At 38.1% G+C, this 135,407-nt stretch overlaps 1 protein-coding gene and 1 pseudogene across 2 annotated transcripts; one reads left to right on the top strand and one right to left on the bottom strand.

The window, feature by feature from the left end:
- Positions 1 to 20,387: 20,387 nt before the first annotated feature.
- On the bottom strand, positions 20,388 to 103,488 carry PPP2R2A (protein phosphatase 2 regulatory subunit Balpha). 2 transcript variants are annotated; one of them, XM_028114262.2, is made up of 10 exons: positions 103,185 to 103,488; positions 101,255 to 101,329; positions 52,983 to 53,080; positions 37,166 to 37,331; positions 30,967 to 31,079; positions 30,098 to 30,275; positions 28,430 to 28,594; positions 27,328 to 27,497; positions 24,465 to 24,556; positions 20,388 to 21,386 (listed from the first exon to the last, which is right to left on the bottom strand). In XM_028114262.2, the coding sequence occupies exons 1-10, from the start codon at positions 103,189 to 103,191 to the stop codon at positions 21,107 to 21,109; spliced, it is 1,344 nt and encodes a 447-aa protein (XP_027970063.1). In that variant the 5' UTR covers positions 103,192 to 103,488; the 3' UTR covers positions 20,388 to 21,106. The 2 variants fall into 2 exon arrangements, with proteins under 2 accessions (XP_027970063.1, XP_087877124.1); XM_088020998.1 differs by lacking the exon at positions 103,185 to 103,488 and adding an exon at positions 68,058 to 68,196.
- An 18,203-nt stretch (positions 103,489 to 121,691) lies between these two features.
- Positions 121,692 to 131,092, top strand: LOC114217438 (macrophage metalloelastase pseudogene; annotated as a pseudogene).
- The last annotated feature ends 4,315 nt before the right edge of the window (positions 131,093 to 135,407 follow it).

The raw sequence follows: 135,407 nt of genomic DNA, 5'->3' as shown, positions 1-135,407 counted from the left end.
AGCATAGGGAGAGAATCTCAAGCAGACTCTGCGCTGAGTGCCAAGCCTGACTCAGGGTTCAATCTCATGACCTTGAGATCATGACCTCAGCTGAAATCAAGAGTTGGACATTTAACCAGCTGAGCCATCCAGGTGCCCCGGGTCTTGTTTTTTGATTCACTCTGCCAAGTGGCACATTTAGACCATTTATATTCAAAGTCATTACTGATATAGTTGGATTAATATTTACCATATCTGTTCTTTTTTACATTTGTTGCCTTTGTTCTTATTTTTGTCTTCCAATCTTTTTTCTGCCTTATGTCATTTTAATTAAGCATTTTATATAATTCCATTTTCTCTCCTTTTTTAGCATATCATTTATACTTTTCTCCCCTTTATTCAGTGATTACCCTAGAGTTTGCTATATACATTTACAACTAATCGAAGCCTACTTTCTTTCTTTTTTTTTTTTAAAGATTTTATTTGTTTATTTGACAGAGAGAGAGCATAAGCAGTGGGAGTGGGAGAGGGAGAAGCAGGCTCCCGGCTGAGCAGGGAGCCTGATGTGGAACTCAATCCCAGGACCCTGAGATCATGATCTGAGCCAAAGGCAGACACTTTACTGACTGAGCCACCAAGGTGCCCCTCAAGCCTACTTTCAAATAACACTGTACTATTTCCCAGGTAGTGTGAACACCTCATAATAACCAAATAATGTTAATTCCTCCATTTCCTCCCTAATGTCATTGTTATCATTCATTTCATTTATACATAAGTATATATATACATTGTGGCTCTAATTATTATTTTGAACAAACTGTTACCTGTTAGATCACTTAAACATAAGAACAATAGTTTTTTATTTTATCTTCAATTATTCCTTCTCCAGTGCTCTTCCTTTCTTTTAGTAGATCTGAGTTTTTGACATATCATTTTCCTTCTCTCTAAAGAGAGACATTTTTTGCAGGGTAGGTCTACTGGGAAAAAATTCTCTCAATTTTTGTTCGAGAAAGTCTTTAGTTCCTTTTCACTTTTGAAGGATAATGTCACATACAGAATTCTAGGTTGGTGGGTTTTTTTCTCTGAACCTTTTAAATATTTCAGATCACTCTTTTTATGCTTGCATGGTTTCTGAGAAGTCTTGTGTTTAGATATATCTTTGTTCCTCTGTAAGTAAGGCGGTTGTTTTTTTTTTGTTTTGTTTTTCCCCTCCAGCTTCCTTCAGGATTTTCTCTTTATCTCTTATTTTCTGTTTTTTTGAAAATGATGAGTCTAGGTATAGTTTTTTGGTATTTATCATGCTTGCTATGTTCTTTGAGCTTCCTGTATGAGCAGTTTGGTGTTCAGCATTAATTTGGAGAAACTCTCAGTCCTTACTGTTTCAGATATTTCTTCTACTCCTTTTTCTCTTTCTTCTCATTCTGTTTTAATCTTCTGGGTTTTTGTTAATTATGTTAAGTTAGCCACCATACAGTACATCATTAGTTTTTGGTGTAGTGTTCCATGATTCATTAGTTGTGTATAACACCCAGTGCTCATCACAACATGTACCCTCCTTAATGCCCATCACCTGGTTACCTCATCCCCCCACTCCCCTCCCCTATAATCTTCTGTTTTAAGCTGTATATGTTATACCTTTTAGTTGTACCACAGTTCTTGGATATTGTGTTCTGCATTTTTCAGTTTTTTATCTGTTGGCCCTGCAGTTTTGGAGGTTTCTACTAAGATATTCTCAAGTTCAGAGATTTTTTTTCTTCAGCTATGTCCAGTCTATTAATAAAGCCATCAAAGGCATTCTTCATTTCAGTTACAGTGTTTTTAGTCTCTAGCATTTCTTGTTTTTTTTTTAATTAGAATTTCCATCTCTCTGCTTTCATTGCTTGTATGTTGTCTACTTTATCTATTACAGCATGTTAATCATAGTTGTTTTAAATTCCCAGCCTGAAAATTTCAACATCTTTGCCATATTTGAGTCTGGTTCTGATGCTTGCATTACTCTTCAAACTGTGTTTTTTGCCTTTCAGTATGTCTTGTAATTTTTTTTTAATAACTGAGCATGATGAACTCAATAAAAGTATCTGCTGTAAATAAGCCTTTAGTAAGGTACTGCTAAGGTGTAGGCAAGGGAAAACGTTCTATACTCCTATCATTAGGTCTCAAGTCTTTTAGTGAGCCTATGCTTTTAGACTGCATTTCACATCTGATTTTCAGTCCCCACTCCCCTTAGGTGAGACAGGATGGCTAAGGTGGGGTGAAATTGGGTATTTTCCTTCTCCCACGTGTGAATCTAGAAAGGGCTTAAATAGTTCCATTCCCCCTCCCTTCCCTCTAGCCTTTTTGTGGAAGGCTAGAGTCATCTGGGGTTGGGTATTTCCCTTTCTTGAGGTCAATTTGGCTCTGATAGAAAAAAACAAAACAAAAAGCCTGGCAGGTATGGGTCTGCTTAAACAGTTTCTCCTGAAGGTAGACCTTGTTAAGAAGGACAGAATGGTCAGGCATATTCCAAAAAGGTTCTTTTTCCCCTTCTCCTACTAAGCACAAGTGGATTTTTCTCCAGTATTTGCTGTAAGAACCCGGTAGAAATCTAGGAGGTAAAACTCACAAGTGTGAGGACCTCCCAGTGATTTGGTTTCCCTGGAGTTTTAACTCTCAGGGTGGTCCATCCTGAACCTGCAGCAATTCATCAGTTATGTTTAGGCTTTCCTACCCCCAGCACTGGTTCCTGGGAAAGTTTCAGCTCAGTTTCTACTATGGAAAACCTATTCTCTGTATTTGCCTGTCAATTTCTCCAATTTGGCGGGCAGTGATTTGCTCTGTGTCCTCACTTCTCTTATGGATTTAAGAAGAATTGTTGATTTTTCAGTTTGTTTAGCTTTTTACTTTACTTTTTACTTTATAAGATGGAGTGGTGACTTCCAAGCTTCTTATGTACAGACCACAAACCAGAAGAGTTGGGCTTACTTCTTTCTGCTCCTCAGACTGGATTTCATTTGACCTATTTTCAAGTGTGCTGATTGTTTCTTCCACCTGCTCAAATCTGTTAATTTATTTTTTCATTTCAATTATTGTACTCTGTAGTTCCAGAATTTTTGTTTGGTTCCTTTTTATAATTTGTGTTTCTTTACTGATATTCCCTATTCATTGTGATATCATTCTCCCTGTTCCCTTTAGCTTTTCATCTTTGGCTTCCTTTAGCTCTTTGAGCATATTTTAAACAGTTTATTTAAAGTCTTCATCTAGTAAGTTCAATGTCTGTGCCTCCTCAGACACAGTTTTTGTTGATTTCTTCTATGAATGGGCTATACTTTTTTTATTTTATATGCTTCCTAATTTTTGTTGAAAACTGAGCATTTTGAATATAATATGGTAACTCTGAAAATCAGATTTTCACCCATTTTAGGGCTTATTTTGTTGTTAGTTGTGGACTATGGCTGTTTAGTTTTTTTAGTGGCCTTTAAAAACTATTTCTGGGGGTGCCTGGGTGGCTTAGTCAGTTAAGCATCTGCCTTCGGCTCAGGTCATGACCCCAGCGTCCTGGGGTCGAGCCCCACATTGGGCTCCCTGCTCAGCGGAGAGCCTGCTTCTCCCTCTTGCTCCGCCTGCCTGTCTGCCTACTCGTGATCTCTCTCTCTCCGTCAAATAAAAAAAAAAAAAAAAAACTATTTCTGTAAAGTCCCATATTCTTTCTCATGTGAGATTTCTGAAGCCTCTGTCCCTTTAGCTTGTGATCAGGTGGTGTTTTGACAGAAATTTCTTTGAATGTCTGGAACCAAAGGAAAAAGACAAGAAAAGAAAGAAATGGGAAAGACACTCTCCAACTGTGTTGGGGCACTCTTTCAGGGCTTTGACAGGCCATTTACAACACCAAGCCTCTACTGCTTGCTTGTGCTGAGCCTAGAGATCAGCCGGGGTTGAAAGTTTAGTGTCTTTCCAAGTCTTTTCTAAGCACACATCCTACTTTGGGCATATGCATGGCTTTCTTGGCTCCTCAGTATATATAGTCACTTTGAATGCCCTAATTTGCAAAAAAAAAAAAAAAAAAAAAAGAAAGGAAGGAAGAAAGGAAAGAAGGGAGGGAGGAAGGAAGGAAGGAAGGAAAGGAAGGAAGAAAGAAAAAGAAAGAAAGAAAGAAAGAGAAAGAAAGAAAGAAAGAAAGAAGAAAGAAAGAAAGAAGAAAGAAAGAAAGAAAGAAAGAAAGAAGAAAGAAAGAAGAAAGAAAGAATGAAAGAAAGAAAGAAAGAAGAAAGAAAGAAAAGAAAAAGAAAGAAAGAAAGAAAGAAGAAAGAAGAAAGAAAGAAAGAAAGAAAGAAGAAAGAAAGAAAGAAAAAGAAAGAAAGAAAGAAAGAAAGAAAGAAAGAAAGAAAGAAAGAAAGAAAGAAAGAAAGAGAAAAAGAAAAAGAAAAAGAAAAAGAAAGAAAGGAAGAAAAGGAAAAGAAAAAGAAAAGAAAAGAAAGCCCTCTTCCCAGCTTTTCCTTTCAGGCTTTAGGCACATCTATTGCTTGCCTCAGCTGTATTCATTTGCCAAGGCAACAGCAGTAGCTAATTTGCCTTGCAAGGATTACAAGTAATTCCAACCATATAACCACTTTTCTGCCCTGACGACTTCCAAGTTAGGGGAAAGAAAAGCAAGCACTTTCAGATAGCCCCCATACAGGTTAGAACAGACCAACATATTTCTTTGAAAACACCGTGTACTCTTCTCTCTCTGAGACCGAGGCCCAGGGTCTCACAGTGGTAATGCAGGCTGCCAGCATCAGGACTACCCCTGAGCCAGGGATGCATGGGACCAGGGTAAGTAGAAATGCCACAACTCTTTACTACCATTTTTGATTGCCTTTTTCATAATTCAGCATTCCTTTTATTATTATTCAGAGTCCTGAAAATTTTGATTCTGACAGTTTTTACTTTGTTTCCCAAAGTTTCTGAAAGATATTTTTGCTGGGTATAGAATTCAAAGCTTACAAGTTTTTTTTTCTTTCAGTATTATATTTATTTATTTTTGAGAGAGAGAGACAGAGAGAGAGAACACGCCCCCACTCGCTCACCTGGAGGCAGGGGAGGGACAGAGGGAGAGGGAGAGAGAGAATCTTAAGCAGGCTCCATGCCCAGCACAGAGCCTGACACTGGGCTTGATCTCAAAATCCTGAGATCATGACATGAACCAAAATCAAGAGTCCCATGCTGAACTGACAGCCACTCATGTGCCCCTCTTTAAATACTTTAAAAATGTTGCTCTGGTGGCTCCTTGTTTGCGTCTGTTTCCAATGAGAAATCTGATAGCCTTTTCTTTGTTCCCCTGTAAAACACTGTTGATGTTTTTACTTCACTGCCTTTAATATTTTCTCTTTATTACTGATTTTCAGCCATTTGATTATGTGTTATCTTGATTTAGCTTCCTTTATGTTTCATGTGTTTGGGATTTATTAAACATTTTGGATCTCTGTTTATAATTTTGATCAAATTTGGAAAAATTTCAGCCATGATTTCTTAAAAGAAATTGTTTTTGGTCTCCTGCTCTCCTCTCCTTGTGGATGCCATTTATACATATATTAGGTTGCTTAGTGTTTCTTATCACTCACTGGTGCTCTTTTCATGATTTTTCCCCCCTTATGTTTCATTTAGAATTGTTTCTATTGGAATTGCTTCAAGTTCATTAATCTTTTCTTCTGCAATATTTAATCTACCATTAATCTCATCTGGTGTATTTTTCCTGTTAGACCTTGTAGTTTTTAATCCCTAGAAGTATGACTTGAGTCTGTTTTATATCTTCCATGTCTCTAATTTTTTTAACATATAAGACACAGATTTACAGGTGCCTGTAAATAATGGTGCAATAAACATAAGAGTGTATGTATCTTTTCAAATTAGTGTTTTCATTGTCTTTGGGTAAATACACAGTAGTGGAATTACTGGGTCATATAGTAGCTCTATTTTTAATTTTTTGAGACACCTCCATACTGTTTTCCACAACAAGTGCTCCAGTTTGCATTCCCACTAACAGTGCATTAGGGTTTCTTTTTCTCCACATCCTCGCCAACACTTGTTATTTGGTAGAAGCATTTCTTTATTGTGTTTTTAGTAAGTGTGTCTGGCAGTGGTAGCAGTAGCAAAGGCAGGTAGATCTTGGCCACTGGCTTCCTGCTCAGATAGCATGCTTCCCACGGTAGCAGCCACACAAATGCAGTCTTTACAGCATAGCCTCTGTGGGCTCTCAGCCTGGGAGCAGCAGGCACTTGGGACCCATGGTCTTCTGCAGCATCAGAAGGAATATGCATTCCTGGGTGTAAGGTAGTGTTGGCAGTTCCAAGAGCTGCCCCACCATTACAGAAATAACTGTGGGCTCTGGATAACACCATTTCCTACTTTGATTCTTCAGCTTTAGGGCTGGGAGTGGCTTCTTGAAGTAACTAGTCTATATAACTCTTTTTGTATAATCACTATCTTGTATTAAATTTTCTTTATAATCTATGATGTTTCTTCAAAACATCCACAATACTTTCTTTCTCCTAACTGAACACTAAGTGTTATAGGAAGATATAAAATAATTGGATTATACTTTATTTAAAGATCCTGTCAGCATTACTCCACTGTCTTCTAGCACTCAGTATTGTTTTGGGGAAATTTGAGGTCAGCTTGATTCCCTGCTCTGCTTTATAATTTGCTTTAATATTTTTTACTGGATACACATAATTTTTTTTCTTCATTTTTGACATCCATTAGCTTTGTCCATTTGTCTGGATATGGATTGTTCTGTATCAGGTTTTCCCAGACATCTGTATGTCTTTTTTTAAAGACTTGGGTCTTGTTTCTGGAAAATTTCCTTGAATCATTGAGTGTATTTATTCCATTATTTTTCTCCAGATACACAAATGAGGTATATGATAGAACTCATTTTCCTGTCTTTAGTATCATTTTTTGATCATTTTCCTCTTTTTTTCCCTAAAAGTTATACTTCTTTTCTTCTGAATATTTTATATTATAGGCAGAATAACTGCCCCTCCCCCCCAAGATGTCCAGGTCCTAATCACTGGAACCTGTGCCTGTGTTACATTACAAGGCAAAAGGGATTTTGTGAATGCAATTAAGGTTATAGACTCACAAACAGGGATATTATCCTGGATTAGCTGGTTGGGCTCAATCTGATCACATGAGCACTTAAAAGTAGAGAATTATCTCCCTAAAAAGGGATGAATCAAAAAAGGAAGTTAGAGAGATTACAAACATGAAAAGGATTCAACTTGCTATTTTTGGTTCTAAGATATTGGGACCCATATAGGGCAAATCCTCTAGGAGCTAAGAAAGGCCCAAGTTGCACAAGCAAACAGAGACCTCAGTCCTAACCTACAAGGACTTGGATTCTCCCAGCAATCTGAACGTATTTCAAAGTGGATTCTTCCTAGAACCTCCTGCTAAGACTCTAGCCAGTGAACATAGTGATTTCATCCTTGCAAGATTTAGAACAGAAAAATTAGCCAATACCACATGTATTTCTGACTTGCAGAACTGTGAGATAAATAAGTTTGTGTTGTTTTAACCCTCTCAGTTTGTGGTGATTTGCTTGGAAGCAATAGAAAATGAACGTATTATACATCATGCTTTAATACAGTTTATTTAAAAATGAAGAGTCAAAGTGATACGCTAAAATAAGAAATGAATGAATTTGAAATTTTGAACTAACACCTCTGACTATATATCTTTTCCTTTACATTCCAATGTTAACATATTATAAATTTTATTGTTATTGTTCAGAATTTCCACTAAAATATATGGTCACCCACATTGATTTTATGAATAATACTTTATATTTAAGTATCTAAATATAAAAGAAATATAGAGCAAAAATTTATAAATATGGGAGAAACAAGTAAAAAAATAAAAAAAAGATGCATCACTGAAGAAGTGTATAAAAAATTTCTAGACCAAGTAAGTAACGTGGATAGAACTATTGAAGTAAAATAAGTTACCAAAATTACACTACAGGGCATAATTTCATCATTCTGTGCAATAGTGGTAGAAGCATGAATTAATTTGGCTTATCCAATTAATCAATTAAATCTATTATATTTTGGAGTACTCACTAGGACAGGAAATAAAATTTTTAAAGTTTTTATGAATCAAGGACTTCCACTTCTAGCTATCATAGAATAACAGGGAATAGACTTATCTTCTGACAATACACAAGTAATAAACTGGATCAAATATACAGAACAATAGTTTTTAGACATTGCACAAAGGCCTATTGCACAATTGCATAGGACTTTGATACATGAGAGAAAGGAAACAAGTAAGTCCTATGATTACCTTGGCTTCCTACTTCAAGGGAGAACCACAGCAGGAAAGAGAATTAAAAGCAGAATATGCAAGCCTTGATCAGGCAATGATGACATTGAGACAGAGATCTGAGTCCAGGGAGATAAGATGACTGGCAGAGTTGGGCAGAGTTCTGGAGAGAAAGAACCAATGTATGAAAAAGAAATATGTGCATTTGATCCCTTTTATTCTTTGCCTAATACTAAGCCATGCAAGCATAGAATGAAACTCTATAAGCAAAGAAGGCATGGGAAATTGTAAGCTGAACAATTTCCAGGGATGTACATTACTTCGGAATAAGATATATTTAGGTTCTGATAAGACAGACTGGAGAGTTTTCATTGAACACTCAGTAAAGACCCCAGAAAGATCACGCCTTAGGAGTAGTTCTAAATTATCTCTAGAGTAAAAATATTCCAGGCCAGTGATGTCCAGTATAGTTGCTACTAGCAATATGTGGCTGTTGAATACTTGAAATGTGTCTACTAGGGCTATGGAACTGAATTTTTAGTTGTACTTAATTTTAATTAATTTAAATAATTTATATTGAAACTTAAATAGTCAAATGTGTCTAGAGGCTACCATATTGGGCAGTGAAGTTCCATGGCCAACCTCATGCACTTAATAAAGACAAGTCTTGAGATGAAATTGAACTGCAAATAACTGCTTGCTCTAACAAATCCCAAAACTCTTTAAGAATACAAAATCTAGATGTTCAACTATGATTCAAAATGTCCAGAAACTAAGACAAAAATTATTAGATATGCCAAGAAGTAGAAAAAATGTGAGCCATAACTAGGAGGATAATCAATCAATAGAAATAGACCCACAAATGACAAAGATGATGGAATAAGTAGACAAAGATGTCAAAATAGGGTAAATATACTCAAAGATTTTAAGGAACATCATTAACATACTGAAGAGAAAAATGAAAGATTTTTAAAAACTAATTGAACTCTTAGGGATGAAAAAATAAAATATCTGAAATAACAAATTCAGTTATTAAGGACAATTGTATATTGCAGAAGAAAAGACTTGTAAACTTGAAGAGAGCAATAGAACCCATTTTTTTTTTTTTTTAAGCCAGAGAATAAGGATGGGAAAGAAAATGAACAGTGACGTAGGGGATATTATAAAAAAATCTAACATACATATAATTGGAGTCCTAGAAGGAGAGCAGTGGGAAAGACAGAGAAAACCATTAAAGAAATAATTTCTTTGAAGAAAAATTTCCCAAATTGAGGTAAACTATGGTCCCATGCTTACAAAATACTCAACAAACCCCAAGCAGGAAAAACATGAAGAAAATCATACCACAGCACATCATAATCCTACGGCAAAGAAAAAAAAAAGTGATAAAGAGAAAATCTTAAAAACAGCAGCAAAAAACAACACCTAATTTACAGAGAGACAAAGTTTCATTGGAAACCATGGAAAACAGAAAATACTGGAATCTCTTTAAAGTGCTGAGGGTATAAAAGTCAACCTGGAATCTATACCCAGACAATTTCCCTCAATAAATACATTACAAAGGAAAAAAAAAAGTGCCAACATCATAATAGCTATTATTTAGTGCCATGGCCCATGCTAGGCACTTACATATATTTACCTCAATTGATCCTCATTATTAGCATCATTTAACCAATGAGGAATCTAAAACTTACTTCCAGGGGCACCTGGGTGGCTCAGTCAGTTGAGGGTCTGACTCTGGCTCAGGTCATGATCCTGGAGTCCCAGGATCAAGCCCCACGTTGGGCTCCCTGCTCAGCGGAGAACCTGCTTCTCTGTCTGCCCTTTACCCCCTTTGTGCTCTCTCTATCTCAAATAAATAAATAAAATCTTTAAAAAAATAAAAAAATAAAACTTACACACATGGGGTAGCTTGGGCAAGGTTATGGAGGACAGATAATAAAACCAGGATGTATTCGTTCAGTCATTCAATAAATATTCTTTGACTGTTTATTAAGTCCCAGACATGTTTTAGGGTCCAGGTTACTACAGTTAAGGAGTCAGACAAGACCTCTCTTTTGTAGCTTCCTGTCTCATTAGTGAGTCAGGTAATTATCAAGTGAATGACTGACTTAATTTTGGATAGTAAGAAAGTTGGAGGCCTGGAAGTTGGTGATCAAGGCTCACTGAAGGGCAGCCGATGAGGCATTAGTCTGGAGAAAACGATCTAAGGAGTAGACATCTGAACTAGGACATGTGGGAGGTACCCTAGTGATAATAAAACCTTGGCGTGCCCTTTGATGGGAACAGAGGGCCAAGGAAGCATTGTGGAGCTGGAGACACGACCTATGTTAGTTAGGGGTCTATAAACTACAGCAGGGTTTCCTTGGTGTAGAGAAGCAGGTTTCAGTTAAGGCAAACTGAATTACTAAGTAAAGCCTGAATTCCTCTCCATTGAGCTGGTAAAGGTCCCTTTCCCGGGTTTAGTATAATGACATAAGCCACAGGCAGGCACAGTCCTAGTGAGGGGCAAAACACGTGGTCTGGCCGGGTCCACTCTGGAGGAAGGCCTGAGCGTTAGTCTGTAAAGTATGTTAACATGAGGGGAAATTTGTGTTTTACATGTTAAACTGGGTCTGGATGCTAGAGAATTTGTATGTACCACATTACATTTTACTTCCCCCACTGCCTTTATTCAAAACCAATTAGATAAGAAGTCAGGTAGAAGAGAGGGTCAAACACATAGAATAGCTAACGGTATTATGTCCTTCGTATACGATAGACTCAGTAAGGACTTCATATAGTTAGTGTCCTGTTGAATTCTCTCAGCAATCTCACGAGTTAGGTATTACTACTATTCTATAGATAGGAAAACTGACACACTTGCAACATACTATGCACAAGATGGCAGTGGTAGAGCTAGGACTTGAATCCAGAACCATTTGACTCCAAAGCACAGACTCACAGCTACTATGATCCCTTTGTATTTTAATACAAACGTGGAAGAAGTGACTACTGTTTTCTAATTGTAGTCTAGTTTCTTAGCCTCCAAGGCACTGTCTAGAAAAAATGGGTCTGGTTGAGCCAGATTCTTCTTTACCCAGATTTACAGAGATCCAACCTGGCCCCATGTTGAGTTATCCTACGCCATCTGCACTGCCAGGCACACGTCCTTCAGAATCTCTCATTATCAGAGTTCCTACTTTATTTAGGGGCTTATGCAAAGTTCAATCTATGAGGTTCATTGATTTAGCACTTCTCTTGTAGGAAAGAATTTGTTTCCTTTCAAATGCTCAAAAAAAAAAAAATCCACTCACACACACAAAAAACAAAAACAAAAACCGAAAACAAACAAAAAACAAAAAAACAACCTGCTCGCTGCCTGGGCATTAATCCAGGGAATGATCTCTTTCAAATTTCCTGTCAAGAGAAAGAACCACAATTATATTGTGCAGAAAATGTTTTACCTTGATATCTGAAATTTTATCCAGTTCTAGAACCTTGCAATTTTATTGCTCATGGAAAAATAAGGGCCAAATTTAATATAAATCAGTAAGGAAATGGACATTTTGATCCACTGCTTTGGTACCTGTCACACTGATATCTAAATTAGGACCTTAAGCTTGCTTCTTTCTTTCTTTTTCTTTCTTTTCTTTCTTTCTTTTTCTTTCTTTCTTTCTTTCTTTCTTTCTTTCTTTCTTTCTTTCTTTCTTTCTTTCTTTCTTTCTTTCTTTCTCTTTCTTTCTTTCTCTTTCTTTCTTTCTTTCTTTTTCTTTCTTTCCTTTCTTTTTCTTTCTTTCCTTTCTTTTTCTTTCTTTCCTTTCTTTTTCTTTCTTTCCTTTCTTTTCTTTCTTTTTTCTTTCTTTTCTTTCTCTCTCTCTCTTTCTTTCTTTCTTCCTGCTTGTTTCACTTTCTAACAAAGCTTTGTCTACAACGTTTTTGGTGGACAGTTATAACACTGTATCCAGATTTAAAATGTAGCTGATTGATCTAGAACTTTCATTTTTCAGGGAACTGGTCTAACAAAATAAAGAGTACTAGATGTCTGTACATGGATAGCCATTGCAGAATTACTTGCAACAACAACAACACAACGTTAGAAAAAAATCTGGATGTGGCCAACAGGAAGTCAATTTAATATACCATGGTGTATCTTTGTAATGCAGCCATTAAAAATGAAAATGTTTCTCAGTCGTGGGAAGATGTGGGCCATAATGTGAAAATAGTTTATAAAAGTGTGAGTAGAACTCCAGTTTTTGTACACATGAAAGCAAAACGAATGACCCCTGAGAGGTGGCATTATGGATGAGCTTTATTTTTTTTCTGGCAGTCTGACATAGTGGTTAAGACTATGGGCTCTGGAGGGGTGCCTTCATAGCCCAGTAGTTGAGCATCGGACTCTTGGTTTGGTTGGGGTCATGGGACTGAGCCCTGCGTGGAGCCCTGATCTTCTCGCTCTGCTCCTCCTGCTCATGCTCTCTCTCTAAAATAAATGAGTAAATCTTTGAAAAAAAAAAAAAAAGCCTGTGGGCTCTGGAGATGGCCCAACTAGGTTGAAATCTTGGCTCTACTATTTACTAGTTGTGTGGCTCTAGGCAAGTTACTTTTATGAAAATTAGATGAGTTAATTTATGTAAAATCTTTAGTACAGTGAAATTATCATCATCATCCTCATTATAAAATGGAAACAAAATTAAAAAGTGCCTTTAATAACAAAGAGGCAGTGTGTTTAATATTGTACAAAAGGGCACATGGGAACAAGAGTAAGAAAAACCGGGTTTGAGCCCAAGCTTTTACCAAGTGGTGAGATTTTGCGCAAGTCACCTCCTCTGAGTCCTGATTTCAAGGGTCAAATGGGGAGAGTAACACTTTCACCATTTCAGAAATGTAGTTGGGATCAAATGAGAGTTTATAACAGGACTACGTAAACCAGGATATACTCTGCAAAATATTTTATTATTACATTGAGTGTTGACTCCTTAATATCATACGCAATTACAAATAATTATGTCCTAATTCCAAACTCAAATGGTCACAGAAGAAAGGGAAGTTAAGTAGATGTAGTGGAACAAACTTGTCCCCAAGATCCGTCAGCACTTGGCCACCAGGGGAGAGAGTGAAGAAAGGGGAGGAGGGGAGAAAGAACTTTCTATTTTCTTGGAGTGGCAGGGTTCCTGGTGTGGCATTCCATCACATCCTAACCACCTGTTCTTTGCTACTTAAGATAACAACTATATAAGCTGATCGATCTGGATCCTTTCTGGCATTACTGAGTAAACTGCTGAGCAGCAAGGGTTTGATCTAGATTGGGGCCAATAGATTAACATTTTCAAAGATACTGGGAAGAAGCAAAATGTCACTAGTGAAAGTTCAAATTTTGGTGCTTCATTCTGCTGACTTTGCTGGGTGATTCGGAGAATAATAAAGTAACAGTATCCCACAAGGGACATATGTTATAGTTCTCTTTGTAGAGTGACTCACAGCTACGTGACTCTTGATGGAACAGTTTTATGTTTTGCTGTTTTTCAACTGAGGAGCTTGGCTTAATGAGGTTTGAGGTCCCTTTAAGCAATAAAGTACTTCTTAATCGATGTATAGGTCAAGATTGTGCTAATAGGACACATTATTGGTAATTTGGAGTGGATTCTTTACCTATAATAATTTTAACTATTATAACCTTGATGGAGCTCAGAATTAAAATAAGAAGGATCTTTTGGAGAAGAGAGTGACCACCACAGAAATAAAGATCACCTTACCTTTGTGCCACCCCACCCCCACTCCGCTGGGATTACCAAGAGTACACCTGAGTAAAAGAAGCAAAACCATGCTAAAGCATTGAGAGAGATGAGACCGTCTCATTTAATTTTATGAAGCTGGCCCAATCCTGACAAAAACAGCTACACACAAAAACTAAAGATCAATGTCATCTAGTAGACAGAGGTAAAATTCCAAAAATATTATTCATCAATTTAGTAGTTTCAAAGGGAATAAAAATAAACTCAATAGACAGCCACAGCATTTGATATTATTACATTTGATAAAAGGAAAAAAAATCTTAGTGAAAATAGAACCAGGGAGATTTTTCTTCTTAACGTGATAAAGAGTACCTCAAGCAACAGCTCACATTATACTTAACAACAAACACCAAAAGTATTCCCCATGCAGTCGTGAGTAAAACAAACAACTTTGTATCTGTTTTTTATGTGCATTACTTTGAAAGGCACTGCTATTAAAGCAGAAAAGTCAGAGATTTGGAAATAGGAGATTCAATACTGGAAAATAAATGAAATTATGTGTAGACAATATAATTACACAAAACACCAAAGTATCAACTGACATACAAAGCAGAATTACTAAATGTTCTAGTTAATGGCTAAATTTAAAATATAGTGAAATTAATAGCTCTCATATGTCATCATTAGTAGAAATGAAAATGCAGTGAAGAAATACAATGAATCATAATAAAAAGCATTAAGTGTAAAAAATGATTAAAGAACTTTTTCTCATTTTCTAACCATAAATGAAGGGAAGGAATTTCTATCCATAAATGAAGGGAAGGACTTTCTATCCATAAATGAAATAAACTCTTTGGTTGGAATACAGAAGAAGAAGAACAAGAAGGAGAAGGGGAGGGAGAGACAGTTTGAGAAGAGGGAGGAGGAGAAGGGGTAGGGGGAGGAAAAGAAAGTAAGAAAAAACACAGTCTGTGGTATTTTGTTATAGTAGCCTGAGCAGAATTAGACAAAACAGAATGTTATGAATAACTATGCTCATAAATTTTATAACTTAGATGAAATGGACAATTTCCTTGAAAGTCAAACTGCCAAAACTCAAAAAGTGGTCTGCATAATTCCATTTAAAGAACTGAGTTCAGATAAAAATCTTCCAATAACGAGGCCCAAATGGCATTATTGGTGAATACTATCCAACATTTGAGGAAGAAATTATATGAATTCTACCCACATTCTTCCATAACTCATTTGATGAGGGCAAAATTACACTGACCAGACAATGCTATTAAAAGGAAAGGAAACTACAGATCAGTATCCCTTGTGAACATTGATGCAAAAATACTCAACAAAATACTAGCAAAGGAATCTAAACAATATTCTGGAAATTCAAGGCTGGTCCTACAAAGGAAAATGAATATGATTCACACACCAACATTATGAAGAAAGAAAAAGACATGATCGTTTCAATAGATGCAGAAAAAACATGGGAGGAAACCCAATATCCATTCATGATTAACAAGTCTCAGAAAATCAGGAATAAAAGGGAATTTCTTCAGCCTAAAAAAGGCCATTTACAAAAATCCTCCAATTAACCTACTTAATGGTGGAAGACTGAATGCTCACCTCCCAGGACTGGTGACAAGGCAAGGATATGTCTGACCTCACCACTGCTTTCACCATCACCTGAAACGTCTAACCAGTCCAGCAGGGCAAGGAAAAGAAACAAAAGGCATTTGAAAGGAAAATTAGAAAGATTGTAAAGAAAGAAAACATTTATTATAAATAAGCTGCAGACAACATGATTGAATAGAAAACTTCTAAAAATCTACATAAGTGGATTTGGTAAGTTATCAGGATACAAGGTCAATATACAAAAATCAATTGTATTTCTAGATATTCACAATGAACAATTAGAAATTGAAAATTTTGTACGTATACACACAAAAAACACGAACTAGGAACAATATATGTGCAAGATCTGTATGCTAAAAATACTGATAAAAGAAATCCACGACCCACATAAAACAGAGCAATATGCTGCATTCATGGATTGGAGGACAAATACCAAAATGTCCACTCTCCCTGAACCGGTCTATGCATTCAGTGCAATTATCATCAAAGCCAAGAGGCTGACTCTAAAATGCATAATGAAAAGGTAAAGGAACCAAAATTGCAAAACGTTTTTTGAAAAAGAACAAAGTTGATTTACTGGCTATGGGAAGCTATAGCAACCAAGGCAATGTAGTATGGGTGAAAGCACAGACATATAAACTAATGGAACAGTTTAGAAATAGACTAACACTGTGTCAGCTGATTTTCGACAAAGGTGCAAAGAAAAACTTTGGTCTATCTGTGGTGGATATATAATTTTTATATGTACAATATGTAAAAAGTAACTCAAATGGATCCCAGACCTAAATGTAAAAATTGAAAACTACTTAAGTCCTAAAAAATAAAAAAAATCTTTGTCACCTTAAGTTAGGCAGGTTTCTTAGACAGGACACCAAAAGCATAATCCATTAAAGAAAAAGTTGCTCAAGTGGACTTTATGAAAATTAAGAACTGCTGCTCTTCAAAGAGCTCTGTCAAGAGAAGAAAAGAAGCTCAGACTGGGAGAAAATATTTACAGAACATGTCTTGTATCAAGATTATAGAAATTAGTACCTGGCTAGAAATACAAAAACACAAATTGGTTTACCACTTTTGACTTTTTCAAATTAAAGATAAAACATAGGATTTTTGTCCATTAGTGAGAATGTGACGATATGGGTAATCTCATGTAGTTGTTACAGAACTTAGTTTTGGAAGGAAATCTGACAAGATCTATCAGATCTTAAACATATCCATATCCTTTAATACAGAAACTATATTTCTAGGAATGTATCCTTAAAAATCTTACACTAAGGTACTTCCATTTGCAAAAATGAAAACAAAAATCACCCCTCACAACAGGGACTGATGAAATAAAGAGTGGATCATCCACCAATGTGAGGCTATGCAGACAGGGAAGTCTTGCTTAGAGTATTCTGATCTGGGAAACTGCTCAAGATACATTAAGTGGAGAAATAGGACATAGAACTATACAGGATTCCATTTTCTGTGAAAAAGAAAAGACCAGTGTTTTCTCTGCATGATGAGGGTGGGGTATTTTTCCTTTTTGTACTTCCTTAAAAACATGTATTCAAGATACAGTAAAAGGAAATGGTGTCCCAAAGTTAACTCCACATAAAGTTCGACATAAACGAACATGTAATTCCCAGTTTCCTTGTAAAAGAGAAAGCAAGCGTGGCACGTAGGGATTGGGTTTTGCAAAGGGTGGGCAGACTGTGTAGGCTATGATTGACAGCTCAAAACTCTTTTCTAATTTCCTTTTGGTTGCTTCCCCAGTAAGATAAGACCATGACAGACATCGTTAACTGACATAGAGATCCCCCCTCTTATCACTGGGCCCTCAATTGAGCACTCCTAGTATTCATGTTGAATACTGGTTTTATCTGGACACAAATACGCTTTGGACTTTCCCTTTATTTGGCTCCCAACTTAGTTTTTAATAATTAAGGTCTTACAGTTCAGGCATAGAATTCTCCTGTTGATGTATTCTTAAAAATACCTGTTCAGGGCTTAACCATTGCCCCCTAGTGGGAAAGCCCTCAAATAACTTGTTGCTGTTCACAGACTAGAGGGTAACTGTAGCTAGAATATTAAAAGAAACAAGTACTGTCCTTCCCCTTTATGCCAGTTTGCCAGGTTTCTCCTTTTGGAGGAATCTTGTAGTGCCTTCAGTATGATAGGTTCTGTGCTAAAGAGGAACTTTTCATATGTATTAACTTTAATCCCATAAGGTGGGCATTTGTTTTTGTTTATTTAAGGTGGCCATTTCTCAATGCTTACACAAAGGTAAGTCACAGCGCTAATATTATGCAATAAAATGTCAAGGAGACAAAAAATTTATCATTATGCTTAAAAAAGTACCTTCAGCAGTTGAGAACATCCCAAGACCTTGCAAATTCACTAATCATTTGATACTACTACTAAAGAGTTACAATGTTTTGGCCTCATATGCATTTTTACGAAATGAAGCAGGGTCAGGTTCTAAGGTTTTGGGGGAGAGGTGTGTAAAAAACGCCATGGTTAACACACACACACACACACACACAGCTTATCAACCAAGAATAAAAGAAGATACCCCATATAACAGTGCTCTCAAATACTAAATAGGCTTGGTTCTCGATTACCTAGCATTCACCTTTTTTCTCTTTTCTTGGCTTTTGTTCTTCCAGAAGTGTACGGTAGGTACTACCTCCACTTGAATGTATGTGATAAAAAAAAAAAAAAAGATGCTGAAACAAGTGTTCCCTAAGGTAAAGATTTATATTCCACTAAAAACATGTCAGTACTGTTTAGGTTTCACATATAAATTTTCCAAGACTAAAAACCTATTACTTGAAATAAATGTTACACACCGAAAGAACCTTTTTCCGTATTTCTCATTTTCTTTAGGAATATCTGTAACCGGAATCCTCCTCACACTGAAGGTTTAAAAAGATCCTCACTTAAAAAAAAAAAAAGACCCTCACAATTTGAAAGGAAAAAACCCCTGCATGAATTTATTCTGAAAGACTAAGAGCTTCACAGAAGAAAGCTTAATATCCAGTAGTTAGTTGTTATATAAACTTGTTACATAGAGATTTATAAAATAACTATTGCCCAGCCACTAAATAAAGATCAAAGGAGATTAACAGAATGAGTTTTTTTTTCCTACTGTAATTAAAAAAAAAAAGGTTAAGACAGAAGGGATAGGGTATGAATGTAGGTGTCAAGAGAATAGAATACAAGCAATTTGACGAGACTAAGTTTATTCTAAGCAAAATTTTTATTAATAAAAAGATTAACCATGACCATATGAGATGAGTGGCTGGGCTTAGAATTTGCTACATCAAATAAATTAAAAATTGATACTTGAGAATATCATTACAATTTATAATAGCATTCCTTTATAGAGGCATTTTAATTTTAGCAATGTTTCTCTTTAACATAAAAAACTAACCCTTAGTGTCATGGGTGAGAATCATTACAGCTACTGCTGAATCAAAAGAATTTCCAAGAGCTGTTTGGCAGTATTATCTCAAGACCTACACCCAAACTTTAGGGAAACAATCTTCCAAAAAGATCTGGAACACTGCCTGATCAGAGACGAGTATCAGTGTTTGATACTGTGGCAGGAGGATATCCAAGTCAAGTGTGAAGAATAAATAACACAAATTAAGAATGCACCCAAGACCCCCAAAATAAGTTAGTAAAAGTGCCATTACTTTAAGAATTATCAGACATATGTGTTTAAATACAAATTCAAATTTGTTAAGTCCAAAAGATACAGTAATTTTATTACATAAAATTTCTCCTGTGTGCTAAAAACGTTAACTTACAAGAACATAATATTTGTATACGTGTAGAGGGAATTACGGTTCAATTGTCTAATCATTTTTCATTGATGAGAATAGAACAGTAGGTAGTGGACATAGAAGAAGCACTCAAGAGTCCTCGAAACTTCAAGGTTGTCTATTACTGCTCAGCCAAAACACACTAACCATTCTCTAATAATATAAATGCCTACTCGATTTATATTTTTAAAAATAAAGTCCATTTGTTTCTCCATTAAAGCTTCTGCAAGACTGACAAAGGTACATTCTACCTATTAAAAATAGGAGTACACTTCATCTTTGGATAGGGAAATGTAATCATATACAGATTACTAAAATTTTTATTTGAGGCAGCTATTGGGAGTCCACGAAGCACTTTTTGAACACTGTACCTTTAAAGTTTGTCTTTAATATTAATACTTTGGAAAACCAAAAATAGAGGAAAAACATCTATGGCAAAGTACATTTCATTCAGATTTGAAAGCAGTAAAATACAAAAAAAATAGTGCAGGGTCAATTTTCTCTCTGTAAATCACTTGAGGATAGTTTTATGTTTTATAACTGAATGACAAAAAAAGTTTTAACCTGTTAAAAAAGTTTAAGTATTTGACTTTTAGTAAGGCAAAAATGAAATTAAGCACTGTAAAAAGACTTTAAAAATGAAATTCTACAAATTTGGTTCCCATTTACAACAATTTCATTAACAGATGAGTTAAGTGTAGATACAATGTATCCAATACTCATAACCACAGTAAAAAAAAAAGAAAATCTCTAGCAATTTATAGATTGTGAAATCCTTAGTAATACCAGCATATATTCAAAACACGTTCATACAGAACCAAGACCTCTCCTTCTCCATGTAAAAGAACACTTGTTAAAGATAATTAACAAAAACACCAATTAAACAATGGAAACTCATTTCATTTCACTGCGCCCAAAAGTATGACACAAAATATTAGCTTGAAGAGGTAGATTAAAAAGAAAAAAGAAAACCAGATTCTCCATTCTTTGTCACTTTTATTCAGTAGTAGTATTTTTTTCCTTATTTTTGGTGCCAGACACGGCAAGGAGTGATTACAGCCAACTGTTATTAAAACATTTGTTCGCAACATATACCCCCTTTACCACTGACCCCAAACTGACTCATTTTGTGTGCTTTCGTTCGTTCTTTTTTTATATACCACCACCAAGACTGGGTGGAGGGGGCAAGGGTAAAAGAGATGAAGGGGAGGAGTCCAGGAGGCCAGAAGAGGAGGAATGCTACAAGCCACAGTAAGAATGAGCTGTATTTAATTTAAAAAAGGGGGAGGGGTGTACCCCACAAATGATACAGTAATGAGGATACACAATTAAATCCCATAAGCATGACTGAAGGCTTTCACTGTGTTTGACGTCATCACAATGGAAGGCATAAAAAGTGGAGTAAATCAATGTTGATACAGTCCAATCTAGTCCATTAGGCAAGATGGTGCAAGAAGTCATTTAAATTAAAAGTGCCCTACCCTTACCTACATGGCTAGCAGACATGGAGAACACCACAGTGATGAATCCACAGAGATTTCTCCATGTAGCTATAAAAAATGTGTTGTCGAATGGCACATTGTCAAACACTGGAAAGGGGCGCCACAATGGACCTCTCTCTTTTTTAGGTACGAATGCTAGATTCAACTATCTCAACTAAGCAGGAAGTGGGCTCTTCTGCTGGGAATGCCAACCCTAATTCACTTTGTCTTGAAATATATACAGATTGTTTGTAGTAGCTACAGCAATGATATTTTCCTTGGGGTGCCAGGCTGTATGAAGGATTTTCTTGTTGAAGTCTAGGCTGTCAACACTTATTTCATCTTTCTTTCGCTTGCCACTTGCACAGACTTTGCGTGGCTTCAGAACCGTGCGAGGTTTGTTGTTTTCCCGTGACGCTTCTAGGGTTATGTCTCGCTTTGTGTTCCTGTCAAACATTCTGAAGAAATTATTGTAAGATCCGGTCATGACAACACTGCAAAAGTAAACAGAGGACGCAGTCAAATAAGTGAACAAAAGTTAATTTCCAGCAAAACGATTCAGTGATGAAACCTAGCCTATTACCGCATGGGAAATAGCTACTTCAAGCTGATCTGGATTTAGGGAGAGGCTTGCTGACACCAACCCAGGGACCAATTATTCAAATAAACTAGTCTAGTCTGGTACTAGTTAGTGGTAGTTAACTTGGATTTCTAGTAACTAGGAGATTTCTAGTCTCCTTTTCATGACTACCAAAACTATCACCAAAGTTGAAAGTATTCTCAAGAATAGCTTCTTAGTAGTAGTACTAAAATAACCTCTGCTGATTATTATTTTTGCAACTACAGGCTTTGTGATTAACCAAATCTGTAGGTAGCTTCTTGAAATACCAACAAACTGTGGGATCACAGGTTCTAAGACCCTTCAAAATTCACGGTAAATAGCTGTTCAGAAGAAACCAATGCTTTACTTTGTGATTTAAATTATAAACTATAGAATTTGTTCCTAGGATGTTGTCTGGTTGGGATGCTATCTCATGAATGCCTATAAGAAATCTCCTTCTGGGACGCCTGGGTGGCTCAGTCGGTTAAGCGCAGTCGGTTAAGCGCCTGCCTTCGGCTCAGGTCATGATCCCAGGCTCCTGGGATCAAGCCCCACATCAGGCTCTCTGCTCAGCAGGGAGCCTGCTTCTCCCACTGCCTGCAGCTTCCCCTGCTTGTGTGTACTTTCTCTCTCTCTCCTCCTCTGACAAATAAATAAAATTTAAAAAAAAAATCTCCTTCTGAGAATATTAAGAAAGTAGGATATAAATTTTTTCTTAACAGGAAATCATTCTACCTGTAACATTAAATACATTTTAAGCACTTTTTGGGGCTACAAATATTTTTAATAGTATCTGTTTAAAGGGTTGCCATTTTTAACCCTACCCAGGGTAGCTCTGTCAGTTCAACTTTCCATCCATCACTGCTCAACATTTGCTAAGTTTTAAGTACCCAATAAGCAAAACCTCACAAGTTTGAAACTGTTAATTTAGAAAGGGTCTGGTGCTACTATTACTTACCATGTTCTTCCCACGTGGTTTAAATAATTATTTTAAGTAAGATTATAGAATATCAAGGAACTGTTTAAAGTAATACTTGAAAATGAGTATTTACAAGTATCAAAGATATAGGTCATATATGAAATACAAATGATTACCATCTATTCAGTAATGTCAATTCCTCCAAAGGACACTTGACAACATTTTAATCAAACTCAAATTGGTGCATGTGCCTGAGGGTAATAAAACTGTATTTCTTTTAAAATGGTTTATGTAATTTGGATTGGCTCCCCGTATTATTTGAATTTTTGAGGTTTTAATAATTAAGACACCTAGGTCTATGGCTATTTGTAAGTTTTAAAAGGTTTTGGTAGGTCAGCATTTCTGTGGTGTACCTGCCCAAAATGTATAACCTGAATCAGATCGTGAGGAAACATTAGATAACACTCAAATTAAGAAACCTCCTATGAAATCATTGGCCTGTTTTTCAAAAATGCCAGTCGCAGAAGACAAGGAAAGCATGAACTACCTTTCCAGATTAGAGGAGAACAAGATAGGACAACCTAATGTTACATATACTTTGGGACTGGATATCCGATTGGATTTTCTTCTTTGCTAGCAAGGACATGGCTGAGAGGGCTGGTGAAATTTTAACGGGCTCCAACGGGAACTGTTCTGCTTTAGATGACTGCCCTGTCATGTCTTTTAGGAAATGCTCATTAAAAAGTTTAAGGGCAATGGGGCACCATGTTTGGAGTTTACTCCCAATTTGTTAACAAATAAAGTATGTGTGTCTATTTGTGTCTTTATAAAGAGACAGATATAAAGGAAGAGACTGACACAGCAAACAGTAACAGGAGAACCTGAGTAAGGGCTTATTTAGACTGTCACTCTTACAAATTTTCCAAGTTTGAAATTATTTTAAAAGAAGTTTTCAAACGGTAAGGGAAATTTAAGAATTTCTTTTTGATAATGGAACATAACTTAAAACTGCCAACAATATGTTTCAACAATGTGAGGAAGAGCTGGTGTAGCAGTGCATCAGATCCTAGTGTATCAGTATCTTCTGTCTGCGAATTTCTCCTTTCTCTTCTTCCCTTTCCTTCTTCCTTCTTGATGCCTCAGTGTTAAGCAGTGGCATTCAAAAGCAAAGCTTGCTTGTTCTGAGTCTAGGCTTACTGTGACCAGCCTATTACTGGGTATCATGTTAGATTCAGAAAAAAGTTAATATTAAAAATCACACCAAAGATAAATGATCCGAGTTCTAGCATCCTCTATTAACACAGAACACCATGATACTTGAATGTTATTAAGCTTCACTGATTGAACTGTTAAATAAAAAGTACCTCTAATGACCGTGAAGGCAAGTTTAAGTAATTCCAACATTGTTTTCTTCTATTTTCTGTTCTATTGGAACACAATAAATGGTAAATAAATATTGATAAGGAAAAACTGAAAGATTAAGACTTGTCCTTGGAAATAACGGTACACATTTTCACCATAAAGTAAAAACGAATCATATACCATGGCAAAATTGTGGATTATAAAACCCTAATTACTCATGGTAATATGGTTAAGGTTAAATTACATATGGTAATTACCACTTCTATAAGATATTAATGTGGTATCTGGAAAAACTGGTGTTTGACATTCCAAATGAAATATCCACTGCCTAAATATTTCTCAAAAGTTTCATAGATGAACCACCGAACTGAAATTTCACCATTTTAATTGTTGGCATGTCAAAAATGTCATTGATCTGGTTCAAAAAAGGGAAATATTTAAAGATATTTAAATCATAACTTAAGATATCTAGACTTTTTTGGTGTATTTTCACAGTTACTAGTGAAACAATGTTTAATTTTTATCTGCTATTATTACTACAAGATTATTTAATTTATTTCAAGCGAACGGGGGCAGGGAATGAAGTGAGGATTTGTAACTTATGTCAATCATACTAGAAGTGAAATAGCACATTTCTTTCCTCTAATAAAAGGCACATTTGAATGAGAAGTTCAAATTAAAATCAATTACCTGTCAGATCCATTCCAACAACATTCAAATTTGTCAAATATGCAGTCATTTTCATACAGTGAACAAAGTTTACTTCTGAGGTATTCATGAACCTGGGTTTTAAATATAAATATATTATTATAATATACTTATTTATACCTAAGGATCTGCTAATTGATATTAGGAAAATATTTAAACAGTTCTTTTTTCAAAAAGGAATATACAGACACAATACTCTGTAATCTTATTAAAACTCAACTCTCTTAGCAACAAACAATAAAGGCATTTTATCCTTTTCACAAACAAATGAGGTCCCTTCTATGAACACACATTTTCCTACGAATAAAAATACCCTTTGGGGCATGACACATGAGCTCTTTATAAGCTGGACTAAAATATTTAGACTAAAATACATTTGAAAACGGTAAAAATAGAGAATAATTAAAGACTATCATAGCAATAGTTGAATATGTTAACACTTGGTTTTTTCAGTCCATTAATTGCTGATAAAAAATACTCAATATTATGTTCTACTACCTTTTTAAATACCATTCTCTGAGCATAAATAATGGAAGCCTACATTATCATTTAAGTGCCTATGCTATGCACAGCATGGCTGTGCCCTGATTTGGAATTTTAACTTACCCTTGAGCAGCGAGGATCAGGGGTGCTAATCCCCCTGCAGCTGCGCATATAGGGGCCCCTGGGTGGCAGAGTCAGTTAAACCATCCCACTCTTGGTTTTGGCTAAGTTTGTGATTTCAGGGTCACGAGATCAAGCCCCATTGTCAAGCTCCATGCTCAGAATGGAGTCTGCTTCAGATTCTCTCCCCCTTTCCCTCTGCCCCTCCAGCTCATGTTCTTGCCCTTTCTCTCTCAAATAAATATATCTCAAAAAAATAATCCACATATAACTTTTGACTCCCCAAAACTTAACTACTAATAGTCTACTGTTGTCTGGGGAAGCCTTACCGATAACATAAAGTTATTGTGTATTTTGTGTATGTAATATGTATTATATACTGTAGTCTGTAATAAAGTAGGCTAGAGGAAAGAAAATGTTACTCAGAAAATCACAAGGAAAATACATTTACAGTACTCTATTCTTTTTATAGAACAAAATATCCATGTATAAAGTGGACCCACACTGTTCAAACTATGCTGTTCAAAAATCAATTGTATATAATCAACGTACGCATCACTGAAAAAATTGTATCACTTGATATTCCTCACAGAATATCAAAATCTAATGAAAATGTCCCTGTTTTTTGAAGTAGAATTCACTAGTATTTCACAAGGGGATAAACCAAAAAATAAATAAATCTGGTATTTAAAAGGTATTCTAAGAAATAATGCATTTCAATATTAACACCGTTAAATTGCAAAGCAGGAAAGGTCCAAAACTTTTGTTGTGACGGGGGGGCGGGGGTTGTCTTGATCTACTAACCGTTGTTACTTAAAGAGAGCCTTAAAAAAGAATTAATGATAGAAAAGAGTAGGTACCTTCTAAATGCTTAGAATTCTCTATTCTTTATGAAACAACCTAAAGTCATTTTAAGTATCCATTTTAACTTTTAAGTATAATGGAATGATTCAGGCCACATCTATGTAACATTAACTACAAATTTGTTAACGCTGAGGAACTGTAACTCAGGTAGGGTCAGGATAGGAGGCAAAAAATTAATAAGATCAAAATACCCTTTAGTCACACACAGCTCAGCAAGATGTTTATATTAAATTCAACAGTTGAATCTGCATATATTGAATATAAAATGTGACTCTACTCTGAATCACTAATCTAATTCAGCATAAGCAGAAAAACTGCAAGTTAAGTAAATGATTAACAATTTGGCCAAGTTTTAGAATGCACATACAAGGGATTCTCACCAAACGATTTTAAGAGTATGAAGTTAGGATTCAAATCAATTATTCTCAATGGCAACCAGGGGTGGTGGTGGTGGTGAGAAACACCAGGAGACAGATCACAATCTTGAAGTTACACAAATGTAATTTGAAAACAAAGCAGTGTATATCTCTTTACTTTTGTTTCAACACAGCATTTATTTTAAATTTTCAAATACCATTAAGGAAGAGTCTTAAGTAGTTTATGTTTGCCAAAGAGGATTAAAAGGTTTGAGAAACATCATTCTAATTTTATGGAATACACACAACATAAGGAAGGTACCATTTATAAATTCTGTATTCTTAAAAACAGTGTTTAAGTGTTTTCTACACTGTAGTCTAGGGCTTACCCCAGGTTTCTGCTTGCCCCCGACCATGTCCCCAGCTGTGCATGTCTTTATTCTCTTCTCCAGAAGAAAGGGATAGGGGATCAATGGTAGTGGCTGGCTGACAAAAAGAGAACCCAGAACTAACCTACAATAGACAGCCAAACACCTAAAGCCGTCCACTGGGCTTTCAAGCCCTTCTCCTTTAGCCTAAGACAACGGTTATCAGCCAAAAGGCAAAATGCCAGTCTATGGGCATGCCAAAGTTAAGCTCTAGTTCAACTACTCCTGCGCATACTCCAACCAGGACATCTCCACTAGGACGGGCCATTCTTCCCAATCCTCTTCCCTACCTAGACCTTATTACAGTACTCTTCCCTCCTCACTTTATAAATATAGACAGCGGTGCAGAAAAAAGTTGTCAATAATGAACCAAACTGGTAGCAAAATCACACTTTAACTGAATAGACAACACAACCTATAAAAGTACATACAAAATTAACATATGGAAAAGCAACATACTCATGGATCTCTGAAGGAAAAAGCCTAAGGGTCAACCATGCTGTATTGGGATTAACACATAGTACAAAATCCTTCTCTATAAAGACTTAGAAGTAAATAGGGTATATGCTAATTGAAAGAAAAAACTGCAAATACCTGGTATGTTTCCACAGGCCTGTTTTCCATATTTAAGTCCCAAATTTTGACTGACAAATAGTCTCTAGTCATCATATATCGACCACTATGGCTGAATTTTACATCAGAAATAGAGGAGATGATTTCAGAAAAAAAAGACCTGTTACTGGGATCTTCAGGTTCTTCAAACACTAAAAACAAGCAAAAAAAAAAAAAAAAAAAAGGGCAATTTGTGTAATATTCTGGCTTGGACAAAGCACTTGCTGAGACAACCATTCACAAACCTCCTAAGAGTAAGCTACAGATGACAGGCTAGTAGTGCAGAACCGAAAAAACATCTGACTATAAGAACATAACCTCCCCTGAAAGTTTCTTAAGGGGAATGACTTAACATTGACATTGAAGATACAAAAGTATATACTCCCAGGGTCCTAGAGCTGATTTAGCAGAACCAGGAACAGCCAGGACTTCGGACTTCAAAGTGCACCAGGTCTGTAGGTTCTGCAGATACGTCCATGACTTCGCCTGTACTGTCACCGCAAGGGAACACACCCTCCAAATTTATACCAGATTTTATTTTTTTTAGTGGCCAGATAAAACTGTTTTGGTAACAGGCATGTACCAATTTTCATGAGTTTTAAAAACACTCAACAACATGCAACCCCTTAATTTTTTAACCCAGTGCTTTTGAACTTTTTTTTAAACCAAGGAAATCTCTTCGCAGAAAAGTATTCCTAGAAAGCAACAAAGAGAGAGCAGGAGGACCTGGAGAAAAGGGAGGGAAGGAGGGTAGAAAAAAAAAAACCAAAAACAAAAAAACCACTCTACTTGAAAAAAAGAGCTGGAGAGCCCAGCCCCAAGTTCCCCCAAAATAACATTCCATTTAAAAATATATCCACTGGGACATCGACAGACATGCTCCCAAGAGAGCCTTTTACGTTCTTCCAGTAGAATAACCTACAATGCCTCATGTGGAGTCAGACAGCTTACCGGAGGGTACAGGAGGCCCTGGGCACACAGATTTTCAGAATTGTAAACCTATGCAAATGTAGTCACCACGTCTGATGCTGGTTTTCAGAAAAACAGAAAATGTTATCATTTGAAAAAAAGACCATACACTTACGTTTAGAATGCCTATCACAGAGGGCAGAGGCCCGCATGTCACATAACCGAATAGTTCCTTTACTGCTGCTGTATACAAACGTGTTGCAGCTGTTTGGATGGAATTCTGCTGCCGTAATCACCTCTGTTAGCTCTTCCATATTGGCAGGTTTGATATCCACAATATCTGGATAGCATTTTATTAAGGAATTTCCACTTAGAAAAGAGGGCAAATATAATTTTATATTTCTCAAATATAAAATTCATTCATAAACTTAAGCACAAGTATTAATTCCGAATTGCATTCTACTCCTTATAGGAGTACAAATTCCAGAGGGATCAAAACTGCTAATGATTGGAAAAAAAATCTTAGAAGAAACCATGTTAGACTGTAGATGGGCCTCTTTTTCTGAGTATGATACAAATCCCAGAATATTATTAGTGTACATTCTAAACAAAACAAAGGTAAAAAACTTCAAGGGGGCAAAAAGGGGAACCTATTTGCACCACAAAGCTGATTCACTTAATATAAAAAAAGGTGCCTTAAAAACAAACCAGTAAGAATATATATAAATCCAATGAAAAAACTAGAAAAGAACAAAAAGAAATATAAATGGTTGATAAATAGGACTTTTCACTAACTAGACTGGTAATGGTGGAGGGAAACAGGCTCTTTTATATGCTACGGGTAGAATATGAATTACGGTAGTGTTAATTTTTCTTTCTTTTTTTTTTTTTAAAGATTTTATTTATTCATTTGTGAGAGAGACCGAGAGAGAACAAGCAGGGGGAGAGGCAGAGGGAGAGGGAGAAGCAGACTCCCTGCGGAGCAAGGAGCCCGATGCGGGACTCGATCCCAGGACCCTGGGATCATGACCTGAGCCGAAGGCAGACGCTTTACCATCTGAGCCACCCAGGCGCCCGGTAGTGTTAATTTTTCAAATGATGTCTATTTAAAAATACATACAACATTAACACTAGCAGCAATAACTGCAAACATTTATCAAAACCTTTAAAAAAAAGATACTTAAATATATTTATAAACAATCTAGGATGTTTATATATACACATGTTTTTATATATATACACACACACACACATATACTATATATATATGGTATATTGTGTTTGTCATGTATGTGTATCACACACTTGCACATGTACAGAAAAATCTCAGAAGGATAATACAGACAATGAAAGTGTATCTGGAGAATATTTCTACTGACTTTATACCACCATGCACCATGACTTGTATGAATTTCTTTTGCCAACCTTACTATTTTTATAATTACATTTTTAATAAATACTACTCCACAAATTTGTTTTATAAAAAACTCAACCATTAAAAAATCTGTTTATAGGTACATACTGTACCTACACACTCATGGTATAGGTTGTACTTAATATACATAGTAGTAGTATAGCAAAGTACTTAGTACTAGGTACTAAACTTACTATAATAGTACTTAAAATTCCAAGAATCCTATTTTTAAATCAATACATTATGCTCTTTACCAAAGAACTTCCCCCACTGTTTAATCACTTAAACACAAAGAAAAAGTGGTATAAAGTAAGAAGATACTTTCAAAGAGAAGAAATAAAAATACACGAAGGAGAGATGGAAAATAAATCTGTATGGGCACAACATGCCTTCTTCACCAAACACCAAAAAAAGAAACCAAATGGATACTAAAACTCCTGTCTGTAATCTCCAGATGCCAAAGATTAATCCGTAAATCGTCTGCAGATAAATATGTTTCATAATCACTATTAATAGAAATTGAGTTGATGTGATATGTATGAGCATTGGCAAATATTCTTCGTGGACTGGCCTCAACCATTAGGTCCATGGGCCTAAAGACTGGCACCTGTCAATAAGACACAGGAAAAACGGTCATTACAAAATGCTCACTATTTACAACGGCACTTAAGGTTCAGTTCTTTATCTTAGTTTTTGAGGGAACACTATAATATTACACAGATTTAGCTTTATAAAGCAACTGATGTTGATCCTTAAAGTGTTTAAATGAGAAGAAAAATAAATTATTTGATTAATTTACCTTCTTTTATAAGATAGCAATACTATTAGAATTTGTTTTGCTTTCTAGTTCCAATCTTTTGCTGGAGACTCGCAAAGCTAAATGTTTCTGGTTTGAACTGGCTAAGAAGGAAATTAGCCCAGAGCATCTAATTCTTGGTATTTCTTAGCTGCAACTAGAATATCTGGTCCACTTCCACCTACTTTTTTTTTTTATCTCCAAAGAAAATTAATCTTGATACTTATAAGAGCTGACATTCAAACCATGAGGGCAAAAGAGAGTGCGGCATTGTATAAAACAGTCTTGCGTTGGGTCCTGGGTCAGCCCCTGGCACAGAGAGAGAGACCTCTATGTGGGACATGGTTATTTAAAACGGGAGTTTTTAATGTCCTATCTGGTTATAAAATTGTTGGGAGGGGGCAGATTATAGCTAATCCTAGTCAAAAGTTCTGCTCAGGATCTAGACTATCTAATATGAATACAGAACACTATCATAATTACGATCATTTTAAGTACTTACTCGTAAGGTAGTGACTGTAGTAGGATCTCTATACCTTCCATCTTCCTCTTTCAAGTTATACCCTTCTGGTCTTTTGTCCCTTTCACTGATTTTCCATAATTTTATTGTTTTATCTGGAGAGAAAAATGAAAAAAGTCCTCAAAAAAAGAATAATACTAATAGAAGTTTAAGGCATATTCAAGCTATTTCGTATTTCACCTACAAGGGTCCCAAGAATAAAATCTCTTATGTGACTTAATAAAAAACAAATTTCCCATTACCTGAAGAATAAAAACACATATACATAGAAATCACAAATGTATACATTAATGGCACTCAAAGTACCATTTTTTAAAAAGATTTTAATTTATCTGACAGAGAGCGAGCGCAAGCAGGCAGAGCGGCAGGCAGAAGGAGAGGCAGAGAAACTGACATGGGGCTTGATCCCAGGACCCTGGGCAAAAGGGTCCCGAAGGCAGATGCTTAACAGACTGAGCCACCTAGTCCTTTCTAGACAGGGGAAAAGGGGTGTGTGTGTGTGGAAAAGGGGTGTGTGTGTGTGTGTGTGTGTGTGTGTGTGTGTGTGTGTGTGTACCTTTGTAAATACAAACACATACATATATATACTTAATATTTTTAAAAAGAACAGTTATTAATATAACCTATTATTTAGAATAAAAATGATAAAGGATTATCTATCTCCCTTGCTCCCATACTTCCTAGCAGATCCTACCAAAGACTCCACAAATTCCTTCAAAGACTGGATGCCTCTGTTTAAATCTGTCTTTCCCTGTTGTATTAGGGATTCAAGTCAAGTTGGTCAGGGTCTGGACCAATTAAAAGCTATGTCCCCAAGTTCTTTAAGACAAAATTCCTAGGTTATCAAGAATATATTAAATAGTATTTTTAAAATGTTTTTAATAGAATTTTTAAATAAACGCTTATTTTGGAGTAAATTAATGTCAACATCTTATGCAACTGTGGAATATTTGTTAAAACTAAGAAATTAACATTGTACATTACTACTAACTAAACTCCAGACTTTACTGAGAATCCACCAGGTTTTCTACTAACATCCCTTTCTGTTCCAGGATCCAAACAACACTGTATTTAGTTGTCAAGTTTCCCTAGTCTTCTGACTTTAACAATTTCTCAGATTTTTCTTAGTTTTCGTCATCCTGACAGTTCTGAGAAGCAGCAGTGAGGTATTGTAGAATGTCTCGACTGGGTATGTCTGTTGTTTTCTCATGATCAGACTGGGATCACTGGGTTTTAGGAAGAATACTAGGTGAAGTGAAGGTATACATGGTATCAACATGACTTTTCCACTGGTGATGAGAGCTCTGTTCACTTGGTTAAGGCAGTTCTGCCAGGTTTCTCCATTGCAGTTTTTAATTTCCCCCTTGCCATACCCTAGTCTTTGAATCTCTAAAGTCCAGTCTACACTTAAAGGAAAAATTAAGTTACGGTCCCTATAAAGGAGAAGCATCCATCCATATATTTGAAATTCTGTAAGAAGCATCTCCACTCCCTGCTTATTTGTTTACTTAAATCATTAGAGACTCAGGCATGTTTATTTAATACTTTTGTTATAATCTTCAAATTGCATTCATACAAAAGTATCGCATTCTTAATGGTCCTTTCATAAGCCAATGGGTACGATTTTAAAAACAGTGCACAGAGGCACTTTCTAAAATGCTGTCAGCCTTTCTAGGGACTCCTCTAGCTCTGCCACCTCTCTCTGCCTGGTGGTGAAGGGGGTGCTGGCCAACCCTGTGGATACCCTTTGCAAGGATGAAGTGTAAGCAGAAAAAAATTGCTAACTTTACTAACTTGTAATCTATTACTTTATCTAAACCCTAGTTAATCTTGTTTAGAGTTATCTTACAGTTAAATCATGTTTTCTATGTGCTATGTCTAGGTAAAAAAGATTCATATATTTTAGGATATTCTACTTGTCCCCAAATGTAATGAGTCAAGCCTAACTCTTAATTTTGGGAGTAATTATCATCTAAAAATAAGGATGAAAAGCTTCCCCTACCCCAATCCCCATAACTGTCTTTATGGCCTGTCCAAATTCATCATCCTTACTGAAGATCCAGATAAAGAAATCACAATGTACTTATCAAAATTTTCAAATAAGATGTAATTAATTTATGGTTCCTAATAGTGTTTTAGGAAGAAAATTATTTTTTTATATCATGAAAAACTGGGTAAACAGATTTTTAAAACATATTACACTTTAAAACACACTTTCTAAGTGATAAAATTTGTCACTTAAGAGGTTAAAAAAATTTGGGCGCCTCGGTGGCTCAGTTGGTTAAGCATCTGCCTTTGGCTCAGGTCATGATCCCAGGGTCCTGGGACTGAGTCCCACATCAGGCTCCTTGCTCAGCGGGGAGCCTGCTTCTCCCTCTGCCCCTGCCCCCTGCCTGTGTGCTAAAAATTAATAAGATCTTTAAAAAAAAAAAAAGAGGTTTAAAAAAATTTAACACATAAACACAGGATAGAAAAGTACTATACAATTTCTGTGCAATGCTTGGGAACAAGGCAGGTCAGAAATAAAATATTTTAATAAGAATAACAAACTTTTTAAAAAAATCAAAATTCTGGGCGCCTGGATGGCTCAGTTGGTTAAGCAACTGCCTTCGGCTCAGGTCATGATCCTGGAGTCCCGGGATCAAGTCCCACATCGGGCTCCCTGCTCAGCTGGGGGTCTGCTTCTCCCTCTGACCCTCTTCCTTCTCATGCTCTCTCTCAAATAAATAAAATCTTATAAAAAAAGAATCAAAATTCTTAAGCTCTGTAGTAGTGACTTTTTTAGCTGTAGATTTTAGCCTATTGGAGGTATGTGACAATAATCAAACTCCATAGAACTGCATGCAAAATTATGTAAATATACATATTTTCCTATGTATGGGGATTATTAGATTCTTCAAAGAAATGTGTCATTTCTAAAAGGTTAAGAACCACTGCTCTATGGTGTTTCCCTACACTGTCAATACTAACAAGTAAAGTGTGCCTGGATGGCTCAGTCGGTTAAGCATCTGCCTGTGAATCAGGTCATGATGCCAGGGTCCTGGGATCAGGCCCCGAGTCAGGCTCCCTGCTTGGCAGGGAGTCTGCTTCTCCCTCTCCTTCAGCCCCACCCCCCTGCTCATGCACGTTCGCTCGCTCTCTCAAATAAATAAAACCTTAAAAAAAAATACTAACAAGTAAAGAGGGTTTCAGAAGTCCAAAAGTCCCAGTGTTCCTTTCACCATAAAAAGAAGACTGGGACGGGGAAGAGCTTGCTACACCAAGTTTCCTTTGCAGGAATGCAGCTTTATTATTAAAGATTCTTATAAACAAGCTGTTAAAACACAAGGCATTTACTAGTGAACTTTGTACTACTCATATATTCAAGACCCACAGTCAACAAGGTTGGAGGTGGACATTTCTGCAATGTGGAAGAGTTGAGGAGAACTCAAAGAGGGCAAAAGGAGATGAACGAGAAAGAACAGTAACCAGAAGAAACATTAAATGAACTAAAGCTGTACGATGGGCACTATGAAGTTATTTAAGTAAAACCAATTTGGGAAACACTGGACAGTTTATGACGACCATGGAAAGCCGATACAAAGACAGAAGTAAGATTACTTTTGGTCAATCAAAGGTGGTATGTTTAGTCCTATTCACCATCAATCTCCTACAGGATTTGAGTGGAAAGGCCTGTTACATGTAGGGGAGAAGGTATTATTGTGCTCAATCTCACAGAGACAACTATACCAAATAATATAAAATTATTACTTAGTTTTAAAAGATGTTTACATTCTCCCATGATTATTTTCTCTCTTTTTAAACAATAAAGCTTTCCAGATATAGCTTCAGTTTTAGTCCTTCTGTCCTTTTCCCATTCCACCACATCCAGGCACAGCAGTCTGTAAAATTCCCATACGTGTTTTATCCTTCCGAAATGGGCTCTATTTTTTAGCACAAAAAAGTACCACAGCCCCAAATAATTGTATTTTATTTAGTATTCATTAACGGTAACAACAACAAAAGACAGAAGCCCTTTAAAATAATTTGTATTATTAATCAAGCACTTAATATTTACATGGTAAACCTACTTGGGTGACACGGTTGTTTCCGTCTACAGAAAAATACTACATAGAGTCACATACCCGAGACCCAACCATTGGAATTCCCAGTGGTCTCTCCCTCCACTAAGCCTTTGTAGAATTTACTGTCTAGAAAGGCTCATCTGGTTAAACACTGCCTTCCTTGCTTATTTCAAACCACAGAGTGCACATGTAAACCTGCATGGAAGACACATGTGGGTATCAATGGAGAAGTGAAACGTAATTAAGATTTAATCCATAAATGAACTGAAACGGGATTTGTTTCCGAACAATACAGAGGAGGGGAAGCGGAAGTACCTAAAAAAACAACTGGCTATGAACTGAGAACTGCTGAAGCTGGGTGATAAGTACGTAGGGCTCCCTTATCCTAGTTCTGCCTTTATTTTAAACATTTCCCTTTATAAAAAGAAAAGTAACATCCCATATGAAGTGAACTGCCAAAATTATTAAGAACAAATATCCCAATACATGAATTATGTATGTCCCAACACACTTACTTGGGGCATTTATTTCCAAAAGTAGAAACCATATAAACGATAGAATTATGTTATGATTTGATGTGAAAGAGCAGTATATGAAGGGCTATTTGAAATAGCTCAGTTTACCATATAAATTAAAACTGAACCAAGATTAGAACCCAACATATGACATGAATAATCACAGTTCCTCCATCTATGATGCTCTAAGTCATAAGCTTTAAATCATTTATTTTTCTTTTAATAAGGAGAAGAGAGGTGAATGCAGTTGATGTGAGAAGAGGGGGGTAGAGGGTTTTGGTGGGCTGGTTGGGGAGAGCTTTGACAATCAGAAAAATGGGCACCTAAGAGGAAGCAAACATGTATGGTGTCAGCTAGTGACACTCTTTTATGAATGCACTTCTAAGAATTTGATAGAGTGGGTGATGAGGCCTAAATGGGATGAAAGGGGCACTTGGCATTTTCCACCATGTCACCCCAGGAGTCTCCTGAGTTTACAATCAACAAATGGTAAAGAATGGTAGGGTCTAGGTACTAAAATCTGATTTCATTAATAGTGCCTTATACCAGCTTCAAGAAAGTTTTAAATTTTTTTTACAGACTATGGCTAACCAGAACCTGGAAGTCCCCCTCAATCACTCTAATGGTTCTCTTCAGACCCAAGCCCGAGGATAAACCAAGCCACAACAACCCATATGAAAAAAATTTAGAAGAACAAAAAAGAGGGTGCGTGCATGGCTCAGGTCATGATCCCAGAGTCTGGAACTGAGTCCCACATGAGGCTCCCTGCTCCATAGGGAGCCTGCTTCTTCCTCTGTCTCTCATGAATAAATGAATAAAATCTTAAAAAAAAAAAAAGAGAAAGAACGAACAAAAAGAAATGTCCTTAAACTTGTCATAAAGCACTTTAAATTCTGGTAGTCATTACACAATTCTCTTATTTGGTAAATTCTCCTGAGCAGACAAAACAGTGTAAGAAGAATCTTCTCCCACCCAAGAGGCTTGTTAGGAAGAAGGCAGAATGTTGACTCCAGTTTGTGTCCTTATTGAACAAAGGATCAAGTAGGAAGAGTGCTCCCCTAGAAAGTATCCTGGAATGGAGACCATCCTTTGATGGAGTATTTTGTATTTACAGTTTGAGATATTCTTTGGAGAGTTCAGGCACACTTTAACATTTATGAGAACTTACTACGCATACTAGGAGTTAATCACATTTACTACCCATAACAATATTATTACATAGGTATTACAACATCTCCAGTTTGCCGATGAGGAAAATCTGACTCAGTGTTATAAACTGCTCAAGACTACTAAGCCAAGAAGTGGGACAAGCAGTACCTGATCTAAATCCAATGGTAAGGTCCTTTTTTGGTTCACTACAGACTGTGTATGTACCAAAAGAAAATTGACACCTGAGGACCTTTTTTGTGGAATTTAAAAACTAAAGGAGAATAAAAAGGGAACCCACAAAAAAAATTTACACATTCTCTATGGGGAAGACTTATTTCCAAGTGTCTATTTGTAGAAATCTCTGAACACCTATTCCTCTTTGTAAAGGGGTAAGTATCCTACAGGATATATGTAGATAGTGGGCATATAAAAGGAAAAGAATTTAACACTTACCATTGGTAGACAATAAAAACTGAGCAGCATTTTTCTGGGGTAACCACCTAATTTTGTTGATCTTTTCTTCTATTTCTAAACTTTTCAAGTAGTCAAACTCTGGTTCATGGCTCTGAAAGGTGCTGTAAACATTATATTCTCCTCTGCTATGAGACTGGATTTTGTTCTAAAATGGAAACAAAAATATTTGGACCATTGTTGAGAAATATTTCAAAAAACATGCAATCAATTCCAACAGACCTTGCAAAATTCTGGTTAATTACCTGCATCTTAAATATAATTATATTGTTTTTTATATTTAAGGCCTTCAAGGAATAAATAAAACAGCTCCCCCCAAGGAAGGGAAAATCTAAATAAAGCCCAATAACAATTAAGCCCAATTCAACAGGAAAAGTGACATTAAAATATGGATCAATTTGATTACTAATTTACCATTATATAATGGTAGAGGACTACTGGTAAAAAAAAAAAAAATCTAAGCACCCTTAATGAGGGAGCTCATCTAAAAAGGCAAGATTAAATAAAATTAAAAATAAAAAGGGAAGATTAAATAAGACAAGCTTGTCAGAAGCAGCTGGCTGTGGCACACTTTCTTTCTCTGCCCACTTTAGGGTCAATCTTCAATCAGTTATTTAGTATGATGTACTGGGGTGCCTGGGTGGCTTAGTCGTTAAGCGTCTGCCTTTGGCTCAGGTCATGATCCCAGAGTTCTGGGACTGAACCCTGCACTGGGCTCCCTGCTCAGCGGGAAGCCTGCTTCTTCCTCTCCCACTCCCCCTGCTTATGTTCCCTCTCTCGCTGTCTGTCAAATAAATAAATAAAATATTAAAAAAATAATAATATATGTATTGTCCTCCTCCTCCTTTCTCATGCCTGTCTCTAGATCATTTCACTGCTGAAAAACTCTGACTTAAGAGCTCTCACCACCGTTATGGCATCCTCTGACGACAACTTCCCACCCCAAGACCACTGTTACAGAGCTCTGTTACTCTTTAAAGTCCACATTCAGCATTACCCAGCAAACCTCATCCCACAAACCCATCAACAATTGCCTCCCCTCCTTAAGTTAGCCTTCTTATGAGCCTAGCAAAAACTGTTGATTTCTTTCAGTTAGTATCAGTGTGAGTAAATATAGTTTAAACTACTGGAACGAGACTACTTGTGAACTTCTTAACAGTGATACCTTCACAAAAGTGTGAATTACAACCATGAAAGAATTCCATCTTTTAAACCTATTATCACATAATTAAAAATCTTTCCATCAAAAACATTAAAAGTCTAGTTCAAAGAAGAACCTATGGGAAAATAGTTTATAAAGGAAAGATATTACTGATAGTCAACTATTCTAAAGTAACAGTGAATTTATCAAATGACATGTTTAAGATTACCTGATTTTAAGAATGCCTCATTAGTAATCGTTCTCCATATAGAAAGAAAACCTTATTGAATCATCAGCTTAAAAGCATGTTTTGGGTTGTTTTTTTCCAGTAGCTTGACTATCTGGATTGTCATTCATGATTCAGTTACATTTGAACCCTCTGAGAGCAATAGCAATTATTATTGAGTGAGTTTGCCAATATTAAGAATGCAGGGCATACCACAAAACATAATCCACACTGGGGATTAGAACCCTGGTCTCATTACCATACTTTCACACCAAATCAAATAGCTCTATCTTTAAATATGTATATGCTAATATTGCTTTAGAAAAAATTACATAAACCTTCTATGGAAAATTACTGTTTTAAAAGGTTTGTCATGCAGATGTTGTTGAGGATGCAGAGAAAGGGGAACCCGCCTACACTGTTGGTAGGAATGCAAGCTGGTGCAGCCACTCTGGAAAACAGTATGAGGTTCCTTAAAAAGTTGAAAATAGAGCTACCCTACGACCCAGCAATTGCACTACTGGGTATTTACCCAAAGATACAAATGTAGTGATTCGAAAAGGCACTTGCACCCCAATGTTTATAGCAGCAATGTCCACAAAAGCCAAACTATGGAAGATGTTCATCGACAGATGAATGGATAAAGATGTGGGGTGGGTGTGTGTGTGTGTGTGTGTGTGTGTGCACGCATGCGCACGAACACACAGTGGAATATTATGCAGCCATCAAAAATTGAAGGTCTTGCCATTTGCAACGACATGGATGGAACTAGAGGGTATTCTGCTAAGCGACATAAGTTGATCAGAGAAAGACAACTATCTTATGATCTCACTGATACGTGGAATTTGAGAAACAAGGCAAAGGATCATAGCAGAAGAGAGGAAAAAATGAAACAAGACAAAACTGGAGAGGGAGACAAACCACAAGAGACTCTTAATCATAGGAAACAAACTGAGGATTGCTGGAGTGGTGGGGGGTGGGAGGGATGGGTGATGGACATTGGGGAGGGTATGTGCTATGGTGAGCACTATGAATTGTGTAAGACTGATGAATCACAGACCTGTACCCCTGCAACAAATAATACATTATATGTTAATAAATACTTTCTTAACTAATCTATTTATATAATATACATACATTTAAATAAAATATTTATATATTTAAAAATAAAATAAATTTAGAAGTGCTTTATCCTCAACACATGTAATAGTGCCTGGCATGTAACAGGCATTCAATAAAAATTTTCTAAGTGACCAAAAAGAATAAAGGGTGGTGCTGGTATGGTAAAGGAGGTTGGAATTAACCTGATAATTAGAGTATGGTGCAGAAATCAGAAGAAATGGGTTAGAGGTACACATAGTAAGACAAAAGGATCTTGAAAACAAACTCTTAGTTAAAAAAAGTAGGAAACAGAATGAGATGTGAGATATAGTATTTTTCCTGTACGCTGAAAACACAGTACACAAAAATGAAATTACACATTTCAACAAATTTCATAAATATATAAAGGATACTATATCATGACAAAGTAATGAAGCAAAGTAATGAAGACAGTGTGATAATGACATAGTATTGACAAATAAACCAATGGAATACAATAAGAGGCCCAGAAATAGCCCTGAATTACAACAAAGTAGCACTGCTGAGCCAGGATGGTCTTATCATTGAATGGTTTTGGTCAATTTGCTATTATATGTAAGAAAATGAACTTTGACCCCTATTACCTCAAACCACTCATATAAATTGATTCCAGGTGAATCAAAAATACAAATGTGAATGTTCAATAATCAGGTTCTAGGACAACACTGCCCTAGACAGCTTTCTGTAATGGTGGGAATAGTCTGTATCTGTGCTGTCCAATATGATAGCCACTAACCACATGTCGTTACTGAGCACCTGAAATGTGGCTACTGTGACTAAGGAAATGAACTTGAAATTTTATTTAATTTTAATTAATCAAAATTTAAATAGTCACATGGAGCAAGTGACTACCAATACTGGACAAGCACAAGTCTAAAAGATCTGGCATATATGTCTTCCTGGACCTTGGTGTACAGAAGTATTTCTGATACAAGGCAGAAAAAGCAGTAAGCTCAAGGAAATCATTGATAAACTGTATTGTTATTCAATACAATACAGTTATTCTATTAATAACCTCCGTTTGTCAAAATCCACCATTGAGGAAAGGGAAAAGGTAAAACACAGAGTGAAAAATTCTTCCAACAAATACACCTGACAAAGGACTCATATTTAAAAAGTGTAAAGAAAATCACAAATCAGGAAGAAAAACGACAGACAAACCAGCAGGAAACATATGCACTTCACAAAAGATAATATCCAAATGGCCGGTAAACACATAAAAAGATGCTAAACCTCAGTGTTAAAAAAGTATAAATTAAAATTACAATACAATACACTCAAAACCTCCAGAATATTTGAAATTATAAAAAGACTGACAGTAACAAAGCATTGGCAAAGATACGGAACAGCCAGAATTTTCATATATTGTTCATGAGAATAAAATTGGCAGAACCACTTTTTACTCTTCTGTCTACCCCATGCCATAATAATTTTACGCATGACTATGTGTACCAAAAAATACAATCAAGAATATTCATAGCTGCAATAGCCACAAACCGAAACAACCAAAATGTATACATCTACAACATAATGGACAAATTGTGGTATAGTAATACAAAAGAACATTATATAGCAATGTATGTGAGCAAATTACTTCTATACAAATGTAATACTGAGCAAAAAGGTCAGATACAACACTTACTGTCTGATTCTATTTATTCAAAGTTCTAAAACTATAGATCAAATTAAGTGTTAGCAGACAGGCTTATCAATAGGCTTATAAGGGGAGGAAGGAGAAATTAGTGACTTGGAAATGAGAAGGGTTATGTGGAAGGGTAGGAAGTTCTATTTCTTTTTTTTATTTAAAGATTTATGTATTTCTTTTAGAGAGAGAGCGTGCACGTGTGAGTGGATGGAGGCGCAGAGGGAGAGAGAATCTCCAGCAGACTCCCCATGGAGCGCGGAGCCCCACTTGGGTCTCAATCTCATGACCCATGAGACCAAGACCTGAGCCAAAATGACAAGGTGGACACTTAATCAACTGAACCACCCAGGCAGCCCATCTATTTCTTGACCTAGATGTCTTCTGTGTGATAATCTACTAATGCTTTGTGTGCTTTTTTGAGTATATTTCAATAAAGTGTAAAAAAAAAAATATATATAGCACATAAAAGGTGCAGCCACTTTGAAAACAGTATTGGGGGGGGTTCCTTGAAATAAAACTATCCTGTGATCCAGCAATTCTACTCTGGGTATATATTTCAAAGAAATGAAAACAGGATCTCAAAGAGATTATTCACAATAGCCATGTGGTGGAAGCAAACTAAATGTCCACTGACGGATAAATGAATAAAGAAAATATGACATACAAACACACATGAATATTATTCAGCCTTAAAAAAGGAACTTCTATCATATGCTACAACTTGGAGGAACCATGAGGAAATAATGCTAAACCAAACAATCTAGTCAGAAAAAGACAAATACTTCATGATTCCACTTATATGAGGTATTTAAGTAGCCAACTTCATAGAAAGAGCAAATGAGAATGGTGGTTGCCAGGGCCTGGGAGGAGGAAGGGGGCAGGAAGTTGTTCAGTGGTTATAGAGTTTCAGTTATTCAAAGCTGGGGGAGGTGGTTTCTAGCGATCTGTATGGTTGGCGATACTGTATCATAAACTTGGAAACTCTTGAGAAGTTCCATGTTATATGATATTTTGCTATAGTTAAATAACAATACAGCACACAAAAACAAAATACATGTTACAAGAATACACTGAAATGATCATTCACGTAGGGAGAGGTGAACGGGAGCAGGTGATGTGCAATGTACGTGCGCCTGCATACCAGTGCGCACAGGTTCGTTTCCTTGAAGAGGGGATCTTGCTATGTTATGTCATGCACTCAAGTAGGCCCCTGAGGTTTAAGCAAACCAAAACAAAATAGAAAACAATAATAAAATCCAATGGTGTTAGAACCAACTAACCATTTGACAAGAGGATTGGAACTTCATTTCTTATACAAAAGTAAATTCCAGAAGGAACAAATAAATGCTTAAAAGTAAAAGCAGCAAAATAACAGTACAATGGTGAATTTCTATGTATTTTGACAGTGAAAAAGAACTTTTTAGTATTAAAAACAAGAGCAAAGAGCAGAGAAAGGCTGATATCTAACTTAAGAAGTAAAATATTTAAATGTTAAAGAAAGTATACCAGTAAGAAAATTGTATCTTAAGATAGCAGGTTACGGTCTTTCATATACATCCTTAAAAATCACTAGGAAAATGCATCCATTTGACCTGGAGCAGTTCCTGTATGCTGCTAAGGTTTCCATTACAGATGAAAGAAAAAAGTTTCCTTGTCCTTTCTAATTGTGGCAGCCATGATTGAACGGGGGAATACGGGGTCGGGGTGGTGGGGGAATCACGAGGAAAAAAATATTAATACCTTTCCTTGAAAGATGGCAAAGGTCAAAAGTTGGCAATTTATATAAAAAATGGTGAGTAAATATGTATAACTGCTCATTATCATTAGTAATCAAAATCAAGGAATAAGGTTTTGTCCTTAAACTGATGAATAAAAAAAAGTTTTAATGTTCCTCAAAATATGGACAAAGTCATACACTACTGGCAGAAGTATAAATGTATACAGCTTTTCTGCAGGATAATCTGTCAATACTTATTGAAAGCCTTAAAAAATATAAATACTCAACAATTCCACTTCAAAGTATAACCTAATGAAAAACAATGTATGCAAAGATGTATCAATAACTTAATAAACAACCTCAATGTCCATCAAGTGAAATATGAAATACTATAGAGCCAATTACATTCAACGGCAGATCAATGTTTCTCAACCATATTAATTTATGCACAATGCTTCCTGCTACCCATCCTCTGCAGTTCCCACAAGCTACATGCTTATTGAACTGTTGTCACTTAAGTTAGAAAAACAGACTGGATGTGTTCTTCCAACTATACAGGCACTCCTTTCCATTTAATAGTTGGAACAGTCTCATCACTTCCCTGAGAATGAGATTAACCTGAGTAAACATCAACAGATATAAAAACTAAAAGTTATAGAATGACATGTTCAACATGATTCTTTCCCATTCTGCAAAACAGTAACAAAAACACCGAGAACACACAGAGACAGACTGGTCCTTACTCATGAGATGGGATGATTTGGATTTTTATCTTTTTCTTTGTGAAAATAATACAGTTTTCATATTTTCCGTGATAAACATATTAAGAGTAATGAAGAACTAAAAACAATCTTGGAAAAAAAGTCACCTGCTATTCCATTAACAGCTAATTCTAAATATAAGTAACTGCACTTGTGCTTTTACTAACTTCCTTCTTTTTAAATGAAACCCTGAAAATGTAGATTTCCTTTGCTCCTTGAATACTTAAGTTTTAGAAAAAATTAAATGTATTTTAATCATCTCATATAAATGAGAATGGATATTTTTTAAGCTTCCAAACAAAACACTACTAAAACTTAGTTACTGTTTAGTAATGCTCCTTTAATCTTGTATTTGTAACAGGCAATCATCTGTTTTCTATTTCAAAGTATTTTAAAGTTTGAGAGACTTGTGAAAAGGACCATTCAGGGAAGTGAGAGAAATGGTACAAAATCACTTCATATCTGATAACAAACCACTATCAATGTAAACAAGTGGAACTCTCCAAAATAAAGCGAAACACAACACAATCAATGATGTAAAAAGAAAACAAAGAAATGTCAAACATTTTCTGATCACAATGACAGTGATGGAATACTTGAGATTTTGCTGGAACTTACTAAATTACATTCAGTAAGTTGTGTGTGCCCCCTCACTTAGTGCCTACCATATACTATACTAAGAAACATGCACTTTAGACAACTTATTAGACTGTTAAGGAGTTGGTTTCTCTAGGATACAAGATTCAGTAGACGGACCCCACTTGGTGTTATATTTACAAAAAAAAAAAGGAAGAAAAAAATTCTTTCTACTCATTTTGTCTGTTTCTACCTCACAGTCATTAAATACAATAATCCTCAGACCTCGATTTCTTCATGTGTTAAACAGAATTTGAGAATTAAATGAGTGGGTAATGCTTAAGTATTAGTTTTTCTTCCAGATAGGGACCAAGTCCGAGCAATCCACATTCTGCCTTTTAGAGACTACATGATACAGCTAAACATACAATGGCCTGGAATTCAAGGCGCCTAAAGTCAAGTTTCTCAAACTGGGAAACCTGCAACACACTTTATTTTGACCAAGTTATTTATTTTGAAAAGAGCATAAAGAGATACTTGAGAAAGAAACAACTTCAATAAATTTCAAAACCTGTCTATACAAGTCAATTACAATATGGGAAAAATGAGGGGCGCCTGGGTGGTTCAGTCAATTAGGCATCTGCCTTCTGCTCAGGTTATGATCCCAGGGTCCTGGGATCGAGTCCAGCATTGCACTCCCTGCTCAGCAGAGAGCCTGCTTCTCCCTCTTCCTCTGCTGCTCCCCGTGCTTGTGCTCACTCTCTCTGTCGAATAAATAAAATCTTAAAAAAAAATGTTCTGTTTGATAAAGATGCATTTAAAACAATCACTGTAGAAAATTTTCAATAACTATGTTGGAATAACCTGCCTGTCAATTTGAGAGTGGGCAGGGAAAGTGGAGGAGGGGAAGATCTCTAAATCATATTAATTAGGGTAATAAAACTTCAACCAGATAATGAAATGAGAACAAATGAAATATGAGTAAATGTCTAAGTAATTTAGAGGCAGGACACCAACAACAAAAACAAACAAAAAAGTAAACAAAACTTAAAGGCAGCCAATCTACAAAACTGCAAAACACGGCCTCATGAAAAAGCTTATTCTCCTCACAACACATGGCCTATACGAATCAGTTTAACAAATTACACCATCAGAAAAACAGGGCATAGAGCAAACAATTTTAAGAATTGCAAGTATTAAGAGGTTAGGTAAAACTAAAACCCAGTAAAAAAATACCTTCTTAACTACCAATTTGTTAATTTTATTTCTTATCTCTATTGAGAAATTTTCGAAGTATAAATTGGTAAAATTTACTAGAAGAGATTTAGTAAATGTAAGACTAAAAATGTTCACAACCTTAGCTCTAGCTACTTAACTTCTATAAGGTTCTAAAGAAGTTTTAAGTACTTCAAAGATTCCACTACAAGAATGTTTTTATAGTGTCATTTATGACAGAAAATGAACAGAAAGCAAGAACTAAACACACTAGGTAGTATCTAACAATAGACTACATTAAATAAATTTCAGTACATGTCTGTAATGGAGTATCATATAATCATTAAAGATGATTTTAGAATCTTTTATGTGAGGAAAAAAAAAACATACCACCCTACATGTATTATAACCTCATTTTAGAAAGATAAAACTTTAGTAACACACCAAAAATGTTGTTTTTGTTTGGTGGTTATAGGTACTTTCTTTGCCCCTTGACCACATTTCCTAAACTATCTATGATGAGTATGATGACATTTTTTTAAGATTTTATTTATTTGAGAGAGCGAGAGCGAGCGAGAGAACACGAACAGCAGGGAGAGGGAGAAGCAGGCTCTCCACTGAGCAGGGAGCCCAACTTAGGGCTTGAATCCGGAATCCCAGGATCATAACACAAGCCAAAGGCAAACGTCCAACTGACTGAGCCACCCAGGCATCTCCACGACTTTTTAATTAGAGGGAAAAAATTACTTGTGAGAAAAATGCAATTAAGAATACATATTGTATGAGGCTGAGGAGAAGATGGCAGAGGGAAGAAAAAGTAAATTTTAAAATTACTGGGTATTATTAGTTTCATAGATCTCGATCTGTTTTTTGTTGTTGGGATTTTGGGAGGACAATATAAGAAATATGGTTAATTCAAATTTCTGGGCAATGGGTAAAGTGAAAAAGTAATTTTACTTTAATATGTCAAAACATCCTTTCAAGATCTAATCTAGTGTAGAAAAATAACACTTAAAGGAATTCTACTTTGTCTAACAGTTGTTTAGTGACATTCATATACGCTCAGCAATCAGCAAAGGTACTTTAAATGATAATCCACTTTTGAAAAATATAATATTATAAATGAGACAGAACCTCAAGTTAGTAGGTAGTTGATAAATGTGTGACAGCTGGTTGGAAAGAAATGTGGACAACAGACAGCTGAACAAGAGAGGTGGCTGGATGAATTCATGAACAAACAGAAATGAGGACTACAACTCCAGGTATTTAAACTCTCAATCCAAACTCTAAATTTTTCCCTCCTTAAGCCTACCACAGAGAAGACATCATTCATTAATGGCTACTATTAAAAAGTCAAGATCCACTACTTTCCTCAATACTATAAAGTGATGAAACTGATTTTCCTGTGTGATTTATACCACTTAGGCTCATTACTTAGAGAAGTCAGATTTTCTTCATCTGTTAAAAACAATATTCAACGTTGTGGGTATTCTTCCCATTTATACAGAATTAGCTTTTACCCACCTTTGCTAGATGTGTGATCTTAGAAAAATTAATTTTCTTCTCTAATCTCAATTTATAAATTGGTAATAAACTGAGAGACAGACAGGAAGTGTGCATACATCTTTACTATTTTGCTGTGAAGATTAAGTAAGATTTAGTGACCTTGGCAGAGGGCCTGGCACAAAAACTACTGTTGCTATACCCAAGTCAGAATGGGAAAAGCCATGGGCAGGGAAATAGGACATGCTGATTCTAGAATAAGGGTTCACCTTATTAACTGTATGGCTTTGGATGAGTAAACCTATCACCTGGGCCCCTCTCTTTATGGGTAAAAGGAGACTACATTACCAGAGATTGTTAAGTTGAGGCCCACATACTACCTATCCATGGACAGAACCCAGGGATTCCGTGAACTTAGATGTGGTGGAAGTTTACATATTTTCCCCACTAATGTCCAGCTGAAATTCAGCATTTCTTTCAATTATGGATAGAGGAGATAAACCATATTAGCAGTACCTGTGACTTTGTCACTTATATAGAGATGACATGTTTTAAAATCATACCCCAGCTGCTGTCCACAAAAAAACACATATTACTCAGTGAGTGTTTTAACTCTGAAAAACATTTTTCAATATAGTTTCCTTCTAATCCTATGTATTTATACATTTAAAACATTCTGAGAAGTCCAAAGAATTGATCAGGCTGCTGAAGAAATCCATGACACCAAAGGTTGAGAACCCTTGAAAAACTCTATAAATTTCTGCACTTAATTTCTACGAATGCATCATAAACTAAGATTTCAATACAGGCAAAACAAATTCACAGTTAACTTTGGCAGAAGGTAGTAGTAGAAAGGACAGAGAAGGCTTCTAAAGTGCCTGTAATATCTCATTTCTTGATCCAAGGAAGAGTTACACAAGTGTGTTTATTTTGTGAAAATTCATAGAACTGTACACACTTGTGATTCTGTGCATTTTTCTCTATGTATCATATGATCTTGGGAAAACTGTTTAAATGTATTTTTAGATAATATAAACTTGAAGCTGTATTTTGGAGGTTTTATCATTGTCCTGGTAGTGGAATGGAGACAATTTCAATTTTGCATTTTCTATCAGGTGAAGTCCCCAAAGGACTTAAAAAAAAAAAAGTAAAAGTGGAATCTCAGGCCTCCAGACATTCTGATTTAGTGGTTCTGAGACACAGTCTAGGAATCTGCATTGAATACATGTTCCCAGGTAATTCCAACATTTTGCACTCTGAAAAACACAAACTTAGATCAAAGAGTGAATGAAAAATGAAGACAGTGAAAGCCTGGTAGCTTAGAAAAGAAATCTCATTTTATAGATACGTTGATTTAGAAGTTACCACAGTGGTATTTTCTTGAACTCGTGTATTCTTTTTATAATATTCCTGACAGATGGGCATCCAGCTCTTATGCATTTATTTCCACGTACAAAAGAAACTAATCATTTCTTCTCACGCGAATCTCTAAATATCAAGACTCTACATCATCTCTTCTCCTGGCTATTACAGCCTCAGTCCCTTTGACCATTCCACACTGACACTGCTAGATTTGCTGTTCTGATTGGTGCTCACTAAATACCATATTAAGTGAATGCTGCCACATCACCCTAGAACAGTGAGTGGGTTCTATTCCTTCGTTTAAACATCAAACTAAACTCCTTTGTATAGATACTGAATTCCGTAAAACAACATCTTGTTGATTTTGAGCCCCATTCTAGTCTTTCCAAATAATTTAAAAAGAAAATCCAATATTAAACCCATACCCATCTTTTATGATAAGCACGCATTTCTAAGGTTTCTTCTGTATCCTGTTAAGGAGTTTTAGGAATACCACATAAGAACAAAAAGAGAGAGGGGACGCTGAGTAGCTCAGCTGTTAAGTGTCTGCCTCCGGCTCAGGTCATGATCCCGGGGTCCTGGGATCGAGCCCCACATTGGGCTCCCTGCTCAATGCGAAGCCTGCTTCTCCCTCTCCCACTACCCCTGCCTGTGTTCCCTCTCTCGCTGTCTCTCTCTCTGTCAAATAAATAAATAAAATCTTTGGGGGAAAAAAAAAAGAACAAAGAGAGAGAAAGGGGAGAAAATTACTAGCACTCCTAGAAAACAAAAAACAAAGGCTGTATAATAATCTAGGAAGAACTGAAAAAAAAAAGTCTCCCTTTTCACCTTTCTCCTTTAATTGTCCCTTTAAAAAATCACCCCCACACACTTAAACTTACCATGTACATCAGAAAGCCTCAGAGAAAACTGAAGGTCTGAGCAGTCCAAAGTCAACAGGAACTGAGCTATTTCAACAACTGCTAACCACCTAATTTGAGCATCCATAAAACAAAGCTCCCCTAAAAAATATAGAACACCAACCACACCTAACAGTGGCTTGGAATCTCCCAAGAAAAACTTTATTAATATTTTCATTATCAAAAAAATATATCTCACCATCTACTTTGTTGCGAAAAGCTATTACATATAAGCTGTGACCTACTTCAAGACATGCTATAAACACTGGATTGGATATCAAAACACGATAGGTGGGATGCCTCATGGAAATCATCTTACCCTTGTGCCTCTATTTTCCTACATGACCTTATTCTATCAGGAGATTCTATCAAACAGAAAACTGTAAGAACATGTTAGTTATGTTACAGGATCACCAGGCTGAAATACATTTGAATTGAATGAAGACCCTACCCTCTAAATGAATACCCAGTTTCCTTGGGGAAAAGAGGGACAGGCAGCAAGAGGTACCCATGAGGATGACAGGCAGGGGTCCTGACACATCTGAGGTGTAACAGAAGTGAGACAGAAAGGGGAGTTAAAAGGTGTCAGTATGATTTGCCAATTAAGTGAAGTTCTCACCCAAGACAGGTGAGAAGATAAAGCCACAATAATGCAAATGCCACTGTATTTTGCAAACAGAGCTAGCGTCATCATCAGAGACTAAGAAATGCTCCACAGAGAGGCACCAGTGTGCCCTGAAATGTATGCATAATAGCTGTGATTGTTAGAAGGTGGACTGAAATTTAGAAATAAAGTTCTAATTCCAGAGCTCTGCTATTAAACTAAGCAATGTAACTTGATACAACTTTTCCTGTGATTATATCTAAAAACTAGAAAGGACCACCTTTAAGTTATTTTCCACTTTTCAAACTATAACACTGTTTTACAGATACAATAGGTGTGAATTCATAAAAATCTAATCTAAATATATTAGGTACTGATACAAAGATGCCTCTAGATGTAAGCAGCACATACATTATCAGTGACGTAAGCTGTCCTAAAGACAGCTCTATACTAGAATCTCCAGTATAAGATATGGCTTAAAAATGTGGAAAATAAATTAGGTAATAGGTACCAAATTAATATTAACAAGATCAAGTTTCAGAGGAGGAAATCAATCATTACATCATCACTATTTAATCTATCACTTAAAAATACTGATACTCGGGGCGCCTGGGTGGCTCAGTTGGTTAAACGACTGCCTTCGGCTCAGGTCATGATCCTGGAGTCCCGGGATCGAGTCCCGCGTCGGGCTCCCTGCTCGGCGGGGAGTCTGCTTCTCCCTCTGACCCTCTTCCCTCTCGTGCTATCTCTCATTCTCTCTCTCAAATAAATAAAATCTTTAAAAAAAAAAAATACTGATACTCACACTAAGTAATTCTCAGAGGACACACTACTAATCTCAAGTTCCAGATAATGAATTGGTCTTTAACTTTTTTTTAAATTTTATTTCTATTATGTTATGTTAATCACCATACATTACATCATTAGTTTTTGATGTAGTGTTCCACGATTCATTGTTTGCGTATAACACCCAGTGCTCCATTCAATACGTGCCCTCTTTAATACCCATCACCAGGCTAACCCATCCCCCAACCCCCCCTCCCCTCTAGAACCCTCGGTTTGTTTCTCAGAGTCCATTGTCTCAGTTTGTTTCTCAGAGTCCACAGTCTCTCATGGTTCATCTCCCCCTCCGATTTACCCCCCTTCATTTGGGAAAAATGGTCTTGAATTCTCAAATGCAGTTAAGAATGATAGATAACAGTGGCCCTTCTCAAAAAGTCATTTTGCTAACTCCTCCTTATAAGGGCATATATTTTAAATATCAGTACTTTAGAATCTTTGATAGCATTTCACAAAAGAAATACTGCTTCAAATTTTTGGCCTTGTTTTCCAATACAAGTAAAATGTTCAAGCAGTTTCAGTAACTCTGTGTTAGACCTTTTATTCCAATTTAAGGTATTACTGACAGCCTTCAACTATTACTGAGTACATTTATCAAAACCCTACTACATTTATTGAAAGCTCCAAACACCTTTCTTTAAAACAAAAGCAAAGTGTAGACAAGTTATTAACTTCTAGGAAAAAAAAACACTCAAGGGCAGAAAATGCTTATGGGAAAGCCAGCTCAAATTCTGAGTAACAAAATTAACATTCATATTTTGGTTATTTAACATGAAAGGCATTGAAGAATACAGAAAAGATGACATGTCAGAAGTTTTGGGTTCTAGTTGTTAGTTCTGCCACTAACCAAGTGATCTCTTAATATCTTGACTTTCTCATTTGTAAAGAAAGGGAAACTGTAATGATCTGTAAGGTTCCATTTCAACTCTTAAGTATTTCAAGATTCCTATGGTCAAGATTTTAGTTGCTTAAAAACAGGAAAAGAAAATTGATTTTGCCCCCCCTTCCCACAAGAACAGTCTCTGACAAGAAAAGCTTGAGTCTTTTCATATTGTCTTCCAACCAAAAAAATAATAAATAAAAGGAGACATATTTAGTGTTTGTGCATCTTCTAATCAGACACTATTAATCATTTTTTTTTTAAAATTAAATTACCTACCTCACTGGGGTGTTGTGAGGATTAATTCATTAGTGTTTGTAAAGCACTTTGAGATCCTCAGGTCAAAGGCGCTATAGAAGTGCAAAGTAGTAGTATTATTACTAGATTCTTTGCTTATTTAAGGAACTTCACAATCCTTTAAAACCTAACTCTGTTATGATTTAGACATCCATTTGTAAACCCTTGCAATTTATGCACATTAACTCTTTTTGGGTATATAGACAGGGACAGGATGTTTCAAAACGAATGATTTTAAAAAAGGTTTCAACTTTGATCTACAAATGGAGAGAAAGAGCAAGGGAAAATCTAGTGTGACAAATTTTGTTTAGCATAAAATTTTAGTGAGAAATCTTGTCAATTAGATTTAGAAGTGTGCCTAAGCTATACCCAAAACAAAACTCACTTTAATCTCAAGAGTCTGCAATGAGAAATTCCTTTCTTCAAAGAGAAAAGGAAACAATTGTCAAATCAACTCATTTTAAAAGGGGTACTGAGCTTGTAAATTATATTACATGGGTATATATGCAATTGTCATTTAAAACCGTTTAATTTAAACCACAGTAACAGTATTAGTATGAACTGATGTCAAAATAAGTGAGCAGCTTTTTCTTTAAACTAGCCTCCCACCCCCAATTACACAAAGCAAACTAGGCACTGAGAAGAGAACAAAAGCAATTTTGCTTTATGGAGTTTTTTAAGAGGAAAAAAAAGGGGGGGGCCAATGCTTCAAAACCAGTTAAAATCTTGGATTAATTCCACCACTTCCCACTCCTTTCTCTAACCAAATCTTCTAACAAAGCGCTGTGTTTTTAAATCAAAACCACACACACACACACACAAAGCTAAGAGAGGCAGAGCTATCTATCCATTGGATATTTTGCTTGAATAAACAGGTACTTCTTTAAAAGAAAAAAAAAAAGCCAACATCCTCTGATGAAATACTTCAAGTGCAACAGAAGTTCTAGCCCCAAAAGCAACCTGAAATTTAGATATTAAACTTTAAACACCTACCTCCTGCTCCTGTTGAAAGATGACGACTCTACCACCTTTATCTCCTGTTGCTAGTAATTCTCCAGAATGATTAAATTCTACTGTAGAAATTATATCTGCTGTATAATTGAAACAAAAACAAAGAAAAGATGATGTTAGTTCTTCTTTCCCAACTTACCAGTTTGAGAACTTAGCATGTTTTTCTAACACGTTGGAAGCCTACAGATCAACCTGTCAATCTAAGATTCTTTCATGCATGTTTTGGTTCTCCAAAAAAAATCCTCTCCACAATCAATCAATGAGACTATTTTAATAAGAACACAAGTAATAAATACTTAAATACTAGTGGTTTACTGGTATTTCACTAAAATGATGAATGTAATCCAATTTATGAAACATTTTGATAGCACCGTTTAACAATAATTATGCTAATTTTCTTTCTCATATACTTCTGATAAGCTTCTTTATGCAAACTCAAAGGCAGCCTAGAAAATTAAAGCAGATATAACTGAAATGGGGGGAAATTTTAAATGTAAAAATGATTTCAGATGTAATTTTAACAGTAAAATTATTAATTCAAATAATGGCCTCTTAAACAAAAGTCTGCAAACAGACACACACATAGCAGAAATGCTTTGTGCTATGCACCTTCCATATGCACAGCTCTTCTTGTGGCTCCCAAACACCACAAAGACTACTAGAATTGGTCATGTTACACCCAAAGTCAGTGCTAATTTCACAGTAAGATCAAATAAGTTATAGGGTTTTTCACTTGCTTTTTGACACCAGAGCCATTTTTCTAAAGAAAAAAAATCTAAGTTACAGAATTAGGCATTAAGATAAAGCAACTACACTATAAAAATTACCCCTGTTAACTAACAAGTTCTTCACTATATATATAAAGTAGTATGCCGAATTAGGAAAGACTCTGTCATATGCACTTGAAATAAGTAAACTTTTCCTACAAGAGAAGGGTCATTTTCTGGTATTAGCTCACTGTAAGAATTTAAGCATGTTGACTTGATATAATAAACAACACTGTATACCTTAAATCTTTAAATTACTGATGAATGTATCATTTTATAGTTTTTATTTTTTTCAAGACCAGTTTGATTTTGGAAAGCTTTCTTCGCTTTTTCCATTGTCTAGGTCCAAGACACTTGACCTTTTTGGAACACTCTGAGAATCTACTCAAAGTTACACATGCTGTGCCAGAAAACTGCGTTATGTTTTAAGTGTGTACAAAAATTTGCATACACCTTCAGATGGTATGGACAGCACCCTACTTCCAGGTTAAAAACCCAGAAGCCCCCCCATGGTCAGTGGTATCAGGAGGAAAGAGTTAAGTTTAGTGTTTGCATATGTAACATAAAGGTGTAAAATTGAATATATAAACATAATACTGAAAAGCCATTCTATTTTTTATTAAGTTTTTTATTTTACTTCCAGTATAGTTAACATACAGTGTTATATTAGTTTCAGGTGTACAATATAATGATTCAACAATTCTATATATTCAGCGCTCATCATGGTCAGTGTACTCTTAATCCCCTTCACCTGTCTGACCCATCCCCACCAACTTACCCTAACATGCTTTATTTTTTAATTTTATTGTTATGTTAGTCACCATACATCATTAGTTTTTGATGTAGTGTTCCACGATTCATTGTTTGCGTATAACACCCAGTGCTCCATTCAGTACGTGCCCTCTTTAATACCCATCACTGTGTTAGCCCATCCCCCCACTGCCCTTCCCTCTAAAACCCTCAGTTTGTTTCTCAGAGTCCATAGTCTGTCACAGTTCATCTCCCCCTCCGATTCCCCCCCAATACTGTCTTTTTTTTTTTTTTAACATATATTGTTTCAGAGGTACAGGTCTGTTACACAATTCACAGCGCTCACCAAAACACATACCCTCCCCAGTGTCGATCACCCAGCCACCCCAACCCTCCCACCCCCCACCACTCCAACAACCCTGTTTCCTGAGATTAAGAACTCCTCGTATCAGTGAGATCATATGTTACTTGTCTTTCTCTGATTGACTTATTTTGCTTAGCATAATACCCTCTAGGTCCATCCACCTCGTTGCAAATGGCAAGATTTCATGTTTTTTTTTTTGATGGCTGCGTAATATTCCATTGTGTGTGTGTGTGTGTACACACAATGGAATTGGTGTACACACACACACACACACACCACATCTTCTTTATCCATCCATCTATTGATGGACATCTTGACTCTTTCCATAGTTTGGCTATTGTGGACACTGCTGCTATAAACACTGGGATGCATGTGCCCCTTCAGATCACTACATTTGTATCTTTGGGGTAAATACCCAGTAGTGCAATTTGCCATGCTTTATTTTAAACAAATACCCTCAGTAAAAATTATATTTTTCTTTTTCAACAAGAAAGTTTTTTACTTGAAGCGTACTTCAGAATACATGGTTCTAAAAATATATATATATAAAACATTCCATCCAAGAAAAACAGAATACACATTTTCTTCAAGTACACACAGAAGAATCCCCCAATTAAATCACATAAAAAGAGACCTAACAAATATTACAAATTTAAGAAGACTGAAATCATACCAAGTATATTTTCCAATCACAATGGTACAAAACTAAAGATCAACAATAAAACAATGTTGGAAAAGCTACACTGTAAATATTATTTAATATGTAAGTATTAAACAACACACTACTGCACAAGCAATGGGCCAAATAAGAAATCAAACATAAAAGCCATTCTACTGGGTGCTCTGTACTGTACTTACTTCTGTACTGAATATGTTAAAGGGTTAAAAACATACACAGTCCCTGCATTTAAAGTACATTAGAGTACAGTTTGAGACAGAAAATAAGTAGAAGCTAACAGTATCAGACAGAATATATGGACTCACTTATTTGAAGGTAAGGTTCTAAAATTGGGGAATAAGGTAAAAATCATACATAATAAAATTATCTTTAGATTCAAGCCCCTCAGACAAACATAAATTCTTTCTGCTATCAGTCCAACTCAGCCAATTTCCCCTACTGCAAGGCTGGTTTATGGTTTCTTTGGCTAATGCATCAAATGAACTACTTAATTTGAATATAAAGTCATGCTACACCAAAAATATCCATGAACTCTAGGACTCTTGACTTGGCAAAATGCTCACACCTAACACCAGATTCATCTTCCTGTTCATCCAATGACTAATAGGCAGGGTTGGCTCAGTATTTAAATTATCTCATCTTTTTCCCAGGTACAAACTGTTGCATTCACTTAAAGAAATCACAACTCCTTGTTAAGTAGATAAGCTGTCATGGCTATAACTTAAGAAGGGATAAGTCAATGATGATGGTATGAGTAGGCCTGACTAGCTTCCCTGCTGAGTAGTGAAAAGCAGGAGGGACAGGTATGCTCCAAGATGGGCTCGATTTCCAAAGGGGGAGAAGTCTTGATCTTCCTTAGGTGATCTGGACAGGAAAAAAATCTAGAGATGATTAAGTCAGAAAGGAGGTCATTATAGTAAAAGGGCTGAAGAGAGATGTGGGATGGGGATGGTGGTGATGGGGAGTCTACACCTATATAATTCTTAGAAGACAGAACAAGGATCAAGTAATAAAGCAGCCTTTATTACACTACCCTCCTCCCCTACCCAGGTACTAAAGACAGTACTGATTGACGAAGCAAGTTATTAATGCAGTCACTGAACATGTGATAGGGAGGGGAAGCAAAGAGACGCGTGTGGGTCTGTGTCTGTGCGCATGTAAGAGAGAGAAGGGGAAGAGGGAAGAGGAGGGAGAGAAGAAGAGAAAAAGACCAGTATTTTAGTGCAAGCTGCAACAAGAATAAGACATCTATTCTTACATATGTTAACTAACTAGAATTTAAATAAAAATTTGAAAAAAAAAAAGACATCTGTTCTCACAATGGTCACTCATCCCAGGAATGGTTATTTTACAACAACTAGAATTCCAGAGTAAAGTTTATAAATGCTTAATACTGAACCACCTTTGCAGCAAGGGTACAAAATTTTAACAGGTACACTGGAGAGGCTGAGGAATCCTAGAAACAACTAAGCAACTGGACTAAGTATCGAGAGAGGCTGAATGTTAGGGAAGGGCAAGAACAAGATACCATACACTACAGAAGTCAACCCACCTTAAATCCTTTTGGAAGGAAGAGAAATAATGGGCGAAAGGTATACAACTTTCTCAATTTACAGATATTCTTAAGATACTGTTGTTTTGTTATTACTCATCTTGCCAAAAGCCAACGAACAAAGAGAAAACTTTAGAAATAGTCAACAAAACCACTGCTTAGTTGAATAGTGTAAAGCAACTGTATTTGGTGGAGGGGTGGGTGGATAAGACTTGTGGCCTCCTTGCTGTGATTTTTATACTTCATGTATTTAATATAGCCATATTTCAGATAAGTAAATTATTTTCCTGGTTTATATGATGGAATTTAAATAGGCACTGTGTCAATGGCGTTCCTTCGTCCCCTCCCCCCAAAAGAAAAGAGCTACCATGATTTCTGGATGCTCAATCTTCTGCACAAGCGTAAGAACCATCAAACATACACAAGCACCTATTAAATTCCAAGTCTGTGGATGATGCTTTTTAAGTTTTTTTGACTTGTGAAATGCCAAGATCTCACAGGGTCTCACTGAGAATATGACATATGAAAGGGAGAAATAAAAGGAAGAAAATCAAATGCTGCTTACAGAATCACAAAACATCCAGGAATCACTTATGAAGAACACTATGAAACTGAGCTTTGAACTGCACGTGCCACAGCATACTGGCATGCCAGGAATGGGTTATGAGTTTGACTGGATACTGCAGAGCACCCAAATCTGTTACCCTCCTATCACGAACAATCTATTTACCTCAGTGTGCCATACTGAACATAACTGCTTTCTAGGGGCACCATGATCTGCAAAAGGTGAGGAAGAAGCATGGCGTGCTCCCATATCACACTATACCCCAGCAAGGTTGGCCAAATATAGGTATCAGTTTTTGGAAAATTGTAATAAATCCACTTCTAGAAAAAAATGTATCCTTCTAATGTTTCATACCATTTTTAAAAAATAGAGGTGATGACTGTAGAAAATCCACAACAGTGCTGTTCAACAGAACTGTGTTAGAATGGAAGTGTCCTGTATCTGCACTGTTTAATACAGTCATCACAAGCCACACTTGGTTCCCACACTGAACAGACGAAGTCTAAAACATTACAGGGTGGACACTGACTTCTATTGCAAAGCCAAGAATGCTGGACCGAAGATAATTTTGAACCTTTGAACAATGAGCTATGGGTAAAATAAAACAACTATCTTACAACACATGGACTGCTGCCCCAAGGAGCAGCAGGATGAAAATATGTGTTTCATGAAAATTTAGATTCCTGGATACTAGTTTTAAAATGAACTATTAATGAAAACTCGAGAATGCTTTACTTTTGAGATTAAGGTAAGTATAACATACTTTTAAAAAGCAAAGACATTAACCTGTTATATGAGACATACTACTAAACTCAAGGGATGGCCCATCAACTGGGCCATATTCTCCCAAACCAATAGCAACAAACAACAAAAATCAAAGAACAAAAACTTCCTCTTTTAAAGAAAAAAATAAGGTATTTCCTACGGCCAATAAAAATGTTATTTCACAATGAAAAAACAGCCTGTGTTAATCTTATAAAAAGAACATTCTAATTTAGTTAATAAAAGGAAAGGACTCCCTTTCAACTGCCCTCCTGCCCACTAAGTCAACACAGAGCAATTTTAGGCAGAGACTGAATTCCAAGCAACATAAAGACAGCACTTAAAGGCACAATCAAGTTTTTAGTAAGAAAACTTAATGTTTTTGTTTTTGACCTTTATTGTTAAATCTTATATACTGTTAATAAAAACCAAGGATTTATAATGTATTATATAAAATGAAACTCATTTCTTCCAACATTTTCCTTTCCTTCTAAACCATCAGTAGCCAGGTTTCATTCGAAGGCAAAATAACTGCTTTCTTTTGGAGGCGGACTGGTAGTTTGGTGGTGGTAACCGTGACAATGGTTATTATTATTGGTCTGTTTTTATTTCACCAGACATAATGTTTCCTTCTTGTTACCTATCTTCCCTATTTCTTAAGTGGTATAATAAACAGGGTACAGAAATATAACATTCTCAGCATAAAGATCAGACAAGGGAAAATTTATGGTATATATACATAGTAGTAATGAACAATAACTGCCATATATTAGGTGAGCAAATAATTATTAGCTCTGACATGTGGGTGAAGGTGAGGATGAGGGTTAGGATTGGTCTTTTGCTTCTGGCCATGAGGGAAAACAAGACAATCTGGATGCATCCTCTTGCTGGGAAGGACTAGAAAATGGGAACAAAATACTTTTCAAAATACTGTTGAACCCTTTAGACAAGAGAATGGAATCGTGTATTTAACCCACTTTACTTTTGGACAGTGTAGTCAGACGGGAAGAATTCAAATACAGACCAGCACTCTCACTTAGTTGTGGAGACAGAAACGGGGGGGGGGGGGGTCAGAGAAAGCAGAATCAGCTGGAATTTGTGGCAGAGTATCAAAAGAAAGTTGGAGGGATTTACAGAGAGGACACTTAGGATCCTTAATTGAATACCCATCTGAGCATTCCATAAGGCCTAGGAAAGAACCACCAAAAAGCTTACGAGGGCTCAGAATTGTTAAGGATCCCTACCAGCTGAGGGGCGCCTGGGTGGCTCAGTCGTTAAGCATCTGCCTTCGGCTCAGGTCAGGATCCCAGGGTCCTGGGATGGAGCCCTGCTCTGCAGGAAGCCTACTTCTCCCTCTCCCACTCCTTCTGCTTGTGTTCCCTCTCTTGCTGTGTCTCAGTCAAATAAATAAATAAAATCTTTAAAAAAAAAAAAAGGATCCCTACCAGCTGGAATAGAGAAACCTCATAATTAATGAGGCACCAGATAAAGTCTTCAGAAGAGCATCACCTTAGTAGTGACTAAATCAGAACTAAAGACTGAATTTGTCCTAACAAAGCTAAAAGTAAACTTTTCTAAAAGAATCAAATTTACTTCAAGTAACGATGTGCTAGAATAAAATCCAACACTCAACAATGTAAATTCACAATGTTTGGCAACCAATCCAAAATCACCAGAATGTAAAGAAGTAGGTTATGTGACTAATAACCAGAAGAAAAATAAACCAACGGAACCAGAAATGACAAAAATGATGGAATTAATAAGGTCCCAGCAGACAAGAACCTTGAAACAGCTGTTGTAAATATGCCCCAGAACATAGAATTATGAACATGTTGAGAAATATAAAAGACAAAGAAGGAACACCTAAAAATGAAAAATATACTGGATGACATTAACAGATGAGATACTGCAGTAGAAAAGATCAAGAACTTGAAGGGCTAGCAATAGGGGAGGGGAAAAAAAGGCAGGAGCAAAGCAGGAAAAAAGAACAAAGACCTGACTTGTAGGATACTAACGGGTATCTACCATATGGGTCACTGCAGTCCCAGAAAAAAAGGTGGGAAATATATATATATATATAAAAAGACCAGTATGTAAACTTTCAAGCATGATGACACTATATGTAGAATAGCCACAAGAGATCAGTTATAAATGCAGACTTATGCAGGTATATAATAGTGGTAACTCAAAAACCATCAATAGCCTGCACCGGTGATGTGACTTTGCAAAATCATGAAGAATCCTTTGTAAAATTCTAGTATTTCAGGGGTGCCTGGGTGGCGCAGTCAGTTGAGTGTACAACTCTTGGTTTTGGCTCAGGTCATGATCTCAGGGACCTGGGATTGAGCCCTGCGTAAGGCTCCATGCTTGGCACGGAGGCTGCTTGGGACTCTCTCTGCCCTTCCTCCCCGCTCACTCTTTCTAGAATAAATTTTTAAAAAATTCTAATATTTCAAAGCAGAATCTTCCCTTGATTTACACAGTAAACCTCAGTACGTACATTAAACCCATGCAAAAAAATACTTGATAAATAAAAGAGTTATATTTTAGGCTCAGAATAAATAAGTTTTTTTCAGCATCATGAAAATTTGGCAGAATATTCTAAGTCATGCAGAGCAGGATGATTTTTTCTTGTTCAAGATTGTCCTGCAAACCACCAAACAGCTAACACACCTGGCCAATGCCTAGTAAATGCCAATAATGAATGCCTCCAATCATTGGTTAAATTAAGTAAAAAAGAATTCAATAGGACAAGAGTTTATAATGTGTATATTTCATAAAAAGTGTGGTAGAGATGTTAACAGTCATGAATCTTTACACCCAGAGATTTTTACTATATATAATTCAGGGTTATTAGAAATAGAGGAATTGACAAAAATTTTAACTACAGCGTAAGATTGACATATGCCTCTCCATGCCTGACAGATTTAAAAAAGGGGACAGGGAAGAAGGGGGGAGGAGGAGAAAGTATACACACTGAAAAGATATAATTGATACACACCTGCAGAGAGTTTTATACCATTATAAATAATTAGTATCTTCCAAAGAGCTATGCAACTTTTAAAAAACTCATCCACTGAGCCACAGACAGTCCCTTAAAGAATTCTAATTACAAATTTAAAGACCACATTCTCTAACCACAATAAAATTAGCTGAAGATTAAGAACCACTTGGTAATCTTACAATTCTAAGGCAAAAGATAAAAACCAGTACTGCAATAAAAATACTTAAAAAACATTTACAGAAAACTAAGTATATAAATATTTAAGACAGAATTGTTTTTGTAAAAAAACAATACAGTGATCACTTTAACCAACTTAAAAAAAACTGAAAGAATAAGAAAACATGAATCCCACCACTAAGAGATAACCACAGGTGACAGCTAAACAGTCTTTCAGCAAACTTGCACAAATTATAAAATATGTATACGATGTACTTATATACACTATGATTTCTGTAAAATCTGTAATGGAATTATAATAACTTTACTCTTTGTTTTAATCTCACAAACTGCTTTGTAAAAGAAGACAATCATCACTTTTAACCCCACTTCTGAGAGAACCACTATTATTATATTAGCATATATCCCTCCAAAGTTTGTCCATGTATACCTTACATTCTCAGTGCAAAAAAATAAAATCTATTTGTATTAAGAAAGAATGTCTACATTTTATCATTGAGTTTAAAAAAATTACAAAGCATATTTGATCCTACTTGTGCAGCATAAATAAAACAATCAGAGCATTATGGAATTAGTTTCCAGAGCTCAGACAGGGAGACCAGGTTAACACATCTATAGCCATTACCATAATGGTAACCTGAAAACTCTGACAAAAGATGCATCTCTAGAAGGTAAAATAAGTAATGAGATACCACTACATACCATCTGAATGACTCAAATTTAAAAGAGAAAAAAGATGACAATGCCTAGTGCTAATTATGAGCAAGAGGAACTCTAACATATAGCTGATGGGAATGGCACATCCACTCTGGGGGAAAAAAGTTTTGGCAGTTTCTTATAAAGTTAAAACACGACGTGACCTGATAATTGTAATACTAGATACCCAAGTGAAACAAAAACCAATGGTCACATAAAAATCTGGATGCAAATGTTCTTAGCAGCTTTATTTGTAATCATTAAAAACCAGACACAACCCAAAATTGGGGAATAAATAGAATACAATATAGCCACACAATGAAATACCACTCAGCAACAAAAAGGAACTACTGATAAAAGCAGTAACGTGGATTAAACTCAAAATGCACTGTGCTAAGCTAAAGAAACCAGATCAAAGGTTACATACTATATAATTCCATTTATCTGACATTCTGGAAAAGGCACGACTAGAAGGACAGAAAACAGATCAGTGTCTGCTTAGGAGTTGGGTGGAGATTGACTACAAAGGGACGTGAACTTTTTGGAATGATGGAACTGCTTTTCATCTTGGGAGTGATTATATGTCTGTATGGTTTTGTTTTTTTTTTTTTTAAGATTTTTATTTATTTGAGAGAGCACGTGCACAAGGCAGAGGGGCAGAGGGAGTTAGACTCCGCATTGAGCCTGGAGCCCGACGTGGGGCTCAATCTTACCACCCTGAGATTTATGACCTGTGCTGAAACCAAGAGTCGGATTCTCAACCAACTGTGCCACGCAGGCACCCCATCTGTATTTTTTTTTTTAAAGCAAACCTGGAAGAACTGTATGCTAAAAAGGGTGATTTTCACTGTTTGCGAATTATATCATTAAGAAAACAATATGAACCTTTGCCCTAAATATACCATCTTCCTTTCTACATAGCACTGGCCAAATTCTCTAGAAAGGCTGATGTTTTACATACAGCTTCCACATTTATACTTATGCCCACTCTTATGCTTCCTTCTTTAGCTTGGGTGTGTTGTCTGCCTTGCTTGAAATATCACCTTTCCTATCCCCATTCCCTTAGCCCTTCTGTACATGGCCCACCAGGAAAAAAAAAATTTGTATTAGGTTTTGGAGGGGTAGAAATACACCAGAGGGATAACATATATAGACATAACAAAAGAAAAATGTGATTTTTACACAATAACTAAAGACAAGTGGACTAGGAAAAAATACTTGTATTTCCAAAAACAGCTAACACAACATAGTAAGACAATTCACAGAACAGCAATACTGGTAAAATATAAGAAAATACCCACTCAAAATTCAACTAATTTTTAATTAAGACACCATTTTTTTATCTATTAAACTAGAGGAAAAAATATAAATTGTTCTACTTACATTGTAGAGAGGAGTATATCTGGTTATTCTGGAAAACTATTTGATAATTTAAATCAACAGCCACAAAGCATTGATTCTCTTGGAATCAAGAGACTGGAATCAAAGTTCCAGAAGTCATCCTATCAAAATAATCCAAAAATTTTAAAAAATGTATAAAGATGCTCACTAATGCCTTCCAGTTATCTAAAGTGTTAGGGAATATAAGGGAAACATCTGATGTTCTTATTCTGCCAATATCCTTTCATATTTTGCTCTAATTTTTCTTGAAATCCTCTTCCCTTTCCACCCTTTTCCCTTGGCCCTTCATTAACCATTAGGCAAGAAGGCGGCGGCACCTGGAGATGTAGTCTCAGCTGTACTATTAAGATATAATTTGACCTTGAGTAAGTCAATTATGAACTTCAAAATTTGCAAAGAAACAATGACAGAGCATATATAACATGTATTCAGATACTTAACACATATAGGGGAGGAAGAAAACAGAATAATGGCAGGAGAAAAATTATGTGCTTTTATCAGGCAACTTGGAATATGGAAAATTAAAGACCTGAAAGGACAACACATCTGCAAATGCTGCGTAACTCCACCCATGACCATGGATCTGAGTCCACTAGTCCAGACTGCACTCTGACAAAAATGGATCTCAGATTTCTTTCTTTGTAACCTGGAATTCATCAGCAACAGTGATTTAACACAAGTTACTTTCTGTAAGTTATATGCCAATCAATGGTGAAATCAGAACGGAACTGAGGCACTGAAGCATGATTCTGCTCTGCTCAACTCCCGCCACTGCTACAGCAGTAAACCATCGTACTAGAGATTCTATGTCACCGATCACTACTCACTCTCCTTTTATGAGATGGGGTCTTTCTCACTTTTAAAGTCACACACATAAAAGTCACAGGCTACTTAACCTCAAGTGATAATGCATGTAACACATAACAGAGAAGTTCCCCATTTTTCAAGACACCTGAGGATGATTTTTCAAACATCACTGAACAAAAGCTACACAGCACAAAAGTTAACTAAGCTGAACGTGTTTTCCATAATTAATTTTACCATAATTTTAGATTTACATTAAGAGTCACAAAGACAGTAATAGACAGTTCCCGTACACCTTCAACGCAGGTATTTCGTTGTTAGCATCTTACATTTGCTATGGTTTATCCGTCACAACTGAAGAACCAACACTGGAATATTAACTAAACTCCACACTTCATTCAGCTTTCACTCATTTTTCTTCAGTGTCCTTTATCAGTTCCAGGATCCCATCCAGGATCCCACATTACATTTAGTCCTCTTGTCTCTAGCTTCCTCTGGTCTGTGACAGTTTCTCAGACTTCTCTTGTTTTGGATGACCTTGACAGTTCTGAAGAGTACTGGCCAGGTACTTTACAGTATGTCCCTAAATTTGAGACTGTTTTTCTCAAGGCCACACTTGCTATTATAGCTCACTGGCACGAAGATCACAGAGGTAAAATGTCATTCTTATCATGTCAGGCCAGGGTACATTTTAACAATATTACTTATTGATGTTTGCCAGGTTTCTCCACTATAAAGTCATCCCCTCCCCCCATGAGGTAGGAAGTCATTAAGTGCAGCCCACATTTAAGGATTGGGGGTGTTAAGCTCCACCCCTTTGAGGAGGAGTATCTACATAAATTACTTGAAATTCTTCTGTTGGGGACATGTGTCTCCCCTCCCCCACTTATTTATTCGGTTATTTATCTATATGAACTCTATTTATTTCATACTTTGGGTTATAATCTTACTATGTCATTTATTTTGTTGTGCAAATTATTCCAGATTTGGTCATTCAGAGCTCTTTCAGGTTGGCTCCTGCATCCCTCTGTGGGATGCTCCCATCCTTCTGGTTTTTTCTGAGCACTTCAGAAACTTTTAGAAAATGTGTAACTTTCATATATCCTTAATATTACCAAATTAAACATGACTTCTTTTTCATTCTATAGTTACATACTAACTATGTAGGAGTTCTGAAGAGAAGAATAAACCATACTGAGAACAAAAGGAGTAAATACTGTAAATGTCAGCAACGTAACTAAATTCTCATCCGTGGAGTATCCGACCAGGACTAAGATTTCTGTCCTGAAATAGATTTTTCATTTGATCAGCTGAGGTTCTAAAACTTAAATTGTATGTTAGCTTTCTTAGAAGTTTTAACATGCCTGCAATTTGGACTTCTGCATATTGATCTGTACTCATTGTTCTCTTTTCAGAAGCTGGGGAGGTGGGGGGTCAGAACACAGAGTGTATACTGATCACCTTTAGCTCTGCTGAAGTCAAAGGCCTGCTGTCAGAACGTTCTGATAGCACAGAAATTCATTCTCATTTTGATCTGGTTTGCTTCAACACTCAGAGCTCCCATTAAGAAGCATGCTATTTTGTTTGAACACAATCTATCTTCATGATCTTTTCCCCTTTATTAGTTCAACATACCCTAATACAGCAAACACTGAATTTAGGATTGACCCCACATAGCTAATTAGAGTATGATTAACCCAAATTTCTTCTCAAAGGTAACTAATTACTTCCCAAAGTAAGAAAATATTTTTCTGGATAATGCATCTATAAAACGCTAGTTTCTTGCTAGCTTCTTTCTTGTAGGCTAGCCTCAGGTTCAGTTATTTCCCATTATGATGCTCCTTTGTCACTGTTGACCTCTAGAGGGAGCTCAAAGTTTTTGTTACCTTTTCTCAAAGGTCAGTCTGCTCCTCCCAGAAATGTGGTATATTCAAGATTTAAGAACATTTTATTATGGCTTAAAAAGCAAGCTGAGTGTGTGCCATCCCTTTAGCAGTCTCTTGCTCCTGTTAAGTAAATAAGGTTTGACCCACTCACCGGCTCCTGGGGGAGTGGGCTCCAACCATTTCTTTCTGTTTCCCTTCCAGACTCTCCTCTCTTTCCCACTTGGCACTGTCTAGGGCATGTTACTATAGCCAGAGAGGCTGACTGGAGGATGGCTGTAAGAAGTGGGGGCAAATGCTTTCTTCTTGCTGACTCTTGTTACTTTCAGTGAAGCAGGCCAGCGTGTCTCTATCTTCCTCATGTCAGGGCATACACAGAATATAGTATTTGTATGGCACACTAGTATAAAAGATTAGGCTGTTCACGTCTGTTCAGTCAGAAACTCTAGTCAGCTAAGTAAGCCCTCTATCCAGCCCAGCAGGTATCCCCAGGAAAAAGGGATCATTATCTTAGCACACCTGTAAGAAACTTGTAGAGGAATGATGAGAAGTCAGACTGGACATTTCTTCACTTCACTTGCCTATATGAACCTGAGGAAGTAACTAAGGCTTTTAAAGACTCAGTTTCCTCATCTTTACCTATCTCACAGAGTTGCTTTGAGGGCTAACCAAGCAATAAATGTAAAGAAATGAGCATTGAATGTGGCACATAGTAGGCACATTGGTAAGCAGAAGATGTTAGCTGGGCTTTGCTGTACAAAGAAACAAGCATTTACCCTATCTGTTTCTAGGCTACTGAGACCAACCTGGCTTAGGTCAAGTTCTCCAAATGGTCCAACAAAGCTCCCTGGAGCCTGAGGCTATGAGGCTAACTCCCAAACTACTAACAAAGTGTTAAAGCGGCCCCGCTTTGCTGCTGCTTTGCACATACAGATACTTTTGACTTAAGATGGGGTTACAGCCCAATAAACCTATCGTAAATTGAAAATATCGTTAAGTTCAAATGCATTTAAATGCACCTAACCTACCCAACATCATAGCTCAGCCCCACCTACCTTAAATGTGCTCAGAACACTTACATTAGCCTACAGTTGGCAAAATTATCTAATACAAAGCCTGTTTGATAATGAAGTGTTGAATAGCTCATTTAAGTTATCGAATAACTATCCTGACAGTGAAAAATAAATGGTTGTATGGGTACAGATTCTTTTTTTTTTTTTTTTTTACAGATTCATTGTTAAGTGTATTGGCTGTTTACCCTTGTGGTCACATGGCCAACTGGGAGTGAATATCATACTGTGTATCGCTAGCAAAGGAAAAGATAAAAATTCAAAGTACAACGTCTACTGAATGCATACAGCTTTCGTACCACCATAAAGTTGAAAAATCTTAAGTCAAACCATCATTAAGTCAGCAACCGTCTGTACACTCACGAAGCCTCAGGCTGAAGCAGGACTGGTCGTGGGTAAGGTTCTGTACTCCTAGGTCTCTGGACCAAAATATCACTTTGATTAAACCATGATTTCCAATAATAAAGTAACTGCTAAAAGGCTTTATAATAACCTTTTTCAACCTCTGACTCAGTGAACAGGAACATGTTATGTGATAGGCTCAACAAAGACCACTGGCTATTGATGCTCATACAGAACCTACATTGTAATGTTGCCATGAGAGTCAGGGTCCATAGGGTAATTTCCAGAGATGTGTTCTGGAACCAGTCTCCCTTCTTTTTAACTTGTTCCTGGATAATCTGATATCATGTTTGGATAAAATGGAATGGAACCATACCCTCCTGCAATAAAGAACAGAAAGATAAACAGTTGCTAATACATTTACTCTATAGGTGTGATCTTAACAAACAAGCCTTGGTGTATTAATGTTATATAATGTTAGAACGAAGAGCTCAAAATTGACCATTCCAAACCTAAAGTAACTGGCTCATAATTCATTCCACAAAGCAAATCACCTCATTAAGTTGCCTTATCAAAATATAATGCACATAGTTTCCATGGAGATTATACAAAGTAGTACTGCATAAAGCTTGTACATTTATGCATGCCTTAAGATATTTTTATAACCAGAATTGGCATCTGGTTATTAATATCTGCTTAAAATCTTTACAAACTAGGATTATTATGGCCATGCTTTAAGAACCAGAAAGCCCCTTGTTGTCCAACTGTCCGGGCAAAATCACAGCCAACTCTATTTTGTTTTGACAGGATTCCACTTGCTCACCTATGAACCGAACCGCTCACCTACAAATCCCGGTAGGAAAGAGCAGCCTGTCTACAGAAAGAAGTTAAGAGTTCATTAAGATATGTTACAGAAAGTTTTACAGACTTTACCCCAACAATAAAAGGGAGCCCACTGGGAAGTTTTAAATACCCCGAAGTGTTAAATACAAGTACTCCAATTAGATGTGCCTTTAGATTACTCAGGCTGAAGTGAAGAGAACTGGGAGAATGGCGAAAGTAGAGAGAAATCTAGAGACAAATTCTGGTAAGCAATGATAGTGATCTGAGCCAGTATCCTATAGTAACAATATTAGCATAAGTAGCAAACATTTAAAATGCACTTACGGTATGTTAGGTATTTAACCCTCACAACAAACCTATAAAATTGGTCTTATTAACTATTTTATTAACTAAACCACAGAGGCAAAAAGAGGGGACAGAAGTACAGAGATTTTAAAATACATCTATGAGGGGCGCCTGGGTGGTTCAGTCATTAAGCATCGCCTTCGGCTCAGGTCATGATGGGATGAGTCCCGCATCGGGCTCCCTGCTCAGCGGGAAACCTGCTTCTCCCTCTCCCACTCCCCTTGTGTTCCTGCTCTCGCTCTCTCTGTCAAATAAATAAAATCTTTAAAAAATAAATAAAAAATAAGATACATCTATGAAGTATATAATGCAAGACTTGACCACTGATAAGGTGTGGAGAGCTAAAGATGAAAGCAAGAATAATAATGTCCAGTTTCTCATGGTGGTTGAATGTACTTAATACCATTAATAGATTGTTATTTGTCTTATAATAAGCATTAACAGCAACTAAATGGCAGACACAACTTTGCTTTAAAGAAAAAACTTAACCTCCATTGGCTAAATAATACAGAAGATTACATCATGAATGACAAGGTACCAAAATGCTCGACCAAAAGGAATACGTCACATTCTATGACAAAAAAGGAAATTTAGGTCAGAAAATTATTTTCACCCGTTTCCCTTTTATCCTTTTTCTCAGCTCTGGCAGGTTAGTTTGCTCAAGGTGATACTCCTGACCTTCTTTTCAACTGTTATTTACACTGCATTTCATTGTCTCCACCATACTTTTTAAATATTTGTAATCATGCTTATCCACTGATTTGAAATTTTCACAATTCCGTTTTCAAACATGCAATTTCTTTCATGAATCTCATTAAAAGAGAATTAAACATTAAAGGTTTTCTCCACTTACTTGAACTAAACGTTTATTCCTCTAATTCTGGAAGCTGGTATTATTTTTTTTTAAATCTCATACACTTCTGTGGTTTTGCTCATTTTTAGGAAAGTCATCCCTTCAACAATATTTTAATGAGCATCTATTACATGCTAGATACTCTGGGTCATGCTAGCATTTCTAGCTGCTAGGGATACAGGAGTTAAATAAGACAGACAAAAAACTCCCTGCCTTCATGGAACATACATTCTAGTGTTGGGGGCATATTATAAACAAATATAAAACGTTTCAAGTAGTGTTAAGTACTATAAAAATAGGAAGACCAAAAAGAGAATATAAGTAATGGCGGTGGGGCATTATTTCAGGTAGTGAGAGAAAAGCCTCTCTGAGGATGTGACTTAAGCAGAGACAAAAATGAAGAGAGAATTAGTCATCCAAATTTGTAAAGGAAAATATTCCAAGCAGGCAGCCTAAGTAGAAATGAGTTTGCTAAATTTGATAACACTAATACAGAGTAAGGTGGTAGAGGAGATGGCTCATTTAGCAGAGAGGTCTGACCATATACAGTTTTGTAGGCCATGGTAGAAGGACTGTGGATTTGTTTGAAGAGTGGTAAGAAGCCATTGCAGGACTTCTACCTTGTTTTAAAGTGATTATCTGTTGTGTGAATACAGGCAAAACTGGAAATGGAAAAAAAGGAGACTAGTTCCTGAATTACTGCAGTAGCATAGGCAAAGATGATGATGGTCTGAACTCAGGGGCAGCCACAGAGAGATGGATAAACTCAGAATATGTTCTGAAAATAGCACTACCAGATTTAGGCTGGTGGATAGAGGTGTCAAAGGATATATCCAAGGTTTTAGAACCAAGCCCAATGGAGGAAAGGCAGTTCCATTTACTGAGGAAAAAGACACACCAGGAAGGAGCAGGTTTAGGGTAAGAAAGGAGCCAAGGGGCCCCTGGGTGGTGCAGTCGGCTGGGCAGACGTCTGACTCTTGGTTTCAGCTCAAGTCATCATGCTTTCAGGTCTTGCGATCAAGCCCCATATCAGGCTTTAGCTCATCAAGGAGTATGCTGGGGTTTCTCTCTCCTTCTCCCTCTGCCCCTCCCCATGCCTGCTCCTGTGCTCTCTCTAAATAAATAAATAAATCTTATTAAAAAAAAAAAAAAAAGAGGAGCCAAGAATTTCATTTTCACATCTTTGGATATTGATTTCAACCACACATGTAAGTTGAAATGTCGTATAGGCAGCTAGATAGATTTGACAGTTTAGGGAAGGAAGAGGAGATATAAATTAAGGTTATCATTAGCTAACAGAAGGCATTTAACACTAAATGTGATTTCTTAGTGAGTGATTACAGAAAACAAGAGGTCTGGCCTGACGCCTTGAGCCTTGAAGCTCTCCCACATTTAGCACTGAGGAGGAGGAGCCAGCTGGTAAAGGAGACTGCACAGGGAACTACTGGTAAGGTAGGAACAGTTTTTCTGGAAGCCAGGTGAAATGTTTCTAAAAGGAGACAGTGATGTACTGTGCCCCAAAAGTGCACAGAGATCAAACAAAATGAGGGCTGAGAAGTAAGCTTGGATTTGGTGGCACAAAGATATTCTGTGTGATTTCAACAAAAGTGGTTTCAGTGGATTAAGTGTCCTTAAAATACAACCTGTTTTCTGTGGCTTTATTTAACAACTGTCAGAGGGAGAAAGAGCTCTGGAGTTAAGCTGTTGTAGGTTGAAATCACTGCTCTGACAGCCTGAAATCTGGTATATGAAGGATATTCTCTTTAGATTTGCCATCAATGAAGATTTTCCCTTTTATAGATCTTAGGTGATTCTGAGAAACAGAGGGTTAAACAAACAGGACTCTGAAGCTGATGCATCATGCTTCTGAGTTGCTGACTTCCCAGTTGCCTGGATATACTGAGTAGGGTTTTTTCAAGAAAAGTACTTGAGTGACATACTTTCAGTCATCACAAACCTGAAAACTGCCATACTGTTATCCAGCCTATGTGAAGGCTAGTTTCACCAATTTAAGATTCTTAGGTTATAATAGCTTTTTCCTCGGGGTTTTCTAAATGCCACTCCACTATCTTTTAGCATGGTGCTATCCCAACAAAACTTTCTACTGTAACAGAAATATTCTATTCTGCACCGTCCAACATGGCGGCCACTAGCCACACATAGTTATTCATTGAGCACTTAAACTGAGGAAATGAATTTACCATATTTTTAACTAACTTAAATTTAATAGCTACATTGTTAAAAATACAGTTCTAGCATACAGAAAACAAATGAAATGCCTATCTGATACACCTTCCTTTTCAGATAACCTGTTTCTTGTCTGGGTACTTGTACTAACTATTTCTATATCTTAAAATTTTAAAATCCACTGAGCTATTCCTAGGTATGGATCTCATTTATTTTGCTTGGTATGCACTTTAGTTATCCGTAGAAGAATAACATTAACAGACCCTACCACATATGGGAGTTGTAGAGAATTTCAAATGAGTTTCAAGGTGAACAATGCTTGGCACATAATAACTGTTCAATAAATGTTAGCTACGTATTCTCTGAGCCCTTGTGATCTGTTCTCTCTAGGTCAAGATAATTTTTACTGTTTCTCTGACTTTATCTTTTATATGTTTGCTCTGATCTCGCACTCTGAACCTTTATTATACAGTGGGTCTATTCTTTTTTGTTTCTTATACTTGGGCCTATAGTTTCCATCTCAGTTTTTCCTCTGAATTATGGGACTATTTCTAAAGCCCTCTGCTACCTCTCCAAAAAGCCAACAGTTAAGAATCACAAATTTCACTTAAGAACTCCTTCCTGCTCTCTGATTCTTTTTCTTCAAATGTTCATGAGTCTCTTTGAGAATACCAATTAGTTCTTTAAACCACACTTTCTCTCATTTCTTGCAATAAGTCTGTATCATAGCCTATCACTTGCTCATAATGGTCATCTTCTTTTAGACTACTGAATCTGTGTCTAGCTTTCTGTATATTCAATTTAAAGAGAAAGACCTATGTTTATATAACATCTGGGAATTGTGTTAGGTTCAATCAGAAAGCATTCACAACCAAGTTCAAAACTTGGGGGGGGGGTATGTGTTCACATTGTTATTTCCTGTCTTAGTTCTCAATTGCTGCCTAACAAATTATCTCAAATTTAGCAGCTTAAAACAACAAACATGTATTTTTCTGTTTTTGTGGATAAGGAACCTGAGTGTGGCTTAGCTGGAGGCATCCAGCTCAGGGTCTTTCACAAGGCTGCAGTCCGTGTGTCAGCCAGGGTCTCTGTCATCTCAAAACTTAATGGTGGCAGGATCTGCTTGCAGTCCAAGCTCATACACATGACTGCTGGCAGGCATCAGGTCCTCACTGGCTGTTGGCCAGAAACACCAGGTCCTTGCCTCATGAGCTCCACAGAGAAATTCACAAAATGGGAGATTGTTTCTCTCAGAGCAAATGAGAGAGGACAGCCCACCATGAAAGCCAGCCAAAGCCTTTTTGTAACCTAACCTGAAAAGTTTTGCCGTTAACCCATTCACTTTTGTCACACTTGGAGAAGCAAGTCACCAGGTCCAGCCACACTCAAGGGGAGGGGAATCAGATACAAGACATGAATATCAGCAGGCAGGGATTACTGGGGGCTGTCTTAGAGGCTGCCTGCCACACTTCCTTGGTCACCAGAAGGACTCAACAATCTATAGTCGTCAAGTAGCGGCAGTGCAGACCGAAGGCAGCTTTCAGAGCAGGAACTTTCAACTTTGTGCTTCATGGTTAGTCTCTCTTCCTGCAACCATGGGTAGCTAGCTGCTCTTCACTGATCATATGCCCTTGGTAATAACCATTCTGAGTCATTTAGTTTCCAATCCTTGCTTCAAAGTACAAAATATCATACCAACCACCTACCCCATGGACAACCCTTAAATTCTAGCTCAAAATAGGTCTTTTTTTTTTTTAAGATTTTATTTATTTACTTGACAGAGAGAGACACAGTGAGAGAGGGAACACAAGCAGGGGGAATGGGAGAGGGAGAAGCAGGCTTCCCGCCGAGCAGGGAGCCCGATGCGGGGCTCAATCCCAGGACCCTGGGATGGTGATCTGAGCCAAAGGCAGACGCTTAACGACTGAGCCACCCAGGAACCCCTCAAAATAGGTCTTTAGCCACACTCTTGGAGGGCTTCTCAACCACTAAGTTAACCAGAGAGAACTTCCCTCACTACATTTCTCATTTGTACCTTTTCCTGCCAAAATTCTTTTTAGTTTAGTTATGGCACCCTTCCAAGGTTTCCACGGAGACCGAACTCTCCCATTATCTTGTTGGTCATTTCAGTGTATGTTTGTCTATTTGTTTTAACATATGGGCTTAGATCATCATCTTCCACCGGAAGTCAACACAGCGATTTGTTTAAGTAAAGCACTTTACACATTCTTTAAAACACTCTGTTTTGATAAATATGACAGGAAATGCCTGTTGGTTTTCCTACCCATGAATTCATTTCTATTGTTGGGTAAAACAAAGATGTTTTAATCTACAACATCAATCCCCAGGATACATTCTACTACGGGAATTTAAGTAACTAAATTTTGATGATTTCCAAAAAATGCAATGTTACCAAACTTAGCATAGAAACACTTTAACAATATACTTATAATCCTAAAAGGAATCAGACACGCAGCTGTTCAGCAGCATGAACTAGTCACACATGGTTGTAAGGAAGCCCCTACAACGATGTGCCCAGCAGTAGGTACCTAGCACTGTGAAAAGAACCTAACATTTAATCAAAGACAAATCTTAAGTCAGAATACCAACAGCACTGTAACTCACAAACCAAAATATCCTTTTTGGAAAAAAAAAAACAAAATATCCGTTTTTGGTTTAACAGAGAAAAAAATTTTTCCTACACTGTATTACTTCTCTATCCCACCCTCATTCCCCTTAAGATAATTCATCTGCCCTATTTTCTTAGAATACTAATAAACAGGGCAGGAGGGGAATCAACAAAAACTATATCAGATGTCAACAGATTTTTCTCATGTGATGATATCTGGTACAGAGTGTATACTCTCTGGGATAAGCAGAATTCAGGTTTCTTGTCCTCCACTGATGAATATGTAGGAAACGGAATTAAGAAGGGACTTAACACAAACAACATTAAGCACAAATAACATACTGCTCCAAGGGACCTATCCTACAGAAGCAGCCAACCTGCACAGACATGTAAGGCAGAGTGCCTGAGGGATAAACCCTGTATCTGAGCTCTCATGAGATTTCTAGGTGATATGTTCTTAGTCAAAGAAAAGGGATTTTCAAACATTTTAGCACTTTACTTAAGGAATAAAATTACCTGTTATCTCAAATGAAGTTGGAAGACACAAAATCCACACACAAAAATCAGCGGTGCTTCTAAACATTAGCAATGAACAATACCAAAATGAAAATCATGTAAACAATTCATTTTACGAAACATCAAAAAGAATAAAATATTTAAGAATAAACTTAATCAAGGTGAAAGACACACTGAAAACTACAGAACATTGCGAAAAGAAATTTAAAAAATGGAAAGACATCCTTTGTTCATAAACTGGAAGATTTAATACTGTTAACATGTCAACACTACCCAAAGTGACCCACAGATTTAATGCAATCCCCATCAATATCCTGATATCCTGATGGCATTTTTTGCAGAAATAGAAAAATCTACCCTTTCATATGGAATCTGAAGTGACCTGAACAGCCAAAACAATTGGGGGGGGGGGACATCAAAAAACAAAGTTGGACGTTTCACACTTCCCTATTTCAAATACTACAAAGCTACAATCATCAAAATGGTGTGATACTGACATAAACACAGACACACAGACCAATGGAAATAGCGACCAGAGAGATAAACACTACTCTATCCCGCCTGTGGTCTCATGTGACCACACATATGGTCAAATGCTTTTTGACGTCTTTTCAACACATGGTGCTAGGGAAACTGGATATCCACATGCAGAAGAATGAAGTTGCACCCTTACCTTACACTACCTACAAAAAGGGCGCCTGAGTGGCTCAGTTGGTTAAGCAACTGCCTTCGGCTCAGGTCATGATCCTGGAGTCCCGGGATGGAGTCCCGCATCCGACTCCCTGATCAGCAGGGAGTCTGCTTCTCCCTCGGACCCTCCCCCCTCTCATGCTCTCTATCTCAATCTCTCGCTCAAATAAATAAATAAAATCTTAAAAAAAATTAAAAAAAAAAAAACTTAAAATGGATCACAGACCTAAACATAAGGCCTAAAACTTTTATAAGAAAATAGGGAAGAGGGCTCATGCCATTAGATTTGGCAATGATTTCCTGGCTAGGATGCTAAGAAAAAGAGGCCAAAGAAAAAAACAGATAAATTGAACACCATCAAAATTAAAACCTCTTTGTGCATCAAAGGACAAAAGTAAAAAGACAACTCATGGAATGAGTTAAAATATGTGCAAATCATATATCTGATAAGGAATTATATCCAGACTATATAAAGAACTCCTACAACTCAACAATAAAAAAAAAAAATCAAACCAATTTAAAAACAGGCAAAAGACTTGAAAATACATTTCTCTTAAGGAAGATACACAAAAATACGTAAGCTTTGTAACATAACCAGTCATCAAGGAAATATAAATCAAAACCACACTGAAACACCACTTCACAGCCATTAGCATGACTATTATCAAAAACAAAAACAGAAAATAATGTTGAGGATGTGAGGAAATTAAAACCCATGTACACTGCTGGTGAAAGGTAAAATAAAATGGAGCAGCTACTGTGGAACAATATGGTGGTTTCTCAGAAAGTTAAACATAGAATCATCTTATGATTCAGCAATTACAATTCTGGATATATACCCAAATGAATTCAAAGCAAGGACTTGAACAGATATTGGAACACCACGTTAATAGCAGCATTATTCATGACAGCCAAAAGGTGAAAACAATCCATGGATCAACAGATGAATGGATAAACAAAGTGGTATTAAATACAATGGAGGAAGGAAATGGACACATTCTGTAACATGGATAAGCTCTGAGCACTGTTATGGACTGAATGTTCTTTTTTCACCTTCCCCATTCTATATTTGTATCTTTTTTCTCTTACAGTGAGAACCTCACTTCCCAAATCTGTAGCTAACTTTTGACAGAATATGAAGGTGAAAATAACTTGGATCTCTGATGAAATAAGCCCCAAATTCACGCTGAAATCCTAACCCTCAGTGTGATATGAGGATGTGGGGCCTCTGGGAGGCAATTAGGTCATGAGGGTAGAGCCCTCAGGAATGGGTTTAGTGCCATTCTAGAAAAGATCCCAAAGACCTCTCTCACCTCTTCTGCCATGTGAGGATGCAGTGAGAAGCCAGCTCCGGTCAGATACACAATCTTCAGATACACATTCTGCCGGCGCCTTGAATGGGGGTTTTCCACAACTGTGAGAAATACTGTTACGGCAGCCTGAACAGACTCAGACAAGGACATTATGCTATGTAAAATAAGCCAGTCTACAAGAGGACAAATATATAACTGCACTTTTATGAGGTACCTAAAGCAGTCAAATTCAAAGAGACAGAAACTAGACTGGGAGTTGCCTGGAGCTGGGCAAGGGGAAAATGGGAAGTTACTGTTAAATGGGTATGAAGTTTCTGTTTGTAAGATAAAAAGTTTGGGGGGATGGATGGCAGCGGTGGTTTGCACAATGTGCACATACTTAATCCAATAAACTGTACACTGAAAGATGGTTACAAAAGTAAATCTTATGTATATTTTATCACAATAAAAAATTATGTTATCTCCCATAAGAAATCCCAAGATAGGGCAATTAAATGCAGGGTTACTTAATGCAATGGCTTATTTCATCAAAGATCCAGGTTCTTTTCATCCTCATATTTGGACAAAAGATAGCTACAGATTTGGGAACCGAGGTTTCTACTCTAAGAGAAAAAAGATACAAATACAGAGTGGGGAAGGTAAAAAAATAACTCTGTGGTAGTGAATCGAAATTGGCAGATCAGTACAAACTAATATGTTACAAATTTCATCACAAATTATTTTAATTACATACGAAAGCAGGTAGAAGAGAAAACTCCCGGCCACTCTTGTTTCATCCATAAAACCATCCCATATTATTTTGTGCATATCCCAGATACCTAATTATTTCACCCATAAAATTTTCAAAGGTATCTTTACAAGACAGTACCATTTTTAAAATAACCAAACACCATTACACCTGGGAAAACAAAACATAGTACTTCCTTAATATCAAATATCCAGTATACTGCATACATTCAAATTTCTAATTCTTATGTAAAAAAAAAATTTTTAGCTGTCTGAATTACAATCCAATAAGATTTTCCATCTACAATTGACTGATATATTTTTTAAGTTTTTTTCTCACCTATAGGTTCCCCTTCTATTTTTTCTTGCAACTTATCTTTTGAAGAAACAAAGTACTGTAGTTCATCCTGTATGAACTCATAAATTAAAAACAAAACGGCAAAATCCTTTTAATTTCATAGCTCTGTCTAGGAAAACAAAATGACATTCCAGTAGTTAGAAACACACTTTGCACACAAAATGGTTTCTAAACACCAATCCCTACTAAAAGAACCCAAGACTTCTTATGATTCCAAGTCTTGGGCAGAAAAATTACAATCTGAAACACCTCTTGTCAGAAAAATAGGGAGTGATCGAAGACTGACTGAGACATGTAAACGGGGCAAAGGAAGGACTTGATGGGTGTCTCTCACAGATCAAATTTAGGACAATCTGAGCAACAGAAGGAACAGTGGCATTTACAGACTGGGTGACATTAATAGATTAACACACAGAGTAACCTAGGAGTCCACAATGATACCATAAAGGAGAGGAAGAGTTGGAAGATTAGGAAATCACCATTCTGCATCCACCCATGCAATAACGAACTGCCTCAGGCAAGGACCATTAGTGAATGCTTATTAATTACAAAGATGAAAAAAGTTTCTTGAGAGATGTGGCACATAAGTGATCAAACTAAGACTCATCAATAATGGGACAAATTTACATAATTTGATGCACCAGGAAGTATGCATTATGTTTTGCTAAAAATGTTTAACCTGGATTTTATTATGAGGAAACAGTTGGTGAAATCCAGAAAGTATGATATTTTAGATAACAAGCTTTGACTCTTCAAAATTAATAGAATGTTTTGACTGAATCCTGGATTGGAAAAAAAAAAACTTTAAGGGTAGTTTTTGAGCCACTTGGGGAAGTTTAAATATGAACTGTGCAACAGAGAACATTTCTGAATTAATGTGAAATTTCTCGGGTATGATAATGTTATTGTGTTTGTGTAAGAGAATACTTAAGAGATTAATGCTAAGTTATTTAGGGATAAAGCATATGCTGTTTCCAACATATTTTCAAAAGATTTGGGAACAGAAGTGCAGGTGTAAGTATAAGAGGAGAGAGAAAGCAAATGTGCCAAAATGTTTATAACTGGTGAATATAATTAAAGCACAGTTATGAGGCACCTGGGCGGCTCGGTTGGTAAGCGTCTGACTCTTAATTCTGGCTCAGGTCATGATCTCTGGGTGAGAGTAGCTCAACCATCAGCAGGGAGTTTGCTTGACTCTTTCTCCCTTTCCCTCCCCACCCGTGCACGTGATCTCTCCCTCTCTAAATTAAATAAATACATCTTTATTTTTTTAACAAGATTTTTAAAATTTATTTGAGAGAGTGCAATCACGACGCGGGGGGGAGGAGTAGAGGGAGAAGCTGACTCCCCTCTGAGCAGGGAAGCTGATGCAGGACTCCATTCCAGGACCCTGGGATCATGACCTGAGCCAAAGGCAGATGCCCAACCTAACTGAGCCACCCAGGCGCCCCAATAAATACATCTTAAAAAAAAAAAAAAAAGGCAGCTCTCTCTTCCTTGGGTTTCTTTTTAAAGCCTTCAAAGCCTGTCATGGAACCACCCCCCTCCCCTGGCTTCTCCCCCCAGCAAAGAGCTCTTTATTATTTCATTGTATAGATCTAGTATTATCTGTCTGACCTGATTTCATATTTAGCTTGGTCCTAAAACCATGAATACACCTACAATGAGAGAGGAAAAAAAAAATGTCAGACGACTTTTCCCACCTAACCAGCAGGAAAACCAAGATCTAAGCTGGCATGTTTCTCCCAAACCATCATTGAGAGAGAAAATCTCCCCTACTCTAACTAGGCTATATATAAGGGCACTGGTAATTGGGGAAAGATTCTTGCCTTTCAAAAAGGAGATGTAAGCCTATTCCATCCCCCATCAAACAAGACACAACCAAAGCAAAGTTGAAGACTTTAACTGTTATTATTCTGTTACTACTCTAGAACCTACCCCATTCTGTATTAACCAACATTTTATCTCACAATGAAAGTTGCAGTAATATTTTTATTTTTTAATTTCCTGAAGAAAATACCTTATGTTAGGTATAGATGAGGGAGGAAGGAAACAGCAATGCACTAAGGATCAAAGGCCTGAGTAAAAGTTCTAAAAATTACTAGCTATAGCAAAGACTAACTGTCCCTGCAAATGGCCATGTCTCCCTTTTCTCCTCTTAATAAAAAAAGGTACCCTGGTACCCCTTTCCTCCCCAGCAAAACCACAGTTTTAAAGGAAATTAGAGGTTACATTTCTTGGGCTCTCCTAAGGCCATGTGACCAAATTCTGAACAATGGGATATGAGTGTAAAATTTCCATGTCACATCCTTAATAAGAAGCTACTTGTCCTCCTTGCTTGTCTCCCTGCTGTGGGCTGAACATAGATGTCAGTCAGATCCGATCATGCAGACAAGAGCATAGTAAACACCAAGACAGAAGAAACCTGGGATGCTGGAAAATCTCTGGCTTATCCACTTTGGACTCCTCTCTACCACTGGAGAATTACATGAGTGAGAAATCAGCTAACTCTCAGAACCACTGTATGGGTCTTTTACAGCAGCTTGGCCCATAATAGCTTGTATGACTCTGGGTACTTCTTTGGGCCTCATTTTCCTGGTTTACCCAAAACTGGGAAGAATGATATCAGTACTATAACTTCTTCTTTAGTTTAATGTATTTTCTATTTTTTTTAAAAAAGGATGTATATTTAGTAAAATTAAAAATTGAAGTTTCAAATATTTTAAAATGGGATGACATGTGAAAACACCTTGTACAGTTTACCTACCCATTCAACAAATGACTACAAAATGCCCACTAAGTGCCAGATACTGTTATGTGCCTCAAACTATTCAAAATGCTAACAATAAAGTGGTAAAACAAAAGAAATAAAGAATTCATTCCTTCATAGGTGAAACTTAAAATGTGAGAGGAAGCCTACAATAAGCAAGCAAACAATAAGTAAACAAGATTATTCCAAATAATAGCAAGGTTATTTGAAAAAGAGGGAAAAAAGCAGATAGCACTGAGTTGTCTAGGGTTGGGAGGGTAATCAGTTTACACAGGGCTACACAAAAAATCTAGGTGATATTACAGGTTAAAAAGGGCAAGTTCGAGGCCTTCAGCAAGAACAAGATGGTGTTTGCTCACGGACCACCAGGAAAGCCCCAGTGGCTTGGTGCTACTAGTGAGCAAAGGGGAGAGAGAGAAGATCAAAAGCAGGGAGAGGCAGTGTGGTATTAAGTGTACAGATATTATATTACTAATATCAGGGCATGAGTGCTCCTCATGAAAAAGCAGGGGAAAAACAATTACTCCCTTAATTCTACGTGTTTGTTTCAGGAACCCAATAGAAAATTATGACCTTAGCTGCCCTGCAATCAATAAGTGACTATAATCATACATTCTACTTATAAATGTCTTTACTTGGGGATAAATGTTTTAATTAATTAAAAGTGATTTTAGGAATAGAAATAAAACTTAAACTCATTTGAATCCAATAAAGCTAACACTTTCTCTGATTATTTTAAATATGTGAACAAATTTCACATATGCACTCAGTCAACAGGTATTTCAGGAGTACCTACTAGGTATGCCAGACACGGCCGCAAGCAATTTATTAACATAAAGACCCACTCCTTGTAGAGTTTAATAAATCAGAATATATTTCAAAGTTTAAAAATGGTAATAAATTTTTTAAAACCTCACTGCTTTTGGCTGATTCCTTAAAGGTGCCTAAAGTTTAGGTTTTAAAAATCCAGGTCACTATCTTTTAATTTTTGTCATTATTGCTATCCTTGAGGGAAAGAATTCCACAACTTTCCAAAGCTTAGTATATTAAAAACAATAGTACACAACCTTAGAATTTAGATCTAAGAAAGCAATCTTCTACTTTTATATAGAAAAACAGAAATATGAATTCTGTGAATTCTCCTGTTTTTTGGTAGACAAAGCAATTATCAAGTGTTTTGGAACACGAAGAAAATAGTACTAGAAACATTTTATTGATACACTTGTTAAACACAGAAATCCAAAACTCAGTTCTCTCTCCCCTCTCGATCCCACTAAAATGACAATAAATGAATAAAACAGTTTAAGACAATAAGAACAAAGGAGCATGCAGGGAAAGAGCAGAAGGAAGACAACAACGAATGTGCTGGAAAATAGAAACCAGGTAACTTACAAAATAAAAGCATATGGAAGGGGTTGCCAAGCAGAGGCAAGCAGACTCACCTGGCAGACCCTGTGAAGGTCAGGAAAGGACAACAGTGAGGAATGGGGCTCAAAACATGGCTACTGGTTAAAACCTCTGTATAAGATGCAGGGAAACCCCACTCTCAAGGAAGAACTACTTTACTTTCTTTTTTTTTTTTTTTTAAAGATTTTATTTATTTGAGAGAGAGAGAATGAGAGATAGAAAGCACGAGAGGGAAGAGGGTCAGAGGGAGCAGCAGACTCCCTGCTGAGCAGGAAGCCCGATGTGGGACTCGATCCCGGGACTCCAGGATCATGACCTGAGCCGAAGGCAGTCGCTTAACCAACTGAGCCACCCAGGCGCCCAGAACTACTTTACTTTCTGAAGTAGCTGGACCAGAGAAAAAAAGAGTTTGAGCTATGGCTGATGGTGAAGTCCCAAACTGAAAACAAGATTAAGGGGGAGGACACATACTAAAAAATGAGCAGCTCAACGCTCTGACCGCACCACCCTGAGATCAAGACCTATTAGTTCCTCATTCTGAAATGCTATTGACAACCAAGGATCACCAGACACTGCAGTATGCTGACACAAAAAAGAAACTCAAAAGAAATGGAATGCCAAGACCAGAAAATTTTTTTAAAGCTAATCTTCTCAAAAAAGAAAGGTTGCTGAAAAACAAACAAAAGAGTTCTTAAAAACATAACTGGAAATGTAAAAATCGGTGAAAGAGTTGGAAACAAAACTGAAGAATTCTCCTAGAACATAGAACAAAATGTAGAGAAGAAAAAAAATTGGAGGATCTATGCAAAAAGCCCAAATACCATGTAATAGGAAATCTGGAAAGAACAAATAAAACAGAGAAGGAAAAAAACTGAAGGAAATGAATCCACAAGTTGAAAGAGCCGAATGAGGGCTAACTCAGCATCAAGGCACATCATCTAGAGTAAACAGAGTGGCATTAGGCTTCTCAAATGCAACAATGGACACCAGTAGACAAAAAAAATGACTTCCAAATTTTGAGGAAAAATTATTTCCAATTACCAACCAAACCTTGAAGTGGGGAAGTAGGATAAAGTCATCCTTTCTGGGGTGCCTGGGCGGCTCAGTCAGTTAAGCATCTGCCTTCGGCTCAGGTCATGATCCCAGGGTCCTGGGATCGAGCCCCACATCGGGCTCCCTGCTCAGTGGAGAGCCTGCTTCTCCTCTCTCTCTTGAATAAATAAATAAAATCCTAAAAAAAAAAAAAAAAAAAGACCTCTTTTCCAGGCAGGCAAGACCTCAGAAACTGTACCCACCCATGAAATCTTTCTCACGAAATACTGATGCTGTGCACCACTAAAATGAGGGAGCAAACCAAAAGAGGAAAAGATACAGGATCCAGGAATAAAGAGATCCAACACAGAAGAAGCAGAAAGAATTCCCACGATGGTGAAGTAAAAATAAGAATGAAGGAAAATCCAAGGACAAAAGCTATGCAATAAACTTAGAAAAAAGCCAGGCCAGACTGAAGGATAGAGCTCAAGACAAAAGTGAAACTGATAGAATATTTGACGTACTTCAATATACTCACAGGAGATTTAGTTACCTGTCTGAAAAATCTGATAATTTAGTGACAGAGTCACAGAAAACAAAGCAAATCACTTTAGACTGAAACATGATGGAGAATTCCAGAAAGTGGGGTGGGTGTGCGTTATCGGATTCTTTTCACCATGTAGAAAATTATATTGAAAGGTGCACAAAGAAAACAGTGATGACAGATTAAAAGACGATAACAACTGAAAAACAAGGTAATTATTAACTCCAGAGAAAATAATGTCATAGCAGAAAGGATACAATCATAATTCAATACCTAGCAGAGTGAACAATATACAGACATAAGATTTTATTTAAGATTTTCTATAGTTTCCTATGGCAACTGTACGAATTACCACAAATTTGTTGGTGGCTTAACAGTACACAGATTTATTCAAAGTTCTGGAAGCCAGAAGTCCAAAATCAGTTTCACTGGACTCAAGGTATCAGCTTGGCTAACTCCTTCCAGAGGCTCCAAGGAAGAACATGGTTACTGTCTTAACTTCGGGAGGCAACCTGCATTCCTCAGCTTATGACCCTTTCTCTGCATCACTCCAACCTCTTGGTTCTGGTATCACATCTACTACTTCCTCCTTAGATCTTTCCTCCCTCTTTTCCTTGTAAGGATCCTTGTAATTACATTTAGGGCCTAGGATAATCCAAAATAATCTCCCTATGTCAAAATCCTTAATTTAATCACATCTTTGCTCCCTTTCCATATAAGGCAAATTCACTTGTTCTGGGGATAAGGATGTGGATCTCTGAGGGGTAGTGGAGGACATTATTCAGTCTACCACAACCCTGAATGGTTTAAACAATAACAACAGTAGAGGCATCAACCTTCAGCTCAGGTCATGATCCCAGGGTCCTGAGACGGAGACCCACTTCACTTTCTCTGTTCAGCAGGGAGCCTGCTTCTCCCCCTCCCTCTGCCTGCCACTTGTGCTCTGTCAAATAAATAAATAAAATCTTAAAAAAAAAAAATCACAGTACAGCAATATTGAGAAAATAGAAGAGGGGCAGAACATAATTCAACTCTTAGCTACCATTTACATCTGAGGACATCTAAAATTGATTAACAGCTGTATGAACATACTGTTTAGAAATAGGAAAATAAACCAGAAGAAACCAGCTGGAAGTCTGGGGAAGGGGACTTAAGGGTGGTTACAGGTGAGGAAGACAGAAAACTGTCACTTTTCCTCATAAGCATTTTGAAATTACTGACTTGTACTATGTACATAAGCTACAGAGAAAAAATGAAAATCAACTTAAAAATAAAACTAAGATTAGGTGGTTGGGGAGGGAGAGAAATCCTGATTGGGAGACCGAAAAGGTACCTCCGAGGCTAACGAAGCCAAGAGAAAATCACAAATATGAAAATTAAAAAGTTAATGATTTATACTTACTAAAAATCTGTATTAGTATTAGAGATTATAGAACAACCAATTTAGGAGTGAAGACTTTATTTCCTAAATTCATCTTTTTCACAGCACTAAGACAATCTATTTAAAAAGATTTTTTTTACTAGCAAAAGCAAACCTTTAAGTATACTGAGATATTGGTCTGAACTAAATTTGAAATACAAACACAAATTTAATCTAACAATTAGGGGTGGCTAACAAGTAGCACACTATGATGCAAGCTGCTCTTTTAACAGCTAGTACAAAGCTCCCCAGGAGGTGTTTATTCATTTATTGAACAAATGTTAAATGATGTGAGAACAGCACAATGAATCTATTCAGTTTGTCAGAAATGCTGAGTAAAAGAATTAAGATACTACCCTACCTGTTCTCCCTTCCCCGAGAAAAGGCTATAAACTGCCTCTTCCCTCTAAGTGTAGACTGCAGACCAAGACAGCAGCAGTAGCAGCAACATGACCATCCCTGGAGCGAATTAGAAAAGCAAAATCATAGGTTCCGCCCCAGATCTACAAGCAGAATCATAATCTGCATTTTAACAAGATTTCAGGGAAATCCATAAGCACATAAAGCTTGAGAAGTATTGGTATCCAGCTAATACAATTCTTTTGACAAAATAAAACACAGTGCACTTCTGAATAAGGAATCAAAGAGAAAAATAAGGGTGTTCATCGGTACAATAAAATGTGCTTTCTCTTCAGACTCCTGTAAAATCTTTTATGGGCTCTACATATATTCATCAGCCTACTCAAGTCTGGTAAAGGACTCAGATCATCATAGAACATCACAGAAACAGAAAACAGTGCCACCGAGGGGAGGAAGAACAGGGCTTTTTTTTTTTTAAGAACCTCTGCAGTTTAGGGTCAATACTTCTAATGGAATTTTTCTGAGATCACACTTTCAGGTGCTCCCAATCTCCACTCCTACCAGCTAGGGGAAAATGAAACTATTAGTATGAAGGATGCTTTGGCTCTAGCATATGTTGAAAGCCCCGCCACTGATGTGGAGTATCCAATCAAAGGAAAGAGCAAAACCATGGAGGGACTTGAGAACAGGAAAATGAAACAAAAAAACCTGAAGAACAAGCTTGAACTTTTACTGTAAATTAATCAAAGTGCCAGACCCCAGCCTAACTCAAATTCTGCTGAAACTAATCTTCCTACTTCTGTCTTTGGATTCTCCAAACTCCTAACTCAACTAAGCTAAAGCTATATTCATTAATGCAACATGTACTTATTGAAAGTGCCTATAACCTGCCCCAAATCTCAAAAACTAGATGATCTTGATTTGTGGACTCGAAAGGCATTTATTCTGTTAACTGTTAATCTATTATTTCTGTTAATCATGCATTAAATAAGTAACTGCACCAACTAAATTTTCTGAGCACTAAGTGTATGCCAAAACTAAGCACTCATGTATATTTAATCCTTTAAATAACAATGCAAGTACTATTAATTATCCCCATTTGTAGATAAAACTAACAAATAATAGTTCTCAAATGTTTTTTTCTTACCCTCTGCCTGTCAAAAACAAAATCACTTCATTAAAAAGACTTTGCCATCTACTCTAGACCCAAATTATTTCTTTGAGCTTCCATACGACTTTCCTCAGCTATGATGATGGGAAGGGGGAGAGGTTTAGCCATTACAAATGAGTAAGAAAAGCACCCACAAAGAGCAACAAAGGACATGAACAGAATCTACATACTTAAACATGCTCAAACAAGTTAAGTGGAAAAGATTTTACTGAATGGCAATATTGTGCTAGACACAGTCAACAGGTCAGGAAATAGGTCCTCCTATTCATTGTTGGAGGAAGTGAAAACCCACACCAACTTTCTAAGGCAATTTAGTAATACATTCTTTAAGCCATAAAAAAAGGTCACATCTTTTGACCAATTACTCCACTTCTAGAAATATATCCTAAAGTAATAAGATTCTTTAGGATATGATGAACACAAGGATGTTCATCATAAATTTACAATAGCAAAAACTATAAAAATTAAAATGCCCAAATTAAGTACAAAAGCCATTTATCTTCTTAGATGTTAACTGGGGGGGAAAAAGCACATGTAATGCTAGTTTTTAAAATATACATTCACAGGGCACCTGGGTGGCTCAGTTGGTTAAGCGACTGCCTTGGGCTCAGGTCATGATCCTGGAGTCCCAGGATCGAGTCCCGCACTGGGCTCCCTGCTCGGCAGGCAGTCTGCTTCTCCCTCTGACCCTAACCCCTCTGATGTGCTCTCTCTCTCATTCTCTCTCTCAAATAAATGAATAAAATCTTTAAATAAAATAAAATAAAATATACATTCACAGCAGAAAAAGGACAGATCTAAGTCAAAATGTTAACAGATGTTACCTAAAAATGGCGAGATTATGTGTGACTTTATTTTTGTTGTTGTTTACTTATGGTAGTTTTTTTTTTTTTTTTAAGATTTTATTTATTTATTTGACAGAGAGAGACACAGCAAGAGAGGGAACACAAGCAGGGGGAATGGGAGAGGGAGAAGCAGGCTTCCCGCTGATCAGGGAGCCCGATGTGGGGCTTGATCCCAGGACCCTGGGATCATGACCTGAGCGGAAGGCAGACACTTAACGACTGAGCCACCCAGGCACCCCTGCTTAATGGTAGTTCTAAAGTCAGAAGAACTAAGGCTCAGCCTCTGGCTCCCCCACTTACCGCTGTGTGACCCTGATCAAGTTACTTTAATTCTTGATTTCCTTATCTACGAAATGAAAACAATAATACCACCTATCCTCAGAGGCTGGCTGTGAAGATTAAATGATAACGCATGCAAAACACTAACACTGATTGGCAGTTAGCTAAGTTAATTGAGCACTTACTTTTTTTAAATGATTTTTTTTATTTTAGAGAGACAGAGGGAGTGTGCACATGCAAGCACAGGGGTGATGGGCAGAGGGAGAGGGAGTGAGAGTCTTAAAGCAGACTCCGCCCTGAACCCAACACAGGGCTTAATCCCACAATCCCAAGATCATGACATAAGCCGAAACCAAGAGTCTTGGATGCTTAACCAAGTGTACCACCCAGGAGCCCAGCACTTACTTTTAAAATATATGTTTATGTTTGTATTGAATTATTTTTCCTTAAATAATAAAAACCCTTAATATTAACAGATTATCACATAACAAAAATTTAATGAAGCTGTATTGTCACCAACTTGAGCAGTGTAAAAATCGTGACATTTTGGCATTTTACACAAGGTTAACAAAATTTCCAAGCAATCTGGTCGAGAATTAGAGATGGTGGACATATGAACAAAAGGAGCTATGTTATTTACTGAATAACAGACTCAGAAGGAGAGAGGGAAAAAAAAAAAAAGACACATTAGGTCTTTAGGATCTAGCCTACTTTATGATGTCTAGTTTAGTTCTAAATAATCACCGAAAAAAAGACCTAGTCACTTCAGACATCACATCAGGAGCAATTAAGATTCAAATGGAGAAAACTCAAGGTCTAGTTTAATGAAGGGATATGACAAAGACTTCGGGTATCAATGAACCCAAATTGTTATTTTTTTTTTTAAAGATTTTATTTGACAGAGACACAGCAAGAGGTAACATAAGCAGGGGGAGTGGGAGAGGGAGAAGCAGGCTTCCTGCTGAGCAGAGAGCCCAATGTGGGGCTCGATCCCATGATCTGAGCCGAAGGCAGACACAACGACTGAGCCAGCCAGGCGCCCCCCAAATTGTTATTTTTAAAGATTTGGGTATCTTAGACATTATTACTTTATTATTAGACATTACTTCATAAATTTTGCTTAGCTTTAGAGTCTACTAATGGCACATCTAGATGCACATCCCAAACATGTACAACCTTCTCAGCAACTCTTTAGACTGAAGCTACAGAAATCACAGGACAGTTAAAAAGAAAATGGCAGCTACTAGGGCAATTCATTAGATCCTCTCTGAGACAAGCCTATATACCTTGCCTATCATGGATCTCTGGAATGTGTTTTCCTACTTTCAAATCTAAAATGATGAACACGCTAACACGCTCTGTTAAGTTAAAAACATGCAACTATGAAACATTTCTGAAACCTTGTGACAGTATCTCTAGGGACAGAGAACCTGGGAGAATGGGGTTAAGAGGGAGACATACTTTCATTCTATACCTCTTGGATTTACCATCTGTATGTGTAACCTAAAAAGTTTATTTACATTATTCATTTGTCAAATTCACTGTACAATTCACCACTCATTACTATATTCACAGAACTATGTAACCATCACTATCTAATTCCAGAATATTTTCATCACCCCCTTAGAGAAATGCAGTACCCAATGGCAGTCACATCCTTCACTGGTCCCATCAACCACAAATCTACTTTGTCTTGATAGATTTCCCTCTTCTGGATATTTCATATAAACAGAATCATACAATATGTGGTCTTTTGTGTCCAACTTCTTCAACTTAGCATGTTTTCCAAGTTCATCCATGTTGCAGCATGTAACATTTCATTCCTTTCTATGGCTGCACAATATTCCATTGTACAGATACACCACCTTTTCTTTATGCATCATCAATTAATAGACATTGGTCTGTTTCCACTTTTTGGGTATTATGAGCAATGTTGCTATAAACATTCATGTCTGATGGACACGTTTCAATTCTCTAAAGTATATACCTAGGGAAAGAATTGTTGGGTTGTAAGGTTAAATCTATATTTACCTTTTTAAGGAACTGCCAAACTGATCAAATGAAGGCATGAAACACACAGGATAGAGGGAAGAGAGAAAAAGGCTTACACACTACTGCATTTACCTGGAGAGATCTCCAGTAATACTCATTAGTATATTCAACTCACAAGCATTTAAAACCACTGAAAGACATAGTTATGACGTTAGAAAAACTTGAGATACATGTGATTCTTTCATTTATTTCCAAGAACAACCAAGTATTTGTACTACAGCACCATCTCAATACCAAAAAGCATGTCAACTCAGAAAAGGGAAAATAATTTTATTCACATTCCAACATTACCTATTAATTTTTTACATAGGATTAGCCAAGGATCTCCCAGTAATGTGAATAGGTTAATACAAGCCTGAAAAAGGCTGAAAAAGAATTTATAGAAAAGGCTTATTGTAAGAAAACTGACATTCTTAATATACCTAAATTGAAGGATATATACGCCTACGTCCCTCACATTCTCCACAGCACTCGGAACTCAACATGTTCTTGTTGACTTGTGGATGAGTAACTGGCACTCTACCCTTTCCCTATGAGAACCAGAGATTTAGATTTTTAATCAAATAGTATTTTTAAAGAACTGAACCACAGAGAAGCAATGTGGAAGCCTAAAAAGCAAACAGAAGAGTTTTACTAACTCATAATCTTAGGTTAACAGTGCTCAACTTTGAGTTTCAGTGTCCTTGTGTACAAAATGATAATAATGTCTATCTCAAAGGTTACTGCAAGAAATACAACCGTGATCATTCCTTATTTACAATTTTATTACAAAGAAATATGATGCAGTTGCCAAATTTTCCTAGTATGCTGAATATTTTGCTTAATTAATGAAATAACATACTGGCTGTCCTACTGTTAATATAAGGAGGTTTACAATAATGAAATGTGATTTTCAAAATCCATGGGAATTTCTACTTTTAAACCAGAAACTGCAAAACAAATGAGGTAAAACTCTGGTCAAAAATTTAGATTTTTGCTTAATCCTATCCTGGAAGAGCCTACAAAATAAAGTAATCCAGTTCTAGTTTTCAAACTGCTAATCTGGGATAAAAAGATTTTTTTGCACAGCAGTACCAACCTGTATTATTTAATATCTTCTGTCCAGGGCTCTCTCTGTCCACCTCCAATCATTTAAAGGAAGTACTTCTGCTTTTCCTTCCCATAGAACCCCAGCTATATATAAAAAGACTAGAAGCACACACTAGCTAAAAGGTGGAAGCAACCTAAATGTCCATCGATGTATGAATGAATAAACAAAATGCGGTATATACATACAATGGAATATCATTCAGCCTTAAAAGGGGAGGAAATCTTGTCACCTGCTACAACATGGATGAACCCTGAGGACATGAAGTAAGCCAGTCACAAAAAGGCAAATACCATTATGATTCCATTTGTAGGATATATCTAAGGTGGTCAAATTCACAGAAACAGAAAGCAAAATGGTGGATACCAGGGGCGGAGAGAAGAATGGGGAACTGTTAAACAGGTCCAGTTTCAGTTTTGCAATATGAAAAAAATCTAGAGATAAGTTTCACAACAAGGTGAAGTGTATGCTTACAAATGGTTAATATGGTACACTTTGTTACGTTTTTAATAATAACAATGCATTAAAAGATTTTATTTTATAAGCTAAAAAATATTTTGCTTGAAGAATTGGTTCTGTTGCTAGAAAAAACTCTCCTTTTATATCAGGGGAGAAAAAAAGACTAGGAGCAATCCCTTCTTAACTACCAATTCCCATAAAAACCATTTTTGCATGCTGCATCCCTAGATAAAGAATCTGACAAGAATTATTTATTGCCTACAACAGCCGTTCTCTCTTGAAATAGAGCCTTCCCAATCTATTAGTTAATAAGAATGTATATTCCTCTTAGGCTATCTTAGAAACACATCTATTCCATACCCATAGGTCTCTTACCTTGTGATAGGGTGGAAAAGATGGAGACAGAGACAAAAAGGTTCTATTTCCACTTTGACACAAAGGAGACCTGACACTCTAGAATGTCAAGTTCTAAAAGTTAACATTTTTCCAGATCTTTAGAAAATTTAAAACATTTTCTCACCAATCCCTTTTATCTACTTTGGGTTCTCACTTAATACAGGCTAACTGAAGAAATTTATATTCTTTCTGAATGAAGTATAAAACAAGCAACTGGTTCAAAACCCAATATATTCCTCTAATAGTTTTACCCATGGTTAAAGAGACAAGTTTTTAATTAAAAAAAAAAAAAGATGGCAATATATTAAAGCTGGAAACACAGAGAAGATTCATCCCTCTAATATCATAGCAGAAAAAACAAGTACTAAAAGGATTCCTAAGAAAACAAATAACCCTCTTAACAGTCTAAAAGCTATTATTTCCATATAAAATATCCTCGACTCTTCCAAATTTCAGTAGGCATATAACCATAGGCAAAACTTTAGGTTAAAGCAGAGGTTCTTAAGTAGGGTCATTGGTCCATGAACCCCCTTGAACTGGATAAAAGAGATCATTCAAAGATTTCAGAAGAGAAAATCTCAGTTGATACTGGAACACTCAGAGAGAAAATCAACCAAAAGAAACTAAAAATTACAAAAGTACAACCTCTGGTAATAGTGGCTTATAGAACAGCAATCCATCATGATTTGCCAGATTCCACATATGACACAGCCAAAGACCTGGGTGACATTTTAATCAACTACTGCTAAAATTAACTAAACATATGTTATAAAAAATAATTTCTTTTTTAACAAACCCAACATTTAAACATGGATTGGCAAATTAGTGCAGTTAGTTTTAAAAGGCCTACGTACTTTGACAAACGTTTTCTAAAGGGCAGAAAACAGCCACAAAAATACTGACAATACTAAGCAATGAACGGTTGATACTGCATTCTTAGAATGGGAACTTCAGCAACTGTTTTAAAATAGAATTATGCTGTACTTTAAAATTTAGGGGTGCCTGGCTGGCTCGGTAGGAAGAGCCTGCGACTCTTGATCTTAGGGTTGTAAGTTTGAGCCCCCATTGGGTGTAGAGATTACTAAAAAATAAACTTAAAAAAAGTAAAGTAAAACTTAAAACACCGTTCTCTCTCCCTCTCCTCCCTATGGTAATTAGAAGTAGTTGGGAAGTAGAAAGTTACCATGTCAATCTTATGCCTTTCTTCCAAGAAAAATCAACACATCAAACTGCCACATGTTGGGCTCAAAATAAAACAATGCCAAGGTCACCAACCCATTTCTAATAACCCGGCAGCAACCCAGAAATGGCACCATACCAGGCTCTGAGGAACTCAGTAATCCTACATTAAGTATTAAGGTTAACTGGACCTGAGCAGATAGTGGGAAAAGCCCTAAAACACTTTTAAAGTATTCTGGCAAGTATGTACTGGTATGTAATCTCTGCAAGGGAGATAAGTTTAAAAATAGATATTTTAAAATCCTAAAGGTATCCTTCCTTCACCAAGATCACCAGATTAAAGAGCTTAAGGGAGATCTAATTTGGTATCTAAAGAACAGCGAGGGAGTAGGCTGAAACAATATCAAGTCACAGGAAAGCTTTTATAGGAAAGCTTTAGCCCTCATGCACAAAACCAGCATACTGCTCTGATCACTTATCTTGTGGTCTGAGACTCTTTTAAAGCATTAATACAGTGAAACCTATTAACAGACTAAACCAACGGCTGTCAAGTATTTCTGGGATGGCAGGATTTCTTTACACTTAAAATCTGAGGACCCCAAAGGCCTTTCAAATTTTAAAATATTTATCAATTTAAAAATATTAATGATAAAACCTACACATTAACAAAAAAAGATGAAAAATGACTTTATTTTCCCACAAAAAATTAGCAAAAAGAATCACACTGCTTTACATTGCTGAAAATCTCTTTAATGTGTGGCTTTATAGAAGACGCCTAGATTCTCTTGACTGCTTCTGCATTCAACACACTACACTGTGTTGTGGTGGTAAGATATGTGAAGAAAACACCCTGATTCAGGTATGTGCTTGAAAAGGGAGGAGTATTTTAGTAAGCCTTTCACGTAGTTACAGATATCCCTTTGACACTACACCAAAACTGGACAAGTGGTAGTTTCTTAAAGGTTTGTGGGATCTGAAACCGTATCAGTTGTCTGTTACATTAAAATCCAATGCTGTACCTTGTACTTTTATGCATTTTTTAATATCACAGGCATTGGACAGTTGTAAAACACTGACTCAGAGTCATCCAAAATTCAGAGCTTCCAAATGTTGACACATTTCATTACATCAAAAAATTGCAATCATTAATATTACTGGTCTCATCTGAAAAATCTTTACGAATTGGGAAGTTATCCAACACAGGATGGCATATACATGTTTTCCAAAATTCTCACTTTTGCTTGAAAGCTCAAATTTTATCATGGGTAACAAGTATTGTCCACTGAGGCAACAAATTCACTGCTTATTTGAGAAAATGTCTGCCAAATATCCAAGTCTAAATAACCATCATTTATTCATCAGTTCTTTCTAACAAAATAATGATCCATGGAAGTAGCAGCTAAGGAGATGAGCTTTAAACCCAAATAAGTGCACCAATGCTTTTCCTCCAGACAGCATGTTCTCTGGTCCGTAGCAGAAGCGCTTTGGTGTACCTCTCATTTTGTCACTCAGGATGTTTAACAGACGTGTATGCAAGATCAAGATTTATTTATTTTTAAATATTTTATTTCTTTATTTGAGAGAGAGAGAATGAGAGAGAAAGCACATGAGATGGGGGAGGGTCAGAGGGAGAAGCAGACTCCCGCCGAGCAGGGAGCCCCACGCGGGACTCGATCCAGGGACTCCAGGATCACGACCCGAGCCGAAGGCAGTCGCCCAACCAACTAAGCCACCCAGGCGCCCTCAAGATCAAGATTTAATAAAATTAGTTTTTACTGTTTCATCGAAAACATTCCTATGTAAAATTGGCATTTCCAAACTGCTGGTACATGGGGAAGATTTCCATGACTACTGGGACCATTTGGTGCCAAGGCCTGGATTCACTCTAAGACACTAGCAGCTTTACCCATATTACTCTTGTACCATTGCTGCAAATGTCAACATTGTCAAAAAGGGAAATATATTATAATGCAAATAGTTTTGACTTCATAGACCTTTTGAAAGAGTTGAGGGGGTCACCATACCACACTCTAAAATAGCTCTTTTTGATAATGGTTATGGACACTCTCTGACCAAAAAAATGCACGTATGTACAAATATACACAATACATTTATTTTTTTTGAGAGAGCGTGCACGCACGTGCGTACACAGGAGTGAAGGGAGAAGCAGAATCCTCACTGTGCAGAGAGCCCAATGCAGGCAGACTCTGGGATCATGACCTAAGCCGCAGGCAGATGCCCAACTGACTGAGCCACCCAGGCGCCCCCAAACCATTAAATTTTGTGTGATATCCCAAAAATTGTTTTTCACAATTTTATTTAGGGAATATTTAGATTCCACTACTGAATTTTCCCCCCAAGAACCATAGGTCTGAATCCTACCAGAAATAAACAGAAAGCAAAGTTGACAGATGCCATGCATATGGATCCAAGTTTCATAAAAACAAGGCTTCATGTAATAAAATCATATCCTAAGATAATTTCCTATTAAAAAAACTAAGATTGTCAAATATGGAGAGAAGATATACTTGTATTAAAATATAAATCTAAAATTATTACTTAATAGTCGACAATATTAACAATTATCAAAATTTACAAAAAATAAATTATCTTTTTAACCAAAAATTACACACTTCAGATTATCCACATGTATTTGAATTTTTAATATTTAATATTTCCACAAGTAAAATTTAAGCAAATAACAGATTATCAGGTATTGCTACTGCAAAAAAATCACTAGGAAAAATTCCTTACTGTTTCACTTTAAAATGATGACCTTGGTTTTCTAGTTTGTTAAATCCAGATTTTAAAAACAAAATCAGTAATTTTTCTACTACTAAATACAAAGGACTGGGAAGGGATCAAGTGATGTATAAATGGGTTACCCTGGCCGTGGGTTGATGATGTTGGGTGATGGGGGTTCAATACATACTATTCCATACACTTTCCGTAATGTTCAAAATCTCCCATAACAAAGTGTTTTTTAAAAAACGCAAATACAGGGCGCCTGGGTGGCTCAGTTGGTTGGGCGACTGCCTTTGGCTCAGGTCATGATCCTGGAGTCCTCGGATCAAGTCCCGCATCGGGCTCCCTACTCGGCGGTGAGTCTGCTTCTCTCTTGGACCCTCCCCCTTCTCATGCTCTCTCTCTCTAATAAATAAATAAAATCTTTCAAAAATAAAAAACGCAAATACAAAAAAAATAAAAATAAAAAAGCACAAATACAAAAAGAACCAGGCAAATTAAAAATTGGGCAATTACTAGCCTCAAGACAAATGAAGGGATGCACAAGAAACACTGCAGTCTTGGTTCAGCAGTGAACATCTGCATGGTCATAACAATGTAAGCACTAACTTCTAATTTAACCATACCATGTGTATGGTTAAATTGAGGTATGGGGGTGATAAGCTGGGGTATGGGGTGGTAATATTAACAGCTTAATCTTCATCTACTAGAGAGGAAAGTCAATTGGAAATGTCCAAAATGGATGAGAAATAGAAGTTATCATTTTATTCACAAAAAATTAAGCAACAGGAAATACAGTTGGAAGAGTTCAATATAATTGCCTTTAGAAGGACAAGGGAGGATTAGGGAGTGGATGAAGGTAGGGATTGCCAGTTTTCACTCTAAACCCTTTTTAGTACAGTATCGAACATAAAGACACAGACACACACTTTTTTTGGGTGAAATTTAACAAATATAGAAAACCAAAAATCAAAAGAGAAATGTCCAGGATAATCAGTTAATCACTAAAACCACCACCCAGTCAAAACACTATCTCCATGAGCCACCCCCCACCCCGCCCTCCTCCTCAAGAACAACTCCCTTCCATCACTTAAAAGTAACCATCACATACTGGCTTTTATAGCAGTTATTTTGTAGCTATTCTTCAGCGTTTTACCAGTTTAGTATGTGTCTCTAAGGCTATGGTTTAGTTTTGAATGTTTTTTAAACTTTGTATTAATGGAATCAAAGAATATGTATAAAACATACATACCATCTCTTCACTTTGGCTGAGGAGAAATTCTTAATAAATTCCCCAGATTTCTCATCCTCCCAACTCTTCCTTACTTACCATAAACGTTCCAACAAAAACAGCTAAACCCTTAAAACACTCTATGTGCCAGGTTTCTGTTTTATGCATATTAACTCATTTAATCACCAAAACAACAGCGTAAGGAAGATTTTATTGTTATCTTCACTTTAGAGGAAAACAGGCACAAAGAAGTGAATTAATTTGCCCAGGATTACCCAGCTAGCAGAGGACTGAGTAGGATTCAAACTATGTAGCCTAGCACCAGTGTCTGTGCTACCTACCATCTCGTGAGCAAGTTGTCAATAAAGGAAATTTTTCAAGTATAGAATATGATAAAATGTTATTACCATTACCATGAAGATTAAAAGGAAAACTGCAGGATATGAGACTGAGTGACAGAGATTTTAGTACCTCACCCTCATCTCAGACAAGTAGCTATACCAAAGATAAACCACTTAGAAGTGCCTGAAGAGACCTGTGCATAATAGAATAGGTATCCCAATAAAAGCCTACGTCGGCCAAAGATCAATCACAGTATTTGGTCAAACATCAAAATTCTTAGTTCTGCAATGCACTTAATAACAAATTCTGAGCCTTGATTAAGTCCAATAAAGACTTCTTTCTAAATTAAGGCCCTCAAAGAGCCCAGTATCTCACACAACTCAACTTACCAGTAGTATTAATGTTGGGCTGTTTCTCTTCTAAAACATCTTTGAGAAGTAACAAGATTAGAGTATAAGGAACAACAGAAATCATCTAATCCAGTCCCATCATCTTAAGGCTAAGCTTACTGGAACCCAGAGAAGCACTTATTCCAAGTGACATACACTCGTTTGTCACGAGGATAAAAACCCAAGGTCTCCTTCTTTCTATTACACAGCTGTAGAACATCAAACCAGTTATAAAGCCTGACAAATAAATACATCCATGATTTCCAGAGTATATCGCAATCATCTTTTCAACAGATCTCTTTCCCTTTCAAAACCTCATAACAGTAACATTCACATTCCTTCATTCAACAAATACTCAACACTTACTGTGTGCCAGGGGCATTGTTCTAAGCATAGTAGTTTGTATAGGATGTTCTGCATAGAGCACAAAGATGCATTAGACCTGCACAGTGTTAACAGCAGAGGTTTAGGGTAAATTACAAATAAAAAGTGCTATAAAGAAATATTTTTAAAATATTTCCAAAAAAGGAAGATAAGTAAAAAGAGTTACAGACGTGACTTGAATTTTAAACTGTGGGAGGAGTGTAAGGCATTCTAAGGTGGGAACAGCAAAGAGTAAGACTGTAAGTAAGACAAAGACCCAAGAGTAAGACTGTACAAGACCTGTTTGAAGAACAGCATCCATTTAGCTGGATTATAAACCATATTAGCAGATGAACTTAGAGAATAAGGGGCATACTGGTGAAAGGTCTCACATTCAAGGCTGAAATATGTGGATGTAATTCATAATCCTAGGGAAGCAGTGACCAATGAAGATTTCTGAGGAACATAAAATTGGGACAGCATTTAAGATTAACTTAAAAAGCAAAACAGAGAAGCAGCAGCAGGGAATCATTTAGGAAGTTACTGCAACCTGGATGAAATATACTGAGATCCTGAACTAAGGTGAAATTGGGCATGGAAAGAAGACTAAAGCATTACAAAAGTAACAATGGTATGCCATGACAGCTAACTGCATGTAGGAGGGGAAAGAATTAATTTAGAGCCTTTGATGGGAAAGAACTTGCAATGCATCATTAACAGAAAACAGGCAAGCTAAACTAAAGATTTAGCTAGATGTAAACTGTTTAAAGAAAATGTATTAACCTTATTTGAGAAAAGCAAATCTTCCCTTAGAAACATAAACATAATAGACTATGACATGCAAACTACAGTATGCAAAAAAAAACCCCAAATTAAAGGAGTATAATTTGAAAATTAGGTGCTTTTTATACTTACTACACTAGCATAAACATAGATACTATATTTAAAGTCATGTTTTTATTAAAATATACATACCAAGCCTCAGCATGTTAAGATGCTAGGAATGCGCTGCATGTTAAGGTATGATCTAACAACCTCAAAAGAAAGTTATTTAATGAATCAGTAGCAAAATGTAGCTACTAAGTATTAGCAGAAGAGAACTGCACTGATCCCATCATACATATCACCAACTATCATTTGATTCAGTTAGGTAAGTCTAGAACCATCAATTTCTTCTAATTAAATAAAGCCCATGTGGTCTCTCTGCCTACTGTTTAACAAGTACACTATGAGCTCCTCCAGGGCAGGGTTTATGTTCCAGATACCTTGCAGCCCCAGTGCTCAACATTTATGAAGCCCCTCAACAGATCTTTGATATAAAAAATAAATGGACTGCCTTCGGCTCAGGTCAGGATCCTGGAGTCCCAGGATCGAGTCCCGCATCCGGCTCCCTGCTCAGCAGGGAGTCTGCTTCTCCCTCTGACCCTCTTCCCTCTCGTGCTCTCTATCTCTCATTCTCTCCCTCTCTCTCAAATAAATAAATAAAATCTTTAAAAAAAAAAAAAACGGAAATCAATCCAGGAATAGTTTTCAAGTATACAGCACTCTCATCACGAATAATCCAGTATTTGAGTGGCTACTATTCAGCAGGTAATGGAATTACAAAATGAGTAATATATGAGTCCTCCCTTGAACTTAGAAGATTTCACTCAAGTCAACCACCACAAGCTTCACCAGAAAACCCTGATTTGCACTATTTGTGTGACCATCAGTGAGTCTCTTAACTAAGACTTCTGGTTTCTCATCTGAAAAACATGAGGATTCAATAAAAAAGAAATGTGATAGTGCTCTAAAAAGTATCACAGGTACAATGTATGCCAGTTGGCTCCCCAAAGAACACACCAAACTGATCAGACACTTCACTAAGAATGACACTGACATAGGCAAATCCAAGCAATTCACTGGCTCAACACAAGTCTATCATCCTACCATCACCTGAAGAAATCCTCAAAACAAACAGTACTGCAGACAGTAGGTCAGAAATAGGATCTTAATATGAGGACAATACAATCTAGAGAAGGATGATTTATAAACTTTAGACAAATTTTTTTAAATTAAAAGTACAATTCATTTGAATTTTGCTGGAAAATTCCTACTATAATTCAAGACAATCCCATTAAAATTCAAACTAAATAATATTTCTGAACAATGAAATGATACAACTACTTTATGGGAAATAATGCCTCCACCACCTAAGACCATCTCAAATGAGTGCAAAATTAATGTTTCAAAACTTAGTTTTTGAAATACATTAATAACTTTGGGAGAAGAATTAAGACTTAAGTACTTCAACTGATCAAACTCAGCTTCTAACTGCGTGAGAATAAGCTCCCCAGAAGCCATGCTATATATCCACAGCATTGTTGTTTTCTTATCCACCTAAGTTAATCCTTGTAAGGACAATAAAATTTATCATTTGAGCCAGCATTTCTTCACAGAATGTCAATCAACACCACACTCTGAGAGGAGGCAAATTAAACACTAAAAATCTTATGTAAAAAATGAAAGATAGTCATTCAAAAATGTTTCTGAGGTAAATGTTGATGCCTATTTTAACACAATTATCTAAAAATGAATGAACATGAAAATGCATCACCATTTATTTGTACATGAAATTTAGTCAGGAAACCTTTACGATATGAACCTTAGATTTTTCTTGTGACAGTTTTATATACATCATCATCTAATGCTCCTTTCACTTAATAGATAAAAAATGATATAAGGTATTAATAAAAGACTTAAGACTATTTTCCAGAAAAGTGACTTTTAAAACTGTTCCTCCATTGCTCAGACAATAAACTCAGTATGTTCTTAAACTGTAACAGACCTAGCTGCAAGGAAATCCTTCAGTAATCAAGACTGTGAAGATTCCATATTCAGATTTTGCATTATTAAATGCTTTCTTACCTTCTGCTACATCATCATCTACTGCTCCTTTCACCTGAGAAAAACACCACTGAATATCATTCCCTCCTCCAGCTCCTGGAAAAAGAAAACATACCAATTAAAACTGAGTTCTGTTCATGTTTACTCTCGTAAACACAGAGATGGTATCCATGGTTGGCATGATACTAACAGCCTAGTACTGCCCACACATACAACCACCAGCCCAGAGCACTAATTTGGAAGGTTAGTCTCCAATAGTTGGTACTGCATTTAAAAAAAGAGAGAGATTCCAGTTATTAAATATTTAAAGGCTATGGTACTATCATTAACATTGCACATGTGTTCAAAACTTCCATTTTCCCTTCCCCTAAAATACAGTAAAAGCCTCACAGTTACGCAAGACCTACCAGAGAGAAGTAAATACCAAAAGTTAGACAGTTTTCCTTTAAGTTTACAAAAGCCTGCAGAAGGGTTAATAAGGATAAACTACCATAAAACATGGAACGAAGAGAAAACTTCAGGAACATTACTGCCCGGGTGAGGAGTAATGATTCATATGAACCCAATCACCAAAGCGCACACACAGCAAACACAACACTCACCACCCATTTCTTTGCCTTTCATTACCAACAAATCACTGGCTCCAGACAGGAAAAGAAACTGAAGTAAATGCTGGTGAAGAGACAGTCAGAGGAAGCTTGTTTTGCCTCCCTTCACCTTATCCCTCAGAATCCAAAGGACCTTGCAAACAATTTCACTAGTTTGTCATCATCTTGTACAAAACAATTTTAATTTCACCTAATTATTCAGTAAGGCCAAAGAGCAACTTGTTTACAGCAAAACATAAGTCAATCCAACACGTTAACTTTTTTAAAGGTTTAATTACTTAAAGGTTATTATCTAAATATTGGAAAAAGCATGGAAAATTGGTTTAGTTCCTGAATGTTTCTATTTCACTTCCAAGCACTGTGGAGGAAATGTCCTGCATCTATGGAGGAAGAAACTGAATCAAGATCTAGAATTGGTTCTACTAGTAGTAGAACGAAGGCATTCAGGAACATCAAAATGTGTAAAAATCATCCTCAAAGCAATTACCTTTCTCTTCCTTCACCTTCATTCTTGCTAAATATTCCAAGCTGGTTTTCTCTGTGCATCCTTCGCCCCCCCCTCCCAAGCTTTTACCTAAATCTCTCTCTCCTTGGCTATTTATATCACTGAACTCCACAACTATTTTAACTAACTATGAAACCCTTTTGGGAAAAGGACGTCTGCACAAAAACTAACATACAAAACACAAAGTTTAAATTACATTTTTCATGCAACTTGGTGTATTAAAGGCCTTGCACTCTTTGGACTCGAAGGGTTAAGAAACGAAAGGGAACTAGTTCAAGACGAAAAATTCAGGGGTACGGTCTCAAAAACATACGTACCCACAGTGGGGGGAAAAATACACATAGGTCCCCATTGTATTTTAACTTGTAAAGCACTCTTCCTTCTCAGTACAAAATACATTAATATAAACACCCAGAAAAGCTTGCAGCAAGGGAAAAAATAGGAATTATATGAAGGAAAAACCTTAAAAAAAGCCCCGGGGGCGGGGGAGAAAGCGGGGGGAGCGGAGGTTACACCGGGCTCCTAAGCACTAGGGACAAATCTGCACTCGCCCCCACCCCGCCCCACCCACGCCTTACCCCTCGGCTCGCCAGCCCATACCCCACCCCCACCCATGCCAAGGTTCCAGCCCTCATTTTAAAAGCCATTTCGGTATCACAGCGACCCCTCGCCTCACCAAAACCCTCCCCACCCCCACCCCACCCCCCTTGACCAATTCCCTGAAATCCAAGGGGCGCCCCGTGGCTCTACGAGAGGCACAGGCGGTCGCTAGGGGGTGATGGAGGGAGAAGGAAGGAAGCGGTGCCTTGTCAGTGGACGAGGGTGATTTCTCCTTTACCTGCCATGTTGCGCTGCAAATGGTGACCCTGCTGGGTTCCTCGGGGTCTCTGCTTCCTGAACTCACCCCCCTCACCTGGGGATGGGGGGGTAGAGAGGGCGGATGGCGGCGGATGGCACCTGTGGGGGGGAGAGGGCGGGGGTCGGGGGAGAAGGAAGGAGGGGCGGGCAGATCAGCCAGCAGGATGGTGGATTTCACTCTGGGGCTTCCCCGCTCTCGCTCTTTTTCCAGCAGCGGCGGCGGCAGCTACGACACCGACGGCGGCGGCAGCGGCAGGGGCAGGCGACTCCACTTTCAAAATGGCGCCGGCTGGCCTGGCCAGTGACGTCACTCGGGGGCGGAGCGGCCGGGCTGGGGCGGAGGGGCGGGGCGGGGCGGGGCGGGGCGGGGCGAGGGCCGGGGCGGAGACCAGAGGGGGAGGGGCGGGGAGCGGCCGGCCCGGCTCCTGGCCCTCGCCCCCTTCTCCGCCAGCCCCGCGCGCGCGCGTCCTCGCCGGTCTGGCCCGCTCCTGGTCTGAGGTCTTTCCGTGCACCCTGTGCCTTCCGTCTCCGGCCCAGTCCGCGGTCCTGTGCACATCACAGTGTCCCAAACCCTCGCGCCTGTGCCTGGACTCCGGGGCGGGCTCAGCCGTGCAGTTACCGTGCTCGCTCGCGGGGATTCGAGGGATCCTGTGTCTTGGAGCATACCGTGTTTCTACTTAAAACAGTGACTCTGTGGCCAATGAAATAAAGGACGGAGGGTGCAGACTTGGCGGCTCGGCCAAGGGGAAAGTTCGCGGGCCTGAGAAGGACGCAGCTGGCCTGGTTCCATGTGGGTGAATTAAATACCTTCTCATGGGCTCCGGGAACTGAGACGAGAGTCCTTGGCGACTGAAAGCAGTTGAGGGTTTTCTGAACAGAAAACTGAGTTTGCTCGTAGCAGACATGGCCGAAAAAAGTGGCCCAGGTCGGTCCAGCTGAGAGTGGAAGCGGTGGTTAAGGAAAGAGCTGGGCTCTGAAGCCAGGCTGACAAATGCTGACGCCATGCATGGGATGAGGGTAACAATTCTACCTCACAGGATTGTTTCAAAGATTAAATGACTTAACTGGTGTACATGATAAATGTTTGCTGCCGTTATTATTAGATTGGTGTTGAAAGCATCTTCAACAGAGTTAAGAGGTGTAAGGGAAGAAAAAAAAAACAGGAAACACCAATCATCATCCAAGAGGGTTAGTGTATGTACTTCATTGAAAGACGCATCAATGAGGCAGTCGCTATGTACTACTGGACACTTTACATATCTCAATCCCCACAACACTCCTAGGAGACAGATATCCACATTTTGCATATGACAAATACCTGTAAAAATATCCAGAATTTGACCTTAAGCCTGAAAGGAGTGATCAGACATTCAGAGACTAAGGGGAAGTTTACAATTATTTACATCTCCTCTCCGTATCTCCACTTTCTACCTTGTTCTTGATTTCTAGAACAGTTCAATTGTAAAACAAGTTTCAAAATGTCTCCACACAGAAAAACTGCACCATTGGATTATTATTCCTCCATTTCTATCTTAGTATTTCTCACTTAACCAATGAAAAAACCAAAACTAAAAATCCACCCTATATCTGTCATCTTTCAGCTACCAGTACAAAACATTAATGCACTGTGTGCTGTATTTACTTCTATTTTGGTTGATTTCATAAATGTGTTTCTGTGCCTATGCCTTTACTACTCGTTTAACTTTTGATTTTCTGTGCCATTATTTAGTAATTCAATCCTGGACTCTAGTGAACCTTAATCAGTACTGAGAGAGAGAGTAAGCCATTAAACTAGAGGACTGGCACCCCTATACATAAGTCATTTTCCTGTTTTATGCTTCAGTTTTTGCTAGGTGTAAGATCTGTATCTTCACGCTTACTGAAAAATGATTTGGTCTACATAAATGATTCGTTCTTCTTAGAAGCCAATAAAGCTTGCCTAGAAACTGGGATAATTATAATAGAAGTTCATATAGCACTATGTGCTAGGTGCTGTTCTAAAGAACATTGTACGAACTCTTGAGGGTACTACGTGCCTATGGGACAAGCTGAGATGGCTCTAATAATCAAGGACCGGTGACCCTAAGCAGTTATTTCAGCAGGCCACAAACTGCCTCCCTTTCTTCTGAATGGCCCTTAAGGAGAGAAGCCAGAATACCTAGTAGCCCAAAGACAAGGATTACTCTTGTTGGTCTTTCCTTCCTTATCTTACATTCTCTCTCCATCTTCTGTACTAGGGCCCTGTCCCTACCATTTCATGGAAACGTATTCTGTCAAGGTCATTAACGATCTCCATGTAACCAAATCCAATGGTCACTTCTTTGGTTTTCTCTTTCTCGACTTCCCAAAAGTATTTGAAACCACTCACCACCCCATGCTTTTTGAGACCCTTTTTTGCTTGTTATATGGTTGGTTTACCCCCAATCTTTCTAGACACCCCTTTTAGTTTCCTTTGCTGGCTCCTCCTCCCAGACCACCCTTTAAATATTAGGGAGATATGTCTCCCTGGCCTCCACCCTGCACGTGCTTCTCTATCCCCGGCAACCTCATTTAGTATTTACAGATGTAAATACCATGTATATACCAGTCACTGCCAAATCTAGATCTCCAGCCGTCCTCACCCTGGAACTGCAGACACATACCTCTACCTACCTGCTTGACATTTCTACAGATGTCCAGTAAGCATATCAAACAAGCACTACCAGAACATAAGTCTTGATTCCATGTCTGCTCCATACCTTGGCTGATGCTGGTTTTTCCCTGGAATATCACCATCCCCTCAAACCACTCCTGCCTCAACAGTCCCACATGCCCATCTCTCTCTCCTTCCTCAGCTAGTAAAACTCTTCCTGGTTCTTTAAAAACCAATTTGGATGTAACTGCCTTCAGAAAACTTTCTCTGATATTTTCCCTCATTCCCTATCTCCCTTAAGCTGGCTTGGGTGCACTTCTGAAATATTCTCATAAAATCTAATGTACTTCACTCTTATTAATCATGTTAAAATTATCTAAATCTGTGTCTGTTACTAGACGGAGTTCTTTGAGGAAGGAAGTATGTCTTATTCATCTCCATATCACCAGCCACATAATTTGCTGGATTAAAGGAAGAATGAAAAAATCTCTCTAGCTTGGGGAGAAAACCACTGAAGAACTGTCTCCTTAGAGCTTACCGTATCATAAATGTTTTCACTTACCCTTCTTAACCCTGGAAAAAAGGATCATTTTACAAATTATCTTGGTCATTCTGATCTACATCTATTAGGCATAGTTAGTTAAATATGTAAGTTGCTTAGAGATAGATTCATCCCAATTATTGCCAACTGCTCCTTTGTCTCAGAATACATATTATCCAAGAGAATGCCATAGGACATCATTCCTCATCCACATGATCCATATGCCTTCATGCAAACATTTTTGTCATTAAGCCCCTAGCCAGAACTTCAACACTTGACCATGTGTAAGATGCATAAAATAATAGTTCCCCGCAGAACTGAGTTCAGCCTAGACACACCAAGAGGAAAACTTGAGGTTTTCCTGATGAGCTCCTGGAGAATCTACAAGTCCTGGAGTTGTTTTGCTTCCAGTTTAAGCTAAGAGGTACTAAGGGCACCTACAATCTCACCAGCAGAATGGAGCTAATGGGACTCAACAGTGGGGTTTTGCAAGCCTACTTTTTAAAGCATTTCATATAAGGAGGGGAGAATCCCTTGAAAGTTGTTTGTTTCCTTGGAGTGAAGATGAATACAAACCCTCCTCCACACTAACTGAGAAGTGGTACTGTCTAGATGCTTCTCTCCTCTAGGCAGTTAGAATTAGGGTTATTTAAAAAAGACCATGAACTCAAGGGTAAAAGGAGAGGTTCTTGATTAGAAAATGATACAATTTAAAATTTTGGCAAACTCACTACAGCCATGCTTTCTAACATGGAACAAGTTCAAGGGCTTCATAGGGAAAACTATAAGCAGATGTCAGCTTCTTACATCCTTTCTTAATATCTACAAATTTAGCCTACAAAGCAGTTTTCCAAAACCCCTCAGAGTCTAGACTATATTGACGATTCATGCCACAGTGTTCAAGGTATAGAACACACTAGCAAATCACTAAAATATCCTACACTAGCAGGTGTTTAAAAAAAACAATAGTGAATCTACCAAGAGGATTATTATGTAGTCAAATGTTTGTAAAAACAGAGGAAATTGCTTATGCTTTAGGAACAGGATACAAAATACAAATACAATATGATCATAAGTATGTACAACAAACATACACAAAATACACGGAGCTGAAAAAGACAGGAAGGAAACGTACCAAGGTGTTCACAGAAATGTCTCTAGGTAGTGGCACAATGGTAATTTTTTCTTCTTTGACATTTGTGTTTCTCCCAATTGTCTGTAATCAATGAACATTAAGGGAAAGAATAAACTTGGAAGTTCTTTAAAAGTCCATTCTAATGCTGGTATTAGAGCCTGATGATAAAATTTATGTTATAGATATTCCATATTAAAGTAAAAGTTGTAGTTCATTATAACTGTATTCACAGATGTGATTTAATCCATGGTTTTACCATAAAACAGAAAAATATTTTCTTTTGTTCTTTTAATAGTGTGCATGTTTAAAGATGAAGAAAAGATCAGTAAATTCTTGCCATTACCTTGAGTTTGTAAATTGTAACCAAAAATCTTATTTTATGCCTTCATTGGAGATACAGTCTATAGGTATATAAGCTGAATATCTTTTCTTTTTTATTTAAAGATTTTATTTATTTATTTGACAGAGAGACACAGCAAGAGAGGGAACACAAGCAGAGGGAGTGGGAGAGGGAGAAGCAGGCTTCTCCCTGAGCAGGGAGCCCGATGCTGGGCTCGATCCCAGGACCCTGGGATCATGATCTGAGCGGAAGGCAGACGCTTAACAACTGAGCCACCCAGGTGCCCCTGAATATCTTTTCGATATAAAATGCAAACGTTATCTCTGAAATTTATTTTGAGTATTTTTCTCAGTATTGCTTATTAAATCATTATAAATACTCCACAATGTGGACAAACTATTATCCAAACAGCTTATTTGTATACAACTATATACAAATGTATACATGTATACGTCTACTCCCATGCTGTAGATTTTTTAGGAGGCATTTGAGTTTAGCTATGACACTGGCATTTGTTTTACGCCTAAGTAACAGAAACATATAGGCTCAAGGTTGGAAGGAACTTTAGGGACTAACTAGCTCAACTCTCATGATGGATGAACTCCCTATTCAACACTCCTTCCAGTGTTCATTTAGCCTTTGCTTAAAAACTTCCAACTAATCAAGAACTAAGATCTCTTCTGATTTTAGACAGCTATAATCACTAAATAATTCTTCCCTATATTTTATAGAAATGCACTTCATTGCAACTTCATTCTACAGATCCTGGCTCTCCCATCTGGGACATCTTTAACATGAATATGAAGGTCATTAGAATATTAGACTATAACCACATCTCCCAAATTTCCTTTTCTCCATAATCATCACCTCAGCTTCCTTAAAGCTTCCTTCCTTGATCCAGCTTTGATCTATGTATCAATGCATTATCTCAGTCAATAACCTCTGCATATAGTCCAGTTGTTCCAAATGCCTCATACAATCATGCCCAGGGCTAAATACAACAATTCAGGCTTAACAATTACACATCTGTTACCTGCTCTCATCTGAAAACCATGTTTCTGTTAATGTAGTCAAGAGTCCCTTGGATTTGACAATCATGGATTGTGATCTGGACCCTTTTCCATGCTTAGCTGTCAACACACAGCTCCCTAATCTTCTTCCCTAATGGCTCATTTTTCAGATTGATACATAATCTCTGGACCATAGTAGGAACTTGATAAATATTTGAATAAACAAATACAAGGTCTTATTCTCTGTTATTGTTTCCTTCGTAATTGAAATTTTATTGATTATAACTCGATGAACAGTTCATAGAAATTATGAAAAATGTATAGAGAAAATCTAAAAAGCCTCTCAATTCTTTCTAGAGAATTATTCCAGTGACTTTTTAGCTTAAAATTTGGTATCAAAATGTTTTTTTATTTATTTATTTTAAACTACTGTGTTTTTTTTAACTCTGTTTATTTATTTTGACAGAGAGAGAGAGAGAGACAGTGAGAGAGTGAACACAAGCAGCGGGAGAGGGAGAAGCAGGCTTCCCGCTGAGCAGGGAGTCTGATGTGGGGCTCGATCCCAGGACCCTGGGACTATGACCTGAGCCAAAGGCAGATGCTTAACGACTGAGCCACCCAGGCGCCCCTCAAAATGTTTTTTAAAAGAGAATTGCAAATATATTGAGGCATCGGTAAGTTCTTACATCTAAAGTCCCCTGAGTTCACAATTGTCAATTACACTACATGCTCAAGAATTTATACATTACACATTAGCAGATTTTTTAAAAGATTTTATTTATTTATTTATTTGAGAGAGAGTGAGAGTGAGAGAGCAAAGCAGGGGGAGCAGCAGAGGGAGAGGGAGAAGCAGGCTTCCCACTGAGCAGGGACCCCAATTGTGGAATTCGATCACAGGACCCTGGGATCATGACCTGAGCCGAAGGCAGACGCTTAACCAACTGAGTTATCCAGGCGCCCCCACATTAGCATATTATTAAGAAAAAGTAGTCTACAACCAAAGACATTACAGGTAGTTCACATGTCTGACAGAAGATTTTAGGTCCCAACTCCAAAGATTCTGATTTAGTAGGTCCTTTAAGAAAGAAGCTTCCAACCATATGATCCAGCTATCCCATTTCTGGATATATATATCCAAAGGAAATGAAATTAATACCTCAAAGAGGTATCTGTGTTCCCATGTTTCCTGCAGCATTACTCACAATATCCAAGATATAGAAACAACCCGAGTGTCTGTCAGTGGAAGAGTTGATAAAGAAAATGTGACAGGGCGCCTGGGTGGCTCAGATGGTTAAGCATCTGCCTTTGGCTCAGGTCATGATCCCAGGGTCCTGGGATCGAGTCCCACATCGGGCTCCCTGCTCCTTGGGAGCCTGCTTCTCCCTCTGCTTCTCTCTCTCTCTCTCTGTCTCTGTCTCTCATGAATAAATCAATAAAATCTTAAAAGAAAAGAAAAGAAAATGTGATATATATATGTCGGAGTATTATTTAACCTGAAAAAAAGAAGGAGATCCTGCCATTTGCAGCAATACAGACGAAACTGGAGGACATGCTAAGTGAAATAAGCCTGACACAGAAAGACAATACTGCATGATTTCACTATATATAAGGCTAAAGTCGAACTCATAGAGGCAGGGAGTAGAATGGTCGTTGCCAGGGGCAAAGTGGAGGGAGAAATGGGGAGATATTGGTCAAAGGGTACAAAGTTGCAGTTATGTAGGATGAATAAGTTCTAGAGATCTATGTACAGCATAATAACTGTGGTTAGCAATAGTGTATTATATACTGGAAATTTGCTAAGACAGATTTCAGGCGCTCTCACCATGCACACAAACACACACGCACACACACAAAGCAGTAACTGTGTGAGGAGATGGATATGCTAATTAGCTTGACTAGTAATCATTTTATATATGTATATTAAAACATCATGTTTTAGGGACACCTGGTAGGCTCAGTCAGTAAAGCATGTGACTCTGGATCTCAGGGTCATGAGTTCAAACCCCACATTGGGCGTGGAGCCTGCTTAATAAAATAAAACATCACGTTTTACATTTTAAATAAATTAGCAAGCAAGCTTCTACGTGAATCTGATATACAGTCAAATTTGAGAACCACTGATTTAGCATATCCACGCATTTGACTGACATGCTATAAAGTGTCTGATTGAAGTCATTAATAACAAATATTGAGGGATGGGATACTTACTGCATACTCAGAGAGCAGAGTGTTTTTCAATCTGTTGTCCACAAAATATTAAGTACTCTGTGGAGGAAAAAAGGATTCTACAGTCAAAAAGGTTGGGGAACATTAGGTATAAAAAGGTTCTTTACTATGTAATTTTTTAAAAGATTTTATTTATTTATTTTAGAGAGAGGGAGAGAGATTGGGTGTATGTGGAGGGAGGGGCAGAGGGAGAGGAAAAAGCAGATGCCCCGCTGAGTGCGTGGTCTGCTGAGGGACTCCATCCCAGGACCCTGAGATCTTGACCTGAGCTGAAGTCAGATGCTTAACCGACTGAGCCACCCAGGCGCTCCATTACTATGTAATTTTTAAGTGTACATCATGAATATGCTGCAAATGAGATCTAACATGGAGCATTCCCCCAAACTTATGGGACAGAAAACATTGAGCCATAAGCCAGCATTATTTGAGCATAATCACTCTCTAGTTAAGTATTAACTTGAATGGTGAATAAGCCCACATTTCTCTGTATTTTTTTCATAAATAAAAAAAAATTCACTGCTATTCCTTTCTCTTTTTATCTTTCCCTAAAGATGCTCTGATGTTCTTTCACTCATAGGCAACGGTGTGCTGGAGCCACCTCATATTGTCTCTCAAGAGCTGGTTGTTAAATTTGTAAGCATTTTGCAAGCTGGTTGTTAAAAAAACAGACATTATTAAAAATTATATACTAACAATCAAATTATTTATATTATAAACAAAGCTAATACACACTCAGATCTCATTACTTCCTAATTATTTTACCATTTTACTATTTTCTATGCTTTTGGGGTTATTTACATCTATTGCATCTATACGATAGAAGTTGGTCATGATGGGAATATTTATACCTCAGAAAACAGCAAATGCTAGAAATTAGCCCACCCCCCGACACCCCTTTACCCCCTTCCTGCCCCCACCAGAAAGCTGGTGGTTCGACATTTATTAGCACATCACCACCCATAGATTCAGTGACTTCCACATAAGTCACAAGGAAATCTTTTTTTTTTATTGAGATGGTGAAACAGCGATGTTAGAATATGTGTAGTCATGATTGATGACCAGCCAACCAACATCAAAAGAAATCTCTACTTACAAATAAAGGCTGTTTTTGAGCTGCAATAAAGATCAATTTGGACATGCTAGAAGCTGTTCTTTATTGGTCTCTAACTATATTGTCAGTTAGTATCGCTCCCGTATTCCTTCCCAGAAGTTGGTGCACAACTCCGCCCCAATATGTGATAATGCACTTTCGGGCTTAAGCTGTTGTTTCTGTGCTTTAACCTCGTTTTGGACATCCATTATATTAGGTTTATTGTATCCTGCCATTGCCCACTCCCTACTCATTTCTAGCGCAGGGCATCCTGTAGCAGGTCATGAGAAACCCTTTAGTGATAATAGTTCTTCCAAGCCTCCTGGCTGGACATCCTGCACCGTCCTTCATTATTCCTCTGGACTCACTGACAACAGTGATGAAACAGTACTTCCGTGAGTCCTCATGGCACACATTTCCTTCCTTACATACATTCTTAGCCATGGAACACTCGACCCCAAATACCAAATCCTTTGACTTGTTTCCACCAGACCTTCTATTCATCAGTTTTGCACTAACTATTCAGATAAGCTTTTGGGTCTGAATACATTCAAGAACCTAGGGGGCCTCTAATATTGACTACAGGATCTTGTTCTATCATATCCAAGACCAGTCCACGTTGCTTCTAGGCCCCTCAGAGCAACAAAGAATACAATTGTCACTTAACCACTCAAAAAATAGCCTTTGATATCGGCACACACTTCACAATGTCTTACCTCCACAATAACACTTCTGAATTTGAAGCCTGGCCCAACACTGAGTCTGCCTGGAACCCTGGAAAGTCTGCCTGGAACATGGGAGAAAGTGTATGCAGGTCTTCTTGGGTTCACCTTCCAAATTTTTGAGTGATCCACAGGTCTGCTCATTTCAGTTTTTACCATAATTCAGGTTTCACTTCTCATGTTATTATGCATGACAACAAGATCAAGGATAGTTTTCTGCATTGGGACAATACATTAGCTTTATTTGTCATGCCTGTTATCTCACAGAGACCTTTATTGAGAGAAATGAGAATGCTGGGGTTCCAAAAGATTAAGGCATTCGTTATTAAATGCTGGTAGCTTGCTTGAGGTCACCCAGCTAGTCTGTGGACTGCCTGGGAGCTAGGAGCCAGTTTTTGGCTCTCAAACCATTTGATCTAATGCTCTTTCCATTATCTCACCAAACTACTGTTTATCTCAGTCATGTCCCTTGGCCCAGAGCACTTATAGAAGATAGGTTCTCAAACACATTTTGAAAACAATCAAACCATAACTGGCTGAGTAAAAATTCCCTTGGGGGTAAAACATATAAACCAATCTATGAAGCCCCCAAATGTGGCCTGGTATGACTGTACCCCTCATCCTTGGACAGACTCCTACCCCCCAAGAAAGGTTATGTGTGCTTCCACAAACACTTGAAGACGGCTTTGGAGAAAATTGAAAGCTTAATGAATCAAATCCGGCTTATACTTAATAGACTTGCAAAAACCTCTCTGACATGGTATGTTGGTAGCTTTGCAATAAAAATTTAAATTTAATAACTTCTTAATTTGGAAGGCAATAAAGCTACAACAGAAGTTAAACTTCAAAATTGCTTTCAGCGAGGGAAATTAGATAAGACACCACTCTGCAAATGCTATTTGAGGCACCCACCTCCACGATTTAACCTCCTCCACCACAGTGAAGTTCGCCATCCCCACCAAGTTGCAGAAGGGAAAAGGTGTGGTTCTTTGGAAGGTCACATGAGAATGCTATTGAGTGTCCTGCCTATGTTCCCTGCCAAAGTCGTTCCCAACCTAAGAAGACTTCCCTCCAGCACAGGTACCCACCTCCACAATTGAGCCTCTCTTATCACTGTAGGCTTCACGGCCCCAAGTAAATCATCCAAGGGAAAGTACAGCTGTGTCTGAAAGAGGTTAATAAAAATCAAGACAACATGATCAGCATGATCAGATAGTGACAGTTCCATTGAAGTTGGAAGATAGTCCTCAGCCAAAATCCTGACCTATCCAGGAATAAATGGGCTTAAGCTACTTCCGTATAGCAAAAGTCTATGTAACAGCAAACTGAGGGTTGCCAGTGGTTGGTAAGCCACTAAGAATTAAGACAATTGAGGGCACCTGGGTGGCTCAGTTGGTGAAGCGACTGCCTTTGGCACAGGTCATGATCCTGGAGTCCCGGGATCGAGTCCCGCATCGGGCTCCCTGCTCGGCGGGGAGTCTGCTCCCTCTGACCCTCTCCCCCTCTCATGCTCTCTCTTTATCTCAGTCTCTCTCTCAAATAAATAAATAAACTCTTTAAAAAAAAAGAATTAAGACAATTGAATTAACCAGCTGCTATGTTAAGAAATCTGAAAATGAGACCACCACCGCTGGATGGACATTGGCATATTGATGATTGACATCTATGTATTTAATAAGGATTATATAAATTTGACTGAGTCCCACTCCTGATTGGTCCCAAGGTTGATCAGAAATGGAGTCCCAAAAAGCTATGTTAGGTTCTATAACAGGAATTCACTCTATACCTGTACAGAATGATTACAAAGGGGTTTACCAAGTATCTCAGAGTCTGATAACTACCTTGGACCCTTTTAGAAAAAAAAGACAGATGGTGCAGCAGACATATATAATGAGCCATTTGGAAACAACATTACTCTCACATAAGGAAATGCACTCTGTTCTTGGAAGGTCCCCAAAGAGTAAATTTTTAAGAAGCTAACATAAGAGCAGCACCTACAGAAAACTGACTAGAGGCGCCATTACCATCACTGACCCATACATCATGGCAGATATTTAAACCCAGCCCTAGGGGCACCTGGGTGGCTCAGCTGGTTAAGCATCTGACTCTTGGTTTCTGCTCAGGTCATGATCTCATGGGTCATGATCTCAGAGTTGTGAGATCGAGCCCCATGTGGGGCTCTGTGCTAGGCATGGAGCCTGCCTAAGATTCTCTCTCTCTCTCCTTCTGCCCCTCTCCTGCTCACATATGCACACACCCTCTCTCAAAACAAAAACAAACAAACAAAAACCCAGCAAACTTTTCTTTTGACTGACAGCTCAGTGTTCTCAACTGGAAGAGCTGGGAGATGAGTTGGAGGTCATTGAAAAGCTGATAAAACCACTTTCCAATAGGATTACTGATGGTACAATTATCAATAAGATGACAGATAATGCAAAATAAGATAGATGACAAATGAGTTTTAGAAAGAAAAGAAACCTAGGTTTGCCTGTTGTCCCCTTTTACTCTCAAAAAAGTCTGGGTTTAGGGGTGCACGGGTGGTTCAGCCGGTTAAGTATCCAACTCTGGATTTCAGTTCAAGTCATGATCTCAAGGTGGTGCGACTGAGCCCCAAGTTGGGCTCTGCGCTCAGTGGGGAATCTGCTTGAGATTCTCTCTCTCCCTCTTCATCTGCCCCTCCCTCCCTGTTTGCATGCATGCTCTCTTTCTCTAAAATAAATAAATAAAATCTTTTTTAAAAATAAAGTCTAGGTGTGATCACCTTCCCGGCCATGGAAGATGAGAGAATTCTTGTATTCAGGAGGCCTGGGCCCATGCCTGACCCACCCACTAACAGCTGAGACTTCAGGCAGGGACATCACCAACCTGGGTTGCTTTCTCAACTATAAAATGAAAGAAATAGCACTCGAGTATCTCAGTGGTCCCTTCTAGCTCTAAAATTATGACTTTGTAGGAACTTTTTTTTCTCTGCCTACTTAATCCCACCTACTCAGTCTTCACCTTACTCTTCACCTCTTCTGATGAAAGGAGGATCACTTCTTAGATGTTTCTGCCTTGTCTCTGGACTTCTTCACTCATGCAGATTTAACTGAGTCATCTACCTCTTCAAAATCAGCTTCAAGAATTTTTTTTTTTTGGCCACCACCTCCTCTTTGTCTTCTGTTCTTTCGGTAAAGCATATCCATGAGATTGGATGGAGTTTAATAATCCAGGGTAGCTTTTGTTTTCTTCTGCTTCTTGTTCTCCCCATCATAACCTCTGAGTCAAATGAAATCTTTCTTAAGTGATAGCTGAACAATTCATTTCTCAGTGACATCCTAAATAATGAGGTGAAAGACAATTATTAGCTTAGAGAGGAAATTGTTATAGCCCACACAGAAAAGACACTGAAAGTGTCACAGAAAGACACAGACGACAGAGGAGTTTGCAGGGGCTGGAATGCCCATACTAACAGAATTATTCTCTTAAATATGGAGAGGCAGAAAAACAGGGTTTCTCAACCTCAGTTTAGCATCCAAATAATCTGGGAGCTTGAAATACTATTGATCCCTTGCTCCTACCCTCCAGAAATTCGGATTTCATTGATCTCGGGTATGGCTTTGGGCACACATTAGGATTTTTAAATATTCTTCATATGATTCTAGCATATGGCCAAGGCAGAGAACCATTGCAGGAAGAGAGGTTAAAAATAAAGGCAAAAATAACTGGATCTCAAGTTTCACCTTTTGAAGGTATGGCCCTAGAACTTGGAATATTAAACAGTCACCATGGAGATGGGCCTCAGAGAATTTTGGAAAGAAGATCCATTCCAGAACTTTCTTTTTCTATTTCTCCTATGTCTCTAGCAGGGGAATTCCAACTTGGGGTGAATGAATCCCATGAAAAATATTCCATGCATATATGCATGTGCTCTGTTCTAAGCAGAGGGTCCACAATTTTTGTCAGATTTTTAAAGGGGCCCATGGCCCAAAATATTAAGAACCACTGATTTGTTGGTGGGGGAAAGGTCATATGGGATGATTCATACTAAATAGTAAAAGTCCTTATGTTGGTAGAATACAGGCCCTTTACGATTATTCCTGTGCTCTTGGTTAAACAAGTATCACTCACAATCAAGTGTTGTCTTTTTATGAGACCCTACAGCCTGATGAAATGGGGTGAATACCACCTGTTCTGTCCAACAACTAGCAGCGAATGCTTTGGAAAAATGTCACTGGTGCAAAGCAAGTGCGGCTTTTCATCCTCCTTCCCATTCTTACTGAGCTAGAAATGCAAGGTCGCAATAATACAATGCGTATGAGGGTGACGATACTACAGCTGAGGGAACGGGAGTATGATGCAATAAAATGTGATCTCTTTCCATTTATTTACAGAGAGTTTCCACTCACTTAAAAGTTGCTGCTGAGAATGTGACATTTCTCCCAACTGCTCACCGGAGACATGTTTTTGAAGAAAACAGAATGGTGACTCCAAACCTTGCAGATGACATGCAGGCTACTTTGGTTTTACATGGAAGAGTCAACCCCAGTCTTCTTCATCCCTCTGCAGAAAGTCTGAGAGTACAGTCATGAAATACATGCCATCGTATACCAGCCCCGTCAGCTGACACTCATTAAATGATTCCATGCTCAGTACAAGTCCTACTGGTTACCAGAGGAGCTACTTCCTTCAGGTCATGCTTGGAGATGTGCTTTACAGCTTTGGATCTCAAAGGAAGAAGAACTTGGATGCCCTTCAATGTGAGCTTCTGGCCCTTCTGGAGAAATCAACTCTAAGGCCAAATCCAAGATGTTGATGACCTCCATTTTGTCACTCCAGCTCCTAAAAATTAATGGAAAGTGCTATGGTATTTGTGCATGTTTCTTTCATTTTTTTTTTTTTTTTTTTTTTTAGTCAGCCAAAACTTTGCAGTTTGGAATTTCCCTGTTAAATCCTGAACTTTCTTGTGCAACTCAATAGCATGCACTTGCTGGGCCAGTGACTCACCAATTCTGGCCAAGCAGACCTCTCCCCAGTATCTCTGTGGACAGCAGTGTTGAGGGATATGCTCTCCCCTGTCACCACACAGAATATTCCTGGAGGACTGTGCAACCATATTACTGACCTTGTTTGCCTGTGTGACCAGAAGTCACATAGTGACAGAAACAAAGCACAGGGGATCAGGAAGGCAGACATGTGACACCCTTACCATCCTGGAAGTTCTGAACATGTTTCTGTGTCAGAAACATGATAGAACTGTTAAAAGTTGACTGAACGGCCTATATGTTGTGAAATGTCACAGGGGTTTTTTTTGTTTGTTTTTCAGTGATAATGTCATTGCAAATTTTTTCATCAAAATAGAAAAAAGAAAAAAGAATACCTATAAACACACTGGTGTAATTCAACAGATGACCATAGCACCTTCATTGTCCCATCCTCACTTGGCTGTTAAGAGATGCAGAATCTCTAGAAGTTTCCCTTAGACTCTTCTCCCATTTACTTGGCTTCTTAGCAAATGCTGGGCTACTGAATGGGAGGGAACTTGATGCAGTTAAAATAGCCTGCTTCCCTCCTCCACCTCAGGCTCTTCATCCCCCACCTGTACCCTTATATAACCGTTGACGTCCAAATCTTTGACTTGGGAGAGAGAGAAAAAATATTTATGGGGGTGTAGAAGTGACCTTTTGTCATTTGATTAGCATGCTTCAAATGCGAAGAGGACTAAGGGGCCAGCTGGCCAGCATCAATCTAAAAGTCAGCATCAATGTAAAATCTTTATATTACTTAAGTAAAGTTGAACAATCCCGGCCAAGAGAGAATACCTAATCCGGTGAAATGTAGATTGGGCCTGCCATCACCAAAGTAGAGTGTGTCCTTGAAGAAATACAAAACCCTGGGCTGCCTGGGTGGCTCAGTTGGTTAAGCATCTGACTCTTGATTTCGGCTCAGGTCATGATATCAGGGTTGTGGGATCAAGCCCCATGTCAGGCTCCGTGCTCAGCGCTATGTCTGCTTGTCCCTCTCCTTTCCCCTGGCCCTTCTCCCTGCTTGTGTGCGCAGGCAAGCGCCTGCTCTCTCTCTCTCTCTTCGCAATAAATAAATAAATAAATAAATAAATAAATAAATAAAATCTTATTTAAAAAAATACAAAACCCTTCCTGGTTTTTGTACCCTTAGTAACTTTAGCATTTTATGACATATGCACTTAAGGCCCAGGTTAAATAAAATAGTACTTTATTCAGAGTCTGCCCCAATCCTTGAAAGCAACCAGCTGATGGTTGCCTGAGTAATGGATAACATTGTGTTGTTTACCTGAAACAACTTGTTTTAAGTTTGAAACTGTGCTGTCTGCCTCTTAAGAAGTTGTCCGGTTCAGAAAAAAAAATACACGTCAAAAAAATCTCTTATTTTGAACAGAAAGAGGTAGGCAATATATATTTATTTATTTAAAAAATGTGTTCCTCTCTAAATTCTCTAAACACATGATAAAAAAACATATCAGTTTAAAGGGTGCATGATTACTATTCACCTGAGGCACACTTTGTTTAAATCAAGCTCTATATATTCACCTTATATCAGCCCTGTAAACTCCTCTGATGATCTGCAGGCTTTTGAAACAGTCCAAGTGATATACCAAATCATACTACGTGAGAATTGTTAGAAATATCTAATAGTGAGGCTTACATTTTGTCCTGCACCAGAATCATCTGGAAAGATTTCTTTCTTTTCTTTTTTCTTTTTTTTTTTAAGCTACAAAGCTAGCTCAGAACTTTTGAATCATTCAGGAGTGGAGCCCAGGAAAGGAATCTGTATCTTTTTTAAAATCCCAGTGCAATTCTGCTGTGGGTCATTGGAGAACCAGGATTTGAGAACGGCTAATTTAGTCCACTGACCCCAGTGAACCAACCTCATACCGATGAAGAATGTGCAGCCTAGGAAGGTCCCAAGGCAATCACTCAACACATGTCTATGGAGTGCCTGCAATGTGCCAGACACTCACTATTCCAGCTGCAAAGGCTATATTAGCAAACAGAATAGGCAAAAATCCACTAGTTCAATGGCTAGTTCAAAGCAACTGATGAAACAGTTATTATGTACCAATGATGTACTTTGTTAAGCTAAGTTCTGGAAATACAAAGATAAAAGCAGCATTGTCCCTGCCTTCAAGGAGCTTATAGACTAGTGAGAGATGAATATGGAACCAGGTAATTATGACATAATAAGAAAAATCCTCCGTAGTAGAGATACACAGCAGGCAAGACAAAAACAATAGTGGGAGCAGGGAGGTCTAGAGGCCATTTCTTTTGCCTGTGCTGCATTTAACTTCACTCTCTATTTTTATGTAGTTTTATTATTCTGTTAGTACAGCATTTAGTTAGTCATTTGGGAGCTACTAATAAGATGTTCGCCTGGAATGCTGATGTTTTTGGCGTGACTGAGGGAATGAGGCCTATATGATTCAACTACAGTATAACTGCATACAATTAAATGCTAAGCTGGAAAGGTACTGATAAAAAGTGCCATTAAGGGGTAGGCAAATAGTAGTGTGGGTTGGACTGGTTGGGGGGGGTGTCTAAGATGGGCGGGGTAGGGAAATGAGCTTTTTTACATATTTACAACCTTCTAAGCACTTCACACCTGCTATCTTGTTAAATCCTCATTGGAGCCTTCAAGGCAGTTATTATTGCGCACCCACCCCCTCCTGTTATAGAGGAAGATAGGGTATTTCAGAGAGGCTTTGTAACTTGCCCAAGGTCGCACAGCGCAAATTCAGTCCTCAAGGAGTACCTACTTTAGGATTTTCCTACTTCACCGCCCAGGGGCCCTGCACTGCATTCACAAGGTGCAGGGGCAGGACTGAGACCCCTTTTCTGGTGGAACAAAACTGTAAGTGCTACCCTGGCCGCTTGATTATTCACTGGATGGTGCACTAGAAAGGAACGTGAAACACGCAGGGTTACCCTGAACCTCTAAGCGCGGAACCCGCCTGGGCGTTCTAGTCCTCACCCGGGGTTCCTTGGGCCAGAGGAAAGCATTGTTTGAGGAACCAGGCGCCCGCGATGGATGGTCGGGGTGAGATAAGATTGCTGACGACTGCTGAGAAGCTGCTGCAGGGGCCTGCTCCATTCAAGCAGGAAAATGTGTCACTTCCTCCTGGCTCCTAGATCATTTCTCCGCGGGGGAGGCGGGGGAGGGACCCGCGCCTCGAAAGAATTTAGAATGGGTCCGGGTGGGGTGAGCGGAAGGCCAGTCCGAGTGGCAGGGTAGGCTTTAACCGGCTCTGGCTACACCCTTTTTAAAAGCCCCAGCATATTTTTACTTCTTGGCTCATTCTCAGCCTACCCTCCTGTGTCCTCATTCTTTTTTTAATTCAGTGCTGGAATCTCAGCACATTTACTCCTCCCCCACCTCCCTCTCCTGTGCAAAATCTCGCTCCTCAATCTTTGCTGCATCTATTTTTCTGCAAAACTGAAGCATTCAGAGCGGGCTGAATGCTTTTTCCCCTCGACACAGCCCCACCCAATAGAAATGTACACACACACACACACACACACACACACACGCACACGCACACACGGCACCGAGTGCCTGCTTCCCACAGAATAGTTATTTGGAAGAGTCCTGGCTTCGCTCTCGGCCACACTCAGTTATTTCTCTCTTATTGTCTCATTGGAAAAGTCATGGAAGGAAAGGGAAAAGTGGGGTTAATGCTAAACCAATCTGAGTTTGTAATGGAGCTACAGTACAGACGGTCCCCGGCTTACCAGGGGTTCGACTTAACATTTTTCCACCGTATGATGCTGTGAAAGCGATGCGTATGGGGTTAATGCTAAACCAATCTGAGTTTGTAATGGAGCTACAGTACAGACGGTCCCCGGCTTACCAGGGGTTCGACTTAACATTTTTCCACCGTATGATGCTGTGAAAGCGATGCGTATTCAGTAGAAACCATACTTTGAATTTTGAATTTGGATCTTTTCCCGGGCTAGCAACGTGCCCCACGATCGTGACTTGCGATGCGGCGCGGTGGCAGCGAGCCGTAGCTCCCAGTCCGTCACGCCATGGAGAGGGTGAACGACTGACAGACTTCCAACCGCTCTGTACCCATAGAGCCCCTCAGTTTTTCATTTTCAGTACAGTGTTCAATTACATGAGATCGTCAACACTCTATTATCAAACAGACTTTGCCTGAGATGATTTTGCCCAACTCTAGGCTCATGTCAGTCAGCGTTCTGAGCACGTTTAAGGTCAACTAGGCTGAACCCTGATGGTCAGTCGGTTAGGAGCATCAAAGGCATTTCGACCTCACGGTATTTTCAATGTATGTTGGGTTTACCCGGACATACGCCATCGTCAGTGGAAGAAGATCTGCATTTTAGAAATGGAAGAGCTTACTGTGTTTTTCTTTCTGCAGATGAGAAAACTGGGCCTCACAGAGATGGGATGACTTACTCCAAGCCTCACAGCTGGTCAGGAGCAGAACCCAGCCCCGGTTTGAGTGCCCTCTGGGGTTTTGCGGAATGGGCCAGAGGTGGCTTCCTCCTGAGCTGTTTCCAGCGCCCACAGCTCTTCTTCATTCTGTAATTCACTATGGGTGCATAATTGCACAACTAGGGCTTGTGTGGGCATTTAAGGACCTTCTTTAACCCCACCTTCAATCACTTCTCTCCTCAAACATCCCTGAAAGCCGGTCTTGCCGCTTTCACCAGCAGTGACTCCACTTACCTCTCCCGCTCTGAAGCCACCTAGATTTTGGCAACCACCAGTTTCCCTATTTGCCTTGTTCCTTATTTGGAAGCAGCTGAGCTTTCCCCAAAACATGTTGGGACAGTTCTAATTAGCAAGGTGTGTGTCAACACTTCCAAACTCACCAGCCAACTTACATTGTTCACCTCTCAGAGTGGTTCCAGGGGAGAAGCTGGTTCCCTTCCCGGCTCTTGCTCGATGCCACACACACCCAACCCACGGGATCAGAAGGGCTTGTGCAGGGAGAATTTCCTGTTCTGCTGACTCATCTCCTGCAATGAGATGGAAGGCAAGCTTATATTTTCTTTTCCAGCTTTTAAAGGCAAATGGGAGTCTTCTGAGTTCAGACCTCTTTGAGATGAGATCAAGTACAGGCAACGCCTGGCACATAACACTAAATAAATGAGCATCGAGTGCATCTGTGATGGCCCAAATAGCCGACTCAGAGTGGCAGGCACTGTGGTGGGGCAAGGCACCAGGCTGGCTCTGTCTGGGTGCAGGGGGTTGTGAGCTTTCAGTTTGGAGGGAGCCTGTTGGCCAGGAGGACGGTTTGAAGGGGGCATGCCTGGATTTCACTTGCCACGGGGTAACAATGCAGCAATCAGACTTAATGTCCCATATGCTTTCTGACGGAGAACAAAGGCATTCCACTTCTGGCCGAACCTAAATCGAGGGAAGGATGATTCAACTCAGTGTAGGGAACAGCAGGAAATCCGTCAATAGCATTTACATTTGGGAGGCAATCAAGCCAGATTTTTGCCAAACAAGATTGGAATTAAGAGAAAAAAGGGATTTGGATAAGATTTGTTCATTTCAATGTATGTACATTTTATCTTAAAACATATATAGAGATATAGATATATAAAATAATGGAGTAGGAGGTGGGAGTGATAGTACATGGGAGTCCATTATAATATTCTATTTATTTTCTAAATGCTTGAATTTTTCATAATAAAAACATTTTAAGCACTTGGATCCTATTTTTGGCTCTAATTTACAATGTTTCCTTTATGATCTTTATTTCTTTTTTTTAAAGATTTTATTCATTTATTTGAGAGAGAGAATGAGAGATAGAGAGCACGAGAGGGAAGAGGGTCAGAGGGAGAAGCAGACTCCCTGCCGAGCAGGGAGCCCAATGCGGGACTCGATCCGGGGACTCCAGGATCATGACCTGAGCCGAAGGCAGTCGCTTAACCAACTGAGCCACCCAGGCGCCCTATGATCTTTATTTCTGTACTTCAAAATCTTCATCTGTGGTATAGGGATACCTGAATGTATCACTTCTTGGTTCACGGATGTTTGGAGTATTTGTGAAATCATGTTTTGGGACATACTTTGTAAATTATAATGTTCTATTGAAATGTGGTGATTACTTTATCATAATAAAGATAATATACACACATAATAAAAAAAATTCAAGCCATAGAAAAGGTATGACACGAGAGTTTCCCTCTCCCAGCACTCTCCTCCAGAAGCAATTACTCTTATAGAAATTCTATAGATATGAAATTTCATATGTTCATGTAACTTGAAACTTCTAGGACAAGAAGTCTCAGACTTTAGGAAAGATTGGCTAAGGTGCAGCCCAGAACTCCACCTTTCCAATCAGCCATTTAAGGACATAGGAATCCCCTGAAGATCTTGTTGAAATGCAGATTCTAGTCAGTATGTCAGGGGTGGGACCTGAGACTCTGCATTCTAACACCACACTTGGACTATCAGGGCTCTGTAAATTTCTACTCTGCCTGGAAAACTCCTTAGGTTTATTTCAAACACTTGCAGTGCAGCTAAGAAGGAATATTGAGAAATGCCCTGAAATAGACAAACACCCCTTGTAAAACCAATCAGACCTGCATGGCTCCCGCCCTGAGCACCAGTGAACAGCCCCTTGAGGAGGGCATGTTCTTATAGTATCATTTCTTCTCGGCTCTAGAATAAAATAAAGCAAAATAAATAGATAGAATAAAATAGAGCAAAAATAAAATCCTCTGTGCTACCCACAGCTGGTGCCTCCCAGGTGTCAAATCACATTTTTGTATTGACGTATACCCCCCCCAATTTTATCACTTCACTGCCTTTTGCAGATGACAACTGATCTCAAAAGATCTTTTGAGCTTTTAGTCTCAGCTTTTTGTGGACTAAAGTTGAACTAACAGGTAAGGTTTTTGCAAATTTGTATTGGGCCCTTTGCAAGGAGGGAAGAGGGTCATTTGGCATACATATTAACTGAAGTTTTGGGAAATATTACAAACAGCACCTTTTTTTAATATTTGGAAGAACACTTATGAAGTAGTCCAAATTACACCACAGTGGCATAAAAATTTTTTTGAGTTGAAGACATTTGAGAATCAACATATGCAGAAAGAAGCCTTGTCTGACTGCTCCCGCCCCACCCCAGACACACACTTATCTGACTAAAAGCAGAAACTCCTCGGAATGAGACGGTCATAATTCCCCTCTTCTGGGCAGTTTCACTCCCAGGAAAGATACCTAGGATGAAATGATCATAAATCCCCTCTCCAGGGAAGTTTCATGCCCCAAAGAAGATAAAGAAGACCACTCACACTTGCATAAACAAACATTATCACAAACTATCTTTTCTCCCCCCCTTTTTTTTCTGCTAAAAGCCCATTTGTTTTTCCTGAAGAAACCATTTGTTCTTCCCATAGGAGCTTTTTCCTACCCCTTCCTTTTCCCCTGTTAAGTTAGGTGTGTAAATCCTTAGTTTTAGATGTTGAGCTGAATCGCTTTCTTTGTGAGCTCCCAAATACCTATGTAAATAAACAATATCTTTTCTCTCTCGCCCATCTGGCTTTTGGCAATTTAATTCACAGGCCCCAAGTACCAAACCCAAGAGGGTAGAGGAAAGGTTTTTCCTCTGTGACCCCTATATGATTCATATATGATGGAAAACTCTTGATGGAGAACATGTATTACTTCATTTCTATTTAAAATTTTTTCTTAAATTACGATGAAATGCGTATAACATAAAATGTACCATCATTATGAATTTTACAAGCATAAATCAGTATTCTTAAGTGTATTCACATCAGGGTGCAACCAATCTCCAGAACATTTTCATCTTGCAGAACTGAAACTCTGTATCCATTAAGTAACCACTTCCCATTCTCCCCTCCCCCCAGCCTCTGGCTACCACCATTCTACTTTCTGTGTCTGTTGACTACTCTAGATACCTCTTTTTGCCTTTTTGCGACTGGCTTATTTCACTTAGCATCATGTTTTCAAGGTTTATCCATCTATATGAATTTTTTAAACAAAATGAATATTCATTCATAGAGATATTCCAGAGTCACTGTTCCATGAAGCTTCTTATTGTCAGATTTTATTTTCGTGGGGATAAGTCTTAGCTTCCGTGTGTGTGCGCGTGCACATGGCCTGTGCATATGTGCATTTGCACACGTGCACACTTTGTGCCTGTCTGTCTGGCTTGTTCTATTTTTCTAGTCAAGGCTGGTGGTGCCTCACCATCTGAAAGACTTTAAGTGATTCGTGTCATTTTACCTCACACTATTCCTGTTAAGTCATGAAGCCAAAATAAATAGACATTTCAGGAACAGTAAGTCGTTGGTTGAAAGTCAGATTCCAGGGCTGTTTTGTTTATGGTTCAGTATCTTCCCTAGCACTGTTCTAGGGGAGATAAGTCTCGGTTGTAAGCCCTGACTGGGTCAGCTTTCTGGTGGTGTGTGTCCTAGGGTGACAGCACCCATCTAGCACCCACCACCCTCTTGATTCACAAAGGGGGTGCATAACCACAGGAGGGCTACCTATAAAATTAGTCAAGGCTGTGTCCTATGGGCTTTGGGATAGTGGCATCATCTCTACAAATAAGGACACATTCATGTCCCTGGCTTCCCCCCAAATATCCTTCAATTCCTGCCAGAAGGGGCTGAGAAAAATGAGGCTCCGTCTTCCTGGAAATGGTTTTATTTTTATTACTCTGAAAGCTAATCCTCTGAGCCGGCAAGGCCAGAGGTCCCCCAGAGGGGACTGTAGTGGAGGGTGGTGAGAGAGGAGGGAATCTGAATCCCAGCCCTGGCACTGCCACTCATGTCCCTGATAGAAACCCACGGGGCCATGCTGGACACATGGTAGACGCTCAACGATGACCTACTATGAGTGAATTTTCCCACGTGACCTTGGACAAACCAGTTAACCTCCCCAGTCTTCCATTTTCTTTCTGTCAGATCAGATCAAATAATGGGGTAGAATGAGCTCTGTTTTTCCTCTCAGCTTGAGTATTCTTTGATTTGAGAAAGAACTTTCTAAATTTAACTGTTATCACTTCTATGTCAGCATGTTCAGGGTAGGGATAAATTCCAAGAGAACAGTTTTAAGAATTTATCTTCCCTGAGAAATAAAATTGTTTTTCTCCTTAAGGTAACACTTTGGTGTTGAGGGTTGGGTGGGGAAGAGGAGCAGAATTTTGGAGATTAATTATTAGCCTAGCATAAGAGTCTAGAGATGATTGCTTGTCACTGCCTTAGGTCATCATTTGGGATATCAGGAATATCTTGTTAAGAAAGACAGATAGACGTTCTTTTTTTTTTTTTTGAAAGATGTTCTCTTTTGGGATGCCTGGGTGGCTCAGTCAGTTGGGCATCTGCCTTCAGCTCAGGTTGTGATCCCAGAGTCCTGGGATCAAGTCCCATGTCATGCTCCTTGCTCAGTGGGAAGCCTGCTTCTCCCTCTGCCGCTCCCCCAGCTTGTGCTCTCTCTCTCCCTCCCCAGCTCCGACAAATAAATAAATAAAATCTTTAAAAAAAAATTTGTTTTAAAAGAAAGATGTTCTATTCTAAAACTCTCCAAAAGAGAGGAATCAATAATCAAACTATCCAAATTACCCAACAAGGATAATATATGATTACATGCATCTGGAAAGACCACCATGACTTTTACAGCTTATTTTTTTTTAAAGATTTTATTTATTTATTTGCCAGAGAGACAGAGAGAGAGAGAGAGAGCACAAGTAGGCAGAGCGGCAGGCAGAGGGAGAGGGAGAAGCAGGCTCTCCGCTGAGCAGGGAGCCCGATGCGGGGCTCGATCCCAGGAAACTGAGATCGTGACCTGAGCCGAAGGCAGACACAACAACTAAGCCACCCAGGCGCCCACTTTTATAGCTTATTAAATATATCAGTTATACAGGATTTTGATCAATTTGTGCTTAAAGCAATTTGATTTTGAAGCAAAAAAAAAGCAGAGCAAAGCAAACATGAGGAAATCTGTGATAGGCGAAGTTTTCTAGTTCTTTCTGTGAAGTACTGGGTAATTTCCCACTCTTGCTGACATCTAACAGGACAAGGAGACAGCCTGCTGTGGTCGTATTTTACAGGACTATTTTCAATATAGGCAGGTTCGGTATAAAATGAAAGTATAATAGTAGTTTTGCTCAAAGTAATGTTATTTCACCCCTGGAAGAGAGTGTGTACTTGTTACCAAACCCTAAGGAAGATACAATGAAGCTGGGAGTAAAGCCACTTGGGAGCCCTGATTTGAGCACTATCGTTTTCTGCTTAATTATCAAGTGATTTCAATATTTAAAAGCTACCGAAGGAGGCACGGAATCTTGTTGGACAGCCACTTGGCTCAGAGCACACATCTGGGGGAGGGAGTCGGTGACTGGGAGACTGGAGTTGGGGTTGAGAAATAGAATATACTTTTTATACTTGAATTTTCAAACCTGTGTGCATATAGCACATTTTCCATTTTCACAAAGAGCTGTACATCATTACTCAAGCTGTCAGGATAAACTTTGGCCTAAACACATGGACCAAACTGTCAACAGGCTAACATGTTATAAAGCATAATAAAGTTGTATAGAATAAAAGTTGAAAAAGGCATCATGGCATGGTGAAAACAATATTAGAACAGCAGTCAAGAGGGACGCTACTCCTGTCTAGTTTGCTCATCTCGACAGGTGATTTCTCTTTTTTGGTTCCTAAATGCCCCATGGGATAAGAGGGGGTTCATCATCTAGGTCAGTGGTGCTCAATCCTGGCTCTAGTAGAAAGACGGCTTTAAAAAATTGTGTTGTTTGGATCCCACTCCTTCTTCATAGATTCTGACTTAATTGATCTAAAGACTCTGGCCTGTCAGTGATTTTCAACTTTTTGTTTTCATTATTTCTCCCCTGAGATCCTTTTTAAAGATATATTTTCCTAATTGCCCTCTCCCATAAAAACTGACCACCACCAGATATACCGTAGATCTGTTCATGTGCCGTATGTACGTCTGTACTTTATGCATACAAAGAGTCAGGTGCTTTTTTGCTCCTGTTGCAAATTCATGATCTAGATGAACTTTGAGGTCCCTTATAAGTTTAAGAATTATATAACTTTCTAAATTTAACTTATCTGAAATGATGGAAGCAAGAAACGAGAGAGAGGATATGCCACTCTGCATATTCCAACATCATCTCTGATATCCAGGTGTACAACAACTGAATGCTGTCCATGCCCTGTTGGGTTAGACCAGCCTGGGTCATTCAAGACATTACACTCAGTGAAGGGAGCAGACAGAGGGGCAATTTCAAACAAATATCGAGAAGATCCATCCCTCCTGTGGGAAGGTTCCTGATTACTAGAGCTGGGCGCGGTAGGTGGGACTGCCACACAGGAGTGATCTGCCAGCTCCGGGAGTGGTCGAACACAAGCCAGATGCAAAAACAAATCCCAGAATTTGCTTGGAGTTTGAACTAAATTACCTTGAAGGGCCCTTTTAAACACAGTTCTATGCCAATGCAAGCGCGAGTCATTGGAATGAATGATAAAGCAATCTCCCCACCCCAGGACTTCCATGGCAGGTGGATGTGTGTGAGGTGGTACTAGTCTCGTCCCCTTGTACTTAGGGTCATTTATAAACATGTGTATGGTCCCCTCACTAATAAAAGGGGCTTAAGAAATGTGCAGCGGACGCCCATTTAAGAAGCAAGACAAAAATCAGCAATAGTACTCAAAGAATGTGGAATGACTTCCAGTAAAATGTTTTAAATTAAGTCCTTTCATTCTGAAAGAATCTATTACATGCAGGCTGGACCCCCCAGCCCCCCACCCCGCAATAGCGTTTGTTCGCTTTCACAAAAACACAAGACTCAGAAAAGCCTAAAAGTTCTAGATGTGGATTTGTAGATATACAGAGTCCTAATTTGAAAAATCAGGCTTGATGTGAGGTGCTTACGATGCCATCATTTGTGGACATTGATCCTGAATGCTGGGGCTTCCTTCCCCTCTGGCTAGAGAGTAGCTCTACGTTCCTTACCTCACTTTCATGTGAATGTACCGGTGAACAAATTTTTGTTCTAAAGTTGAAGATTCAGGGTCAAAGGAGAGAGTGAGAAGTAGAAGAGAGATGTCAACCTAAAAAATAAAAAGTAGCAAACAAACAACGATAATAATACATTTGGAAACCCAGGGTGGCTTATGTGCCCTCAAGGGTCTTACAATGCAGTTGGTAAATCAGATCATTTTTATGAAAAGCTAAGTGGTAATATAAGGTATTATTAAATAGGAAGTACAGCTAATGAGGAATTTAGAGGTGGGAGTGCTCCCTGAGATCTGGTGTCAGAGACATTGAGGAATGATGGGGGTGGAAATATCTGCATATATATAAGGCAGGAAAAAAAGCTAGCTGGAGATTGAAAGGGAACAAAGTAAATTAATTGGGTTGAACTATTCAAGAGAAGTTTAGAAGTTTCTTCTCTTAAGTCTGGTCCTTCAAGCTCCTGCTTCTGGAGCTGTGCCTCTGCCTAATAGTACAAGTCCAGAAGAAGATGATGTGGTGTCTGAACAAAGGTACCTGGGCACCTTTGATGGCCTCCAGATGCAGATGGAAAGAACTCCAATGCTCAAAATGAGAGTCATTAGCAACTTGGTGGTGGGCAAAATCCAGGACATGTAGGTGGTCTTGGGGCTAAATGTGAGTGGGCAATTGGTTACATCTCTTCTAGCAATGATGTATGCACTTCACTATGAAGGGTCCATTGTTCACTTGGCCAGCACAATGATGGGGAAGCCAGTAGGGACAAAACATCATGTGTCACCTATGGAATCAAGAATTACACCCCTGACACAGTGTGGAAGGATACTGAATATACCATCCAGAAGGCTTTCAAGTATGGAGTGATGTGACCCCCTGAAATTCAGACAGATGAGACAGGGTGAGGCTGACATCATGATATATTTCACACAGTGAGTTCACAGGGACTCCAATCCTTTTGATGGCATCACCCATGGTTCTGGACCCTGAGCTGGTATTGGAGGAGACTTGCATTTTGATGAGGCTGAAATCTAGATTAAATACACCAAAGGCATAAACTTGTTTCTCCTTGTTGTTCAGGAGCCTAGCCATTCCAAAGATCCAAAGGCTATCATATTCTCCCACTACACTTATGTTGACTTCAACAGATTTTGCCTCTCTAACAATGATATCTGTGACGTTCAGTCTTTCTGAGGAGAGTCGTAAAAGCACCAATCTATGTCACATCCTTACACTATGGAACCAGCCACCTGTGGCCCCAGTTTGAATGTTGATACTATCACCACAACTGGAGGAAAAATCTCTTTCTTTAAAGGTGGTGTTTTTGGTGGAAGCTTCCCAAGCTATCAAGCCCCTTATGAAATTGGAACCAGGAGTCAAGTTTTTCTTTATAAAGATGACAAGTACTGGTTAATCAGTGATTTCAGACCACAGCCAAACTGTCCCAAGAGCACACATTGTCTGGGCTTCCCTGACTCTGGAAAAGATTGCTGCTGCTGTTTTTAATCCACTAATCTACAAGCCCTTTCTCTTTGTGCATAAAAAATATGGGAGGTGAGATGAGAGGAGACAATCTGTGGACCTTGGTTATTCCATCTTGATTACTGAGAGATTTCCAGGAATTCGACCTACTGCAAAGGATACAACTGTTTCTTCCAAGGATGTAATCAACGTGAATCTGACAAGCCATCCAACCACATCACCAAAGGCTGGGAAGCAATAGTGGGTTTTGTTGTTGGGAATGGTGTAACGAGCGCTGTGCATCAATTTACTTCATCTTGTTACATTTTTTACTGCATGTGGGCTTTGTGCCCAGTGTGCCTTTATGTAGTGGTATCTTCAAATAATAAGGTAATATCTATATAGAGACCATAAATTAATAATTATGAAAAATATGAAATTTTCATAACATTTTTCGATTTTGAAAACCCCTCTGGGATATAGTCTCTTTATTTGCAATTTTTCCTGTCAAGTTTGAAAATAGAGACCATCAAAGGCCAAGAGGATACCTTTTGGAGAATACTAAGTAAGTTAGTTCTTAAGAGCCTTTGGACAGAGAAATTATTATTATCCCTCTCTGACTTGTCAAAAATTAAGGAGTGATGTTTCAATGACCATTACATTTTTCAACAAGGGCATCATTTTAATTAAGATTAATTACAGAGAAGCGACTGGCTGGCTCATTCAGAAGAGCATGTGACTCTTCATCTCGGGGGTGTGAGTTTGGGCCCCAAATTGGGTGTAGAGATTAGTTAAATAATAATAGTAATAATAATAATAGTAAATACAGAACACATCTTGGAACTGAAGAAAAGTGGCAATTGTGTAAACTGTTTAATATTAAATTTTATCTTTTTTCAGGACTGTCTCTCTTAATGTTACATATAAAGTATACATAAATTAAAACTTTGAAAGAAAAAACACCCCACTGGATCAGTGTTCTGTTTGGATCCCCTGATCTTGTCAACATCCCCCCGGCTTTGACCTCTTTGGATTCCCAGTTCGCCTCTTGTAGCCTCAGCCCCCCGATGGCCAGCTTTGGCCTTCGCTGGCAGCAGACAGCTTCCAGTGAGGTTCTCCCAGGACACACCTCCACGATCGTCTCCCCTGTGAGGCAGTGGCAGGAAGCAACTGGATTTTGGCCTTGTGGGTAGGTTAAGACTTAAGCAGGTGTGGTGATCACAGTAGGGCATTTCATGCAGGGGCCATGATCTAAAGAAGATGCAGAATGGAAAATGCGAAAGGCGTTTGGGGGGCTCTCTGTTGGTCAGCTCACCTGGTACAGATGGTTTGCAGCAAGGAACACTGAAGTAAGGCTGGAGCTCAGAGTTCTACCAATGGAAACTTCTAGATGCCAAGCTGAGGACTGAACTCAAGGCCCTTAAGACGCACAGGTACAACAGAATTGATTCTCAACCTCTAGGTACTGTAAAGAAATAAAACTCTGGGGGAAGGAAAGGAGGGTGAACTGTTGACATCCAGGTCCCCTTCCTACTTGCTGAGTCTTTTCGCCCAGTTTTGTAGTCAGACCCTTTGGGAAGGAAAGGAGCATAAATCTGGTACGTTTAGTCAGTTCTCCTAAGGTGGGAGGCAAAACCCACATGTCACCAAGTTTATATAATCATAGACTCTTAGAGAAAGGGCCTTAAAGTCTTTATATGCCACACCTCATCCATTGTTTAAAATCCTGCAACATCAACAGCAGGGCGTGGGGCCTAGACTCCAACCAGTGCTGGCTAGCTCCTGACTTCTCAGGGCAAACTTTACCTTCATCCATCTCAGCTAGTTCAGCCTACCCTGGGTCACACAGAGCACCGCTGATCCCTTTCCCACACAGCTACCTCCCCATGGTTCTCTTCCCTTCCCCCTTGCCTTCCTAACTTGAGCAACCCCAGGTTGGGGGTTGTTGCAATTTCTTTCTTTATAAAGAATAATGTTTTATGGGTAAGGACTAAAGAAAACATTTATATAGTGTTTTTTTTTTTTTTTGGTTTTTTTTTTTAAGTTTGTGAGCTGTAATATACTACCATAAAATCCACCCCTGGTCATTTCAAATATTCCCTTGTGCCAATGTGCACAATTTGCACAATTAATCCCCATTCCCACCCCCAGCTCTAGGCAACCTCTGATCTGCTTTCCATCTCTGTAATTTTTGGGGTTTTTAAGCGTTGCTTTTTTTTTTTTAAGATTTTATTTATTTGAGAGAGAGAATGAGATAGAGAGAGAGCATGAGAGGGGAGAGGGTCAGAGGGAGAAGCAGACTGCCTGCTGAGCAGGGAGCCCGATGTGGGACTCGATCCCGGGGCCTCCAGGATCATGACCTGGGCCGAAGGCAGTCGCTTAACCAACTGAGCCACCCAGGCGCCCTAAGGGTTGCTTTTTATATAAAATTTTTTTTTTCTATCAGCCATCTGAGAGCCCATGAAACAGTTATGTATTATAGAGCATTCCTTTAAGATAGCCTTTAAAAACTTTTTTTGCCTATAAATGCAGATAGAGTTAATAACAATTCATGAATGATTGTTCCAGGATGGGTTATTATATAATTTATCTTCCTAATCACTAAAGAGTCATCCAAATAGTATAACCAGAGGCTCTTCCAAAGTAACCCCTGGAGCTATGGTCCAAATATAGACTACTGAATGGCCTATTGAACCACCCAGCATGGCACTTCATAAGGTTTTGATGCCTTGCCTGGGGTCATGGGATGAGGTGGCGATGGAGCACCATGAGCCCTGGCTCTGCTCTCCATGTTCGTCTTGCAGACCTTCCAAGCTCCGGCCTGCCATTGTTTGCACCCTCCAGCCTGTAAGCAACACCTTGCCTCCTCTCCTCTGACCAGAATCCAACCCACTCTTTGAGATCCAGCCCAGGTCTCTGATGCCTTCACTGACCACATGCTCCAAGACCTTGCTGTGCTCCAATACCACATATTTCAGCTGCTCATGACACCGTTTATGACCATAAATGGCTTGGGAGTCTGACCTCGTCATTAAACCTCCCTCACAGTTCCCACAGTGTTAGACAAATGGGCTGTCCTGACACCTGGCCCCCGCCCCCTGGCCTCTGATTTCTCCCTCCTTTGAGCCCCTCTAGGTCTTTGAACTTCTGCCTTATTTCATCGTCTTTTGAGGGCTTCATTATGTTGCCAGTGTCCTGTGGGCAGTCGCTTACTCATCTTCAAGTTCTCCTTCGGGACCTGACAGAGTGCCCTGTACATAATAATAACAGTAAAATAACAACCACCCACATTTGCATATTGCTTTGCAGTTTCGGACGTGCTTTTATATCTCTCTGCGATTTGACCCCATGCAATCCCGTGATAAAGCTGGATTATTATACTCCTTTTACAGACAAGAAGTCTGTGCCCAGGGTCCTGGCTTCTAAGATATTCTGACGCAAAGTGCCAGCACTCTGCTACACCACCCAACAGCTCAATAAATTTTTGTTGAATTGATTTGATGCTACTCGGTTGGCCGCGTCGATATGGATGAGGTACAAGAAGTAAGGAGCAGTGTTGGGTTGGTCTTGCAGCTTTTGTTGCTGTGCATGTATTCATTATATATTAATCCATTTATTCATTCAACAGACAAGTATAGAGGGCCAACTACGGTCCAGTGCCAGGCACTGGTTAAGCACTGGGAACGCACATGAACTTGCCCTGAGGTTGCTTGCTGTGTTATGAGGGAGACACACAAGTAAACCCAAAATGGAAATATAAAAATACATCGTGTTAGGACCGTGGGAACCTAGATGGGGCCTTGAAGTCAGCTTGGGGATGTCAGTGAGGGTTTCTCAGCAAAGTATCTCCTGAACTGAGTCTTGAAAGGCAGGCAGGAGTTAGCCAGGGTTTTTGAGGGAGAGCAAAGAACGTCCCAGCTCGATGAATGGCAAGCCTGCATAGAGTGGGAAGGCGGGGTGGGCGGTGGGGGTCTGATTTGCTCCAGGTCAAATACAAGTTTTAGCAGAGTAGGACGTAGTGTAGTCCGGTGGCTAAAAGCTTCAATGT

This window comes from Eumetopias jubatus, unplaced genomic scaffold (assembly GCF_037043125.1).
Source record: "Eumetopias jubatus isolate StellerSeaLion01/CBP00866 unplaced genomic scaffold, mEumJub1_p1.0 scaffold_2, whole genome shotgun sequence".
NCBI lineage: Eukaryota > Metazoa > Chordata > Mammalia > Carnivora > Otariidae > Eumetopias > Eumetopias jubatus.
The sequence above is the reverse complement of the archived record's forward strand: the minus strand, read 5'-3'. Positions and strand labels throughout refer to the sequence as shown.

Coding starts and splice junctions, on each gene's coding strand:
- PPP2R2A (XM_028114262.2), bottom strand. Junction 30,276..30,966: donor CTACAGTCACTACCTTACGA/GTAAGTACTTAA, acceptor TCTTATTGACAG/GTGCCAGTCTTTAGGCCCAT. Junction 21,387..24,464: donor TGTTGGAATGGATCTGACAG/GTAATTGATTTT, acceptor TTACTTTTGCAG/TGTTGTCATGACCGGATCTT.